The sequence below is a fragment of the Theobroma cacao genome, chromosome 5, assembly GCF_053813885.1.
Source record: "Theobroma cacao isolate CCN51 chromosome 5, ASM5381388v1, whole genome shotgun sequence".
NCBI lineage: Eukaryota > Viridiplantae > Streptophyta > Magnoliopsida > Malvales > Malvaceae > Theobroma > Theobroma cacao.
The window spans coordinates 132,393-236,973 of NC_142643.1; the positions used below are offsets into that span (position 1 = coordinate 132,393).

At 37.0% G+C, this 104,581-nt stretch overlaps 17 protein-coding genes, 1 long non-coding RNA gene and 1 pseudogene across 23 annotated transcripts; 9 read left to right on the top strand and 10 right to left on the bottom strand.

The window, feature by feature from the left end:
* Positions 1-3,565: 3,565 nt before the first annotated feature.
* LOC18597408 (polygalacturonase-like) lies at positions 3,566-12,972 on the bottom strand (annotated as a pseudogene). The gene is made up of 5 exons (XR_016026355.1): positions 12,723-12,972; positions 5,041-5,382; positions 4,650-4,939; positions 4,300-4,528; positions 3,566-4,181 (listed from the first exon to the last, which is right to left on the bottom strand). The product of XR_016026355.1 is annotated as a polygalacturonase-like (transcript).
* LOC18597409 (polygalacturonase-like) lies at positions 10,575-12,773 on the top strand. Its single transcript, XM_007026442.3, has 4 exons — positions 10,575-11,078; positions 11,742-12,031; positions 12,143-12,371; positions 12,495-12,773. The coding sequence occupies exons 1-4, from the start codon at positions 10,632-10,634 to the stop codon at positions 12,711-12,713; spliced, it is 1,185 nt and encodes a 394-aa protein (XP_007026504.3). The 5' UTR covers positions 10,575-10,631; the 3' UTR covers positions 12,714-12,773.
* A 2,431-nt stretch (positions 12,973-15,403) lies between the features above and the next one.
* LOC18597410 (polygalacturonase-like) lies at positions 15,404-17,435 on the top strand. The gene is made up of 4 exons (XM_018121276.2): positions 15,404-15,960; positions 16,116-16,405; positions 16,524-16,752; positions 16,869-17,435. The coding sequence occupies exons 1-4, from the start codon at positions 15,511-15,513 to the stop codon at positions 17,085-17,087; spliced, it is 1,188 nt and encodes a 395-aa protein (XP_017976765.2). The 5' UTR covers positions 15,404-15,510; the 3' UTR covers positions 17,088-17,435.
* Positions 17,436-17,626: 191 nt separating this feature from the next.
* LOC18597411 (protein EMBRYO DEFECTIVE 1674-like) lies at positions 17,627-19,903 on the top strand. Its single transcript, XM_007026444.3, has 4 exons — positions 17,627-17,932; positions 18,033-18,106; positions 18,289-18,433; positions 18,728-19,903. The coding sequence occupies exons 1-4, from the start codon at positions 17,834-17,836 to the stop codon at positions 19,313-19,315; spliced, it is 906 nt and encodes a 301-aa protein (XP_007026506.3). The 5' UTR covers positions 17,627-17,833; the 3' UTR covers positions 19,316-19,903.
* Positions 19,904-20,238: 335 nt separating this feature from the next.
* On the bottom strand, positions 20,239-23,502 carry LOC18597412 (phosphoribosylformylglycinamidine synthase). The gene is made up of 6 exons (XM_007026445.3): positions 22,384-23,502; positions 22,140-22,195; positions 21,539-21,648; positions 21,213-21,372; positions 20,703-20,795; positions 20,239-20,585 (listed from the first exon to the last, which is right to left on the bottom strand). The coding sequence occupies exons 1-6, from the start codon at positions 23,156-23,158 to the stop codon at positions 20,445-20,447; spliced, it is 1,335 nt and encodes a 444-aa protein (XP_007026507.3). The 5' UTR covers positions 23,159-23,502; the 3' UTR covers positions 20,239-20,444.
* Positions 23,503-23,753: 251 nt separating this feature from the next.
* Positions 23,754-29,800, bottom strand: LOC18597413 (Nucleotide-sugar transporter family protein). The gene is made up of 16 exons (XM_018121517.2): positions 29,556-29,800; positions 28,744-28,935; positions 28,458-28,574; positions 28,110-28,166; positions 27,782-27,859; positions 27,560-27,604; positions 26,913-26,972; positions 26,622-26,744; positions 26,368-26,445; positions 25,872-25,941; positions 25,483-25,590; positions 25,187-25,320; positions 24,992-25,071; positions 24,605-24,650; positions 24,443-24,509; positions 23,754-24,100 (listed from the first exon to the last, which is right to left on the bottom strand). The coding sequence occupies exons 2-15, from the start codon at positions 28,909-28,911 to the stop codon at positions 24,459-24,461; spliced, it is 1,215 nt and encodes a 404-aa protein (XP_017977006.1). The 5' UTR covers positions 28,912-28,935; positions 29,556-29,800; the 3' UTR covers positions 23,754-24,100; positions 24,443-24,458.
* Positions 29,801-30,431: 631 nt separating this feature from the next.
* Positions 30,432-32,986, top strand: LOC18597414 (uncharacterized). Its single transcript, XM_007026450.3, has one exon. It carries the CDS (start codon positions 30,898-30,900, stop codon positions 32,776-32,778), a length of 1,881 nt encoding a protein of 626 aa, XP_007026512.3. The 5' UTR covers positions 30,432-30,897; the 3' UTR covers positions 32,779-32,986.
* Positions 32,987-33,290: 304 nt separating this feature from the next.
* On the top strand, positions 33,291-35,622 carry LOC18597415 (uncharacterized). 2 transcript variants are annotated; one of them, XM_018121324.2, is made up of 3 exons: positions 33,291-34,054; positions 34,354-34,679; positions 35,086-35,622. In XM_018121324.2, exons 1-2 carry the CDS (start codon positions 33,432-33,434, stop codon positions 34,616-34,618), a joined length of 888 nt encoding a protein of 295 aa, XP_017976813.2. In that variant the 5' UTR covers positions 33,291-33,431; the 3' UTR covers positions 34,619-34,679; positions 35,086-35,622. The 2 variants fall into 2 exon arrangements, with proteins under 2 accessions (XP_017976813.2, XP_007026513.3); XM_007026451.3 differs by having other exon boundaries at positions 33,292-34,054; positions 35,098-35,622.
* Positions 34,975-39,160, bottom strand: LOC18597416 (RNA-binding (RRM/RBD/RNP motifs) family protein). Its single transcript, XM_007026452.3, has 9 exons — positions 39,019-39,160; positions 38,835-38,932; positions 38,668-38,719; positions 38,292-38,362; positions 37,704-37,794; positions 37,543-37,618; positions 37,104-37,182; positions 36,335-36,742; positions 34,975-35,513 (listed from the first exon to the last, which is right to left on the bottom strand). Exons 1-8 carry the CDS (start codon positions 39,158-39,160, stop codon positions 36,335-36,337), a joined length of 1,017 nt encoding a protein of 338 aa, XP_007026514.3. The 3' UTR covers positions 34,975-35,513.
* A 456-nt stretch (positions 39,161-39,616) lies between these two features.
* BIO2 (Radical SAM superfamily protein) lies at positions 39,617-42,844 on the top strand. The gene is made up of 6 exons (XM_007026453.3): positions 39,617-39,802; positions 40,017-40,196; positions 40,901-41,007; positions 41,219-41,424; positions 41,927-42,066; positions 42,372-42,844. The coding sequence occupies exons 1-6, from the start codon at positions 39,617-39,619 to the stop codon at positions 42,678-42,680; spliced, it is 1,128 nt and encodes a 375-aa protein (XP_007026515.1). The 3' UTR covers positions 42,681-42,844.
* A 109-nt stretch (positions 42,845-42,953) lies between these two features.
* Positions 42,954-55,631, bottom strand: LOC18597418 (tRNA synthetase class I (I, L, M and V) family protein). The gene is made up of 27 exons (XM_007026454.3): positions 54,935-55,631; positions 54,778-54,843; positions 54,450-54,593; positions 53,690-53,907; positions 53,001-53,166; positions 52,221-52,334; positions 51,762-51,859; positions 50,461-50,539; positions 50,089-50,247; positions 49,408-49,497; positions 49,003-49,136; positions 48,222-48,381; positions 47,984-48,067; positions 47,622-47,834; positions 47,052-47,177; positions 46,797-46,934; positions 46,470-46,573; positions 46,318-46,381; positions 45,768-45,856; positions 45,500-45,641; positions 45,043-45,106; positions 44,851-44,918; positions 44,454-44,576; positions 43,972-44,037; positions 43,633-43,744; positions 43,436-43,527; positions 42,954-43,321 (listed from the first exon to the last, which is right to left on the bottom strand). The coding sequence occupies exons 1-27, from the start codon at positions 55,466-55,468 to the stop codon at positions 43,214-43,216; spliced, it is 3,555 nt and encodes a 1,184-aa protein (XP_007026516.3). The 5' UTR covers positions 55,469-55,631; the 3' UTR covers positions 42,954-43,213.
* Positions 55,632-57,520: 1,889 nt separating this feature from the next.
* Positions 57,521-60,320, top strand: GPX3 (glutathione peroxidase 3). The gene is made up of 7 exons (XM_007026456.3): positions 57,521-58,072; positions 58,792-58,868; positions 59,005-59,066; positions 59,154-59,272; positions 59,622-59,789; positions 59,888-59,928; positions 60,060-60,320. Exons 1-6 carry the CDS (start codon positions 57,926-57,928, stop codon positions 59,918-59,920), a joined length of 606 nt encoding a protein of 201 aa, XP_007026518.3. The 5' UTR covers positions 57,521-57,925; the 3' UTR covers positions 59,921-59,928; positions 60,060-60,320.
* A 78-nt stretch (positions 60,321-60,398) lies between these two features.
* Positions 60,399-63,320, bottom strand: LOC18597420 (small ribosomal subunit protein mL104 (rPPR9)-like). Its single transcript, XM_088806119.1, has 3 exons — positions 61,345-63,320; positions 61,119-61,190; positions 60,399-60,994 (listed from the first exon to the last, which is right to left on the bottom strand). The coding sequence occupies exon 1, from the start codon at positions 63,088-63,090 to the stop codon at positions 61,372-61,374; it is 1,719 nt and encodes a 572-aa protein (XP_088662245.1). The 5' UTR covers positions 63,091-63,320; the 3' UTR covers positions 60,399-60,994; positions 61,119-61,190; positions 61,345-61,371.
* Positions 63,321-63,909: 589 nt separating this feature from the next.
* On the bottom strand, positions 63,910-65,916 carry LOC18597421 (uncharacterized). Of its 4 annotated transcripts, none has more exons than XR_001928234.2 (4): positions 65,279-65,916; positions 64,572-64,858; positions 64,310-64,367; positions 63,910-64,149 (listed from the first exon to the last, which is right to left on the bottom strand). XR_001928234.2 is itself a non-coding variant. In XM_007026459.3 (2 exons), the coding sequence occupies exons 1-2, from the start codon at positions 65,772-65,774 to the stop codon at positions 64,779-64,781; spliced, it is 576 nt and encodes a 191-aa protein (XP_007026521.1). In that variant the 5' UTR covers positions 65,775-65,916; the 3' UTR covers positions 64,442-64,778. The 4 variants fall into 4 exon arrangements, 1 of the variants encoding a protein (XP_007026521.1); XR_001928232.2 differs by having other exon boundaries at positions 64,504-64,858; XR_001928233.2 differs by having other exon boundaries at positions 64,310-64,394; positions 64,504-64,858.
* A 4,082-nt stretch (positions 65,917-69,998) lies between these two features.
* INT1 (inositol transporter 1) lies at positions 69,999-74,506 on the bottom strand. The gene is made up of 6 exons (XM_007026460.3): positions 73,681-74,506; positions 73,181-73,251; positions 72,698-73,033; positions 71,601-71,708; positions 71,309-71,494; positions 69,999-70,985 (listed from the first exon to the last, which is right to left on the bottom strand). The coding sequence occupies exons 1-6, from the start codon at positions 73,820-73,822 to the stop codon at positions 70,335-70,337; spliced, it is 1,494 nt and encodes a 497-aa protein (XP_007026522.3). The 5' UTR covers positions 73,823-74,506; the 3' UTR covers positions 69,999-70,334.
* A 760-nt stretch (positions 74,507-75,266) lies between these two features.
* On the top strand, positions 75,267-77,539 carry LOC18597423 (Pentatricopeptide repeat (PPR) superfamily protein). The gene has a single exon (XM_018121490.2). It carries the CDS (start codon positions 75,694-75,696, stop codon positions 77,155-77,157), a length of 1,464 nt encoding a protein of 487 aa, XP_017976979.2. The 5' UTR covers positions 75,267-75,693; the 3' UTR covers positions 77,158-77,539.
* A 1,701-nt stretch (positions 77,540-79,240) lies between these two features.
* On the bottom strand, positions 79,241-81,785 carry LOC108662258 (uncharacterized). Its single transcript, XR_001928077.2, has 2 exons — positions 80,848-81,785; positions 79,241-80,341 (listed from the first exon to the last, which is right to left on the bottom strand). It is a non-coding gene; the product is annotated as an uncharacterized LOC108662258 (long non-coding RNA).
* Positions 81,786-88,353: 6,568 nt separating this feature from the next.
* Positions 88,354-97,332, top strand: LOC18597425 (D-alanine-D-alanine ligase family). The gene is made up of 24 exons (XM_007026464.3): positions 88,354-88,888; positions 88,984-89,055; positions 89,220-89,263; positions 89,345-89,456; positions 89,595-89,666; positions 89,956-90,018; positions 90,661-90,738; positions 90,843-90,935; positions 91,347-91,466; positions 91,986-92,072; positions 92,240-92,449; positions 92,538-92,585; positions 93,000-93,254; positions 93,451-93,557; positions 93,835-94,079; positions 94,496-94,564; positions 94,660-94,724; positions 94,855-95,024; positions 95,181-95,259; positions 95,759-96,014; positions 96,250-96,295; positions 96,528-96,636; positions 96,875-96,937; positions 97,114-97,332. The coding sequence occupies exons 1-24, from the start codon at positions 88,556-88,558 to the stop codon at positions 97,192-97,194; spliced, it is 2,877 nt and encodes a 958-aa protein (XP_007026526.3). The 5' UTR covers positions 88,354-88,555; the 3' UTR covers positions 97,195-97,332.
* A 960-nt stretch (positions 97,333-98,292) lies between these two features.
* On the bottom strand, positions 98,293-98,988 carry LOC108662067 (Nuclear transport factor 2 (NTF2) family protein). Its single transcript, XM_018121175.2, has one exon. It carries the CDS (start codon positions 98,902-98,904, stop codon positions 98,434-98,436), a length of 471 nt encoding a protein of 156 aa, XP_017976664.2. The 5' UTR covers positions 98,905-98,988; the 3' UTR covers positions 98,293-98,433.
* Between the last annotated feature and the right edge of the window lie 5,593 nt (positions 98,989-104,581).

Here is a 104,581-nt window from a genome sequence, read left to right on the forward strand (position 1 = left end):
CTTCCCCTATCTACCCCTCCTCTCTCTCAACCGCTCTCTCACCCCGTCCGTCTTCCCCTCTTCTCACCCGTCTTCCCCTCTCTCTTAGTCGCTCTCTCACCTGTCCATCAGATCTGGCAAAGGGAAGATTCAAAGGAAGATCCAGCTAGATTTGACCTTTGAGGCCAGATTTGGCGGTAAGAAGCACTAGGTCTGATGCTTCCCAATCAGATCCCATGATTGGATCTGACACTCCACGATCAGATCCAGTCACGGGGAAAAGTCGATTTGGCACCGTAGTGGCCAGATCCAACCATATGGTGTGCCAAATTAACGTTTTAATACACTAATCGCCTTTTCGACGATCGGCATATAAAGAAGAAAAAAAAATTATTTATAAAATTTAAAATATTAATATTTTATATATAATTTAAACATTATTAGTATTAATATGATTAAAATATTAATATTTTAAACTATTAATATTTTATTTATTAAATTATTAATATATTAAATTTTTAATGAGTATAAATAAAAAATAAGAAATTATTAATATTTTAATCATAACAATATTAAATTATAAATAAAATATTAATAATTAAATTATACTAAAATATTGATATTTAAATTATTAATTATTAATATTTTAATTAATTATAAATTATTAATATTTAAAAAATAAATAATTATATATATAATAAAGGGTTTTTTTATTTTTTTATTTTCTATTTTTTTCTTATTTTAAAGTTATTGTTACCAACCAAACTCTGTAATAAATCATAATAATTATTCTTACATGATTCCATTAATCATACCAAACTACGTATTACTTATTCTATTTTATTTTCACCTCATTATATTCCCACATAATAATTATTTTATTTTATTCTTATTTATTCTGCGAACCAGACATGCCGGAATGGTTATGAAATTTATCACAAATGTGTGAATTTCATACCTTTTTTTATTGGTTTATCCATCTTCTTTCTCCTGTTTTTTTTTTTTCTTTCTTTTCTTTTTATAACTGTTGTTACAGGAGTTTGTGGCAGACAATTTGGGACAAGAATCTAAACTTCAAGGAAAACATCTCCACCCCATTCAGTATCTCCTGTTTTCTAAAGATTTACTAGCATATAGCATCCATTATAAACCACTGCTGCATGTCATTAATTGTTCATAGCTATATTATTAATTATTTGATTAATTTTTGTTTTTTCTCTTCTTGACAAAGATAAGATGGAATTGTATCGATAGCCCAAATTAAAGTAGCATCAATTCTTTTTTTTCTTTTCTTAATAATTAGGGAGAGAAATCATTGAGATTCCTGATTTTGTAAAGTCACTTGCACCGCCCTAATGGGAATCTAGAAGGAGAACAATGTTGAATATATCGTTAGTTACAGTTTATCTTTCTTTCTTGGTTCCCTTTCTGATATAAGAAAAATATGGTTTTGAATATGAAATGAGAAGAAAATGGGATGCCCGTGTGATGATGTGAATGTGCATGATAGAGCTTAATTGCGTAATAAAGTTGTTGACCATAGATTTGTATAATCCAAAACTTGAATCATAGTGAAACCAGCTGCAACAAGGGTCCTGTAATTTCTAGAACAGGCCCCACTTGTTTTGTCTTTATCAATTAATCTGATATGATTGGACAGGGTCAAACTTGCGATCTTCGTCGTCAAGTCGGAGATCAGGTCATATGCTCCCACTGCTACTTTTTCTTTCCTCTGATAGTTGATTCTAGTGCGTTATCATTAATATCACTGTCTGTTAAAATCATTTATATAATAATAATAATAATAATAAAGAGTTCAACCAAAATTCAAAGACATTCACAACTGCTGCACTCGGAAGCTGCAGCTTCAATCTTTTCAAAAGCTTGAAGCCCTAGCATACTGTATACGTTGTAGTATATATAAATAACGTGTACATTACAGAGAGAGAGAGAGATAAATAACAAAAAGGAACAAGAGTCATTATTTTAATGTTATTTTATAGTTATATATGTGTATAGTATGATTAGACTATTGCAGGTAACCGACGTTGTTAAAATATGGGAAGAATTGACATTTACCTAAAATTTAATGTGAATTATCATATATTCGGCTGAACGCTGTTTGATGCATTGAGGTCAAATACAATCAAACTCTTTCAAGTAATAGTATACTTGGTATTCAATGAGATGATGATACAGAAGAAAAATATGATCAAGTGCAGAGAAATCAAGTAATTAATAAACAATTAAGAGACGCAAATTAAGAAACGGAGCACTGGTCGACGGTGGGGGCAAAGCAAAGCATTAACCACGCGTTGTCAGACAAACACAAATTACTAGGCTGCGGACTGAGGGCTCATCATTCACGAATTTTGGACTGATAGGCATGCAACTCCATTTTTACTACACTCTCTCTATTTCTTAATACTATATAAATTAATTTCGCCAGAGATTTACATGGACGGATAATTGGTCATGGATTCATGGTATGTATCTACGACTACTCTACATTAGACTTGTTAAAATGAGTCTAATCTATTAAATCGGTTTATTTTTTATTAAGTATGAGGTGGATCGGGTTTGACAATTTATATCAACATTAAAATCAAGTCTAAATGGGTCAACCCATCTAATCAGTGGGTTGAGACGAGTTAACCTTGTGAGTAAAAAATTTTTTTTTAATTAATTTAATAATTTTATATATTTAATTATATAAAATTAATAATTTAGCTACTAATGATATTTCTTATTTTATATATTTCAATGTCTTTAATCTTTACTTGTTAAATTAATAATTTTAGTTTAGATTAAAACTTATTATCTTTTTTTCTTTTATGGTAATATATATTAAATGATAAATTAATAATGATTCAGATCTTAAGATATCATTGCAGTCTAAATAAGATTTAAATATTTTACTTGAGGATGAGAATTGAGGAGGATAGAAATGAATTTTGAAGTTTTTATTATTTAGTTATATACTTATATTTATGGGATGGTAGTTTGTGTTAAAGATTTAAACTTTATTTATATATTATGTTTGGTTAATTATATTTGACATAATTTATTTGTTTATAACATGTTTTTATATTCAATTATAGATTAAATCATAGAACAAATTTATTGATAAAAAATTTATTAAGTAGAATTATAAAAATAATTTTTTTTTTTTAAAAAAAGAAAAGGGTTGATCGAACTCGATCTATGGGCTAGGAAAGAGTGGGTTGAGTTGAAATTTTGATAGCTCATGTAAAAAATGAACTGATCTAACCCATTTCATATTTTCTCAACTCACAATAACTTGAGCCAAGCTGAACCGGACCAACTCATATTGACACCTCTACTCTACATCCTAATATGGGAAAATATTCCTAATGTCTATTTTATTACTATTGCTGTCAGTCCAACTTTGACGCAGCCATTCCCTAAATCCAAATACTTGTGTTTTTACCCTAAGTGGCACATCTTACCATTAGTGAGTATAAAAATTAATTGTTCCTACCACATAAAGGCTGTGGCCCAATACATCTTTCAGGTTGAATTGTCGCATTAATGTTAATAAATAAGCATCGAAATCGACACAAACAAGGTTTATTACTTTCTGTATGATATAGATTTGAGGACTGGGCCAACAACAATCTGTCAAAGTGGGCCTCGCTCCCTCCCACCATCTTCCACTTTTCTCTTTCATTGTGGCCCTGAGACCAAGATATGAAGGTATGATATGAATTCTAGAGCCCGATGAAGCAGCTGCTTCTTACCTTGTCGGTAAACTTGGCCCAGTTCTAAATATGCAGCCTATCCCACAAAAAGCTCTAACCGCGCTTTCTTCCTTTGACTGCTTCGCCCTTAAAAACCATGGAACAATGAAAAGGAACACAACACTCAAACCATGTAAGTTTTAATAATTGCTTCCATGCCGAGTGCGAACCTACTACCGATCCTAACAGCTTACATAAGTTTACTAGTATACAACAAAGTAATTATAAGCAGCTCTTGGGCACAACTACTCCTCTGCTGGTTCCCCCTACGTTTTTGCAGGACGACGTAGCTGCTTTATTCATGTGTGTGAGCTTTATGTCATGTAGAGTGATCCCCCTGCATGGACTGCTACGGCTGCAATCAAATGTAACTGCTTCCTGCGTTGCAGATGTTCCTCTTATGTTTTTGTATGTCACTCCGCTAATCTTCACTCCTGAGCTCTGTTAATTAATCAAGGTGGCCATAGAAAAAGTTAAATAATGAACTCAAAACCTACACTTAAATTTAACTAAAACGATATCTTCAGAAGATCAAGTTATGTATACATGTATGCCATACCTGACTAGGACAACCTTGATTGCTGGGACAGTAATTTTGATCGATGATGATGGGGTTTTTAACATTGTTCATGATGATGTTTTCGAAGACAACGTTTTTCACAAACCCATTGCTTGGTCTCGCCCATGTCTTAATCCGTACCCCGTTATCTGATCCACTAAAAACTGAATTTGTCAATGTCACGTTCTGAACACCAGCTTCATTGAGATCCCGTCCGAGACTGCCGATGCTGTCGCATTCAAAAATCACAAACTATTAATGCACTCGATAATTATCATCAACTAATGCTTGCTGATCAAAATCCATGTTGGCCCAATATATTAATTAAATGATCTCTCAGATGTACGTACCTTACGCCATGTCCAGGGCCACACTTGATGGAGGTCATTACCAGGTTCCTGGTGCCTGGACCAATCGATATGCAATCGTCTCCAGTTTGAAGGGTGCTTCCAGTGATTGTCAAGCCCGTTGAGGACTGGACGTGGATACCATCAGTGTTGGGGCTTTGGTCCGGAGCATAAAGCTTCACGTTTTGAACCTTCACATCGTTGCAAGTGTTGATCACAAAGTGAGTGAGCTGACTGTTGATGGAGGTTAAGCCGCTGACTAAAATGTTGTTAGCCCAATTGAAAGTTATGGACTGCAATACGACCGAGCAAATTGAATTGATTAATTGCTAATAACTTTGGGACGCTTCAGTTAAAAATGTGTATATAATAATTATTTAAACAACAAACGTACCCGTGCTCCAACAGGGCAATTCTTTCCAGATCTCCTGCATGTCCAAAAGCCAGCTCCCTTTGCATCAAGAGTGCCGCCGATTACCGAAACTCTGTTCACCTTAATGAACAAGATCCAGTAGCCAGAGTTCCCAAGTGCACGATAATCGGTAGGAGCAACAATTGTGCCGTCTATTTGAACTGTAATTCTGTTCCTGCAAGGGCCTCTAAATACCACGGCCTTGACCAAGTAGCGCCCTTTCGGAACGTAAATTGTGGCTGCTGTAGCTGACTTGCATGCAGCTGCCCATGCCTTGAGGAACGGCTGGGTCGAGTCAGTTTTTCCATCTGGTTTTGCACCATACTTGATCAAATTGATACTGTACGCTGCATATGAACTAGTTCCGCAGAAGAAGAGGAGGTAGAATAATATTGCACAAGACACAACAAGCTTAGGCGCCATTTAATTATACTATAAGTATATGAGAGAGGCAGTTGATGAATCCAACGATTGGCGGTTGGAGCTATTTATACGGAAGGACTCTGCATGTTATTTCATTGCTCTATTTAATTATAATATAGCTAGGGTCAAACTAATTTTAATTAATTTGCACGTCCATGGTTTGTGGTACTAGCGTTGCGTATGATATGTACGGAGGCATGTGATAAGCTATTAAGCAATCATTTGGTTTAATATATATATATATAGAGAGAGAGAGAGAGAGACAACAGGCTAAGCCATGTGAATGTGATGATGCATCCGTTTCTTCAGGAAGTATATATGTTAGATATGGTGAGCCTAGACTAATTTGAACAAGTACCGTTTCTCATGAACGAAGGCGATCATGTACAGATCAGAAACCACTCGCATTAATTATTGGTTCTTGCATGCGTCACTTCTTTAGTCATTATTCAAGTTAAAGCAAATTTGCATGGTAGCAGCAGATCAGATGCCATCCATATATTTTCCCATTGCTGGCTGCTGCTAACTGCTAAGAGAAAGAAACAGGCACTCTAGCCTAATTTGATCATTATCTAATAGGTATAGCTAGCTAGCAAGTCCAGCAAATCAAGTTTTGATAACATCCACAATCTTTTTAATGGAAGAGAGATTCATAAAAGGTTTCTTTCTGTTTCAATTAATTGATCTTAGCCGGCCCTTTTGCATATTTGAGTTTGGCCATGTTAATTTGTTCGAGGAGCAATATCTTTTTTTTTTTTATCATTTTTTCTATTGAGATTGAGTGACGCCAATCCCATAATCGATCACCTCCATTCAAAGTTAAGCACACATGGATTATCTTCCCTTAATCCTCAATGCCATACATTCTTTCCTTTTCCTATATGTTTACGCTAATATATACATTCATTAGAGATCAAGAGATGCGCCATGCATGCCACATCTTCATTCCCTTCAATTCTCACCATGATTAACTAATGAAGATAGCTTAAGCACAAGGAAAGATCGATCCTGCCCGTAATTAAGCTTGCTTACTTGCTTGATTTACAGGGTTATTCAGTTCCCTAGTCAATATAGTTATAGTATCAATACCATTTACCTTTTCCATCAGCTTGTGCAAGAAGAAATCCCCATGTGGCCAACTCCAATTCAAGGGAATAAAACCCTTTCCGCACACATTAGGGCCGTTCTTAGTTGAATTCGATTACTTGAAGTCTAATAGTTGTTTACTGTGCTTCATTTGCTACAAGCAATTGACTTAATAGTTAGAGTTAGGAGTATTGGGAGCAAATCCATTAAGTTACATACATATGTCATCGTTCGGTACATATGCATGATTGGGCATGAATTTCCATCAAAATTGCCGGTCCATATTAGATAGAGAAGCTTTGCTTCATACATATGAGAAAAGACAATGTGCTCATCATTGTAATTAACTAATAATTACTGTTTATGTAAACTTGTTGATGGCTATATATATATAGAAGTCTAATTTGCTGTTTTGCACAATCAAAATTGATTAACCCTACAACTTTGGGAGTCGGATGTAATTAGAGAGTGAGAATAAAAATTAATAAACTTTGTTCTCTTAATTACTTATGTGAGCGTTAGTCTTCAAGAAATGGCTGATTCACTAATTTATATATATTAAGATAGGGCTACATACAATTTGATTCGATTTAATTTTGGATAAAATTTTCAATTAACATATGGTAATTAGGGTTGCATATGGTTTGATTTTATTTTGGATAAAATTTTTTATTAAATTATAATACTTTGGTTTAACAAAAAACAAATTGAAATCCATTCAACTCTTTGCTTTTTAATACACTTGAGCATTTACAGGAACGGCTCAATAAGTTCAAAAGCTTAAAACGAAATATTCAATGAGACATTCTTTTATTGAAATTAAAAAAATTATTAAATTTTTATTCTTCTAACTTTTTGAAATGCAAAATTTTTATATTTTTTAAATGGCTAACACAAAATCAAACAATCAAAATTTTTAATTCAAATAAATCAACTATCACATAAAATAAAGGTAATATAACAATACAATATAAATTAAAAATTAAAGTAAAAAAGTATATAAATATTAAAACAATAGTATCTAATTGTTGAATGCTTATTGCAAACAGCAAATAAGGTTCATAGTTTTATGAATATAATAACATAACGGACTTCTTGTATATCCTTTGGAGGAAAATTGAAATTAAAGGAAGAAGGAAAAAATAGCAAATGAGAAAAGAAAAATTCAAAAGTAGATATTGTACATTGAAAAAGAAATAATTGGTTTTATATATAGGAGAAAAAATAGTTGTTAGAAATCATTAAATATGTTGCTTGGAAATAGGAGAAATAAGTGAGAAAAAAATAGTTGTTGGAGATGATTAAATATATATAACCGTTAGTTAATTGAAAGTAATATAGTATTCTAAAAATTAGAAAGTGATAGAAAATTGAGATTTATTAGACACATAATTAAGAAAGTGAGAAATAGGTAATTTTATTAATTATTTTTTATTTTTATTTTTTTTAATTTTTATATATTTTTAATATAATAAATTATATTATAAAATTATAAAGCTTTCCCAAATTGTGGACCTAAAGCCCTTGTTTGGGTGGCTTTATCCAAGGGCCGGCCTTAACTCATTAGTTAGTGCATGATCCCTTATTTAAAAAGTAAGATTCGAATCATTTTCCCCTAATTATAAAAAAAAAAAAAACTCTTTGCTTTTTTATTTTATAAAAAATAAACTATATTTTGACTTGATTATGATGATTTTGATTTTTCAATTTATGGATCGAAAATAAACTGAATATATATAATTAGTATTCGAATAAGATGAAACAAAAAAAAAATTAAACTAGATCGAACTTTACTGTTTGAATCGATTTTCAATATTCTCCAATTTTTTTTTTGTTGTCAATCTTAATAGTAATCAAAAGAATTAGTTAACCTAATCATTAATGCCGCTGCTCACGGCCTAACATGCATGATCCTTGGAGGAGCAGTATGCTTGCATAAGATAAACATACTATAAGTAATATCATATTATATAAAATAAAATTTTAATATGACATTACTAACAATAATGATTTGCATGCACATGGGAAGGGAGGATCCACTAAATTAATTTCTTAGAGAACATTTTGATTAATCCAGGTTCGTGACAAGAAGTGAGGAAACACAATTTAATTAATTTGTCACATAATCATATATCAATTTTTTCTCGACTTCACTTAGTTTCCTCATGATTCTTCTTATGAACATGAAAACTACCACATGATCTACTTTGACCTAATTTGATGATAATATTAAATTCTATTATACTAATCTTTCCTTGTTGATCAACCTTAATTAGTACGTTAATAAAAAAAATGCATGAACCAGATGGTTTGTGCCTAGCTCATCTAGCTAATTTAGTTTTTTATTCGTTCACACAATATATGCCTTGATAAACTGAAATTTATGTCCATTCTTCATTAGAACATGTTATTCTTGAGTAAATCAAGACTGACCAACACAATTCCTTTGTTATTTATACCATATATATATATACACCAAAGAAAGTGGCAATTGGGCACAGTGAGAAATGCCGATTTCATCTCCGTCATCTACTCCACCTGTCACGTCCCACGTTGCAAAACAATGCAACTGCAATCCAGACCGACCATGCATGTTCCAATTTTAAGAAAACCATATATATGCAACTGCAATTAATTCAGACCACGCATGTTCCAAATTCATTTCAGTTTGGTATGTTCTCATTGATATTCAATTTAGCAATAGGGAACTGCCAACACAACCCAAGGTAGGATATGGAATGCACAGGATTATTCGGTACCCAATATTGCTTGTCTAAGTCAGCCACAAAACAATAGATCAGCTTATTGCTCGGGGGGGGGGGGCATGTGATACTGATCAAACACTTTTATATATATGGATAAGCCCTTTGGCACCTGATCCTACAACTAATGTTAGTATATGTATTTATTCATTATCTAACAGATAAAATCAACTTAATTTGTTTATTAAAAATAAGTGTACTTATTGATCTCTCAGTCAGATTAAAACTTTAGTTCTTTGGAAAAAATAAACACTCTTTTTTCGACATCAAAATCAATTAGCTTAACGTATAGAAGAGTACTGTACCTATATAAATATAAAAGGAGAAAATCTATTAGGGGTATGGCTAGCTAGCTAGGAAGGAGATGGTGATGTTGAGAGGGTTAATGAAGGAGGATTTGATCATCTGGTGATCAATCAAAGCAAGTGAAGCGCACATATAACAGACATAGTTGGGGATTTTTGCTGTGTCACGTTAGCCGCCGCTGCCTCTTCGCTTCTCTCTTAATTAATTTATGACTGCTATTAAATTAAACGGTGTTAATTTAACCTTGGAAAATTTCTCATTGCAAGCGACCATGTACATGTACATGTACATGCATCTGTCCTTTTATCTACTTTTTGGTAGAATTTTAATCCATTTTTTTATTTTGACCTTTTCGGTTGCTCATGTGCTGTACCTCCTTTTCTCTGTTTCTTCAATTCATGTCAAAATGTCATTTATTTTATTCTTTTGAACGACTTTAATTACTAGAAAAGTTTAATCTTTAAAATTTTTGTTCTGCCTGGCCTTCATCACCATGTTTTGGACTGTTTCTGTTGCACACATGTTGAGAGTTGAGACAGAAATATGCTTGCAATTTCCATTAATTGCATCGAATGTGTTGCAAAGAGCCAGCCATAGGCATAAATGTGAAAATTGACGAGTACCATTCCGTCAATATTACTGTGATTGCTTGAGGATCGATTAAAAGTCGTGCATGCGAGAAAATGCAATGCTAAGCCCCTGGCATCCTGGCGGCTGGCCAGGATCATTATCCTAGTATATCTTTTTCTAAGCAACAGCAGAAAGGCTTTTCATAATACTAATTATTCTTGAAATTCGGCGCAGCTTGCTTCTGATTTCTGCCAATCCATACCTCTGAACACAACATATGTTCATTCAAATCTTATACTCTATAAATACCCCCTCAAACCGTTTCATCTCCCATCATCATAAGTACTTGATCAGTTTCTCTATCTCTCCCTAGATCTCTTTGTGTCTGCCATTCACATTTTCTGTCGGCTACGTAAATATACTCCTATGGCAAACACGATGACTCATCCTCCCCTTCTTTTCCTCGCACTTCTCTTTCTCTTCTTTAACTCATCAGTAGCAGCCGCCATGAAACTTAATGTGATCAGTTATGGAGCCAAAGCCGATGGCACAACTGACTCGACCAAAGCCTTTCTTGCTGCATGGACTCAAGCTTGTGCCTCGACTATACCTGCAAGCATCTACGTACCAAAAGGGAGGTTTTTGCTACGCAATGTGGACTTTCGTGGCCAATGCAACAACGCTGCTATTTCAATACGAATCGATGGAACCCTCGTGGCTCCGATGGATTATCGGGTTATTGGAAATGTCGATAGCTGGCTTTCCTTTGAGAATGTTGATGGAGTTTCCATTTATGGTGGAAAACTTGATGGGAAGGGTACTGGCTTGTGGGCTTGCAAGAATTCAGGCAAGAGTTGCCCCTCCGGTGCTACGGTAAGTTGAATGACTAAATCAATTGCCCATACGTATCCTTTTACAATGAGTCTTGTCCAATGTCAAACTAGGAGTACTAGTTTTAGTTGCTTCAGGCTTCAGAGTGGGAGGGAAAAGGGCTTTAGATGAAGTACAGGCGTACGTTACTTCTCCAGACTTTCAGTTTGGTTCATTAAAGTTGAAGCTTTCCTACGTTTTTCAGGTATACCCAGGCCAGACTGGAATACTTGATAGTGGAATTGGATAGTCAATTCCTTTAGATTCATTTGGTTGGGGCACTTATTGTTCTAGGATAGTGGGACGTTGACGAGTAATTGTCTAATTTATAGTTTTGTTAATTAAAGAACCCCGCCAAATATATATGCATGCAATTAATCCTCCTAGTCAGCGGTTAATTTTCAGAAGAGAGTTTTTTTTCTTTTTTTTTTTTTTTTTGCCAATTTAAAACTACTGGCAGCCTTTCCTCTGCGAATGTGATCAATCTCTAATGCCACGATAAGCTAAGATCCAAGACAAGAGTTCATACGTAGGTCAACCATGTGCACAGGCTTGCTTTGATATATATAGCTTTCATTTCTGGACATTAGTTTTCTTTTGGTTATTTATATATGAAGTATAAATTGAGAAACAATTCAAAGCTCAATTAATTACTTGTCAATGCAGTCACTGAGCATTAGCAATTCAAAGAACATCGTCATCATGGGATTAACATCACTAAACAGCCAGATGTTCCACATAGTCATCAATGGCTGCCACAATGTCAAAATGCAAGGAGTGAAGGTCTCTGCTCCTGGTAACAGCCCCAACACCGACGGAATTCATGTACAACTATCCAGCAGCGTCACGATCCTCAACTCCAGGATTCAAACAGGCGATGATTGCATCTCAATTGGCCCTGGTGCCACTAATCTCTGGATGGAAAACATCGCATGTGGCCCCGGTCATGGCATCAGGTAAAAGTAAACACCATCAAATATATATATATATATATATATAGATATCTATTCATATAAGTCGTAATTAGATTTAATAAAGACAGTGTTATATATTCTGAAATTGTGCAGCATCGGAAGTTTGGGGAAGGACCAAATTGAGGCTGGAGTGCAGAATGTGACAGTTAAAACAGCCACATTCATCGGCACCCAGAATGGGGTGAGGATAAAATCTTGGGCCAGACCGAGCAATGGTTTTGCCAGCAATATTGTTTTCCAGCATGTTGTTATGAAAAATGTCCAGAATCCCATTGTCATCGATCAAAATTACTGCCCTGGCTACAAAAATTGTCCTGATCAGGTTCGTGAACGTTGTTTGTTGAGAATTCACTTTAATTTCAAGTTTGCTACTGATCAGTGATTATCATTTCCAATTGCAGTAATGGTGGCTAATTAGGACATATGATGTGTGTTGTTTGTACAGGTTTCTGGTGTTAAAGTTAGTGATGTAACATACCAGGACATACATGGAACATCGGCAACAGAAGTTGCAGTGAAATTCGATTGCAGTTCAAAACATCCTTGCACTGGAATAAGATTGGAAGAGGTGAAACTTACATACAAGAATGAGGCAGCTCAAGCTTCATGTAGCCACGCTGGTGGAACTGTTTCTGGTCTTGTTCAGCCCACGAGTTGTTTGTAGTTCTTGGACTGAAATTAAGCCAGCTAAGAGTAATGCAATTATTTTTGCATTGTATTAGAGGAAGAAGACTACTAGTAGTAACCGGTGAAGTAGGTGAATGAAGGTCATTGCTCTTTCAATTTGATTGCCTGTGCCTGTGGCGTTAGTGGCCCATTGGGTTAGATTGGAGCCTGGCCCTGCAATCTGCATAGTACACAGTATTACTGTACCTAAAGAAAAAGCCTATCTGGGCTTTCTTTGTAGTGAAATAATCAATATTTTATAGTATTAATTTAGCCAAATTCTAGATGTTGATTGGTTCAAAGTTTAATCGAATGTCATCAACCCATTGATGAAACAGCATTTCCGGGGATTGCTGTATATTAATATGTTTACTAGCATTCCTCTCCCTCCAGATATATTAATAGGGATAGCCTGTCCAGCCAGCCTTAGCAAAGACTTTCCTTTCAAAATATGTTGTTGCCCATAAAAATTCTGCGGGCCAATCTCCAGGAACCCTTCGAACGAAGGATATTTGCAACAGTCTGCTGCAAACATTCTTTTAATGGCTGCTTGTAAACAACAAGTAATCTCTATTCTACTTATCACATTCGAGCATTTGACTCATTGGTTAGTGCATGATAACAGAGTAAAATTTGAATCCTTCTTCCTCTAATTATAAAAAAAAAAAAAATCTCTACTCTCCTTCTCAATATTGCATAGACAACAAGGAAAAGGTAACCACACGATCTTAATTATCCCGGACATATACTCAATCTATCCAGAATTGCCAACCATGTGATAAAAGAAATCTTGGGAACATGGCCTGGAAACCAAACCAACCAATGCTAAGGAACATGGGACATTCCGAGTCTCTGCAATGTTAAATTTTACCTGAAGGACCTGCCACTGTTAAAATATAACTAATTTCAACAAATGTTTATATATGGACACATCTTATCGAACTCTTTTATTGTAGCAGTACTGTAGATTAACTTGTACACATGACACATGCTTCCAGCTCTAAAAACATGGAAACCTTGAAATGAGGCGGCCTGCCTGCATTTCTGAATGCACCAATAACTACTATTTACAATTAATATTGCTTCATTATTGTCTGTATTTATGTATAAGGTGAGCAGTACTTCAACTCAGGATATCAATTTTTGTACATTTATGTAATAAATGAACATGTGATCCTACCCAATGCCCATAATATATATAGAAGCAGCCTAGGAGGATTTTCAAATACTACTTATTATTCTTTAAGCCCACGCTCCTTTTTAATTAAGTATATATATATGCATGATGCCTATGTATATCTATATGTGTGCATGTATAAGGAGAGATAGAAAGTTGTGCAACTGAATATGTATGCACGTATGTATATTTATATGTATTTATTTGTGTAGTACAAGTTTGATTGTTGGTAGCAATTAATTATTCCTCGACCGGTCAGCCCTCTTGAAGTTGAATCGGATAAAAGAGATGACTAAAATAATATATTTGATGCCTATACACAGACACTGACAGAAAAGGAGGCAAGTTTTGTCAAACGCTATAAGAAAAACATCAAATGATGAAGATGGGAAATCTAATTAAGAAATTGATATTTGATGAATATGAGGAAGTTCGTGACAAACAAATGGAGAAGGAAGCAGGCAGTGAAGCAGGAAAGCTAGCGTTGTTCTCCTGCTTAAGCTTAAAGCAAAGCGTTGGGCACAACACAACAATACATAACATAGCACCAGGAAACAAGAAATATGGTAGGGGGCCTCATTCTCTGCTTCTGGTGACGGCTCTGTCGCATATGCTTTTGCTGGTCACGTTAACTCTAAAGACTTTCCTTTGTTTTCTTAACTCATTACTCTATGATCAGAATATTATTTAACTAATAAACCATAACCCTGCAAAGCGGAGATCTCCTATCTCAAGCAACCATATACCTCACACCTACACATTTACTGCCATACCCCTCTGCTGCTGCACATGTCAGCAATCATGCCCTCTCATGCCTTTGTTTCTGCATCTTTTTTTTGTTTCATGTTTTTTTCCTTGTGTTCTCTTCTACACCCTTTTTTCTTATGCTTTTCTTTGATAACCTCTTAAATTAAGTACAGACAAAATGATAGACTTAACAATATAATAAAGACCTGCTTTCTTCCATTTTCTTCTGCAAGGCTATAGTTCACGTTTGTAGGAACTTTCCATGCACCAGTTATCGTCTGAAATTACGATAAGCGAGCGCATGTCTTGCTCCATTAAACTTAAACTAATCGTGTAAGCATGGATCGATTCTAACTAATTTTCGAGCGAGGGAGGATTACTTACACATTATCACCTTTCTTTTCCATAAAATTGGAAAACTATGAGCAAGCTTTTCAAGAAGATGACAACCCGATAGCTAGCCTGAATGCCACTATATGATACAAAAAAAGTTAATGCGTTTACACGTGAATTTGACAATGAGGAAGCGCCATCCTTTTCAACATACTTAGTATTATACTAATCAAACAAATGGTGGCTGCATGGCTATATCCAAAGACCATATTGTAATTGGTAAACAGGTCAAAAAAGTTCGTATCTGATCTCAATGTTCGGCGCTACCAGGTTTGCTGAATGCTGACGCATGTAGTTAAACCAAACTGCCAATTCCCTTCCAAGACCCGATCTCTTATAAATACCCCTTTCAGCAGTTTCATCTCCTCACACCACCACTCCTCAGCCTTCTACTCTCTCCTCTCGTATTCAGTACTAAATACTCACAACTGCTACTTTTTCTCATCTAAAGGAAAAAAAATAAAAATAAAAATAAAAGATGGAACGGACGATCAATTCTATTCTTTTTCTTGCAGGACTTGTGCTCCTCTTCTTCACTTCATCTGGCGCAGCTCCATTGGCTCCTACTTACAGCGTGCTTAATTATGGAGCCAAACCAGATGGCAATTTTGACTCAGCCCAAGCCTTTGTTGCTGCATGGACTTTGGCTTGTGGCTCCATAAACCCCGCAACTATTTACGTCCCCCCAGGGAGGTTTTTGCTGCGCAATGTGGTGTTCCGTGGCCAGTGCAAGAACAGTGCTATTTTGTTTAGTATTGATGGCACGCTTGTGGCTCCATCGAATTATAACATTATTGGAAACACCGGAAATTGGCTTATCTTTGAGCATGTAAACGGGGTTTCCATTTATGGTGGGATACTTGACGGTCAAGGCGTTGGCTTGTGGACTTGCAAGAGGTCAGGCAGGGGATGTCCCAGCGGCGCAACGGTGAGTTTAGTAATGAATTGCACATTATATCAGTAACCAATGTTAACCTTATCTAGCTCGTTTTGGTCATGACCTTGTTCTTTTCTCTTTCTCCTTAAATTTGATACCGTTGGCATATTTTGATGCTTAGAAGTATGAATACTTTGGCTTTGCAGTCTTTGAGATTCAGCAATTCGTGGAACATTGTAATAAATGGATTAACATCGCTAAACAGCCAAATGTTCCATATCGTCATCAATGGTTGCAATAACGTAAAAGTGGAAGGTGTAAGATTGTCTGCCTCTGGAAACAGCCCAAACACTGATGGCATTCATGTGCAATCTTCGAGCAGTGTCACCATCCTCAACTCCAGAATTGGAACGGGCGATGATTGTATCTCAGTTGGCCCTGGCACCAGCAATCTGTGGATTGAGAACGTTGCATGCGGACCTGGCCATGGGATCAGGTAAAAGATGATCACCTCTCTTATTTACACATATATATCTGCAAATAAACTAGTAGTAGTTATGATTATGGAATGGCTTTTTTAACATGGGAATTTGGGTGGTTGGACTTTGGAGCAGCATTGGGAGTCTTGGCAAGGAATTTGAAGAGCCTGGTGTGCAGAATGTGACAGTTAAATCTGTTACGTTTACCGGTACTCAAAATGGGGTGAGAATTAAGTCTTGGGGGAGACCTAGCACTGGTTATGCTAGAAACATACTTTTTCAGCATGCAGTCATGACTGATGTCGAAAATCCTATTGTGATTGATCAGCATTACTGCCCTGACGAGAAAAATTGCCCTGGTCAGGTATATATATATATGCAGGAAATTTATGCAGTTTGAATTTATTCTCTCTTGGCTTATATAACTTTGTAACTTTATCTTTTTTTTTCGCTGTTTATTTTTCATATTGACTCCAATAGGTTTCGGGAGTTAAAATTAGTGATGTTACATACCAAGACATCCATGGAACATCAGCAACAGAAGTTGCACTGAAGTTTGATTGTAGCTCGAATAATCCCTGCACTGATATAAGGCTGGATGGCGTGAAGCTCACCTACAAAAATAGACCAGCAGAAGCAGCCTGTAGTAATGCTGATGGAACAGCTTCTGGTTTTGTTCAGGCCTCAAGCTGCTTGTAGCAAGTCGGATGGCAAATAGCACTAGTTAATTCATTATAGCCTTCAAAGTCGTAGCTAGTAGCTAATGATCGCCGAAAAAGGCTCTTTCTATTCAAGTACTTACACCAAAATGTAGTAGCTCTATGTGTGGGGTCATTCTTTCAGCCTGTGAATTTATATATATATATATATATGGCTCAGCCTTAGGCTTGCTCGAAGCCTGATCTCCTTGTTATATACAGTATATCAGCAGAAACCCTTTCTTTGGGAATTCTTATTACGATTTATGGTTCTTGCTTGCTACGATTAACATTGGATATGTATCATTGGGTGTTATGATTGATTTTCTTGATATGACTATTTGGACCATTGCTTCAAACACGTATTAAATTAGAATAGATCATGAATTTAGTCTTGAATTAAGAAGCCAAATTGATCATGAATTTATCAGCAAAATTATCAACAGCAGCAATGAGTGGCACAGAATTAAAGCTCGGAAAGTGGTACCACTACCATCCTTAAAAAAGAGATTGTGTTTTGGGGGGGTGAAACGTGAACCGGCATGCCATTGACTAGCGCCTGGCAGGGTGGTGCCTCATTGGGCTTTGGTTGGGGGCCCAATTGGGCTTGGCTTTGATCGCCAACAGGTCGTCCCTCTAATCTATCCAGGAGTCTGGATTCACCAACAGGACAGACGCGGACAGAGTGAAACATAAGGTAACTGGAATCCAGAGGCGCAGGGGTTGCGTTGCCGCCAAAACATCCGAATGGGGAGGAGAAGAGGGACAAGATATTCTCCAAAACCATATAAATCGGACCACCCCGTCGCCGCCGCTACTCCTCTCGCTAATCTATCCCTCAACTTTGTAAGTTTTCTTCCTTCTCTTCATTCTAATAGTAATACTTACAAACAATAGATTCTCTGTTATTTATGATAACTATAATTAGTGAGTGCTCGGGCTACAGGTGCTGTTGCATGATTGGTGGCTGGGCAGGGCGCAGCCCAGGGGTTTAGCTATTGGAGGATTTGAATGCAGAGGGTAGCTTCAATTTTGCTTTCCTTTTTCTTCAATTTTTCTTTCTGAAAGCATGACTCCGAGTAATTAATTATCCTTTCCTTGTGTTCTTTTGAGTGGAATTGGATGGACATGGAGGACAAAGTCCGACATAACTTTTTGCTTGTTTTATTGATTTGATGCATACTGGGTTTTTTGATAAACAGGAGACAAGGACAAAGAGTGTTCTGCTCTGCAGCCATTGCCAAAAGACACGATGCCACCACTCTTGAGACTGCGGATGGCATCACAGTTGCAATCAGTGGCTTCATCAATACCTCTCGTACGCATCAAAATGGCTTTCCACTTGAGGTAATTTGTTAGTGCCATTCATTCTGTCCTGCTTGTTTGCCAACAATATCATCATTTCCCTAATATTATTGCCTTGCTGCCTTGTGTATTTAACTTAGGAATAGCTAAGCCAAATTGATAATAGAATAATGCCACTACAACTACAAAGCTTTTCAAAGGTACCAAGTACAAATTTGGATGTCCTTCCTGGCAGAATCATAATGTTGCAAGCACTCTGTCAAGTTTGCCATGCACATTTGTAACTCGCTTTTTGCAAAGATTGCAGCTCAAATTTCTCAATGTTAATCCTTGCAGTTTTGCAGTCATTTCCTCTATGGATTTCCATATGACTGGGAAGAATATGCTTCACAGTATTCTAATGAAGAATCTGCTGGTAGAGGTACTCAAGCAAGCATGACTTCTCACAGCAATGCAGTTTCTTTCTTGCCAGCTTCTTTAGACAATCTTCCTGCTACAAGGATACGTGATCTTTTAATGTTTTCTGCTGGAGATTCTGAAAACTCTTTTCTGAAAAGAACTATTACTGATCACGTGCTGGGAAAACTCAGTACTCATGCTTCTCAAGATGCAAGAACATCCGTTGATTCAGACATGGGAAACACACATTCAAATACCTGTTCTTATTCTGCTGATGGTGAAAATTCGAATTGTCATAAGAAGGTGAAGGTTAATAGGAATCATATGGATGATAATAACATCTCAGATTCAAGGAGTACCATAACAGTGGAATCTCAGAATGATGTTCAGTCTAAGATGGGTGTAAGCATCCTTACCCGACCTACAGGTGTTACCACCAGGAGCATGACTAGGTTGAAGTATCTTACACAAAAGCAGGAGGGACTTTCATCAAAATCTTCTGTAAAGCATATAAAAGCTGTTTAACTTTCATCACCAGTGGCCAAAGGAAAGCCATCATGGAGAAAATGAAGGAAACAAGCACGCTATAAGAAACTCTCTGCCAAATCCTTCATCATACTGACAAGTATTCCTCAGTTTTCAACATCAGAGCCTTCCACCGAGCATCCCATGAAGATAGCAACTAGAAGTGCTTTAATAGGGAGTCAAGAAACAAAATTAATAAGGCAGGAAGTTGACATTGTTCAGCTTTCATAACCAGAGCCATCGTAAACCAGTCTGGAGAGAATCCAGAGAATTAGCAGGCTGAGAATCTTTCAGCCAAATCCTTCATCATGCCTAAAAGTAATGCTCAACTTTCAACATCTGAGCTGTCCAGGAAGATAGGAACTAGAAGTGCAGTAAGAGGGAGGTGCTCAACAACTTTAGCAAAACAGAAAGGTAAAGTCAGAAATCCTAATAAATCAGTAGAGAGAAGGTGCCGAGATAGAACTCTTGGTAAAGATCAAAGAGTTGTTATTTCGGCCCCTGTAGTTAAACATGGGATTTCTTCCAACCATGGTTCTAGTTGTCATTGTGAAATATTGCTATATAATCTATTATGCAGTTTACTTATGTTTATCTTATACCATTAAATATGTTGGTTCAAGGAGAACTTGTTGTGGCTTGCCAAAGTTAAAGTCTATCATTTCTCAGACAGTGAGCTTTTTTTGCAAAGTAATGACTGAGCTCGCTCTACCAATGGCCTCTTCCGTTATTTTTCTATTGACCCAAAGAGAAGAACGAATATTCTTCCAGACCTTAACGTGCAGAGTTGCTCAAGATGGGCCCTTTGATCACAGGAATCTGGCTTGGGGCTTCTTGATAGAGCATTGACGCATCGTGTAGGTGCTCCCAAGGGAGCTTTGGGCTTTGTGTGAGGTGCTTATTTACACTGCTTACTACAACAATTAAAAAACCTGAAATCAAGTACTTACATTTAAATTATTTTCATAATGATAACAATGCAAATTGGCTAAGCTATCGTCTATTGGAGTGAAGGTCATGTCAATTAAAATTTTACATATTTGAGCTTTCTTTTTTTTGCTCTCCTAATTAGTCCGACCAATATCTATTCTAGCCTAGTCTCTAAGGACCTTGGGTAGAAAGAATATTGTCAACAGACCAAACCCAGAGCTTCTGCTGCACTTCTACGACTTTCTCCGCTACAAACCCCGACCAGCATTCCCATCAGCAGTTCCCTCTGCTCCACCTTCAAAAGCTTCTCTAATCCTCGAGCCACCATCTCCATCTCAGGCTGTGCAAATAATCAAACATCATTTGCATTAACGATTAAACCCTAAACTAAGTATCCAGAAAAGCCCACACAATGGTAATACCAAGTTAGCAACTTATGAAGAAACAAACTACATACAGAGGACTCTTCAGGAGGAAAGATTCGGTGAACAAGACATATCTTCGACAGTTCCAACATTGCTTCACTATGTTTACCTTGCATTTCAAAAGCCTGCAACCAAATGGCATCACAAAGATCAAGAATCCAGCAAAGTAGCCAGAAAGGGTAAGATCATGCTTCTCAAACTTATAGATAAGTGGGAAGGGGGCAGCCAACCCTGTAGCAAGTTCTAATGACTCCATTAAAAATTTGTGAAAAGAAAAACTGATACCACAACTGAAGTATCATATAAATGTCCCAAGACCTTGGTGCCAAGAACTCAGATAATAGGGTACACAAAACATAGGTTGTTGCAAAACAAGACATCAAATGCAATGGTCTATCAGAACTGCCGCCTATATTGACCAATAAATTTCAACACAAAGTTGCTAATGCTTCTTTCCCCTCTGTTGATGAGATGATCCAGGCAGGCAAGAACACATATGTGCAAAAGCTAGCAAATGTAAGAATAAAAGTATGAAAAATTACCCAAGCCTGCAAAAAAATAAAGCGTGTGCGTGCAGCAACACCAGCAGATACCATTCTGGCAGCACGGGTGTTGTCAAGTCCAATATTTTCAGCTAGCCCAGCAAGGAATTGCCGAGCATCTTCACCATCAATCTGAACATGGGTAGATTGACTTGGCACCCTGCAAAATATCTAAGTACGTTTACAAGTTTACTAAAACAGTAGCACCTCAAGAACATCAAAGTCATGCTAAACATTCAAGCAAGTTAGAGACACAAAGTCACATACATAAAACCAACTGCAACAACTCAAAAGTTTCTAACTTTTGCAAAATAAAAATTCCATACCTGCAGCAAACATTTAAAACCAACTCAACAGACACACGATAGAATGAATCCCGAGTGTTTGTTGTGTCAATGGAGACCCGTACACCAGATGTCCTGCATATTTGACGCAACTGCTCACACATACAGGCAAAAAGAAAGGCCAGCACATGGTTCAAGAATCAGCGAACCACAAAAGGAAGGGAAATTGCACCAGAACATTAAATCCATTAAAAGTAATTCAGAATTTATCCAAGCTTAAGAGACCACTAATTTCTCCCATTCTAATTCATAAGAATGAATGAAATAGTGACAACATAGAGGGTAGAACGAAGCAAGCACATATTACACTGCATTAAACACAATCATCAATCATTTTTTTCACGCCTATTAATATCATAGAAAGTAGACCGACAAAAGCAAGGGATTTAGTATTTCGACTCCCTAGGACTAAGTTAACTATTCTACATTACACAACACAACCTCATAAGGAATCCTGAATGCATTCAAAATGAAGTGAGATAAAGTCATGATAGTTACAGCAAAAATGAAAAAATGAATGACCTAGAATTTTCTGGACTATAATAGAGTGAGAAATAAAGAAAAAGGTTAAAAAGGCACTGACTTGAATTATGTCCTCCTCGGTAATGTCCTTTCCACCCAATCTACTGTCGATGATTGCTGCATAAGAAGTTGGTAAGTTGCACTTGAAGATGTTAAGCATGGATATCTATAACAAGTAGAGATATTTGAAGACAAAAAAAGAGCAACTTTTACGGGGACAATGTTCAGTAATACTACTGAATGCAACCAAACATTATGTAAACAAATATGAATTAGAATTAGTAAAAATAGTAACAACAACCTACCTCTGATCAATCTGTTGGCCTGAGTTTGGTAGTACTCGGAATTGAAGACGGAACCTTCTTTGGGCACTGAATCCATTTCCGGCCACCATTTTGGCAACTTGTCCCCGAGCTGGACTTGGAGGCGTGGATAATTGGTCTTGGTGCTAAGAGGCCGAGCCGTGGATAAGGATAATGGATTGTCCAAAGCCCTGAAACTAGGAGGGTCACCCCCATCCCTCTTTGTCCCTACAATCACCTCTCTTCCTCCAAGACTCCGGTCCCTCCTAACAATAACCTTGTGTTTAGGCCTAAAGCGAGCTTTCAAACCCAACCCCAGCTTCACCAAGACTGTGAAAGCAAAAACAATGACGAAGCCACAAGTGAGGAAGGCAGCAAGAAATTGAAGGGTGGACTTGCGGCAGGATAGTTGAAGGGTCCGAGTATCAGGATCGATTTGAACCAAATTTCGGAGGTCCTGGAAAGCGTCTGTGGAGAAAGAGATGAGGCGGTTTAACTTGGAAGAAGACAGGGAAGAAATCTGGTCAAAATCGAGGACCAATTTGACATTGGGGTTGTCTGGGGAGTTTTGGAACTCGATGCTCCGTCTAAGGCTAAGGTTGTGGTTGTCGTAGTTTGGATTCCTTGGAAGGCGAGAACGGCGCGAACGGCGTGGAGTGGAGAAGGAGAGCTGCGGCGACCATGTTTTAAGTTGGGTGCTGCCGAACAGAAACAGAGGAGGAGAAGGAGAAGGAGAACGCAAGGGCAAGGGGAGGCAGTGGGTCTTCACACACTTCATCTAAACTAATCAAAGTAAAAAAATTACGTAGACATTAAGCATAAAGCAGACAAGGTACTCAGCGAAAGGTACCAGCCTAGCCTAGGAAGATTTCATTTTAATTCTGGGTGGAACAGTGTACACTTGACTTTACTGGAGAGAAACGAAACGAATCAGAGCTTTGTTCGTTTTGTTAGTTGCAAAGTTGAGTTGGACTTGCCTTCGCTTTGTTCTACTAATTTAATCACATAATTGCGAAGTATGTAGGTTTGGATTTGCAATGGATGGCGGGCTGACTCTTGTCTGAGTTTTCGACGCAAGCTTCCTGTCTGTCTGTCCGGTTCCAAAATGAACATTGCCAATGAAAAAACACACTCACGGCCTTCATTTATAGCATTTATTTCATGACACTTGTCTGAGTTTTCGACGCAAGCTTCCTGTCTGTCTGGCTCCAAAATGAACATTGCCAATGAAAAAACACACTTCGTTTATACCATTCATTTCATTTGCTCTCAAAATCAAATTACAAATAGTTAAATAGGCATCGATATTGAGCATACCCTTTTCTCACTTTCTGTAGTATCGTATCAAAATAAAAAGAAATTTTAATCCTACATTAGAAAATTAAAAAAATATATATTAAGATTTGGCCAAAAAAATATTTGTTCTCTATACCTGGTCTAAGGTAATAAAGAATACAAATAACACTAATAACAACAAACACATGATATTTGTATTTTTGAAGGGACTCAGCACCAACCAACCCAATCGCACCGCTCTTCCCTGCCTACCATCCACCATCGGCTTTTCTGGATGGCTGACCCAAGAAAATTATAGTAACACATAACCTCATTTTTAAGGTTTTATTCCCATTAAATGTTCCGAAAACTGCTTTCTTTAATCTCTTCTCTGCCACTATCCAACATCTCCAGCCCAAAGAATTCCTTCTAACGAGTTCCCTGCCTGCAACACATTACAACAACTGTGTCAACCTAAGAAGCAGCTAGACTTGCACACATGAATCACAAATATCAATCTTACTAATACATGGCTTTCCAATTATTCATTCTGCCCCCATCTAGACTTTAATGCCTAATCCATCCACCAAGGGGGACAAGTTTGGTCCAGGTTGTTACAATCTTAAAGACAAAATCTCTCTAATAAAAAGATCAGTTTACCACAAAATGATCAACCACAATTTCCAATCATAACCCTCTACTTCTTTTCTCAAAAATTTTGTGCAGCAATATAACAACACCGCAAGTGTTTCCAAATTAAAAAACTCCAAGAATAAAAAGGTCATACCCTACTCCGAGAAACTTTAGGTGGGAAGAAGTGGTTGTCTCTCATCAGATCCAACACGATGACTAGCCTGGAAAGAGACAAATTAAAAACATTAAGTTGGAGTGCAAGAGACCAAAGGCCCTCTCCAAGGTAAAGACAAGAACTTTCACAGAAAATTCATACCTCTTCATTTGCTCCTGCTGCCATATTTATGAAAGATTCTTTGGACCTGAAATATATATAAAGGAAAAAACAAAAAAAAAAAAAACATGTGACTGCAATGCAAGAGCTAACTTAGTTAAAACACTTTTCCATACAGCTAAACATATTTGAATCACGTTCCTCTGCCAAATTCTAGTTAGAATGCTGCTAAAGCAGGAACAATCACTATCACTGCAGCATTCATCTGATACATAAAGCAGGAACAGTCTTAACTTAAACCAACAAGGAAAGGTAACAGCAAATGTATAGAACATAAAAAATGAATACCAACTTGAAGCAATAGCACATTCCCCATAAAATTTCATCTAAAAAGGTTCATAAGAAAATTGGAAAAGAAGGGGTATATACCTGTGGTTGTCCTGATAATCTACCAGTTCCAGCTTCCCATTCTGTTGTTCATCTTTGACTTTGGAAAGAGGTGAAAAGAACTACAGAGAAAAGTAAAACATCGGAACAATACCACAAAGTACAGGTAAGCAAGCAGAATTCCCAAATTTTCAGTACTAAATTAGCCATCAATAAGGCAGCATCCTTACTAATTACCTGGTGCATAGAGATAAACACAATAGAAATTCCTAGGATGAAGTTCATGGTCAAAGTATGGCCAAATAGTGCCGCAGATGCTATGCCGGTAAAGATTGTAGCAACGGTTGAAGAATACTTCTTCAAAATTGTATCTGAATGCACAGAACAATGAGTTGAACACAACAATTTTGAGACAGAACAGAAAACAGGTGAGATGCCTTCATTGAAGCTATCTTTTAGTAAATTCTAATCCCATATGAACCTAGAATAGTCAATAAAAATTCATGAAATTAGATAAGTTATTAGTGTATTACCAGCATATTTGAAGAAAAAAGAGGATAAAATTCCCTGGGCTGCATTGTTAAATATAAGAAGCATAGTAGCTTTCGAATGTCCTTGTAGGATATCAAAGCTACTAGGACCTGAAACAATCCAAATGAGAACGTCAGAATAGCAGATACACAAGTGAAGATGGCAGACGGGCTTAATAGTTGCTTATTCAGACAAGAATTGCTGGGGCAATAACCAATAAAGTTCCCACCACAAGTGAATATGTTGGAGCAGAAAGCTTGCTCCAAATTGAAGTACTTAAAGATGAAAATAAAGCACACAAGATCAAAAGTAATTTGACTATAGCCAATAGCTCTTCTGCATATACGTTAACTTGCTTTACAGAATTAAATATGTTAATACTCTACCGTACCTTTAATAACAGCTGTTCCCAGTATTGCCAGGAAGTTAAATATAGCACCATATCCATATAAAAATAAGTTCTGCAAACCAAAAGAGACAAAATTTTAGAGGATAACCATAGAAAAGTAAGTAATTCCTTATCCTTTCTTGAGAAACCAGGCCAAATAGAAAAATTCCAGTGCTGCCAATCAGAACTCCTTCAATGACCATGCTAGATGGCTGCACATAACACTGATTGTCGCAAAGATAAAAGCTCTTCACTAGGTTTCCCATATGATCAAACTTCCTAATATCTGAGCAATATAATGTCAAGATATATTCTACATAAACCTTCCAAAGGAAAACAAACTAATCTTTTGTAGACATGGCAGGTACAAAGACTGAAATGGTTACTACAATTCTAACATCAATAAAATTACTCCTTTTGAAACTAACACAACGAAGTTCTAAAAGCATTTCTCTGGAACAGAAAGAGACCACAAATGCTAAAAAGTCTAAAAAATCACCTGAAGATAGATGCTTGTCTCATACTGACTCTTCAAAGCATACTCATTGTAGACGGAGGCCAAAGACGGAACAGTTACCTGAATGATTATTTCCAATGTTAAACTTCCAGGGTGTTAAAAAAAAGTTAAGGGGTAAAAACACAGATACAAAAGAATGATGAACATAAAACTACTTTCTGTCAAAACTGATTGCATGGCCCACACATAAACCAAGATATCACTAACATATGATTCAAATAGCCGAAGCCACTTACAAAAATCAATGTGTAGATGTAAGCACCCGTTGAAACAGGAAGGCCCAATGCTGTAGTACCCTCAGGTAAAGAACGCAACTGATTTACACTAATTCCAATGAGCAACAGAGCAAGAGCTTCCCACTGCAAATTAACCACTAATTAGCAATGCAACTATCATGTAACAAAGATGCCACCGATACCACACAGAACCAAGAATCATATGTGCAGTTAGTGCAATTAATCATTGTATTGACGTGTGCTTTCTTCTGATTGAATTCTTTTTAACCAGTTGATAGTTTCGAGTCTAACCTGTATCACAGAAAATCTACGTCTCATTATAATCTTCAGCAAAACAGCAATTACCAAAACCTGCATGTTCACCGAGCAGATGTAGAGAATTTTACAAGGAGCAGAAGCAATTATTTAAACCAAAAACTAATTCCAATATCTCAGAGGAATGAAACAAAAAGATTCCTCCAAGTGCCGCTATGCATCAAAGTATAAGCATAATTGAATTGGAAATAATGTTGACGCTAATTAGATGCAAAATAGTAAGAACTTGTTTAAAATTAGCATGTCACAATTTGAACCAAGCTCTCTGTATCCAAATTCCAAATAACATACACTCAAAGAAAAGAAGGAGCACAAAATTGCCATAATTAAGCAATGAACTACCCAGCAAACTGTAACCCCAATTAAACCCTTATCAGGAATGAAAGTATAACTGCTGAGAAACAAGAATTCTGAAAACTAAAAAGAACATCCGATTATGCAATAAACTAGCCAGCAAATGTTAGTATCAATGGAATAATGGTACTATAGAATTACTCATCAGCATTGAAGTATCACCACCATAATATAAAGAAAAGTGCCAAGAACTAAGGTCACAAACAAATTGAAGGTAATAGCTGCAAATAAGAACAAAGATTGGATAGATTATTACAAACTGGAGCTACCTTCAGGTTGCTCAGCATCTTCACAGTTGCAGGATTGAAATAAAGCTGCCAGTAAGCAATTGACACTAATTAGTAATGACTTATGACCTTTATCATGCTAAAAACAGACCCAAGAAACAGAACAACACCAGTCAGTATATAGAAAATTAAAAACATAGACTGTACAAATGCTACCCAACAATATTAATAAAATGCCCAGAGGAACCATTTAAAGAAATATACCTGCATAATGAACTTCAAATAGTTATTGATGGCATACAGAAGTGCTGGAACAGCAAGAAGAACATTGTTCCGAGCTGCCTGCAAGAAATGATGCTTGTAGATAGGATTATATTATGAATAATGAATCATTTTAGCATTACACCTTTCATGCCAAGAATGATAAAACATTATCATTATCTAGTACACGTGATTAATATGCAAAGCCATAGTTGAACTAGGCAATCAGTAGCTTTAAATAAAATTTTCAACTAATAGACTTTTACTATTACAATTTATCCTACTAGTCCAAATCAAGTATAAATCATGTATGTCATTAACAAATTTGTACCTGCATGAATGTGGAAATTGACAGAAGGGGCTTTTCCCCAACTTTCTGATTTCTAGCCTGTAAACATGTAAACATGGTTTCAATGAGATTGCTAAGGAGTTCATAAATATCATAAGTCCTCATATTCCCCCACCTCCCCATGCCAGAATGTACTTCAAAATATTTCATCAGCATCAAACAAAATAGTTACAGTCGCATGATAGAACCATACAAAGTTCAATAAAAATTAGGTCAATTTACGGCATGCCACGCTTCACTTCAAAAAGATCAACCCAATTTATCAAAGTAGAAAGGTTGACTCAAACAAAGAAATACAAGTTAAGAAATCAAGAAATAATTTGCATGTACCTGGAAAATAAGCATAACAACTGCAAATAGAACCTTTGCAACCTCCGTCAAAAAGTTAACACTAATGGGGCTAAACATGAAGCGCCCATCCACCTTGGACATATAAACCAAAATAGGCTGGCAGAAAAAGAAAATATCAAACACATGAAGAATCAAGATTGAGTGGAAAGGCAACCAAACCAGGACAAGCTAAAATGCGTAATTGCAGAACATTGAGGAAGGGCAGGAGACAAACAAATAGGTATGTGTATAAATGTAACAAAAGCAGAAATTGATAATGAATTACCTGGAAACCAACAAGAACACAATCGCCAACAACCAAGAAGACATTAAGGACACGTTGCTTTGATGATACCCTGCTTTTGTGGCGGTCATAAGCCCTAGACACACCTCTGGTAGTCGGGGAAACCAACTTCGAATGGCAGACACTGCATTCTATCATCCCGTTTTTCATTGGTTTGCCCCAAAACTATCACAACTACACAAAATAAAATCAGGAAACAAAGAAAATTTAGGCAAGTTGGAGTAAGTTAGTTACTGCTACATCAAATACTAACACCCAAATAAACAAAACTGAGAGAAATCCAAAATCTACAAGAAGTTGAAATGATTGGAATCCAATTTTTAAACAAAAAGTGAATGCCGAAGCAAAAGTTCGGTCATAATAGCTAATTCAGATTGCCCTAAGCATAATCAATTCATTTAAATTGTTTATAGATCCCATAGACTGAAGAAGGAGAGGGAAAAAAATTCCATTCCAAATTTAACGAGAAGCAAGAGCAGCATCAATATGATAACGGTGGATCTACGCTCAATAATCAGTAGCTGGATACTTATAATCCGACAAGCAAGTTTAAACAATTAAAGCAAAGAACATGCACTGAAATAACTTAAAATTCAGATCTTTCCATAACAACCTCAAGATTAACTTTTTTTATATATAATAAAAGGCAAGCAATTTATGAAGAAATGATTAAATTTGGAAACATAAATGCATCGCAGACAAATTCAGATCTTGCTAGTTGAAAGCGGGAAAGAAGCTTAAACAAAATAAAAATAAGAAAATGTTAGTGATATAATGACATTAATTAAGCTGACCTGCTTAGTGTTCTAACAAGGCATCTCCAGAATAAGCGTCGGTGGCGAGATCCGTAATTGAACCGCCTAATCTCAAATGAGAAATCGATTCCTATGAATCAGATTTGGAAGCGAAATTCAAATGAATAAGAAAAATGGTTAGAAATAGAAATCCCAAAGAGCAGTGCTGAGAAGATGCGATCATGCGAAGAATGTGCAGAGAGAGAGGCCTTTTAAAATTCAACTCTCTTTCTTGCTTTGAATGCACAACACGGCTTTCGGTTTTTGGAGCGGGAAGGACGCTTGTGTCACAGAGACACTGGGCAAGGGAAGGTGACAGACCAATAAGGTGTGGGTGTTGGGTGCGCGAAATAGAAGTCAAAGTGAAATACCGGGGTTGGGTGCGGGCTAATAATAATAGAATTATTCGTGCCTAATCGGTTTCGGCTCACCTGTTTCTTTCGCTTATATTTGTTGTTGTGCTTTTTAAGTAAGCTTTTGATGTGCGGTTTTTTTGATACCTAAATTTAATTCCTATTCATTTGGCATTCCTTTTTCTTTTTTCTTTCAATTTTACCCTTCATTTTCACAATCAACACAAGTTTTACTTCTACTTTGCCAGCCAGACAGCCTTGGGTTATAAATCTAATTAATTGTGAGAATTTTATCGAGTTATTGCATTTTAATCATATGATATAATTATATTATTCATTATTTTACTTATTGTAAAATAATTTTTTATAATATAAAATATATTAATAATTAAAATTAAGTATTATAGAAAGAAATCATTCATAGATTATAAACTAATATTAGCTAAAACATGAATATTAATGTTTCATACTTAAAAGGACAAATTTAGAATTTCATACGTTAATAAGGATGGATTTCTGAGACTAATAACACATTTTTCTGTAATCTTCTCATACAACTCAAATTCATCCGAGCTACAGGGAATTACAGATAGAGGGAATTGAGATACAGTACAGTCGTGCCTCCTGCAATCTGCATACAGCACCCGATTCCTCCTCTTTCCAGCTGCGTCGGAGGAACAACCCCTCTTCCAATCACAAGTATACCTATCCGATTCTCCTCTCTATTTCAACTGCGACAGGTACTTGACCCGCATCCCTCCCAGATTTTATTTTCTTTCCTGATGTGTCCCAATTGAATTACGAGTTGAGTTGAGTTATGCTTTCTCAATTTTGCTGCTAATTTGTTCTTTGGGCTTCTTCCCGCCTTTCTCCTTCGCCGTCCCGAGTTTGGGCTTCTCCGCTCTCCTCTCTTTTCATCTAGGAATTCGTAACTGATTCAAATTCAATTTTGGTTTTCTCCCTTTGCTTACTGGGTCAACTAAGCTGCAATGGCCTTTGCATTCCTCTATAAGCTACAGAATCTATGGCCGTTCAAAATCGATGATTTAAGAACATCCCATGACTTAGTTCGCAAGCTTTCCATACCCGACCACACTAAAAAGTTCGTTTTTGCTGTTACGCTACCTCATACTCAATCTGTCATTTACATTCTTTCTGCTCAGAATTTGTCTGAGAGGTCAGCTGCTGATGCCGAGTGTCTTATTAGGGAACTTAGACCTGATGCTGTTGTAGCTCAGATTAGTCACCAGGCTCTGTTCGAGATTCAATCCCAAGACACTGAAATTGGAGACAACCTTGACAACACTATTCCCACTTCATCTTTTGGAGTGCTTAAACGATGCTTTGTTGATAAGATTAACAAGGACAATTATGAGAATGTGGCTGGCAAATTGGTTTTAAGAGAGATCTTTGGGGTTGGTTTTCATGGCCATTTCTTGGCTGCCAAGGGGGCAGCAAGGGAGGTTGGTTCATCTTTTATGGTGCTTGAATCACCATTTACTAGCAATTTTCCTATGCAGGATCCCTCCAGGGAAGTTGAGGCAGGGAGCAAAGTTAAAGGTCTAGTTAGTAGTTTGGTTCCTCAAAAAAGCACTTTGGTTCTAGCTTCGAGTTGTAGGAGGTTCTGCATTACCAATGATGTTCGGTCGCAATTGGTGAAGTTCTTGTCTTCACATATAGATTTACTGGATTCAGGTTCTGTTTCTGAGGTGGACTCAAATGAAATTCAGCCGAGAAAGGGTTATGAGGCTCCACCATTTGCCCAATCAGTTTATCCACTGCTTGTGGATCTACATGATATATTTGTTGATCTTCCTCCGATTGGAAGAGCATTAGCACTCTCGCAAAAGATGCTTTTAGATGTAAACAGGGGGGAAGTTGTGGATACCAGGATAATATCTGAAGTTTACACCTTCAGGATTGCAGTTGAAGCATTGAGAGTTGCACTTAATAATGCTGGCCGGCTACCTATTGACAAATTACAAAATGCCAACACATCTAAGGTTTCATTTTCTGAGCTTCCGATTGAGGACAAGTCCCATGCATTCCATGCACAGGCTCTTCAAAGCCTGTCTAAGAAGTTCAAGACTATAGTAGCCATAGTGGATGCTAGTAGCTTGGCAGGTCTCAGGAAAAATTGGAACACTCCCGTTCCTCCAGAGGTCAAGGATTTAGTTGTGCATCTTGTTACGGATGGTGCAGGTGATGGGGATGGGGAGCCCTCAAGCCACATTGACAGGAAGCAGTTGTTATCTAATAAACCTGTGGTGGCAGTGGGTGCTGGTGTGACAGCTGTTTTTGGAGCTTCATCTATCTCTAAGCTTATTCCTGCATCAACCTTCATGAAGATTATAACATTGAAGGTTCCTGCTTCAGTGAAGCTGGTTATGACCCAGACCCAGAAGGTTGTAGCAATGGCGCTTGGTAAAACTCTTGGTCCATCAAAATTGGTAGCCCCTGGCCTTGCAAGTTCTGGAGTGAATTCATCTGTCTTCAAGGCAGCTGCTTCTGCTGAGAAAATCCGGACAGTGGTCCATGGTGTGATTGCCTCTGCTGAAAAAACCAGCTTTTCAGCCATGAGAACAGCTTTCTACGAAATAATGAGGAAAAGGCAGGTGCAGCCAATTGGTGTCCTACCATGGGCTACTTTTGGGTGTAGTATCGCAACTTGCACAAGCTTGCTTGTATATGGAGCTGGTATTGAATGTGCTGCTGAGTCTCTTCCTGCAGCTCGCTCAATTGCGAGTTTGGGTCGTGGGATTCAGAGTTTACAGCAGGCATCTCAAGCAGTAAGGCAGACAGAGGGCAACAGAATACAAAAATCTATAGAATCCTTAATGTACAGGTTGAAGAAAGTGAAGATTCAATAGTAGTTTGATCCTTGTCTTTTGATTGTATACTGATCGATAAGTACTTAGTTGATAGAGTGATGCCTGAAGAAGGGGTGACAGAGATTACTATGTAGATAAAAGTCCACAGAGGTGTTATTTGTAACCTCATGAATGTTTATTTTTGTCTCTTACTACTAGGAATTCATTTGAATCATTGGATACTTAAATGCATATCATTTTTCACAAAGTATTTGCACTTGGTTTCTTTTTCTTTTTATACTATTTTGAATGTTATATATTTGTGTATCTGTCATGTAATTCTTTCACTGTTGGATGCTGTTTATCTTTGATTTCCTATTCATGGTGGTGATCTTGTTCTTTCTCCTACACCAGCAGTTAATCACTTGAGTTTTTTTTTGAATCAGTTTGTTTTTTACCCTGGTAGTTGAAAGGGAAAAGATTAAGAAGCCTGAAAACAGAAATACTTTAGGAGTCTCACTCAGTCTTTATTATTTACACCTAGTCCTACTCCTATAAAAAAACACAACTTTTCCTAGACAAAAACAGAAGGCAACGTCACAACTCGCTAGCTGCCTCGTCTGTCTCTCTCTTTCTGCAAAGTTCAAACTGGAAAACGTTGTGTTGAGCGTTGGGCGTTGAGCGTTGGGCAATCAGCTGTTCTTATTAGCATTATGATTATGTCCAGTTCAGGTTCGAAGCAGCAACCGTCCTCGTCAAAGCCGCCCAAAACCCCTAACCCCATCACCCACCCCGACCTCCTTAACCCTAACCCCGCCGCCGCCAAATCCAATATCATCAAAATGTCCCCTCCTCCTAATCCTCTGGGTCTTACCCCGCAGGACGTGGTTCTCTCACGCGCCTCCCACCTCACGCGCCAGGAACTCCTGAAGCGCCGATTGCAGCACCTCAAGCAGCTCTCTCGATGCTACCGAGACCACTACTGGGCTCTCATGGAAGACGTCAAGATCCAGTATAGGGACTACTACTGGAAGTTCGGCGTCAGCCCTTTCAGGCATGAGCTTAATCATGATCCCGCAGATGGAGATATTGGTGCTAATCCTAGTAATAACATTGAGGGCTCTGCTGATAACAATCTTGTTAACAACAACAATTATAATATCAATGTTAATGTTAATAATCATAATAATACTAGTTTGGATTTTAAGAACAATCACCGCTGTTTGTTTGTTGGGTGTAAATTCAAGGCCATGGCTTTGACTAGCTTTTGCCATCTCCATATTCTCTCCGATTCCAAGCAGAAGCTTTATAAGGCTTGCACTTATGTCATCAAGAGGTATCTCTCTCTCTTTTCAATTTTGGCCTTCTCTTTTCTATTCTTACATTTGTTTCTCCTCTCCCCTTTGATGGGTATTCATTCTTGCTGTTCTTTTGTGTGATGAGTCATTCTACCTTGCGTTTGACATGCCTTCACATTTGGTGTTGGTTATGTTTTTGTTTCCAATAAGAAGATGACAACTATGAATGAGAATGACCATTGATTGCTTAACCGGGGAAGCTGACATTTGCTAGAATTGACTGCTATTGAAGTTTGATTTATGAGCTGAAATTTATTCTTCGGCTGAATTTGTGTAGTGCTCAGGCAGGACCTATAACATGTGGAAAGCCTATACTCAGATCCACCGTTCCTTCTCTCTGTACAGTCCACTTCCAAAAGGCTCAGAAACATGTTAACAGGGCCTTGAAGAAAGCAGGTCTAAATGTTGCCTCATCAAGTAAGCTTGCTCCTAAGTTTCATGTCATAGTGGCAGAATATGTACATCAAATCCAAGCCAAAAGAAGAGCCGCTCCAAAGGGAGATACAAGCAAACCTACAATTAAGGAAGAGAGTGCTAGCTGAACCTTACTCTCAGCAACTGCAGATGTAACAAAGGCTGGTGAAAATCAACAAAAAATCAAAGGTGAGATATTTTCTGAGAAAATGCTGTAAAAATTAAGAAAACTACGCAAAGGAGGGCTTTGTTTAGACATCATAAAGCCTCTTTAAGCTCCTTTATATGCATCTCCTATTTGATGTTTCTTATTCTTGTGCCAAGACTTAATTATGAGCCTGCTATTGATCCTTCCCTTCCAAGAAAGATGACACCTGGTTCTTTAATTGTTTGTTTCACTTGAGCTAACTTTTGTTATCACCAATTATGCACATGTATTCTTTCCATTAAACTTGGCATATGATTATTAATTTGCTGTGATGCATTTGGAAACAGAAGACTCTTAATATCTTGTGTAGATTACATAATCTTTGTCAATTTACACCATCCTTTTGTTTACTTTCTTTTTCCATTGTCAATCGTGTGATCCTGTTAGCCATCAATCCAGGTGTCAACTTGCTGCCTGACAATGGAGCCCAAGTCAAAGTGCATTTTCATCATTGACGTATTAGTACTGACACGGGAATCATAGACATCAATGAACTCCGCTGTGAAACAACCTGCTTCACACAATGTGCATGCCTTCTCAGCTTGATGAGTTTGCCGGAAGTGGTGTGACAAAGGTGGTTTCAAGCCTTAAAAACTTGGACATTTCCAACTTGCTTATTCAACTGAAGATTCATTCCTGATATTATAGTATTTGTAATATATGGAGCCCTGGAGAAGCTTCAAACCCTTTCTGGCAGGTTGTAGACAAGAACCTCTATATCAAGCCTTGTATAGCATAACCAATTCAAATAGTTTCAATAGGACACTCCCGGAGCTTGTGCTTGTTCCTCTTGTTCCTTGTTGATTTATGAGCATCTGTAATCAGGTAATAGATGGATCTTAGTAGTGAATTTCGTTGCTAAGATTAGTCTATGTAGAAATCAAGAATGCAGCTTCCAAAATCTATACTTTTCTTTGATTGCTATGTGTTTTTCCCTCTTTTCTCTATTTGGTGGTAAGTGATTGTCCAAATAAGTAGTGACTAGCTGGACCACGTGTGAAAGCATTGATTTGATAATACTTATTTGGTAGGCCATGTGCACTAGACTTTCATCATCCTTTAAAGAATGTTTGGTAGGAGGGAAAGAGGAAGGAAAGCTTTCTTTCTAGTTATTTTATTTACAATTTTACTCATTTAAAACGCAAAGAAAAAACAGTTGTCCTACCCCTCTTTCATTTTCTCTTTCTTCATCTTTTCCTTTTCCTATTTAACCAATTGATTTCTATTGGAAATCGGATTTGGTGATAGGAGACATGACAATGCAAACAAAAGCAAATAAAATACCAGTATGGGAATGAACTTCATCTTAGAATGCAAACTAAATGCAATCTCCACATGCATCAATAATATATATATTTTCCTTGGCAACCATGAATGGAAGGACGACAATTACTATAATTCCCTTTAACCTGGAGACCAAATGCTGCTACAATTATCTTAATACAAACAACTTTAATATGCAGTCAGTACAACTCGCCTAGTTCCGCTATTGATTAGGTTAAAAAAAACACCTCATCAGCAGTTTTAAGTTAGCAAACGGAAGAATATCTTTGTATGGGTACCCTATCTCATGTCAACTGGACCAATTAGCCCAGCAGCTATAGAATATAAGCTGATCAGGAAAAGGGGATCTTGCCTAACGATTGGACCGGCCGTGATGTCTATGGCGCTTGCTGGAGCGTTCTTCCTTATCCTTAGAGGTCCTTTTCCGAGAGATTTCTCCCCCCTCTGCAGTGCTCCTGGAGTGAGAGAGCTCTTCTCTGTCCACAAAACTACACTTATGACGGTGATCCTCCCTCTCTATAGGAGTCCTTTTCTGAGAAGACTCTGACCTATCCGTAGAGCTTTTTCTATGATGGTGTTCTTCCTCCACAGAATTCCTTTTGCTAGAGCTCTCTTGCCGTCCCCCTGCTGTCCTTTTGTGTCCATCTCTCTCGATAGAGCTACTTCTTTGGGAGAATTCTTCTCTGTCCACAGAGCTCCTCTTGTGAGAGTATTCTTCCTTCTCCACTGAGCTCCTTCGTTTTCTAGGGGGTGATGGGACCTAGAAGCATACGTAGACAAATTGATATCATTAATTAAAATGTTCTATCAGTTTAGGTTGGGTCTTCCAAGGCTTAATGCCTCAAGTCTTTCCAAACATAAAAACTGGGATTGCAACCCCAAAAATATAACAAGAAAAGAGGCAAAGCAGTTGGGAGAAATGCAAATACAATGGACGTTAGTGACACCAGTAACTCTTACAAATTCAGGAAGCAAAGAAAATGTCATGCACGGTAGTATCAAAACTTTTGCAACAATGTATTCCCAAAACTTATTTTGGTCCACTTAAGCATATGCATATGCAAGTATATATGCACAGAATTTGAAAATTTTGTACAATAGTAAGGTAAAAGGGACCATACCTGAAAACGAGACATGTATCTTCCTTCAGGTGGAGGACGAATGCCAAGTGTTTTTAAATCCTCATAGGGAATCTGTCGCCTGGTTTTTTTAGGGGAAATAGATAATGAGCAGTGTTATAGCAAACAGAAAGCTGCAGCTGTCAATAATATAGCCACAAGGGATAAATACTTTTGCGAATATAGCACTACTAGTTTTTTTTGCATCTTAACAAACCCAAAGCTTCATAAAAACACGGTAACTTTTGGATATAATGTACCATCAGAATCATTTGCTTATATAATTGAAATCAAGAAAAATATAGTAAACAAAGATGTTGACATGCAGGAAGCAGTTTTAATGATGAAAATTGATAAGGCAAAAGAATGATGTAGTGTAAAGATTATTAGATAATTTAAACACGAAAATCTGCACAAAAATGATGAGAATGATGGCGCCTACAAGGGAGCTCTAAATGGTCTTTCTCGTCCTCCAAAACGAAGTTGTCCCGACTCTTTTTTACCACCGAGTCCTCCTCCTGTTGGGAATTAGGAAAAATTGTCATTGATTGGCATTATACCCTATGTGCAGGAAATTGAAAAGCAGAGCAAATTTTGACTGACCTAGTCTTCTAGGAATCCACCCAGGCATCAACTGTTGCCTGTTATAATCAACTATAACTTCAGAGTCATCGATAAATGAATGGTGAGCATCCTGCATTGCAGCAATCATCACTAGTATGGGTTTCCACAGTAGAAAATTCAAGCAGAAAATGGCAGTTAAAATGACTTTGTCATACTCGTTCACCCTTTTAATTCTATATAAACTGGGCATCAAAGATGTTATGGATGGTAGATCTCCCTGACTAAACTAAAATTAATACTGAAACATGCTTTCAGAGCACAACTTAGGTTGCTTGTAGTGTATTATGATGGCCGGCTACTTTGGCAGATTAAAGATATTAACTTGAAGCACGAGCTGCAACCGAGCAGTTGGCTCATTACTTGGTGCATGATCCCCTATCTAGAGAGCAGGATGCGAATCCCCCTTCTCCCAATTAAAAAAAAAAAAACTTAAAGCACAAGCTGAATATGTGAGGGCAAAAGTAAAGTACTATAAGATAGAGGCCAAATCAGGTCCCTGGAAGCTAAGCATAAAATATTAAGTTAATAAAGAGAAGGCAAGGGAAAATAAGCATGAGTGTTGTGTACCTTATATGCACGACGCATTTCTCTCTCTGTTTCAAATTCAACAAAAGCATAACCCCGGGAGGCACCAGTCACTGCAATGAAAGAGCAAGAGAAAAAAAAAAAAAGAAGAATTTTAAATGGCAATGCATCCCTCAAACTAGAAAGCAAACAACACAGACACCAATTGCATGAAACTGAATATGGGAAACAAGGAAAGTTAATATGAAAAAATAATTGTAGGTGTTACTGAACAACTATCTGATATGCAAAAGCTAGTAGTAGTTATTTCACAACTAAATGAGGATCAAAAGAAACAATGTAACTTTCATGTGATGTTTAGCTGAAGCAAGATCAAGCAAAAATGGCAGTAAAGAAAAAAAAAACCCGAAAATGTTACCAATATGCCGCACTAAGCGCAAGTTTTTGACTCGGCCATATTTGCTCATAGCCTGAAACACCCAAATCAAAGCAATCACAAGAAACAAAAAGAAAAGAACTTTATCAGTTGAATAGCAAAAACCAAAATAAAAGGGGGAAGGTGGGGGCAGGGGGATGTTTTGGGACCTTGTGGAGAGTGTGTTCGGTGGTCAAGTGAGAGAGGCGAGAGACGAAGATGGTGTGGTAAGGATCACCAATGAGCTTGGGGTCACCCAAAGGGTCATCTGCAATTAATAAACGAATTAACCAAAAAATAAAAGTGGGAAAATTAAGAATAAGGAAAGTGAGAGAAATCGAAAAAAGAAATTACAGAGGGAAGCATTGGAGCAGAGAAGAGCTCGATAAACGGCGTTGTCGTGGGGGAGGATGTCGGTGCCGTCGATGCTTCCCGCCTGAATGGGATGGTAGGTCTCCGCGTAGAACACCGAGTTTACGTTGTTGCTGCCGCCCATCCTCTTTGCACTTTTGCAGAGTGAGACTTAGAAATGAGAATGAAAGGGAAAAAACAGAACACTAGTTACCCCCTTTGTTCTCTAATAGTACTCCTATATATACCATGAATAAAATAAATTTGTTTGCTACTACTACTTAGGAAAGATTTGATGGTTGATTTTGCGAGAGAAGGATACGGGTCGGTGATTTGGTGGGTCCCAAACAGAAGCGGAAATCCCAACATTATCAAGACATAAGCTAAGTTAGGTCACTGAACTCATCAGTTTCTGTCTGTAAGAGGGACTGGGAAGAGAAGAGAACAAGTATAAGTAGACCTCCTCCTGCCTCCTGTTAGGCCTTGGTTTGGGCTTTCATTTTCCTTCTCTTCCATTTTCCCCCAAAGGAAAGGAAACTCTACGCTCTACACTGCACCTATTAGGAGTTGAACTCTAACTAACCCCAAACCAAATAGAAAAATGTTGTCCATTCGATCCCCTGCGGCTCAGCTGCTGCTCAGAAGTTGTAGTTTCTACTCTACCACTGCATCGGCTGCAGCTGTGGAAGCTGAGAGAACTATCCGAGAAGGCCCTAGAAACGACTGGACACGCCAGCAGATCAAGTCCATCTACGATTCTCCTGTTCTTGATCTCCTTTTCCACGGAGTCTGTTTCATTTTTTCGCTCTCTCTCTCTCTCTCATACATATGTTTTTCTTAGGCATTACTTTCTTTGCTTGCTCGCAATCACCAAATTCAATTTAAGCACATAGCATTTTTTGTAGCCTGAGGTTCAAATTTCCAATTTTTATCACAACTTTACTTGCATTTACTGTCTCTTCTCCTCAGATGCGTCTAATCGTTTGACTTTGCTACTTTAGGCTCAAGTTCACAGATATGCTCATAACTTTCGAGAGGTGCAGCAGTGTACCCTCCTCTCAATCAAGACTGGTGGATGTAGTGAGGATTGTTCATACTGTCCTCAGTCCTCAAGGTATCATACAGGGCTAAAGGCCCAAAAGCTTATGACTAAGGAAGCTGTAATGCAGGCAGCTAAACAGGTTAGCAGCTTCATCTCTTCATCCTTTGCATTCTGCTTGAGCATTCTAATCATACTCAACTCTACTAAATGGCTTACTAATCTCAAACTAGTTGGTTTTTGATATCTATAGATTGCAATGTTTTCCCTTTGTACATAAAATTGGTGCTGCACTGCTGCAATGATGGTTTGCAGCTTTTGACATTCGGCACAATATCTTTATTGCATTGTAACTTTGCAATGGATGACATTATCGCTACTGTTTATCTGGAGAATTCATCTGGTTGAGTTTCGATACTTCCTCTTAATTTTATGCTTATGCTGTGCAGCCAAAGTATGTTTGAATCAGATTACTGGGGGAGCTTCTTCTTTTCTTTTTTTTTTAGGGGAAAGTTTGTAAGAGAATAAAATTGATGGTAATTTTTTCGATGTTTTTGGAAGAAATGAAAGGTTATGCAAAGATACAGCATGAAAAATACTGCTCTAATATGACTAGTTTCCACTTTTGAGTTGTTTCATTGGTGTTTAGTCATGTTATTAATTGATATGATGGGCAACTTATTATATGGTGAACTTTATAGAGTTCTTATACCTGCACCAGGTAGTTAATTACTGTTTTCCACTACAACTGATAGGTTGTATAAACTGCTATCAAATGTACATTTAGCTGTAATTTGTATGTGGCACTTCTTGCATGATTTGAAGTTATTTGTATATTTTTGGCAGGCAAAAGAGGCTGGTAGTACACGCTTTTGCATGGGTGCTGCATGGAGAGACACTGTAGGAAGGAAAACTAACTTCAACCAAATTCTTGAATATGTAAAACAAATTAGGTAATAATGCATCATTGATGTCAGATTGCTTATGGGAGTTAATAATGCACTATAATAGGCATTCTTTTAGAGATGTTCCTTCCTTATCTCCGCCATTTTCAAAATAACATTTTGAAATGTGTTGATCACGTTGTTGCTCTAATTAACATTAATTTCTAAGATTTTGTCCATCAAATGTCAAATGGTATTTGAAGTGTCTATCATGTACCAGGGATATGGGAATGGAGGTGTGTTGCACTTTAGGCATGCTAGAGAAGCAGCAGGCTCTTGAACTCAAGAAGGCTGGCCTTACAGCTTACAACCATAATCTTGATACCTCAAGAGAATATTACCCAAACATTATTACAACCAGAACTTATGATGAGCGATTGGAAACCCTTCAACATGTCCGTGAAGCAGGAATTAATGTCTGTTCAGGTGATTGGTTAAACTTTGTGATAATATTATAAATGAAAGCATTCACTCTTTATATGATTTGCTATCTAGTCATCTAGAGCTATAAGTTAATACTATCCAAACTTCTTTATCTTCTTTATTGTCTTCTTTTTGAGAAGGTTCAACTGATAAAGAAAGGAGGAAAGTTTTAGCTGGTTTCTTTTCTGGAGTTGGCAAGAAAAATTAACTGGGTTTCTGGTTTCATAACATGTTTGTCTTTCTACTATTTAAATGATAAAGTTCCGTCTTGCTGAAAAACCTTTGATGTTTGAAAGGTCTCTTATAAAGCTCTCATATTCTATATATTTTTAGGCAGAAGACAGTCAATTCTGAAAAATCTTTTGATGAGTAATTTTAACATTGGTGTTGTAAATTCTGGATGATTCCTATCATTAAGCTTCTATATATCCTGAGTTTATCTCTTCAATTTTCATTTTTAATTTCTTCAAAAGGAAAGAATGATAATTTACTTGTCTGTTAACAGGTGGAATTATAGGGCTTGGAGAAGCAGAGGAGGACCGGGTTGGCTTGTTGCACACGCTGGCAACGCTTCCCTCTCACCCAGAGAGTGTTCCCATTAATGCCTTGGTTGCAGTGAAAGGCACGCCGCTTCAAGATCAAAAGGTAATTCCAACTTTGACAAGTAACAATAGCATTGGCAGGTGTTAATGATCCTTCATTCATTCTTCTTTTTCTCCTTGTTTTCCTCTTGACTTTTATAATAATCCAATGATGTGTACCAAACTGCGCCGCATTCTGCATTCTTGTGATAAAGATGGAAGTGAACTTATTATGTACTTACATTACACCCTGTATTCTAGGTTGGATATCATGTTTTCCTGAATTGTCATCAATGCATTAGCAATTTAGCATTACTCAGTGAGTTTGAGAATCAGTGGCTTCATTAATATTTCTCATGACTTGTTCAGCCTGTTGAAATATGGGAGATGATACGAATGATTGCAACTGCTCGTATAGCCATGCCAAAATCAATGGTAAGGTTGTCAGCTGGCAGAGTTCGATTCTCCATGCCTGAGCAGGCATTATGTTTTCTTGCCGGAGCAAATTCCATCTTCACTGGTGAGAAGCTGTTGACAACTCCTAACAATGATTTTGATGCTGATCAACTTATGTTCAAAATCCTTGGGCTGATTCCAAAAGCTCCAAGCTTTTCCGAGGAAGCAGCAAAGACTTCCGAAGCAGAAAACTGTGAGGAAGCTCTCTCAAGTTCAGGTTGAGGCTCTCCTGATCCATGGCAGTATCTTTAATTTAATTCTAGCTGGTGAGTCACTTAGTTATCAGATGTAAGGGATTCCTGCGCAATAAATGACCATTAGTTCCTGGTCTTGACAGTCAAAGTCTGCCTTTTAAAAGAATCAGTGACGCCTTTCTACTGGATTAATTTTCACATCTTCACATTTTCCTTTTTGTTTTTTCTTTTAATCAACATAAAGAGTATTAAAACAATACCTTAATGCATGGTATTATTGTTAATACGCCAAGCACAACACTAAATCAAAACAAAATTTGGATACATGCTTCAAAATCGTCAACCAAAATGGCTTAAAAAAGCAATTCTTCAAGCATTTTTATCCTAAAAATTGCATTAGTTTTTCCAAATAAGACAACTACTTTTCACTAAATTATCTGTACAACAAATGAGGTAACTATAAGCGCACAAAGGCTTTGTCAGGTTTGTGTAATTTGTATGTGATCCCCTGTACTGGTCAGTGGTGGCACTGAACACAGGCGGTGAAAAGTAGAACACAAATCAACAGCCATTTTTTATCGTCAAGTAGTAATCACCCACTGTCAAGAAGACATGTTCTCCCAGTGTCACTTCCACTGCAGGCTGATTTTCAATGCAACCAACTTCCATCTGCAACACAAAAGGAAAGAAGAAAGACAATTGAGGCAAAATACTACTCATGGGTGTCGGCCAACCACACTAGAATCTTACTGATGTATGTTACAATTGATGAGCAAAACAGACCTTGCCATGTCCATGCTGAAACTCGGATTTCAAAGAAGAGTGATCCCTTGATAGCAGGTAAGTCTGCAGGCCTTGCGCAAATTTTGTATTTCCTGCAACCATTGAATAATGCAGTAAGAGTAGAGAGAAAGACAGATGAGAAAAGAAAATTTCAGCTCTGTGACAGCAAAACATGATTTGATAAAACGCAGCCTAACCTGCATATAATGCTAGAATAGCCTTTGACATGAAAAATAAGGCTGGTCTAGCCAAGCTTATTTTAAATGACATGTTAGAGATGCCTTCAAAATTCTCTTCACAAAGCACAACCTGCAAATTTTTTTGAAGTAAAACAATTGAATATAAACACACAAATTCTACAAGCATAATCAATGACAAATAGCTACTGTAATGCAAATTCAAAAAAGGGGCAAAATCTTTTTTTTTTTTTTTTTTTTTGGGAGGGGGAGGGGGGGATAACATCTGAAAAGAAAACACGATAACGCGTGTCCACTACAGATTTGGAGGTATTCCAAACCCAAACTGAACAAACTTACTGTATGCAGCGGCATCATATTAGAAGAAAGCAATGGAGATCCAATTGTATCCCTAATGTAGGATTCCTGCCATAAGATACAAACTTAAGCTATTATATACAGCACACTGCAAATTACGATTTATGAGAAGTTAGGCATCACAATGCCTGACAAACAATGCAAATCGTGTGCCTTATTTAGAGGGACTGGCACTCTCTCAGACAAAAAAATATTTCACAAATATATGATACAAGTACACACTCTTGCTCTCATGCACAAACAGCTCCATTCCTAGCAAAGAAATCTAGTTAAGGGATTTACCTGTAATTGGTAATTAATGATTATATTAAACAAGTGGTAAAATGTCCTCAATATTTCACCAAGAGATCATTATGTTCTCATAAAAATTGTTACTAGCATGAGATTCTCATTCCAGCAAACATAGGAATTGAGAAAAGACAAAGTTCATAACTTGTTTGACAAAAAAAAAAAAAAAGAATTACCTGTGAGTTCAAAACTTGTTGGATGACTGACTTATCTTCATCCAATGACTCAAAGTAGACCTCCACCATATCCGTTGGTTCAAGGCCAGCTTTCTTTCGTAATTTCTGGATTCTATTAACAACCTACAATAAATCAAGTTAAAAAAGTGCAATGCATCAGAAATAGTTTAGATATTGGCACTTCCAAAGAATTTAGTACTATAAACTTTTAATTGCCTGTTTCCATATCAAAGCAACGAATTTAGCTAACAACAATCTGGTCTGGCATTATCAACCAATAAAGGTTATCATATTTCCACAAACACAATTGCTAAACTAACAAGAACTGAAAGCAGAGGAAAAAATACCACATTTTTTAACTAGATTGACAAAGTGATTAACATGATGATTTATTTACCTCACGTGCAACACCAGCTTCAAACAATGACTCGTCAGGACGTAAATCCAAAATCACCAAAACATCACCTACGACAAAGAAATATGAGAAAAAAATGTGTAACCAAATATGGTACTTCATGGGGGAGGGAGAGAGTCTTCTCCAGTTCAATATGCATAAATCACCAATCAGAATGTAATTAATAATCCTCACCATCTCCAACAGCATCCATCTCTTTATCTGTCATGCCATCAGGACGTTTGAAATCCCGAACAACCTGAAAATTTTTGAAACAAATAAAACATTTATTTACTCAGTATATCTTATACCAACCACCTTTCTTGGTGAAGCAATTACATACAGCCATCATCATATATTCAAATGATGTAGAAACTTTAAGCAATCCCAGAGGAAGTAGCCTCCATCTCTCATTTCAAAAATGTATAGAAGCACAAACAAAAACTCAGCAGTTCTGGAAACAGCTACTCACTAATTTCCATGAAAATTGTATGAAGTATTCCTATTTGTCCACTTAGGAAAACATTTATCCTTCCACGATGTTTCAAATGATGCCATCACTATAAAGACTAAAGAAAGAGATGGAGCAAAACAATTTTGACAAATACATTGAACGAAATGCTAACTAATCTACCAGCATAAGTTGGCCCACCTTAATATCAGTCCTCTTCAAACAGTGTGTAGCAATAGTCACCTCTCCAGCTTCCTCAAAAGCTAAGATATCTTCCTGAGACATTGCTTTGACTTCCTTGGCAACAACTCCCATAGATTTCCCTAGTCGCTTGCCTAATACACTACAACAAATAAGCAAATAATATCAGATGAATAGAGTTCATTCTGTAACCTTCTGCCTCCTCTCAAAAAAAGGGTAGAAGGGGCAGTGGGGAATAAAGGGGCCAATAGAATAATTCCTTGCATACCTAAAATCAGGCTCTGCACGTAAAGAAGCGTACTTCAAAGTGTCATTGCATGGAACAAGGGACCTTATATTGAGCTCCTCCAATACATACTATAGTAAAAGAACATGGGAAAAAAAAGATGAGCAAAATTAGACACAATGAACAAGGAAAATATTGCCCAACCATTAAATTTTTATTTCGATTGTAATGAGGTAAGATAAACAAAAAAATGGGCAACAGCTAAAATGAAATTTACCAAATTGCACTGAACAACAGAAGGTTTCTTTATTTTTTTTCCATTTGATATAAAAAAGAATAGCAGCAAAAGAAGGAAAACAGCATTTCCTATCAGTACTACTAACTACAAGGACATTATAATTAGAACTCCAAGAATGACAGGAAGAAACAATGTTGATAATTGGCCTCAATTGCCTCCTTGAAAACTAGAAGAATTCCGAGTATAGATAATGATCAACAGGGAATAACAAGAGAGAACTAATAGAAGGAGGGGCATTCATTATACCGAGAGTGGCAAAAGGACTAAACAAAAGGTTCTACACTGTCAACGCACCTCTCTTAGTTTCCCAGCAATGTCATCAAGAAAGTCTTCGTCTTTATGAACAACTACCATCTCCCTACAATTACAATGAGGAAGAGAGTAAAGAAAGAGCAGCAGCACATAGCTAACAGAAATATGAAGCAAAAAATAGCTTATAAGCAGACCTTAGAGGTGTTTTGAGAGGCCTGTTATGACGCTCACGAATGTTGCGGGCAAGATCGATTATCTTCATCATCCTTGCCACGCTTTCTTCAATTCGCTCCCCTCTCTAAGATGGCAGTTGCATTTAATTCAACAAAGCAGCCAAATAATTAATTTAGAGAAGTATAATACAGCTGTATAATAAAAGAATGAAATGTCCATACTTCTCAGACAACTCCAACTAAAAAACTTAGGGATCAAATCATTCATGAAGCCATTGACCAATGAACCATTAATGAGTTATATATACCAATCAATATTAGCATAATTACAACAAAGATGAACAATACCTTTCCTTCTTCTTGAGGAAAACTACAATAATGAATGCTTTCCTCTGCTCCATCACAAACTTTTCGCATATTTTGATAAAGAACCTCAGTGAAGAATGGCGTAAAGGGAGCCATAACCTTACATGCAGTTAGAAGCACCTGAAACCATAGTACAAATTCCTCAGCATATAATTAATTCTTAGACTGTTGCTGAACACATGATAGCAGGTTAGATGTAAGGAGTTTCCATTAAGAAAACCAGATGCTAGTACGTACATTATAAAGAGTAGAGAGAGCCATGCGGCAGTCTTCCTCTCCAGTACGGCCTTTTAGTCTCTTACGGTTGAATCTCACGTATATATTCGTAAGATTATCAAGAAACTTCAATAGATATGGAACCACCTAAAGCAATGTAACCATATATATATTAGTCTTTTACCATGTGACAGAACATAAGAACCACAAACTAGAACATAGAATCTATCAAAAAAAGGCATCTCAAACAATATAAGGTAATATGGTAGCATACTAGTCACAATTTCCAAAACCAATTCAATCTCTTTCAAAGTATAACAGAATCAATATCAGCTTTGCTGAAAGTATTAATCTCATCACTATAGTAATACATAGTTCTTAAACCTTAAAAAGCTGGTATGGGCTGTCAAAGTTGCCATGCTGACGCTAAATTGGAATGCTCAAATTACAATTAAACTGTGAAATCTATATCTAAACCTAGAAAAATGTTAGCAATTATTTCAAAACTGAGTTTGGTATTATTTTTAAGGATTCTCAAATCAGTATATATTTAAGGAAATTCAGAAAGGAATGTTGGTTTGTAGACAGAACCGTGTAAAGTCGATATCCGTCCATTTCTTCACGAACAAAGTGAACAAGACTCTGAGTCGCAGAGTTTATCCATTGGTCAAGCACATTAGATGACTTCTGAAGAATGGTGAGATCAATAGGAACAAATGGCGCACAACCCTCATACTCAAGTCTTTTTGCATTCTGAACAAGGAACCTATATGCATTATACCATGGGAGGAAGACATCTTTGACCTGGGTAGAGATCAAGATAAGAAATTAAGAAAATGCAGGTAGGAAAAGTGCAAAAGAACACAAAAATAAAAATATAAAGAAATGATGAGATGATACAAAACTCTCCAGAAGCAAAAGCTGGTATGTGATAAAGCACAGAAAATACTCACAACACCAAAAACTCCTTCCTTTTTAAAACGTAAGGTCTCAGCCCGAACAACTGGGGAGTTTATAAGGTACAATCTTAAAGCATCCTGTAAAATTAAAAAAGATTTAAGGGACTGATGAGTAAAACAAATTATGTAACCAGAAAGAAATAAATAAAGACCACAAATGAGAAACTGGCCTAAATGTAGTGAATAGAAATAGAAAAAGATTAAAAGAGAGATATGCTAAAAAATGACTTACAGCCCCATAGTCATTAATCACTTCCATGGGTGAAGGGTAATTTTTCAATCTTTTACTCATCTTCTTTCCATCTTCGGCAAGGACAAGCCCATTGCAAATAAGATTTCTAAATGCAGGTTTCCCGAATAATGCAGTTGACAACACCATAAGAGTGTAAAACCTGCAAGGTGTAACAGAAGAAATAAAGTTCCAAAACTAAACTTCATTCCAGAAACTTCTGTGAGGATAAAACAAGGGGAAAACTGATTCATATAGGTACTTAAGCAAACTGTTACTGAAAAGTAATTAATTGTTTGATAACAACAATTGATGACACCACAACAAGAAATAAATAACAAACAAATGCATCCTCCTGCATGCAATCCAAAATAAATAAAAATTAAAAATTAATTTTGACATCACTGCTGGAAAGCAGCATAAGGAAAAACAATAAAAAAAAGGTCTGTCGTAGAATGAGAATGAAGGTCTGTCACAGGTTATCAATAAGACGGTAATTGAAGCATGGACTAATGAATTAAGATGGCAATCTAAACTTCATAAGTACATATCCCCCAAGAGAAAACATTAAAGGGTTGTAACAAAATATAAAATGCTTTGGCATTAATCATGCATGTCAAATAAATTTAAAAGCAACAGTTAAATCAAGACAAAATCAGCTACTCAAAGGCTTGTTAATTTTGTTTGCAAACAGTTAAAGTGCTTAAGACATCAGCTATGATCCAAATGTATTGCGAAACCTGGTAATTATCATGAATAACAGATCTAAAAGTAAGGAACGAACCATCCACGAGTTTGATCTAGCCCCTCAGCCACAAAATGCCCAGGAAAATTTTTCTCAAAAAGTTCAACATTTTCAAATGGATAATGGATGTAAGCATAAGGCATCGATCCACTCTCAAACCAACAATCAAATACCTGCCAAAATAATTCCACATAACTAAACTGTGTAAAAACCTGATGATACTGCGTGAAGACATAAAGTGAAATGAACAACTAACAAATGATGATGTTTTGCAGATGCTAAATCTAAAAATTTAGAACTCCAACCCAAGAATTAGAATCAGCCCAAAATTAACATTGATCAAATTTTAAGATGGGGTTGGATGTCAGCAACTTAAAATCTGATGAGTTTGTAATGATAGCAAGAGCTCTTCGCATCAAAACAACGAAACTTCAGTAGCCTTACATCATCAATACGTCGAAGCACACCAAACTCTGGGCCACGGGTAGAAGGTATAGTGATATGATCAATATTGTGACGATGGAGATCAAAGACCTGAAATAATAAAATTAAATTACACATAAAGGCACACATGTCTAAGCCCAAATATATTTATATCAGTAGAAAAACAAACAATGTAAAATTTCCAAGAGACCTAAATTAGAAAAAAAAAAAAAGTGAAACACAATATTGAATTCAACACAAAAATAAATTTAGTGGACCCTGCCCCCAAAGCTACAATAATAAGGTAACGCCAGGCCAGATACAAACTGCGACACTGTCCACCATTTAAAATTTCAAACAATGCTTGCAATTAATTACATAAGAAGGTACCAAACAATTGGCAATTTGAAACATGCAGGCCAACTCCTCAAAGCACAGGGATGAATTAATAAATTAATATTTCTTTCTCTTTATATCACAGGCCAAGACTGCAGTGAAACACCCACTACACATTGTATGTCCAAGACAAGAAATAAAAGAAGGAAAATTTAAATCTATCATGACAACCCCCAGCCAAGGAGAGAAGGAGGACAAAGTGAAGACGAAAGGGAAAAAGATAAAAAGATAGGCCAAAGACACTTGTCTGCCTAAAGAGAGTAGCATCCTAACCATAAGAAAAGTAAGGAAGGAGAAAAATCAAACCTTAGCACCAGAAAGCCTTTCAAGTTTTTCAACAGAATCCATGACTATTACTTCCTCACCATCCTCACTAATCCACACAGGAATTGGAGTGCCCCAAAATCTACTTCGACTAATAGCCCAGTCTCTTGCATTTTCCAGCCAATTGTGAAAACGTTTTTCCTGTAAAATGACAAAAAGCAGGACAAGGTGAGAGTCCCAAAAAATTGACACAAGATTGAAATATTTTCATCGGCTTCAGAGGCATTGTTGAAGCTTTCATTAAGCTAAAATCCAGGCCCATGTAATCAGGATCACTATACCAGACCAATTGAGCTCGTTCGTACAAGTAACAATAAGAAGAATATGAATAGGCAGTGGAGAAAGCCATCTAACCTTCACATAATCAGGTACCCAGTAGGTCTGTTTGTTGTTTTCTAATAATTGCTCTTTCAGTTGTTCCACCCGAACAAACCTAAACATATAACAGAGGGCTTAGCTTAATTAGTATAGAGCAAGCAAAAAAATTATTTCCAAAATCCTTGATACAGACATCAAAGTTCTTTATAGGTAACAACAGAATGTAGAAACAAGTAGAGCAGAGCAAGAAACAGCAATGCAGGAACAATACAAACAGGAAAAAATAAAAAACATCAAACAAACTAGTTCATTAATAGCAATACCCAACCATACAGAGGATACGAGGTTTCAAAGCATTACTTGAGTTTCCAAAGCAAATCAATTCAAATGCCTACCTCCACAAATGGAGTATATGGAACTAACACAATGAAAATTAGACACCGTTACGTCTACAACACCTTTCATAAATCACACAGGAATTAACTTTTGTACAATTTATTTACTCATTATAAACCTTCAGACATCATAATTTAGAACGTCTTCCCTCCTTTTGCACATTCTAACCAACATTTCAAGTCTGCTATCACCCCCATTCACTACCAGTAAATAATTATTCATCCTCCAACTGACTGCAATAGATGATATCAACAATGGTGGAGCTTCTTCCCTGTTCTATATCAACATCAAACCTTGCTGCAGAAGGCAATGCAAAAAATGCAGCATCCGCAAACCATCAAAGCCTGCAGCAGCCTACTCAATCGCGTATAGAAGTGATATGTATACACCAACTCATAGTTGCTCATTTATGCACATATTGACATAGAACTTACCAACCATTAATAAGATAAACTTTCATTTGGAAATATTAATATATCCTTTCTACTTAAAAGAATTTTTAATGACCAATTATGTATATCATTGCATAAAAAATAACAGGCACAGCACAAAAACAATTCAATTTTAATGAGCTTAATTTGATAATTGATGTTGCCAAGAAACACACTAGTCAACTAATGAACCATAAGAGATGAGAAAGCATTTTCCACATCTCTAATTGTTTCAGAAGAATCAATCAAAATTCAACAATATAATTAGCATTCCCTCGTCAATGTATTTGACAATATTACCATCAAAAGGATTGATAACTTAATGAACTAACAACTGGAATTAATGTATGAGTTGATTTTTGGCAAAACAGTAAAGATGAGGCATAGTATAACACTCATTACAGGAGGGTAAATAAAAAACATCAGCCAGTCTTAAACTTATACTTTTATTAAGCAAAGTTATAATACACTGAGATTCTTTCTGAATAAGAGTGATAGAATCAGACATACCAGCTTGGAACAGCTCTATAAATAAGAGGAGTATCAGATCTCCAACAAAAGGGATAAGAATGTGTAAAAGTTCCAAGCTTAACAAGCCTGCCTTTTGCCTGAGAAATTAAGGAGGAGCTTGATAAAAATAAAGATAAAGAAAAGAAAGCATGAAAACATAGTGACGAACAAATTTTAAGACATTTTAACTAGATTCTTTTTTCTTTTTTCGCATATTATGATAATAACAACTATCAGCACTGACTTTAAGTTTTCATCAGAAGCCATGGATCCAACACAAGATCCCTATTATGGAGATATCAACATGATACAAGAGCTCACAAAGTGGTAATAAACAATAATCTCAAGTTCGTCACAGATGCTCAACAAGTTTCCTCTTTGCCTTCTACTATTAATGACTTCAATTAATAATTGACCAAACAAAATAAATAAATAAATAAAAGTTTGCATCAATTTGACCTTCATTGCTTCAATAATATCCTTATCTGCATCCTTAACATAACGCCCACTGAAGTCAGTAATTTTCCCAGTAAAGCAACCATCATCATCAACTGCTACAATCAAATTCTCTCCCTACAGGCCAAAAATAGGTAAATTAATGCTAAAAGTAGAAAGAAGGATGATGTTAAACTGAGTGATAAAACACAATACAAGCTTGGATGCAAATCAGTATGGTGAATAAATGAAACAAAACTAATGCTTCAATTTAATACACTAAATTTCAAAAAAAAAAAAGGAAATAACAAAATGCATTTGTGATAAAGGAAAACAACAGGTGACAGAAAGCATCTGAATTATAATCAAATAGACATGGGAAATTTAAGCAGCATTCCTGCCTCAAGGACCTCAATTCCCCCAAAAGTTCATACATTCATGATAGATAATGGCAGAATGGGTGAGCTGCAGCTCTCTCCCACCATTTTCACTAGAACTTAACCTTTCTTTGGCATTAAGTCTTAAAACACTGATTTAGGGATGAGCTAGTCCTACATTTCAACATCAAAATGTAGGAAAAAGAAGGGAAACTATATGTTCAGAGTCCAAGAAGACAACCAGACCATAAGTTCATAGGGAAAACATTTATCATGAGAAAACCATCATCCAAGATCATCACCTTAGGCATGAGCACCAAAAGAAAAATATGCAACATGCATCAGAACCTATAAATCATAACTACTAAGGTTCAAAGAACATAATACTTAAAGAAAAATATATTCAGAAAAAGCATTTAGGCCAAACCTTATTGATTATTTGGTTCCCAATGCAAACTCGGTAATCATCTTCACCAAATGCAGGAGCACAGTGGACAATTCCAGTACCACTGTCATCTGTCACATAATTGTCAGCAATTACCCTAAAAGCAGCATTCGAGAACTCCAAGAAGTAGTTGAACAATGGTTCATACCTGCAACATATACTTCTTAGTATCTCACTTCAAAGAAACTGGCCTTGGCTCAAAACCATTTTTAAATATCTCAAAAAGCCACCATCACAAATTTTAATGTTCTCTAGACACATCATAATGGGCAGCCAATATCGATTGTCAGTGGTGCAGCTTATCTTTTATATTTACATTGTGCAGCAGATAACATACACTCACAGGCTGCATTTCTTTTCTACTTATGAAGACCAGTAACTTTATAATATAGCATACTAGAGATCACCGAGATGAGATATCTGAAGCATCAAGTTGCCCAAAACTAGAGATCTCCTCATAATAACTTCCGAATTATTTGACGTCCTCTATACAAACAAATCTATGATGAATTTCAATGGATAGCAGGATAAAACATACATCACCATCCAAAACAGAAATCTGACACTACCAACACAATTCCCAAAAGAATTGCCAGGATACAGCCCATATAAAGTTCTTTTATAAAGCCAACTAGGACAAAGTATAGATAACTATTCGCATGAATACTCACTTTGTCCCCACCAGTGAAGCCCCAGAAAATTTGTCTAAGACTTCATAGGAATCTGCTGTAGAATCTTTAGTCTTTTCACCTGAAGATCCTTTGGTCTTAGATTTCTTGGAATCACCAGAAGGTCCTTTAGCAGCATTAGACTTTGGTTTCTCAGTTGGAAGCTCAGATAATCTAGACTCAGCAGCCACATAGATTTTTCCAGAGTACTTATTGCGAGCCTGAAATTTGATTACAAAACCCACATTTTCTTTAAAGGAAAAAAATGTATTCCTTATCTACATTAGCATGTACACACACCCACGTAAAATTTCAGACTCCTTGACTGATATGTCTTAGAAATAACAGAAGATGCCGTTTAAGAATGTCAGCTTATTTATGCCTCATGCATCAATCAAGAAAGTGCTAGGAAGAGGCCTAAAGATTCATGCCGCTCAACATTATTATCCTATCCATTTGTGTAAAAGCATCATAAATGTCAATAGATAAGATACATAACAGCTTAAGGGATAAAACATAGATTAAGCAACTATGAGCAAAGTTAAAAATGATTACAGATGTCCAATCAAAAAAAATTGACTACCAGACGTATGATGAAGAAGCAGGTTAGTCGGTGGAAGATCAAGTAATACAGTATTATGTATTAGCTAAAATTAAGATCATGTATTGCGCCAACCCAACATGCAGTAGATACAACATGATAGACAACTCCATCCATCTTGTGCTTATGACCTTAACAACTAACAGCTGAAAGCTAACAGACCTTCACATAGACAAGGTTGGCATTGACACAAAGTGCAAGATTACTAGGAAGGGTCCATGGTGTTGTTGTCCAAGCCACAAAAGCAGCATTATCTGGAGCACCAACTATGGGAAAAGCGACCATTAATTCAGGATCAGGCACAAGCTGCACATTGAAGTAAGCATTGTTAGACATAACTGGGGTTAAAAAGAAAATAGTATTGGTGTTGATCTTGGAACATTTTCAGAACGCCAACAATAATAAACAATTTGAGAACTAAAAAGACGAAATTATTAGATCAACTTGAGCAAAAATAATTAGAGTGATAATAAAATGATAACAAAATTACCTTGTAGTTCTCACCGGCTTCAAAATTAGATAGCGGGGTCTTGCAGCCAGTGCTGTATGGCATGACCTGCAACACAACATATTAAGGCAGACAGTTTAAAGCAAGGAATGTTTCTAGTCCATTCGCAAGAAAAATGGAATGTAATTGTAAAACAGACCTTAAAGCCTTTATAGATAAGCCCCTTTTGGTAAAGCTGACCAAAAGCCCACCAGACGCTCTCCATAAACTTCAAATCCATAGTCTTATAATCATTTTTGAAGTCAATCCAACGCCCAGTCCTGCTGATGATGTCCTCCCACTCCTCCACATACCTAGTGACTACACTCCTACACTCCTCATTGTACTTATCAATACCCATGTCGAGAACTTGATCCCGGCGATTGATTCCGAGCTTGCGGTCGATCTCGCTCTCGACAGGGAGGCCATGGCAGTCCCAACCGAAGCGGCGGGTGACGTGGTGCCCAGTCATGGACTGGTAGCGAGTGACGATATCTTTAATGGTGCCAGCGAGGATGTGACCGTAATGAGGGAGGCCGGTGGCGAAGGGTGGACCGTCATAGAAAATGTATTCGGGCAGGTTCTGGGTGCGAGCCAGCTGACCCTTGAAAGCATCGATTTGGGACCAGTAGGAGAGGATGTGCTCCTCTTGGGAAGGGAAAGAAAAGTCCTTTCCCTCGGAGACGTCCTCCATTGAAGGTTTTTGACTTGTTTGCTTCTGGGGTAGGGGGTCCGGTCCGGCTGGAGGGTGGAGGCGGAGGAAGACACCACGCGAGTGACCGCTACGAGACGAGAAAATGAAACCAAGATGGGGTTTTAGTACTTGCTATTTTTTTGCTTTTACAAATTGCTCAAGGAATATGGCATCCAATTGAGTAAGAATAACGCACCCATTTACATTTACATTTACATTTATGGCGTAGCATTCGATTTCACCATAACTTATTTTAAAATTTTTCTTGGGCGCAAAGGAAAGGAAAGGAAAGGATCCTCAGGTCATAAACGGGTCAAACACGGCAGGCCCAATGACTTTCTTGTTCAATATTCAGCTAAAGAATGACTAGGTAGAGTCAAATTTCAACATGGGTACTGGATTCAGGTATCTTGTTCTTCCCACACTAGGCTAGGCCCAGATTAAAGCAAAACTCCCATCCACAATGGGCTGAAGAGACCAATTTCTTTGAAACCAATATACAGATTCTATTTGGACCGGACCCAATCCATTCACACTTTTCTTGCTTGACTTGTGGACAAATGGCACATTCTTTCTTGCCTCATGCTCAGATTAATGTCGTAGGGAGTGAGGCAGATTTAAGGAACAGACGATTTTTGTTCTTTCTCAACGTGCTACGCCTATGAATGAGCCTCACTTTTCAATTACATCCTGCTACTTTCAAATCTTTCTTTCCACGGTTAATGTTATTCAAGGATAGGAGAGAGTAAATGGGTGGATTAGGCAGTTTGGTCTACTATACCTAAACACCAAATGAATCAATTATTTTTTAAAAATTAACCAAATATTAAAAAAAAAAAATCAAACATAAAATTGGTTTAGTTGATCCGATTTTAGATCAATGGACCAAACTTTTATCATTTTTTTTTACAAATTATAATATTAAAACTTATAAACTTCATCCATAATTTAATATATATTAAATTAATGATATAACTTATATATTATAATACTTTATATCAAAGCTTGTATAAATAATAATTAATTATAAATAATATATTATAAAATCTAAAGTGATAACTAATAAAGTTATTAAGTATAATCATATAAATGAAGTTTATTATAAATTATAGTAATGCTTATGTATAAATTAAATATATTTATATATAATATATTTATACAATTATATATATATATATATATATTCATAATATTTTATATTACGAAACATTATTAAGGTGTAATAATTATGACATATTAACATGTAGGATATTTACTATAATATATTATAATCTTAATATATAACTTATATCATTTAAAATATATAACTTGTAATTTTGTATTAATATAGATTTATAAATAAATAAATATATATAACTAATATTAAATTATTATGAGTATGATTTGTATACGTACGAATAATATCTTAATAGATTTTAAATATATTAGTAATTAAGTTATTATCAATTCTTCTTAATATATAAAAAATATTATAGATATATATTAATATATAAAAAATAGTTCGGTTTTTTAGGTGAATTGGTCAAAAAATTTAAAATCGAGAACCGATCAAAAAATTAATTAGATCAAATATTTTGGACTAATTAATTCCATGAATCAATTAGACCAAACTATTTTACCTAAATTACATTTTATTTGAATGGATAATTGATCTAAATTGATTTTGTTCACTGGAAGTGCAAAACAACAGCACTTGCCAATGACTAGCAGTAATAGAAGAACTCCTGTTAGACTTGTAAACAGTATGTGAAAGAGTTGTGTAAGTCTTTGCAGATTGTAATTGCTAGTATTCATCCCTTTGCTTCCATTACAAATGCTTTACAAGTGCCAAATGCCAATAGATTGTTTACCACTGGTACATATTTTTAATATTTGATGAAGAAGTTGACCAAAATCCAGGATGACACCAACAAGACTAGGTTTGATTCGTTCATTACTTGATACCGTGAACACAATCCACATGTTAGTGTATGGTGCCTGATATTCTGCCTCTCTTATCCTTAATAAATGAAGTTGGATGCACACCATTTTCATGGTTGATCAATGAATAATGGTGGAAGTTGCGTTTCTTAATTTTAAGATGTGATGACCTCGCAAAGTATCAACAATTGAAAGAAAACAAACAGTAGAAACAGTTGGAAGTTGAACCCTTTGCTCAAACTATTCCTTACAAGACTGAATTCCCCAGGAGTCAAAACTCAAAAACATCTTGCGTCTGTCTATGGTTAGCTTATTATCTTAGCTGCCAGGTAGGCCTACACCGCTCAGTTAGGAATTAGGATGAATACAATTCTATTAAATAATAAATTACTTAATTAATAAATAGTTTCAACACTGAAAATTCGAGTTTGGCAGCATGCACCATCAATTACGTGACATTGAAAAATCCGCCCCCTATATCCTCTAGAAGGAAGGTTGAAAAACTTGTATAAATAGGTGGTCAGCTTTAGGAATGCAATGATGCATTGGTTCAGGTTCACCAATTTGGTTTCGCTTGTATTTCTGGGTTTTGCCTTCTTTCTGTATTTTCACATCTACCCATCTTCTTCCCATCAAAATATGGCAGAAAACGCCCCCAAGTCAGTGTATGAATTCACTGTCAAGGTATTGATTTATTTCTTTTAAGTTATTTCTTCATTAATTTGGATAGGCACTGTTGATTTGCTGAGAGATGAGATCAGAAAGAAAGATTTGTTTTTTATCCTTAAAAGTTGAATTGCTTTCCACAAAGTTTGTTAATTGGCTGCATATTGCTTCCTTTGATGACAAAAACTAGAAGTGGGATTCTTTCTCTTCTTCCTTTTCTGCCAGTGGTTTTGTTAAATAATAAGAAAAGCATGATAGCTACTTTTCAATCTTTGCATTTTGCTGTCCTTCGAATTCTGTTCTGGGTTTACAATGAAATTCTCAAATTTGCATTCATATCAAAGCGTTGTTCCTTTCTACATCATCTTTGAGCTCTTCATTCCTTAGTTTCATTGGTACTGATACAGTTCACGAGTCATGTGCAAGCATTTACCCCATTGCTATTGCAGATTTAGCAGGAAATGCGCAGCATGATCTGATCTCCCTCCCCCGGGCACCCTCTTTTCTAATGTATTCTGATTGGACTCTGTGAATAGAAACAGCATATAACTCTTGAGATTTTTTTTTTTTTTTTTTTTTGCTTCTTTTGTGTGTGCATCTATCTATCATCACTTTTTAATATTGAGTGTTCATTGTATACATCAATATCTGTTTAATTGTTTAATAATAATAATAATAATAATAATAACTCAAACTTCTACTTAATAATATGTTGCTGCTGTCAAATTAATTTGCAGGACATTCGCGGAAATGATGTAAGTTTAAGTGAATACAGCGGGAAAGTTCTCCTGATTGTGAATGTTGCTTCAAAATGGTAATCTGCTTGATCAGTTACATGGCTTGATTTTTCAGCATAACCAATTTCTTATTCTATCTTCAACGATGACTTACACTTTTTAACTATTCATGTTGAACATCATTTTGTGATGTCTTGTTGTCCCTTTTGGCAGTGGTTTAACGCACTCAAACTACAAGGAACTCAATGTGTTGTATGAAAAATACAAAAACCAAGGTCTGTTACTTCTCATAAATTGGAGACCTTCTAATGTCTGTCTAATGGTTTGAAGCCTGTAAATGTTGGAGTGTATTGTCCTGGCAGGATTTGAGATATTGGCATTTCCTTGCAACCAGTTTGCCGGACAAGAACCAGGTACCAATGAACATATTCAGGAAGTAGCATGCACAATGTTCAAAGCAGAATTCCCAATATTTGATAAGGTAAGAAATATGTAGACAACTGTTATGAATACTTATTCTGTGGTAATGTCGTATTCTCTGATTTTCTTGTTCCAGTGTAGTTTTTAGGGAAAAAAAATTACTGTTTCCTATTACAATTGGCAATGTTAGCTTGTTGTAGCTTCCCTCCCTTATCTCCCACCCTATGCCTCCTTGGCATGAAAAGTACACTGATTGATTATATACTACCATGACACAATCTGGATTTTTCTATTTCCTTTTGAGGCAATAGTTTCTCTACAAAGAAGCAGCAAAACTGCTTAGAACTTACAGATTCATGAAAATGCATGCATACCTATGTTTTCTAATACGTAACATCTGGCTATTGTAGGTTGAGGTAAATGGAAAGAATTCAGCACCTCTTTACAAGTTTCTAAAATCTGTAAAGGGTGGATATTTCGGAGATGCTATCAAGTGGAACTTCACAAAGTTTTTGGTAGATAAAGAAGGGAAAGTTGTGGAGAGATATGCTCCAACTACATCACCTCTCAAAATTGAGGTTAGAGCTCTTTTATTTTTTCCATATCACTTGACAGACGCCAGTAAAAAAGTGTAAAATTCCAGCTGATTGTTCCTCGTTGCACTTCTCTCTCGCAGAAGGACATACAGAAACTACTAGGATCGTCTTGATTGTCGAGGTATGAAGCTACCACTTATCTAGCACCACAGATGCTGCAACGGCATAAATCATACAATTTCTCCAGGTCCATAACATGATTTGAGTGATTGCAGCATCTGATTCCACCCCTTTTTTGCTTTGATCTTGCAGCAGCACACAAGGGACATTGCCTGGAACTTCCAGGGAGTACATGGATCTAAAGCTTGGTTAGTGTTTGGCGGGCTTAGATTGGTGGTGTTTATCTCATTGCTATCTAATGTATCAGGATGGATGATTACAAGTTCAACCATGAATTATCTGTGTGGATCTTTTACCCATAGGGTTGGTTGCAAGGCTAGTCATAAAATAATCTGTAATAATTTGTGACAGGTTTTCTCAATGAATCCAAAAACAAAAAACTACTTCCATCAATCATATACTATTTTCATATCCCGGTTAAGATCAGAGTGGCTGCTGATTGGAAGATTTGCTATCAAGAGTAAGCAATAATTCTTCCAAGCAAATAGTATAAGTAAAGATTAAAAGGTTTACAGCTTCTGGCAAATCAAATTCTTTCTCTAGTATACTGTTTCAATATTAAATTCGGTAACAGAAAAAACTCTTTCTATTTTCTGCAAAACAGCCAGAGCCCAAACATGTTTATCTGATGAAGAGTTATTGGTCCTCTAAGGTCTCTAAAATGCACTTCATCTTCGAGAAGTTGGTTATACAAAAAGATCATATCTGTTTTGCTCAGATCATCGATGATACAGCTGTATGTTCACCAGTCCGAAAGATCATATCTGCTTTGCTCAGAAGGTCTCAACGAACCAACTTGTGGTGGTTCAACCGAACTTGCTCCCGCGTTTCTATCTCCTCCAAAACAAAGTCGCACGTGATAATGTCATGGACAGAAATAAATAACCACCAACGGTTGTCCATAAATTGTGAAGTGTAGAAACGGGCCAGCAATTCGCATAGAACTTGATCAATCCAACATAGCTTCAAACAGTTCAAGAAAGGCGTCCCCTTGATGTTTCAAGAACCATGCAATGATTCTACTTGACTCCATTTTAATTTGAGCAGTTCCATCCGGAAGTTCTTGCCTTGAAGGACAGAGAGAGCATAGAAAATATTAGTTCTTTCTATTAGAGATTTCTTACTGAATGCTAACAAGCAAACATTCTTAAGAATTTGTTCCCATTTGGTATTAAAAAATGAGGTATCCACCTTGTTATTCTTGGCAGCATGTCAGGTTTGTCCCAAATTTCCCCTTCAACCCTTGGCAAGGTAAGAGGGAACCTGATTAAGAAAGGAGCTTGTTAAAGTTTAATATTGAGATACATGGACTCAAGATCTTTTCTTTTTTTTAACCAAATGGACTGCAAGAACTTGAATCAAGCCAAATTCAGCCCTTTGAAATCTCAAATAACAGAGAACAAAGTTAAAAACTTACTGCCTGCTGATAGCTTACTAAGAACTTCTAGTTTTTTCTCTCCTCATCATGCTTGCAAACATTATCCATCTTGTCAAGCAATTCACGAGCTATTTTCAACTTACCATACTTTTGAAATGCCTGTTGGAAAGCATCACGTACATACACTGGTGGGTGGAAACCTTTTCCAATCATCAAGTTCAGTTTCTGATAAGCAACTTCCAATTGACCAACTTTACAGTGCTTGAGCAAGATCTGTGTTTCCAATTTACCTTCCAATTTGAAACACAAATCCACCTGCCCATTTTCCCTCAAAAGTTTGTCCACCAAAGTAAATGTGTGAAAATTTGGAGTCAAACCCAGGCCCAACATTTCTGTCAACAAACTGTAAGCAGCTTTCCAATTCCTTGCTTCACAATAAGCATTGACTAGAGCATTATAGGTTACATTATCAGGAAGACATCTCTCTTTGTTCATAATCTTGAACACCCTTTCAGCATCATCCAAAATTCCTGCTTTGCATAGCATGCAAATCATGGAGTTATAAACAACCAACTTTGGCTTCACACCAAGGGATAGCGTTCTCCCAAACAAAAAGCTAGCTTTCTCGACCAAATTACGTTCACAGAAAGCTTGCACAAGAACAGAATAGCCCTCTTCCAAGCAACTCATCTTTCTCTGCTCAACAACCTTCAGAATCTTATATGCTTCTTCCAACTTCTCCAATCTACATAGCTCTGACAGAAGCTGAACTATAACAAAAGCACTAGGTAACAAACCCGAATCATGAGCTTTCCGAAACACAGAAACTGCAGGCTCTATAGCACCCTTCTTTGAGCTCACATTTGGAACCAAAATTGTAAATGGTCTAGAAACATTTTTCACTCTAACTTTCTCAATTGCTCCTTCCTTAGCACTTAACAAACACAACTGCCCAATAAGAACATTCACTGCTGACCTGGTCGGGACCAAACCCGCTCTATGCATTTTGTGAAAAACCTCGAGGGCAGTCTCAAGCCTACCAAATTTACATAAACCAACGAGAATATTACTATATGAATAGGTATCGGGAACATCAATCCTGTGAAAAATAGTGAGGGCAACATCAATCAGTTCCCCAGATGTCTCCTTCTTGCAAAGCACATAGAGAATATTGTTACAGACAATATTATCAGGTTTACACCTAAATGTAGTTTCCATTTCTTGAAACAGAGAAAGGGCTTCTGCAACCCTCCCCTGCCTACCCAAAAACCTAATACAAATTGAAAAAACCCGGCACGAAAGCCCCCCCTTATGAGACAAGATAGTGAGCAAGAGACACTTGATATCATCAAAGAGCTTCCTCCTACCCAAGAAATCAGCCATGTACTCAATGACACAGTCATCAAACTGGAAACCCGTTTGGGTTCCAGCCCAAGAGAAGAACTCCAAGGTTTTAACTCTACCTAATTGCTTATAATTCATCAGAATATGAAGCACAAGTTTTGAATTTAACTTGTCCTTATAATCCTTTAACAAGTCATCAAAATCTTTACATTGGACGGTCGGAGCAGAGAGCAAAGCAGCAATGGAACGAACAGCAGAAGAACTTACAGCTTTTGAAGCTGAAACTTGAGGCAATTGCTTGGTAAGTGATAAGGGATAGTTGGTGGCGGTTCTTGGCGTTGAAGAAAATGGAGAAGAGTGAAGAAAGAATTCTGAGCAAGATGAGATTTTGAGGAGATTTGAGAACAAATCGCGACCTCCATGTCTACCAGCACGCAGCATTAGATGAGTGAAGGGCAGAACACCAGAGTCGTGAGTTTTCAGTTGTTACGCAGCTTGGGTACTACGGACTTCGGAGCTTCGCTCGGTGTCGTTTAAACCGGTCTGCATCCCGCCCAACTTAGCTCGAGCCGGCTAAAGTTTTTCGCTTCGAAATAAATAGAGGATAATTTTTATTCCTCCAAAATTTCATTTACATGTTATTTTGTTTATCAATTTCTTTTCATTAAATTATACGATTAGTGACTATTCTTTACAAAAAAAAATGTGAATTCAATCCTGTACAATAATTTATGTAAATTAAATTTTTATATTTTTTTTAATTTATTAATTTCTAACACCATTAAATTTTTTGTTCACGTAATGTTTTGCCTAAGTGCTAACATGACATTTCTTAACATAACAAAACGCTGACGTGGCACTTGCTAATCACGACATTTTACCACATGAAAGTGACAATACCAAGATCATACCGCAGTAATTAAATGACCAAAATAAATTGTTGGATGGCCAACACAAGAATTAATGATCTAAGCATTCTTCCATTTCTTCTTGGTCAATTTTGCTTTTAATAAGTTTCTTCTTACCAAGTCTTTCCCATTATACGTGTACCAATTGTTTACAAAATTTGAAACGTTTGATTAAATCCCTACTTTGACACGCAACAATTTGTCAATTAACAGTCCAAATTTTGTTGGGCATTCCGATTAACGTCCAGAGTTGAGGATAACTGATAACCAGGACTTTTGTCAAAATGAAACTGATACACAAATGGTCTAAAGCCATAATCCATGTGTCATGGTTAGCCAGATCAGGCAACACTTTCCATGAGAAAGAAACCCTTTCTCTATTCCCTTCAACCAATCATATTTGAAAACAAGTATCAAAAGCCATGCCCACAATTCAAGGCATGGGAAGAATACAAGCGATGAACATGGGGAGAGATTTCTGTGATTGATTGAAATTTTGGAAGAGATGCATGCTTTGCCCTTCCTTCTCCTCCACTTGTTTTTTCCCTCATTCTCAACTGCTTCCGCCCATACCAGTAAAGTGAGTAATCATCTATCCATAAAATGGATAAACACAAAAGTCAGTCCTATTGTTAGCAAAGTTGAGCATTATGGTACTCAGAGGCTGTCACATTCAGTAGTTACCACCATAACAATCAGAGCATAGGTAAGAGGAATCACGTATAGTTCATCATCGCAGTTAGATTAGTTACCTCAGCAAATGCAGAGGTCTGCAACTAGTTGGTGAAGCTCTACTGGAGGCTCTCACCACTGCATACAAACCAACAGAAGGTTGGACTTCATCGAGAGATCAAACACGAAGTACAGTAACAGTTAGAAGAAGCTAACATAAGAAGATTTCATTTATTCATAGCTTAAATTATTTTCAATGCGCTGGATACAATACCATAATAAGATATCTTAGTCTCCGCAGAATTTGGTCAGACTCATACGAGCATTCAGTTAATCTCAAACCTGAAAAGTCTTTCTCATCCCTTTCTTCTTCTCCTACTCCTTGCAGCTGGTCCCTATTAAAAAGTTTTGGCAGGTCCGTTCCCAACAATTGCAGGAAATTTCATTCCCACCAGACATGGAACAGCAGAGCACTAGCTCTACATGAAGGATTCAGGCTGCTGATGCTTATGATTGAGAAATATTGATCCATTTTCGGCAATGAATCTTTCAGCTGCATAATTTAACAGTGCAAGCCACAGCCTGTGCCCAGAATTTGAGCCTTGCTTTAACATCTTCTGGATGGTCACCTGTATGCACAAAAACAGAAACTGAAGGTTAAAGCCCGTAGTTTTTGTCTTTTTGTCCTGACAAGAAGTCATCTAGACACGGTTTGCAGGGACTACATGCAAGAAAATTCCGAGTATCAGAACAAGTTGCATCATGTTTCTACTTTTTTCCTGAAAAGATTTGTATAAAACTTTAAGCAGATGTGATTAAATTAGGGTCAGGGATTTCTCAAAATCAATGCAAAACATGAAAATTCAAACAACTTAGATCTCCATTTCATATACTACCAACGAATGCCAGAACACTCTTAAACCAAAATAACTCACTTCAAAACAATGGCAAAGGAAAACGCAGCATTGCAATAGAAAATGTGTAAAATAATATCTAATGGCAAATGGGCTGAAGCATAATAAGGAACTTAGAAAAGAAAAATGACTGACCAGGACTGGAGATCTTCCAATTGGCGATGGGGCTGGAGACGGTTTCGGCGGTGGTGTCTGGAGATGGATCAGGGGACTTCTGGTGCTCGTCCAAGTACTTCTGAGACATAGAGTAACATAGCTCGAGCGCAGGCAAGGTGTTGCAAAGCTCAGGAATTTCTTCGTAGCTGAATCCGAACCCCAGATCCAAACACCCTTTCAGTTCGTCGAGATCTTCGTCTGTCAAGCTCTTTGTCCTCGTCAAATCATCCTCCTTATCCAACGCCTCCACGTACCCCTCCAGCAACACCTGATTCTTCTTCTTCTTCTTGCCGATCTTATCTTCGTTGTTGCTGCTGTCGTCGTCGTCGTCGTCTTGATCGATCTTGGTCCATTCTCGACGTTCCTGATCGACGAAGCTCTCCGCGGCTGCTGTCGTCGTTTCCTCTTCTTGGGCTTGGTAGATTGAGTTCCTGATGGAAACCCATGATTCTGTTTGAGATGAAGATCCCACCATGTTTGTTTCCCTTCCTTTGTTTTCACTGGAATACTTTTTCACAGCGTTTGATTTGTTTTGGAGCTAAGGAGCCTCAGCGCTTATAAAGCTGCCCCCCCAACAAAATTTGCGCTCTTTCTCTCTGTCTTCTTTTTTAAATTACTATTTACTATAAGACCGAAAAAATTGTATATGTATGTCTGTGCATGATGCATATGGATCATGATGGTCTCATTTATCATAATATAAACATGGGTTTGCCAGATGGAAAGACGATGTGGTGTAGAATAGGATTACGCGTCCAGTGACAGCTGTAGCAGAGAGTGACGGAATCGGAAGGGGACACGTGGTCACTAGAGGGAGGGCCCCACCATGTGTGTTCATCACCTGTTCACCTTTGTTCTTATTGGGAAATGTGAACGCCACCGCAATTTCAATATTCAAATTTCTGCTACCTTACCATTTTTTTTTTCAATTTTGACTTTTTTGGTCTTTTTGTTTTTCATTTTTGGTATAATTGGATTCCTAATTCCCAAAAACCTAACCCAATATTGAAATTTTAAAAAATCACGGCACTAAACAGATTTGAAAATAATAATTTTTTTATCAAGGAAAATGTATCATCTTGCATAAGGTGATTAATTAATGGGTTAATCATTAATTATTTACTTAAATTTATCCGTTTTGAGTTCAATATATACTTCTCTCAAGCTTTGTTATTGTAATTTTTGACATTCGGTTTTGTTGTAAATAATTCATAATAAGATGTCAGAAGCAACCTTATTGATATTATTGTTTGAATTAAGTTAATGAGGCATTGAATAATTGCGTGGAACATTAGCTATCTCGATGCATGACGCAATGAGTAAAGATTACCCTAATCTTTGGAAAACATATTTTATCTCTACAACTTTATATTATTTAATGTGAACTTTAGAATTTTATTAATAAACAAGACTCTCCCACGTGATTAATCATTGCCATTTACCATTAACTTATTAATCTTTAAAAACAAAAAGGAAAACTATTTGGCTTTATTTATTAATTAATATTTCATGTTATTAAAAGCTATATTAAACGGTATTTTTTTAACACAAAAAGATGAGTATATTTTAATTCGAAACCAAAATTAGTTAAGAATTCATATCATTACAAGCGGATTATATATATATATATATATATATATATATATATATGTATATATATGTGTGAACATACGAAGCAAAATCAATGATATCTTTTGTCGATATTTCTAAACGAATCAAAATTTAAAATTAAGTATATTTTATATGAAAAAAAAAATTGAAGTGAAATAAATAAATCCATCTGCCAACCTAACATCGGTTGAGCAAAGAAGGTGGGTGGTCCAGCCCAACCATTAAAAAAAACAAAATTACAAAAAAAAAAAGAAAAATGTGTAAATGGGCACATCAAGACAAGTTGCCTTCTGTTCAAAAATCCAGCCAAAATTGCTTTCCGCAAAGAAAAAGGTAATGGAAATTTATTGAGGGCCACGACGTCTGGGGATCAAGATCCTGTGGTCTGTGGAAGGATGAGGAAGAACTCGACCAACCATCCCACTCCAACAATATTTACAACATTTTTTAAGAAAAAAACCTTAATATTTTCAGATAAGTTTGGGTTCTGTCTCATAAGAGACATGAAATATAAGACCTTTGTCTTGGTGCCAAGCATGTCGGTTTTCTTGATCAAGCCAAAACAATGGCCAATGGAAGAGGAAGACGATGGTTTAAAGATCAACTTGGTGGAAGTAGAGTATATGATACTTAGTTTTTCTCTCTATCTTGATTCTTGAGGAAAACACAATTACTTTCGATTTAGCATGCCGCTGCATGGAAACAGGTACGTAATTCCATTGCATGCATATGTTCACGTGAAATTTTGATATATATGCTACAACATAATTATATATTTTATACATGAAACTTAAATATGGCATTAATTAATTATTCGAATGATTAAACATTTCTTAACGTGTTAATATTAGTATATAGTAATCCAGTATTTTTGTGTTTTTCCTCCTACAAAACTCCAAAAATTGAATGATATTCAGTTTATAAAACTCCAACAATTTTGTATATTTATTTAATTTTTATTTCATTGTGTCTTTTTCAGATATTTAATATTTTTATGTTTATATTAAACAGTGTTAAATATTTATATTACAAAAAATTCAAATATTAATATAAAATATATCTTCAATTTTTATAAAAATAAAAAAGTAAATATTTAAGAAGGAAAAAAGTATTCTCCTATTATTAATGGTGTTGTATTGGTTTCTAGTAAAACTAACTTGTTGTCAGCCAGCCCGAGCTTATGGTCTAGCAATAATTCAATGTGGGTCCCAACTCATCTTTATCCACGTCGACAAGTAGTCGTACTGTCTAATGCAAAAGCCAACGGCATGGCATGACCATTATTTCATCATTGATCTGAATGACTGAATCTGATTACATTCAGGCACGTGCCGATACATGTTACGGCCATAATCCCTTCCCCCACGTGTGAACATCTGATTGGGTGCGGCTCCCCGGTGGAAGACAATAACAGGCCAACAACCCACGTGGCCTGTCTGTCTCACTCAATAATTGCGCGGAGAAACACGAGTCTGCGTTCTTGCTTGCAGAGCAAAACTGATGAATTAAAAAAACTGCTCCGCACAAAGGGGTGTAGGGGTCAGTGGGTCCCTGACCTAAAATCCGGACAGCAACATATCATTTGCATCACGTAATGGTTATAGTATGAACATTTGTTAATGTTCATATATGTAATGTTATGTATGCCCACGGCCGGCACCATCATACACATTCTTGACGACAATTTGGCCCACATGGTCTCCCCAATCATATGCTGCCACTTGGCCAAAACGGGCAAAGTTTTCTTTATTTTCTTTATGCGACAACTATATTTGGTATGCTAAATTATTGGAGCTTTTTGATTGTTTGGACTTTTTTCTTATACTAGTAGTATTTAATTAGTAAATGTTACTATAGCTATATATATATATAGATCTTAGATCTAACTACCACAATTAGTAATTTTCCTTGTTACATAAATAAATGTGTAGAGGCTATATATATATATATATATATATATGTATATATGTAATGAAATGTTGGAGAATCTCATCTTTCATGTCAATCATTTTATGTGATTGGTAATGCGGAAATGAAGGAGTGGTTAAGAAAAATAAAAGGTTTGATGTGCAATTAGATTTGGTCGTTTAGCTAACATTATATTCATTCGTGTCATTTTGATGGATCTCATTGACTATATAATATTAATTATTATTATTATTATTTTATTTTTGAGTGAATTTTCTTCCAAAAACTATATGCTAAAAGTTGGCTTTTTTAACAGTTGGCTGAAAGGGACAAAAGAAAGAAGAACTAGAAAGTAAATATGATGAATGCATTTATATATATATATTAAAAAAAAAAAAGCAAACAAGATTTATACAACCTCACCATCATGGACACATCAAGCTTCAACACATAATACGTTTAACTGTTTTGTGGTATGACTTTGATGATTGGTTTGGAGATTTGGTAAACGGAGATGGACAATGACTCAATTGTTTTCTAATGCTAGTATAGACTAATCGATTTTTCTTCTTTTTTAAGACTTTTTTGAGATATAAAAGTGTTGAAAGGCCTTTGTAATTTAATATGATAATCCTGTTAATCGTGACCATATATTCATATTTGCTAGTAAGCAAGCAAAGCTCAAGACTTTTTGAAATCACATATGAACTGATTAAACAATTCGATTATCTTATTTTTACCATCCTTATTAATGTTATTTATATATAAAGAGTTTCATTACAATTAAATAACTTTCATATCCGACCCAGAGAAATTGCTGACCAAACATAAGTAATCAGGTTCCAGGGGCAAACAGATAATTGTATTTTGATAATGTGATTGCTGCTGGCATTTGACTGTCTTGGTCGGTCCATGTGAATGCCTGGTGCCTTGATTTTCAAGATGGGTCACATTCACACATTGTTCATCTCATGATTCATGTCCGAACCATCTTCATACTCCAATTGCTGAATGGGAACTGGATCTCAGGTAACGTAGGCTCAGGTTTATGCTGTCGTTCCAAGCATCCTCGAGGATTGATCACCCCTGAAGGAGGAAGAAATTGTTCTAAGAATATCAGACTAAATCTGCATTGTTGCTTTGATTGGCTTAAGTAGACACCATGCATCAAGCATTGCAATTTCCAACAGAAATTAGGATTTTCATTGATGATAAGGAGGAAGCAAGTACACAGATGGGAATCTGCCTTTGATAAGGGGCGTCATTAAAAAAAACACACCCCTTAGACACTGTCGTAGTACATCTTCCATCATTATATACACAGCTAGAAAATACAAGCTCATGGCCATCCACGGGCTCCCGACCCTGAATCTGAAATATGAAAGAGGAGAGTCCTATGACCTATATCATCTTCATGCATAAGAATTCATATGCCTGTTTGGATATATAGACGCTAGAACAAACCATCTTGTGTCTTTATGCCAACACCTCTAAGCTAAACAAGTTCCAAGATCACTTAGGATTGGTTTTCCTGCTCAAGAAGGCTCTCAATGTTATAACTGCTGCCCCAAGCCCTCTCCTTCCATATCTGCTCCACTTCCACAAATGTCAATCCTTGGGTCTCAGGCACAAACATGATAACGAAAACAACAGCAAGCACGGCTATGCCAGCAAGAATCAAGAATGTACTGGCAGTTCCTGCAGCCTCAGCAACTGAAAGGAAAGTCTGGGCAACAATCAAGTTCGAAACCCAATTCACGGTAGCAGACATGCCCCCGCATATCCCTCGGTATTGTTCAGGATATATCTCTGAGTTGACGGTCCATGGCACAGGTCCCATTCCAGGTGAGAAGAATGCAATGTAAAGGGCTAACCCCAAGACTGCGGCCCATCCAAAAAGTCCACTTGAAGAACCAGATGACTGAGCAAAGAAGGCCCCGGAAAGGATGAGAAGCGATATGATTACACCTGATAAGCTTGAAAGGGCCAATTTTTTTCTTCCGACATGATCAATAAGGTAAATGCCTAGAACAGTTCCTGCTGCATTCATTGCAGCAACAATGAGAGATAGAAGAAGTGCTAGCTGATTAGGAGTAAATCCAGCCATCTGGACTATTGTTGGGCTGTAGTACATAACTGTATTGATGCCAGTGAACTGCTGAAGTGCCTGCAAAGTCACAGTTCCAAGTAACTCATAATCTTGCACTGCATGGCAAACTAAATAAGTACAATTTCCCTGTTTACTAGCACTAATGTTATTAATTTTCATTGTGATTTCTGATAAAAATTAAAAACCAAAAGCTTTGTCCCACAAACATTCAAAACCAAAATGCAACACCTAACACCGCTGCAGTCACTGGTTTTTGTTCCAATAACCACAAAATAAAACGGAAAAAAAGAACCTTTATGCTGATCTGACATGGTCTTAGTAAGAACAAGGACAACCCCAGATTTTAGGTGGATGAGGGTGCTCTGTTTTACAATTCTTACCTGAAGTCCCGCACCAGCCAGAAAGGCAAGTCTCATTTCTTTTGATTTGAAAACATCCATGTACTTAACAGTATTCTTTTTCTGGCGTTCTTCCTCTAAAGAAGCAGATAGGTGATCAATTTCATCCTCTAACCGTGCTAGGTCATATATTTTAGAAAGCACAGTTATAGCTTGAGCTTCATCATTCTGCACAATCAAGACAACATAAACAATATGAGGGGGAAACAAGTAGTCAAAAATGAAAAGAAATTTATAAGGAAATTCATAAATAAAATAAGGTATGTGCTCCTACCTTCATAAAAAGCCATCTAGGAGATTCGGGCAAACAAAGCATAAGGGCGAACTGAATGACTGCTGGCACGGCAGAAACACCGAGCATCCACCTCCACGTTCCTTGAACCTGTCAAGCAATAACATCTAGGATGGTTAGCACAATTTTAAGAGAGAATATATGACCTATGATGCAACAAAATGCCTAGAAAGAAAAAAAATCATCTTGTACAGAGACCTTCATCAACCTCAAAACTCGCCAACTTCATGTGTGAAGCAGATTTACTCACAAACCCATTCATCAAGTAAAAGAATTACCAAAATACATATGCTTATTCATCCTATGTTTAAGGTGCTGCTGCATTAATTTTTCAAAATCAATCAATGCAAGGATAGTGGACAAAGTATATCCAGGGAGTACATTTTTTAATTGAGCGTTTAGATATAGGCAACAAATTCATGCCGCATCTGGATAAGTACAGAAATTATGACCTCAGAGCTAGGGAATTTAATTTATTTCTTGAAATCAAATTATGCCCTGCGCTTTATGCTGAACTTATTTTATCCCATGTTGATTCTGTTTACAATAACCTCAAGAACCAAAAAGTTTTGGAATAAATTCCCAATGGTGAGACTTAATGAAGAACCAACAAAAGTGTGACCTTTGCCAGGACTCAAGACAAAATAGGTTTCCCTGAAGGTGAAGAAAACAGAAGTGCTAGCAAAGCTGGAGTACTAGAAGCTGCATCAAAGTAAATCTAAGGATTGGAGTGGTTAGATCCAAAAGAAACCAAACTAAAATTTTGACAAAGTAAACAATTTACCTCGTTGCTGTGTGTAACCTTGGATAAGGTTATAATATAGTAGGCAGTCAAAACCAACGGAGAACAGTATCAAACAATCAAGTCATAATGATTCAGTAAAAGATATGTGAAAATACCATCATTCAATTTGTGGATACATTAAAGTTAAAGCACACGTTAGTTAACTGCTTAACCATAGTATATGTTATATAAAGTCAGCACTGCCTTGTATTTCCCCTGTAGCACAGAACAATATAGGTAGTTTTTGATAACAAGGAACATTTTAGATAGTCATAGTAAGGCAAGAACTGCTGACCTGTGTAAAAGCAAGATTTACAAGGTAGGAAAGAAACTGTCCACCAGTTATCATAAGCACATTTGTGCTCACTAGTTCACCCCTTATTTCTGAAGGAGAAGCTTCAGCAATGTAAACAGGAGCAGTAACAGATGCTGTACCAACACCTAGGCCAACCAAAAATCGCCCCATTATCAGGATATATGGATCAGGTGCAACAGCCATGACAATAGCTCCAGCTGTAAATACCACATCAGCAAGAAGAGTAGCTTTCTTGCGTCCATAAGCATCATTAATCCAGCCCCCTGATGCAGCTCCAATCATTGCCCCAACCAAAGCCATGCTGACAATTGTTTCCTGCCAGCTTAATGAATCAGAATATTCCAAAGCCAAAGTTAACAAATAATTTCCACATTAACTAAAATTCTGAGCTATAGAAGGTGAAACGTTTAGCAGCAGAGGAAGCAATGGACCTTCAACTGCAGAGCCTTACAAATCTAGTACCTGTAGGAAACTACTGTGATTGACCACTTCAAAGTCATCCTTAATATACAGGAGGGCCCCTGATATCACACCTGCAGTTGACATTTCAAAATGACAGCATTTCCCAGGAAGCAACCGAAGGAGATTTGAAAACCATGTAAAGAATCTGTAATAACTAAATTCGATAAACTATAAGTCATGTACTATGTGTTAAATTAATACTTGACATATACCCTTAAATCCACAGAATGTTTCTATTCTTTTCAATCTAATTCCACAATCAGAGTTAAAACTCTTTTACTGGAACTTGAATTCTTTATCTTGCTGGTGGAAACTCGACTTAGTTCAGTCAGAATCAAAACCACGCTGCTACAACCCAGGCATAGATTAGATCATAGAGTTTAGTCCAATTCATAATACATATAAACAAAAGAAAAAACAATGCATTGACAGAGTAAAGTAGACAGAAGTCCAGCTGAGTTGGCTGAAGTAATTCAACATAAATGGAAGAAAATATATACCTGTGTCATAGCCAAAGAGCAAGCCACCAATCCCAGCAACGACAGTCAATCCTAGAATGTAAGGATTTCCGAAATATGACATTCTCCTCTCTGGATGCAAATCCAGATATCCGGAACTTCCAGGCAACGACTCAAGCGTCATCGTTTAATCTCACACTTGGTAGCAAGAGAGGAACTTTGTTAGTATTTACACTTTGCAGGTAGCAGCTGCAAATTAAGATTCCAAAGATTCAAGATGGCAAATTTTTATTTTTTTGCTAGGATAAGCTGAAGAACTTTTCCTTTCGCTCGATTTCTTTGCCTTTACAAAGTCTCTCAGAATTGACTCATTGATCAAAAGCAACAATCTGGTAGAAGAAGGATCGATGAAGAAACGGTAAAAAAAACTCAAGAAAGACACAGAAGAAGGATGCCTTGATTAAAATGGCAAATTGAAAAGCAATTACAGTAGATTATATAGAGATTTTCTGAAAGAAGCTGAATTCTAGCAAGATGGCGAAAAAGAATCAATTTTTCTCGGAGAAAACGTGAATCCAAGATAATTTTCTCAGGAAAATGGTTGGGTTTTTCCTTTTTTTAATAATGAGTTTCTTCCTTTACGGAAGACCCGTGGGGCGTGGCCTCGACCCTTGAGGCTAGAGGAGAAAGAACAGAGAAAAACGGTTGATCTCAAAGGCTTTGCTTCGAGAAATTTTATAAGGGTAATGGAAAAATGAACATGAAATCAATGGATGCAATGGGAGTCACCAACCAATCACATGTTAGGACTTTGTTTGCTTCGGTGAGTTTAACTTATATATTTCAAGTTTAATGAGGTCATATGTTAAGACTTTGTTTGCTGCAGTGAGTTTAACTTATATATTTCAAGTTTAATGAGGTATTTTATTGTCAAGATGAAAATGCCCTTCATTTTAATAAGATGAAAAAGCAGTGCTTGTTTGATGAGATATCATTCCGGTGCATGCATTTATGATCGCTGTGTAATCAGGTTTGAGGTTGATCTTCTTCGAGACAGGTCGAATTTTAGTTTTCAGAGGTTGAAATCGGAGCTTGCGTGGTCGGATTTGGCTTGGCCTCTAAAGGTTAGATCCAATGCCTTGTGAGGTTGGATTCGGCACCTTTTTTTTGTTGTTGAAAATGTCACAAGTAGTGACAATAAAGAAATAACAGATAGAGGTGACGATGGGCAGAACGTGACAGAAGGACCTCTTAATCATGTACAGTGCTACTACATAATCTTGTCCTTTCCTTTTCTAGTTTTATGGTTATCTCTCTGTGTCTATGTCATGACTCACGTTAAGAAACAACCACCTGGCATTTGTTTTCGGATAAGATTTAGGACATGGCACTTAGCTAATGATCTGAAAACGAAAAGTAACCAAGACCCATAAATCTGTCTTTCACTCTTTTGGCATTTTCAGCATTAATGCAGCACTCTAACACCACGCGCCTTGTTTCTGCCTCTTCTTTTCTCTGCTGCTAAGCAACAAACGCAGTGTCAGGATGCCAAGCCGTGGCCCCCACATGCTTTTAGCAAAGACGTGCTTTTCAGACAGGCAAAGCAATTTTTCATTTCCGGACAAAGTGGCGGATGAGTCAATTTTTCCATCTAAAGTTAACCAGTTGGATTGCTTTGTTCATCAAAACGAAATGGTTTATTCCTTCAAAACTCTGAATTGTTGCAATGACGACCAAGTGGGTTAGTTTTGTTGCTTCATGTTATTAGGCCTGCTTTAAAAGTGAATCGTGTTCATAACTTTTGGTGCAAAGCCCTTTTCCGAAGCTTGAAAGAAATTGATATCCAAAAGGAGAAACAGGCCCATCCCCAAAGCCTCGTCGTGGCTTGTGTTGTTGTTGTGACTGTTCTTACATTCAAAGAAAGAGCCAGCCAACTGAACCGCATCGGTTTTCTTGTTCTTTTTGCTCCTAACAATTTCTACCAACTCTGCAATAGTAAACTCGGCTTCTCTGTTTTACAAAATGAGTTGAAGAATCCTAATGTTGGTCTAGGAGATGGTGAGATGCCGGAACTTGTTCCTGAGAAAGCATAGAAGATGGCCTCATTTCGCTTACAAAACCAAATGGAACCAAACTTTCACCCAAAAACAAGCCATGCTATCCTTCAAACAACTAGTAGCAGTAGCACAAGATAACCTTCCTCCACCCATCCTCCTCTCCACTCTCGTTCGTTCTTTTAGCCTCTACAACGTCCACCCAACACCTCAAGCTTATCACTTTCTCATCAAAACCTTGATCCAAAATCTCCACTTCAACCACATTCCTTCTGTGCTTCATCACCTTGAACACGTTGAAAAGTTTCAAACACCCGAGTACATTTTCGCCGACCTCATCACAACCTATGGCATTGCTAACAGAATCCAAGATGCTGTTGATATTTTTTACAGGATACCCAAGTTCAGGTGCGTCCCTTCTGCCTACTCTCTCAATTCTTTACTCGCACTTCTTTGTAGAAATCAATATAGCCTTAAGTTGGTCCCTCAGGTCCTGTTAAAGAGTCTGCTTATGAACATAAGAGTTGAAGAATCAACTCTCCGTATATTAGTTAGCGCTCTTTGTAGAATGAACAAGGTTAGTTATGCTATAGATATTCTACAACGTATGATAGACGAAGGGCTTGGTGTTAATGATAAAGTTTGCTCCTTTATACTATCATCAATTTGTGCAAAGGCGGATTTGGATGGTGAAGACGTTATGGGGCTTTGGAGGGAATTGGGAAAGCTTGGTTTTTGTCCTGCTATGAGTGACTATAATTGCTTGATTAGGTTTTTGGTGAAAAAAGGGAGAGGCTTGGATGCTTTGGATTTTCTAAATCAAATGAAATCTGTTGGAATCAAGCCGGGTATTGTTTCTTACACTATGGCTTTAAATGGGGTTATTGCAGAAGGGGATTACATGTTGGCGGATGAGCTGTTTGATGAATTGCTAATGTTGGGTTTGGTTCCAGATGTTTATACTTACAATGCCTATATAGATGCTCTATGCAAGCAAAATAAAGTTGAAGAGGGAATCAAGATGGTAGCTTGTATGGAGGAGTTACGCTGCAAACCTAATGTGCTCACTTATAATATGTTATTGGAGGCAATTTGTAAGGTTGGTGAGATAAGTAGAGCGATGGAGCTTGTTAAGGAGATGAAATATAAGGGCATCGAAATGAGTTTGGTTTCATATACGGTAATAATTGATGGTTTGGTAAGTAAAGGTGAAATACTTGAAGCACATGGTTTGGTGGAGGAAGTGTTGCATAAGTGCTTTTGCCACCAGAGTTTGGCATTTGATGAGGTAATCTGTGGTCTGTGCCAGAGAGGGTTAGTTTGTGAGGCGCTGGAATTGCTCAGGAAAATGGTTGCCAAGAATGTTTCTCCTGGGGCTAGGGGCTGGGAAGCACTTCTCCTTAGCTCTGAATCCAAAATCAATTTTGCCAATACCACTTTGATTGAATCAGTAAATTCTCTTTGAATAGTCTTGTCAAGTAATGAGGGAGGTCTAACAATCTTGGGTCTTCCAGATGGGATTGAGAAGCTGCAAAATAAATATTTTTTTGCATTTTTGTAATTCTGATTGTTAAGTCTCCCATATAGGATGACTGAAGTTTCTTATTTCAAGTAACTAGTCAAGAGCCATTGCATAATTGCTACTCCAATGGCCTAGTAAATTTTTGTGGTTGAAAAATGCGCCCAATGAATGACTAGCTAGAGAAGGGGCCTTTTGCATTGTACCTTTTTGCTGGATATAATTTCAAATTCTGTAATTGTGTGGGCTGTTAGTTGTCTTATATATTTATGTAGAAACATGGTAGACATAACATACAGTTCTGGACATAAACCTATATTTTGCATTATTTTTTTTTGTGCACATGGAACATTTTCCTTTCTTTTCTTTTTTTCTGTAAACCTACACACTTGACTTGCGGAAGTACCAGCTGTTTGTGTATAAATGTAATTTACTCTAGTACCTTTTGTTTTTTTTCCTTTCTTTATAACTGTTATCTGAGTAATATTTTTGTAAGAGTTAAATTACCAAGTTGGCTTTGAGATTGATATTATTAGGCTATGGAGAATGGAGTTGAATGTCAATTTTAGTACTGCATAGTCATTTGGACATTCCGATATATCCTGCAATTAACATGCTAGTTTTTAGTGCTGCATGTAATCTTTAATTATTCAGTTTCTTGGAGACCCTATTTGTCTTTTTGTTGTTCCTAGCTGTTGTTTGAAATAATTTGGCATCAAAATGATCTAAGTATCGCTGTATGCCCCCTTCTTTAGTGCACATGCTGGCAGTGCACCTGCATTCCACATTCTTCTTAGCTCAAGTGTTGGACCACAATGGCAGTTTCTGGTTTGATCAATCATCCCAAAACAACTTACAATTTGTTCTACCTGTCTGCAGGCTATAAGGCCACAGCCATTAGGTTTAGCTGCATAATTCCAGTGCATATTTTGGATCTATAACCAATGATCTTACACCATGTTTGTCTGCAGGCTATAAGGCCACAGCCATTAGGTTTAGCTACATAATTCCAGTGCTTATTTTGGATCTATAACCGATGATCTTACACCATGTTCCCCAAATTTCCTTTTTCCATACCATACAAATCATGTCACAAGTTAATTGTAATATTAGGCATCCAGTGTACCATGGCCCTCTGTACTACCGTAGTCAATTAGAGATTGCAAAACCCTCAAGGTTTTCAGTTTTAATTGCAGATAGACACTTAAAACAGGAGCTGTGTGGATAGTATTATCGATCCAAGTCCATTCAGCATATTAACTAGGATTAGTCTTTTGCATTCAAGATCAAAAGAAACATAAGTAAGTTTGCCTTCTGACATAATCCTTGACCTAGATTCTGGAGTAAGACATATAGTGTAAGCTTTTGTTCTGATTTTTTTTTCTTTTTTTTTTTTACAAAGCTTTTGATCTGAGTAGGACTGAGAGTGGTTTAGTGATTCAACCACTTTCAACTAGAGAAAGATAACTTACAGGTCATTCAAAATAGTATTATCCCTTATGTGGTCTTAAAGGGAAGATGGTGTTTTGTTCTCTCAACGTACTCTAATTCTCTCCTCATTTCACTTTTGCATCTCATTTTCAGTCATACATCACAGAGTGGGGACAAAGATGAACAATTAGAGGTTTAGTGGGGATGAGATGGTAAATTGTGAAGGTACTTGCATCATTTTCTTGATCTAGCCACTTTTAGTTTTAAAGGAACCGCACTGTCCCAAGAACCTTGTTGTCAATTTTCAGTGGCCTTGCTTGTGCTAAACTTTGTCGGTGTGAACAGAATTCCTCTCTGAATGCTGGAAAAATGTGAACACCCAGCCTCCAAATAGCACAAAATCGAAGAACTAAATAAAAGCTTAATACTTTAGGATTTTACAACAGGCCTCTTTAATAAGATCCAACCAACATATTGACTGGGAAAAAACTTAAGAACCAAAGAGAGAGAGAGAGAGAGAGAGAGAGAGAGAGAGAGAGAAGACTTGTGGGTGAATGTGTTGCGAAACTTGCAAGGCAAGAGGTGACAAACCAAAGCAGACACGAATCCTTCTGGCAGCCTGGCCAGGAATCGCAGCCAAACTGGTTTATCATTTCAAAGCAGCAGTGGGTACATTAATTTCCATTCCATTTAGTTTTTAATAAGATAAGAAGAAAGCCACCCTCTCAAATGACCAATTAATCAAACCCCCTAACCCCTATCCCTCAAATTGTGGAAATTCAAAAGGAACGCCTGTTGCTGTTAGTATTATGCAGCCTGGTAAATGAGCAATAATCAGGATTGGATTTGAGCGCAAGGTGTAGCCCATGGGTTTTCCTTGTCACTCCAACGTGTATGAAAGGGAAAGAGGAAAAGAGGCCAAAGAAAAGAAGGGAATGGACATATGGTTGTTATCTTGTACTGTCCCCGGGGTGGTGGTACCATGCTACCAAATGGCCTATTCATGATTATAAACCAACACTTTTCTCAACAAAATCATGTGTCTTTGCTCCATCTATCTCTCTCTATCTAACTTTCTTCTTTTTACTGGCAAATGGAATGAGAATTAATCATATGGCACCAGAAAAATATACCACTCTCCACCACGATCGTGTTAATTTTCTGACATATATTTCTCGTTTTAATTGCTCAGCGATTCCTTTTGTATCCTTTGTCTCAACCTGAAGGTGGATGGCATCATGGCAAAGTGGAAAACTACTCTTATCCCGATGTTGTGGAAGAAGTATTATAACTTGATTATATGAGACATTGTTTCATATATATATGTATACACACACACACACACTTATGTACAGATGTGCTGGAGACGGCGAAAAGGATATGGTATATGGTGTAAATTAATAAGGTAGGTGAGCTCAAGTTCAGCAGCACTAGTTAGCAGAAAGTACTAGTATTTTAATGTTGCAGCTGGAAGTTGAAGTGGTTTGCCTATTATAAAATACTGAAATGTTGGTTGGATGCAATTTCTTGATTGCCTTTGGAAGAAACGTTTAAAATAAAGCATTTTAAAAAGCATTTGGTGCCACACGTCTTGTTCCAAAACATCGTCTAAGGAAAAGTTTTTACTGCGTAGTAGCTTGCTGGCTGCTAGAGACATCACCCCTCCCCTCCTTGAGGTTATACTCCTGCAATTTAGGTCCTGTTGGGTAGGTTATATCTCTGTATGAAATCACAGTTCCCATTCTTTTAAGTACATGAAAAATGGTAATTAAAGAGAACCTTGCAATGCAGAATAGGATGAAAAGATATGAAGGGAGTGAAAGAGAAATTAAGGGATGGCAGGTAAAAAAGAAAAAAAAAAAACCAAAACCTGAAGTTGGAGGAGATTAGTTGAAATTAATTTCGGTCTTACAAGTTAACTTACCTTTCTGTTACCGATGTATGACCTATCATTCAGTTACTATTCAATTATGGGCTGTATGACATTGTTGAAAATTTCATTACAGAGAAACTCACAGAATTTCCATGCGGATGCAGATATTTTTCTTCATCTTTATCCTAACATCTGACCACAAGTTTGACGCTATATCAGGATAATCAAAGACCTCCCTTTTTGATCGCTACAGCATACCAGCAAATTCTCTAACAGGCTTAACTAATAATCAAGTGGCAACGGCATGCAATTTCCGATAAGTTGTAACTCACCTGATGAACATCGGGCTCTTTTCCGGTCGATTTTAGCTGCTTGCTGTGACTGTTTAGAATCAAAACAAGGAGATAAGAGCTTTCTCTATTGTTTATTTTGATGATAACCACCCAGATTAATCCTCTTCAAAGTACACAAGGTCAAGGTGCAGTGGTCATGATGGGGAAGAGGGGCACATGAAAAACTAACTCACTGCAGCTTAGCTAATTCCCGAAGGTAGCAGTAGTGAGTAGTGAGTGAACTGCTAGCTGAAAGCTAGAAATTAATGCGTTGGCCTCAGTGAACTGAACGCATGAGTTAGTAATGCACGTGCCCTGCTTCTCCATCTTGCTCAGCACACACCTTCTCATGCTATAACCCTCACAGCTCGCCCAACAAGGAGAGAAAGATCAGAAAGAAAGATCAGGAAGGGAGAGAGAGAGAGAGAGAGAGAGAGAGCTTAAAATGGAGAATTCTGGGTCACCCATCTGCAAATTTCTGACAGTCCATTGTCACACATTTATAACAAAAGGAGCAAATGAAGTGTGCTTGAAGGGTGTGGCCGGATGGGGCAGGAATTGAAAAAAGCTTAGTTGAGTGCGGGACCCCATGCCATGACCATCAAGTTTTGCAGCCCAAAAAGAAAAATGAAAAAATTGTCACAACTAGCTACAACAGGACCACACCGCGCATCCCTTTGTGAAGCTGAAATGCAAATGTCTCAGAGAAGCAATAACTGCTAATTTCTGTTGATAGCACCTGATGAACAGTAGCTGCAGTTACCATTGCATTCCTTGACATCGAAGCTTCTTTTAAATGGCAAGTGTGACAGCTTGCTTTGTGGGAATGCTTTTATTCCCCTCAACCTTCACTGTACATACTGTTTTCATTCAGTTTTACACCAATATTTAGTTGGCAAATTAGAAAACAGTATCAAGGTGTATATGTGATCCCTACCCTAGATATTGAAAATGAGTTCATCATCAGTTTCTACATCTATATATTCATAAATATGTAACCAAAAGGTTAGCTATTCATCATAAATTCTCAAATTATAATTATAGTATATTTAAATTCTTCTTTCTTGTGGTAACAACCCTACCAGGATTGTATGGGTCAAAACCACTTAAATTTCGTTAATGTATTTATTAGCCTGAAAGAGAAGAAATTAAAATACTCTTGACTCTTCCCAATCTGTATTTTTAAATTCAAAGAAAATTTCAACTCTTTATACATAAGTACTTATATACATACATATTATATTAACGTTTTTTATATATCCTAATAATAATAATAATAATAAAGGAATATGATATAACACATAGTAATTAATTCCGCGAAAGAAAGGCTGCTAAGTCCATTCTTTAAACAGAACAAGAAATCATAATTTAAGAGCTTGTCAGCATCACCATTGTTAATGCATGGAGAAGTAGGTATATTGTACTTTACACAATGGTACCTCTCCTTGGCTATATATAGTTGCCTTATTAATTGGTCATCTAAGACCAATGCTTAAGCCAGGTGCAATTAGCCCACTTTTATGCTCAAACCCCTCCATTTAGTCTCCTTTAGCCATATATTCATTTGATTTTCGTTTTCATTTTTGTTTGAATTACATTATTAACTGTTTTTTGCTTCTTTATATAATATGCTTGGCTTAATAATATATAATGTGCTGCAGAAAAGGTATCAAGATAAACTCTTGCGACAGATTGATGAGAAATTACATTTTCTGTCTCAAGTAGCGAGACAAAATAAGTTAATTTTAAGGGGTATTTTAAAAAATAGTCTTTAAAGATAAGATGTTTTTAAAAATAATACTTTTTATAAGATTAACTATTTTTAGCCAAGTTGGATAAAATTACCCTTAATGAAGTTGCACGCTATGATATTACACGCCATGTACAAAAACTTGTGACAAGCTATGGTTAGTGTGTTACACGCTAGGTATAAAAATATGTGACACGTCATGTACAAAAACCTATGACAAGCTATGGTTAACTTGTTACACGCTATGTACAAAAATCTGTGACAAGCGGTGGTTAGCGTGTTACACGCTATATACAAAAATATGTGACACGCCATGTATAAAAACTTATGACAAGCTATGGTTAGGTTGTTACACGCTATGTACAAAAACTTGTAACAAGCCATGGTTAGGTTGTTACATGCCATGTTGAAAAAAAATATTATTGTTACATGCCATGGTTAAAAAAGGTTGTTACACGCCATGTTGAAAAAAAAATATTGTTGTTACACGTCATGTTGAAAAAATATTATTGTTACACGACATATTCAAAAACATTTTGTTATGCTTTAATGTTTAAAATGTTATTGTTGTTACTTACGAACTAAAACTTCAAATCCTCTCAACTTTTTTTTTGTTTTTCTGACAATTTGGCACAGATTAAAGTGTTTCTAACATGTTTTCACAAATCAAAATACAAATATTTTTTTATCTAAAACACCTACTTTGACTAAAATTTTTTTTTTTTGAAAATCTAGATTTATAAATTTCAAAATTTTGAGTTTATTGGTATTCAGGTACCGAATTGATTCAATTAAAAGCTATTTTATACATTTGTGATTATTTTTTCAGTTTTATTTTTATCCAAAATACTTAAAAATCGAATTTCCCAAACAGTCACCCACCCAACCAAGCACGTCAAAACCATTACTCGGTGTCTTGAAAGCGTAAGAAAGAGAAATATGAAAACGTGGGAGAGAGAAATCAGAAGTATAACAGATGAATGCCGAACAGAGAAATCGATAAAATTTGAGAGACTGAGATGGTGAGAGAGAAATCCGAAGCACAGATGATGAGTAATGGGGAGAAATTGTGATGAATATTTTAATTTATTTGAATTAGTTTAAAAGTTATTTTCGTCAAATCATGACTAAATATGGGTAAAAACAGTTAAATTTATTTCGATGGTTATTTTTAAAATGTCTTTATAAAGAAAAGTCGTCTCCTACAATTTTCTCTAATTTTAAACACAATTGTAAAGATAAACTTAACTAAACAAATTATATCTAAATTATTCCTTAATTATCATAAAGCAGCATTACATAAAGAGAGGGTATACATATACATACATACATATATATATGTATATATATAGCTTTTTGCAAATATAAAAAGATTTAATTCCTACAACTTATGGGGTCTCTGCATGCCCAATAATCCAACAAGTTAATGATCATGTGCTGGTTAGATTACATATGGTTCAAAGGTTTGTAGCAATGGTGGAAATGTGGGGCACATGTATCATCACGAACAAGGAGATGGCTGGAGGTAAATTTTATTTATGGGATTCCTTCCCAAATCCCATATTTAAATATGGATGAGTAGGGGATAATGTGTCGGGTTTTAGAATTTCAGGATTGCACTGATTGTCGTTTTTACTAGACCCACTTTCCCCCTCGACTCCCTAAGGTCTTTTCCAAGTCCACTTCCCACTGTTGAGGTCATAGATGCTTCTCATGTCTTCGAATGTTTGGAGAAGAAGAGCATCTCCCTGTTTCTCTCTCTCTCTCCACGTTTCAATCATAAATTATCTGTTTCCTCGACCCAAAATCTAGATATGATAGAATCAGTAGTTGAATGACAGCCTCACTGTATGCAAAGATTGGTCTTACTACCATCTATTACTCACCAACAAACACAAGCAACTTATAACGTCGTCTACCATACACCATACATAATCAAGAGATAATACAAATTAAAAATGTTAATTTGGTTATCTTTTGGAATACAAAATATGTACAATAAGTTATTTTAATTTAAGATCTATCAAATCTTATTTTACTTTTATCACTTATCGATTAACAATATATATTTGATTTTAATATACGAGTGCGTGTATATATATATATATATATGTATGTATGTATCAATCTATACACATATATATCATATATATATATATATATACATATATAATATGTGCATGCAAATGACAGAGACAGAGAGAGAGAGAGAGAGAGAAAGGGGGAGTGTGACAGCAATTCATGAGTAGACATCCATGTTGCATTCAAAGGATTGCGAAAATCTTTGGTGGCCTATGGGAGAACAATCAAAACTAATGCCTAATCTATTGCAAATGTATGGTCCAGACGACCCTGAGCGGAAAGCAAGAGACTTTGGCTTAAAAAGGTAGATGCAAATCAAAACTCCTTTTTTTTGCAGTACTCCAACTCCTACTCCTACTCCTCACTTTTCATTAATATCAAACTAATTAAGTCTTCAAATTTTAACTGTCAAACCTCATACTTATACATTAATTAATCTGCTCTATTTTCTGTTATGAAGAGTTCATAATCTGTGGTAACTATGAAAAGGTACGTATAAATATATGTAAAGATAGAAATGGCGATTACACATAACTTTTAAGCTCAGTAGACTTTGCTGATTGAACCAGATGGAGGGGCTGTGTCACAATTGGCATGTCTGCGAGATGATGACAGCCTCCACTGAGAATGCAGGATCAACTGTAAATGCTACATATATTTGTCGCCAGAATTCCTTTTATATCAACTTGGAGAAGATAACCATTCAGCATTAATAACAATGTCAGCCATAAAATTTTTGTGGGATGCGGACCATTGAATTGGAATTCCACCCCAAGACCTCTGATAGAGATATGAGTAGGAAGAGAATTATAAACACATAATAAGAAACACTATTTCCAGCAGCTGCCAAGCCATAGAAAGGATATGGATATGCATTTCCTAATGTCTCTTTTGAAACTCAAGTTGTTTAATGGAAGAAAATGTCAATTTAGAAGCGAGTTACACTTGACATCACATTCTAAAAGAAAGTATTATTTTACGAACAAGTACTGAAAAAAGGGGTTATGAATCAAGTTATAGTGGGTTAGTGAGGTGTTGCTCCGTGAATCAAGATGAAAAGGCAAAAGGGGCAGACAAGCATGGAAGTGGGTAAAAGACTAATTTAAAGCTAATGGTAATGGAGATATCACTTGCAAGCACAATCTCTAGCTAGCTAGGCAGTGGCGGCAATTTGATTATAATGGTGATTAGCTAGAGTAATTAATTGGGGATTAAAAATTTAAAAAACAGATCATGAGCCTACACCCACAACACATCCTCACCCAACACCATCAAATCATGCATATACATTTTCCTGTCTCACATAATGACAAGTCAACCTTCAACTGTGACCAACAACAGTTTGAATGTGTAATTATTAAGATTCCAATCTCATTCTTTCCTTTCAGGATCCGTTTCACTCGCCTGATGTTACAGCTAAACGATCGAGCAACTTGGAACCTTGGTTATTATGTTGAAGGCTAAGGCCTGCAGCTCAATCTGAAGTTATTCTCATTATTTAATCAACATTATCAATCAGAAAACCTTACCTGTGGATGGGGTTGAAGTACAGTTGGAATCCCCACGCTTGTTCTCACTCATGTCCTTTTTCTAATGGCTCTTTCTAAGCTGTATGCTTAGCCCAGATACAACAAAAAATGTGAAGGGAGAAGGGATTTAGATTATCTGCTGTCAGATGTGCTTATAATTTTATACAGGGGAACTTTTACGCGTTCTCTATTAATCTGTATAGATGGTCGTCATCCTAGCATCACCATGCGCAACGTGTAGGTGACAAAATCTAATACCCTTAATGTGCCTTCCTCAGGCAATGAAGCTGGTTGACGATTAGGTACACAGGGAGAAGGTTAAGACAAATCAGAGGGTTGAGAATTGCGACAAAGAACAGAAATGTGGTGATTGACAAGCATCTTCCGTCTAGTCAGCAGGACAGCAGGTTCCATCTTTGGTCTTGCCTCCAGCAGGTTCCCGGTCTAACTATAAGATCATAAAGTTTTATATCATGTAATGCATGACCTCATCATTACATGTTAAAATCTGAATCCAATATTTGGATTCTTCTGATGATATACATGCCCAAGATTACTTAAGCACCCTTAACCAGCAACTAACTTTTTTGATTAATTAGTCTCTCTTATAGTATAAGCTAGCTCATAAAAGCAGTTTCTTCCATCACCATGGTCTTTGGTGGGGATCTCATGCAAGAATATTGATCAGAGACTAAAGAAATTGTCGGTAGAACCGGAGTTGCTGTATACCATATGGGACAAAAAGTTAGATATATATGGTCAGTCCACTGTTCAACGAAACATTAATTGAATAATTCAAAGACAAATTACAGGAACTTAATCAAGCATACTTAGCACCTGAATGAACTGAAACTATTGACCACCATTACAGACTCCAAATCCATCATTCAAAACTCCTCAATTGATAACAGGGAACGAAACATATATATGTATAGTGAAAAATTGTACCTAAAACTTGTGCGTTTTGTTTTTAGTTTTTGGGATGCATGAGTGGCGCCGAGCCAGCAATCGATCCACATGCATATTGAAGTGAACGAATGAGGAGAGAAGGGGAATATCGGTTTTCACTTTTCTGCATGTCCTTATAACTCTTGAAACGAGGAGGAGTACAAATAATAATTGCCAGTAGGAAGAAAATTCTGCACAATTGTAAAAGAGTGTGACCTTACCGTATCAGGATTCTTAGGACTTTGATTGCAACATAAACATACAAAAGAGTCTTGGATGAAAGGACGTTTGGCTGTCAAAAAGTGCTCCTTTTATGCATTAGAGTTTCAAATAATTGAGTCGTTAGGAAGCGAAATTATTAAAGGAATACCAGACTAGCGTAGATCAGCGGAGTCTCTAAAGAAAATGAAAGAAACCCTTGCTTGTATGACAAACGACCGAATCCCCCACTTGATGAGGATCTTCCACTTTTTCCATATAAAGAGACGTTGATTGTTTTGCATGTTGTGATCCATCGAGCCTTGACACAGATTCTGCAACACTAGAAAATTTCCTTTGGCACCGCATGGTTGCAAAAACCAGAAGGATAGATTAGACCGACAACGGTTTTGGACTATACATATTTATAGCATCCGAAATCACTTTGACGATACGATGGATGACTTTAGTTATTCGTTGTCCAAAGTAATTGCATTCTGAAAACTTTGATTGATGTCTTCTCGTTCTGGTCATTTTAGTTGTGCATGCCATGTGCTTGTAGAGGATGTGGAGCCATGGGCGTAAGCCATCAGCATCGAGAAGAGTAAAAGGACGTAGTACTAGTAATTAGGAAAGAAGAGCAGAAATGCACTAGTAGCTACCTCTTCTACAGGCTTTAGGCTTTAGGCTTCAGGAGGAGCACCAAGGTGGCCAGGGCTCGGACCATACTTTCTTTACCAATGGGCCTAACTGCTGCGGCTTGGACTTGTTGGGCTAGAGAATCAGAGGCCTATCCTCCTTGGGCAAGATTAGAGTTTGATACTTTCTGAGCCAAGCCTTAATGGTGGCCATCTTAACCCAACCAATAGCAAATGGGGAAACAGAGTGAATCCAAGTATCCGAAAGGATGGACGGTTGGTTTTCTATGACTTGTGGGCTTGTGGCTTAAACTTAATTGATCATAAAAACTACAAAGGAAACAATCCGGGCACTAAAAGACGGCAGCAACGACCAATGAAAATGTCGTTACTCTGCCGCCGGAAATCATATTCTAACAACGAAAAAGAAGTTGAAGACAAAGTGCCACCAACTTCACTCTCCACTCTTTTTCTTTATTTATGTGTAAAGATTCTTCGCTTCATCACCTCTTAACTTAGTTTTGTATCTCAACTCTTCCCCCCCCCCTCCCCTTCTCCTAACGATGGCATCCCTCTCGTGCGGCTCCAACCTCGCCCTTCTCCTCCGTGTCGCCAACCCCAACTGGAACGACCCATCATCGTCTCTCCCTTCCTCCTCAAACTTGATTGGCAAATTCGGTCCGAAATCAGTGACAACTGCTTGTTGTCGTTCCTCTTCTTCCTCAAAAGCCGTGGGAGTTGGAGTTACACGCGCCACTGCGCAGGTGGCGGACGCTTTAGTGGTGGATAAAGAGGAGAAGAGTCAGGTGTTGAGAGTAGGGGTGATATGTGGAGGTCCATCGGCGGAGCGTGGGATTTCCTTGAACTCTGCTCGCTCCGTACTTGATCACATACAGGTCAATACAATGCATTATACATGCATAATATACATACGAATATCTGCATTCATACTAATACAGTAGTACTGACTGATAGTTGTGGTTGTTGACAGGGAGAGGATTTGCGTGTAAGCTGCTATTACATTGACTCTCATCTCAATGCCTATGCAATATCCTCTGCTCAGGTTTTTCTACTTTCCAATATTAATTCATTCATCTGTGACCAGCTGTATTCATTGCTTGTTATGTTTTAATAGATTAATTTTTTAGTTATAATTCACATATTTCTTAAACAGCTTGTTCTTGTAACATTTTTACCAATACTCACTGGTCTTCTGATTTTCTTCAGGTATATTCGAATACTCCTTCAGACTTTGATTTTAAGCTCGAAAGGTGAGCAATTTCAACCTATTCTTTCGTTGTACATGAATTGTTTAATGCATTAAGATGAATAAAGTTGTCTATATATTGCAGCCTTGCCCAAGGTTTCCGGTCTTTGTCTGAATTTGCAGAGCATCTAGCTGCCTCGGTGGACATAGTTTTCCCTGTTATACATGGTCGGTTTGGTGAAGATGGTGGCATTCAGGTGCATTGCTATAATCCTTCATCATAAACTATGAATTGCACTAATGCAGACAAACATTAGTATCATTTATTGAAGGTTTTATATTGCATAGACTGTTTGATAATACATAATTATTTTTTCCATCTGATGACTATTCAGGAGCTATTGGAAGAACATACTGTTCCATTTGTTGGCACAGGATCCAAGGAGTGTTGTCAAGCATTTGACAAGGTTCAGAAACTTTATTTCTCATATCATCATGACCAGTCTGTTCATACTTAACAACGTAATGCATCATTCTCGTATCATCATGACCAATCTGTTTATACTTCTTATGTAAAATCTACCGACCTAATGCATTATGGTTCATTAATGACCAATCTGTTCACTATGCGCCTACTTATTTGGTTCTGAATGGAGAGTTGAATGCATCGGATTCTGTAGAATGGTTACTGATTAGTTTCAATTGTCTGTTGGGAGGAAAAGACAATGCTAACTCTGTCGTTTTAATTTATTGCAGTATGATGCCTCCCTGAGCCTTAGCAAACACGGATTCGTGACAATACCTAGTTTCTTGGTCCAGGTGATTTCATAGTTTTCTTAAACAGTGTTTTCTTGTTTGGCTCAATTATCTATTGCGTGTTGCTATTCAGTCTTGCATGTGCATAATCCCTGCAGGACACACAACTTATGCACACATGCGCAAATACTCAATGTTTTACCCTCATGATTACCGGGTGACAAAAGCTCTATTCGCTTATGTTATGATTCCTGCTATTGTGATTTCCTGTTATTTTGATTTCAATCTTATTTTTCCTGAAGATGGTTTTGGGAGGTTGTTAAAGCACTGAAGTGATTTACCTCCTTGGTTTTACCTACGTACTACTTTATCATAATTCTTCAGGATACTGCCTAGATCATAAACGTCCCTATCTGCCATCTTTTCTAGGCGGTAAATTTTGGCCCAGATACCTCTGTATATTGTTGGAAATTCTTAGCAAAGCTCAAAGAATCTAAGAAACCTGGTTAATTTTGCAATATCGTAAATATGCTGCTGAAATGTTATATATGATGCCTATGGTCAAAAGCAGTCTCTTTGCTTCTTGTGCCCTAATGCAAACATTACTGTTGATTTTATAGTAATATAGAAGAACTTGTATAAGCATTTTAGAGTTAAATGTATCTGACTACACTTTGTGCTATTAAAATTATGATGGTGTTTTAGGGAAGCGAAGTGAATGAATCTGAATTATCAAAATGGTTTGCAAGCAACCAGTTGGACTTTAACTCTGGGAAAGTTGTGGTAAGTCATGCTTCCTACTCTTGTGTAATTTGGTACATCGCTATAGTGAGGTAATTTGACAGACCTTTTTGTCTTGAAATTTCATGGTAACATTTTTTTTCTAGGTCAAACCAACAAGAGCAGGGTCAAGCATTGGTGTCACAGTTGCATATGGAGTTACTGATTCACTTAAAAAGGCTAAAGAAATTATTTCACAGGTATACTAGGTTTCATATACAACATTAATCCACTGTTGTTATGTCAAATATTGGATCCAGCCAATGCATGAGGTCACCAAGTGAGTTTGATTTAATTTAGGTTTCATTCCCTATTATCCTTAGAAAATTTTTCTAAATATGCGAAAATGTTTCATGTAGTATATTATTTCTATCTGTATCTTTTAGTAATGGAGAATTTAAAAGAAATTTTCAGTTCTTCTGGAAGAATGAAGTAAATGGGTGGAAAATTGATTATCAGCTCTTTGTTGAAATTTTCCTGAAGATTCAGCAAACAGGATTAATTTTGGACTGAGCTGGAGGAGAAACTGGCTACAAATTCAGACTAAGTAATAATGTTTCGAATCTGCCATTGGTGTTAACTAATGAATTATGTTCTTTGTTTTTTCGTAGGGAATTGATGATAGAGTCCTTGTTGAATTATTTCTTGAAGGGGGGAGTGAATTTACAGCCATTGTTCTTGATGTGGGTCATGGTTTTGATTGCCAACCTGTTGTCCTACTGCCAACCGAGGTAACTCTGACCTAGAGACTGTTGTTCTTGATGTGGGTCATGATTTTGATTGCCAACCTGTTTTCCTACTGCCAACTGTTGTTTCTCATGTAAATCTACCATAAAAAAGGGGTATTCATACTTGCATACACTACAGATATAAGTCTTTATCATCAATTTTATCTCTTTATATTCTCTTGTTAGGAAAATTTTTCCCTTACAACTTAATATCAGTAACTTTTAGCACTTACGAAGCTAATTTTGACAACTTTTATTTCTAAATGTGATTAGTTCTTCAGGTTTGACTTTTCGTAGGAGCTAGACTTTGAGTAATGCAGAGTGAAATTAATTGGTGGAATTTCAAAGAAGGTTAAAAATAAAAAAATTTAGGAATTCCTTTAACATGACTTTTTATTTTCATGGATTAGTTTTTGGCCATAATAAAACATCTTATAAATTTAGTTCTTTTAAGATGAATGAGTAATTTTACCTCAGCCTAGTAGATGATTTGGTAATAACACAATGAAATCTATGGCCCAGGTGGAGCTTCAATTTCATGGCAGTGGTGATGTAAGGGAGAGAGATGCAATTTTCAATTATCGAAGGAAGTATCTTCCCACACAACAGGTTTCTCAACATTGCATCCCTGAATTTTCTATCTAGAGAGCTTATCACTTATCACGCACTTGCAACACTCAGAATGGGTGTATAACCTTTTTAGTTTTGAGTTGTGCACTTTGATGTTTAAATACTACACTGTTTTCCTAATTTGGAAATATTTTCTGTACTTATAGGTTGCTTATCACACTCCTCCTCGTTTTCCTATTGATATAATCAAAAGTATCCGAGAAGGGGCATCTCTGTTATTTCGAAGGCTTGGTCTGCGTGATTTTGCTCGAATTGATGGATGGTTTTTGCCTTCTACCACAAAGGCATTATCTTCTTCTGAAGATAAATATGGAATGACAGAATTGGGCACGATTCTATTTACTGACATCAACTTGGTAAAGTTAATCTCTGATTCTTTTCCCTAGTAGTTGTTGACTTCGATGTTCCGTATATCTCATACCGAGTTTTCCTTTTATCTGTCAGATTAGTGGGATGGAACAAACCAGTTTCTTGTTTCAGCAAGCTTCAAAGGTACTTTTGAGTATATATAGAAGTTTTTCATGTGTTTAGTGTAAGTTTTCAGTATAGCTTCTAAAGGGCATGGACAACATCTATCATTTGTCCTGCCATGGAGTGTAAAAATAATCTCAGTTAAATACACAGTGCAGTTAGAACTTAGAAGTAACTTTTGTAGGTATTTTATCACAAAATTTGTTTTATAGAAAGCCAAAAGCTACAAAGTATTGAAATGATTTATGATATTTAAGGTATGAAATGTACATAACTAAAAACATTTTGTCCTTCCTTCCTGGTTCACTGGTTCTGGCTGCTTTGCAGATCATATTGCATGAGTAGGGTTGAGGCAGGAAATCTTTAATTCTTTCTAGTTTTCATCCAGTTTTACTGAACCAGCATCTAACCCCAAAACATACATTTTTTGTTTAGGTTGGGTTTTCTCATTCGAACATTCTGCGAAGCATAATCCATCGTGCTTGCTTGAGGTTTCCTGAGCTTGCAACATATAGTAGTGAATCAGGTCAATTGCGCAGAACTTCAAAATGCTTGAAGCCTACTGAAACATCCAAAGGGCTTGAAGGCATTCATAAAGTCTTTGTCATTTTTGGAGGAGACACTTCAGAGCGACAAGTATCCCTTATGAGTGGAACTAATGTTTGGCTCAACTTGCAAGCATTTGATGATGTAAGCTCTTTTATTTGTCCCATTTTCTGATACATGTCTTTTAGATCAGTAATACTAGAATTCTTCACATCATCTATGGCCGCGCTTTAATTGTACTAATTTATAAGAAAAGAAAAGATGCCCTTTTACTTAAATTATGATAAAAGTGTGTGATAGGTGTGATACTGTCTGAGATAGGTGATGTTGGTGTCTACAGCTTGATGTCACTCCCTGTTTGCTTGCTAGCTCAATTGACCATTCATCTACTACAGATTCAGATAAAAAGGAGTCTGATGTGAGCTCCAGAGAAGTTTGGTTATTACCGTAAGTTTACCCTTTACATATATCTGGCTGCATCTTTCTTCTGTTTTATATGCATGGTTTCCAGGAAAACATCTCCTTTTGATGGTCATAGGTATCCCCTTCTTATGGTTTTTCCCTTTCCTGTTCTCATTGGCTACTGGTCTTTTATGGAAGCAGCTAATCTTGGAATTAGTGATGATAGATCAGTTGGTGGTTTTTGTTGCTTCTTTTGCCTTCTATGATCTTGTTAATCTAACTTGACTAATGAAATTATGTTCCTCTTTTTCTTTACTTACAGTTACTCTCTTGTGTTGAGACACACAACAGAGGAAGTCCTTGATGCATGCATGGAGGCAATTGAACCAGCTCGAGCTGCCTTGACGTCTCACTTAAGAAACCAAGTGATGAATGAACTCATGGAAGGTTTGAAGAAACATGGCTGGTTCATGGGATTTGATATAACTGATCAGCAACCTGTGAGATACTCGCTGAAAGAGTGGATCAAGTTTGCCAAGGAAGTCGAAGCAACAGTTTTTATTTCAGGTTCTATTTCTTGGTTATGTATTTGGTAGTAGTGAATGACTCATTACTATTCCAAATTTATTGTTGAAATAGATAGCCTAGTAATTGTGGATGTCAGATAATTCTTAAATTACGCTTACACATATTATCTTTTTTTTCTTGAATATAGCCAAGATGGATTTCACATATCCTTTATCATAGAAAACTTTTTGTTGAGTTGCTAAATACAGTTGCATATCTTGGAATCATATGTCCAATCAATTACTTTTTTCTGTTTTTCAATTTACTTTTGCTGTGTGCTGCCTTTCACTTTCTCGTGAATGCATGGACCAAAGGAAGGCAGTGAGGACTTGAATTGTGTGACTGTTATATTGTTAACATCTTTCTTGAGATTTGTTTCAGTGTGTTTTCAATCACCAAGTTGATGTTAATTGCAGTGCATGGAGGCATAGGTGAAGATGGTACACTTCAGTCTTTGCTGGAGGCTGAAGAAATTCCTTATTCAGGTTCATCCTCATTACTTCTTTTGTATCAAGATCACCATTTTTCTTTAAATGGTTAATCATTTTTCCTTTCTTTCTTGTTCTCTTTTCATGTGAAGGTCCTGGTGTAAAAGCTTCAAAGATTTGCATGGATAAAGTTGCAACATCTCTGGCTCTTAATCATGTATGTTAGCAAATTATTGTTTAGGATTTTCTGAAAGAAAAACAGAGTTTCTTTGACCACCTTTTGCTCCTCATTATAGCTTTGAGTAGATTTTTATATACTAAGCATTAGAGTCTGTGGAAATCAACAGCTGGGAGACATGGGAGTTCTTACCATAAACAAAGATGTGAAGCGAAAAGAGGAATTACTGAAGATGCCCATTCTTCAGACTTGGCATGACTTGACCTCAAAGCTTCAGTGTGAAACATTATGCATTAAACCAGCGAGGGATGGATGCTCGACTGGTGTTGCAAGATTGTGGTAGGTTAATCTTCCTTGTTCAAGGCTGAGTACTGACTTACCTTTGCCACTTGACTGTGAAATGTAAATAATTCTGATATCTGCTAGAGCTATGTCATTCAATAGAATATTCTGGTTTTATCCAGTATAATGATTCTAATCATCTTCTACCTGCAGTTGTGCAGAGGACCTTGCAGTGTATGCAAAAGCAGTGGATGATTGCCTTTTGAGGATTCCTCCTAATAGTTTTTCGAAGGTATAAAAAGCCTGGCTACACTTCATCGTGCCCTCAGATGAGCAGATTACCACCTATTGAGAACCTTTAACTGGACTGAAATAGATCCAAGGACAAGTCTGACACTTGCATAGTTGATGTTTCTAAGGCATGAAAGAAATAGTTCTAAAAGGGTTAACCTTGAACTAACCAGAAACTGAACAAAAATGGGGAAAAGGTTCTTTGGCAATAAAATCACGGGGATATGTTGAAAAAAAATCTCAAGAAGTCTAATATTTGCTCAATTTTTGGTGGAAGTGGTCCCTGATTCTCTAAAATTCGTGTTTTCTAGCTGGCCATTTTCCTCTCAAATTATGAGTTGCAGAGAGATATTATAACTTTCTTAATTGATTAGCATATTCAATTCCGGAGCAAGGCGTTAAATCTACTAAAATGGTTTTTCACTTGCAGATTGCATGTCTATGGTAGCATGATCGAGTTTCTGTTATAAACTCTTAACGTTCCTTTGTACAATGCCTAGGCACATGGTATGATCGAAATGCCAAACCCTCCTCCAGAGCTCTTGATCTTTGAACCTTTTGTGGAGACAGATGAGATTGTTGTTTCGTCCAAAACTGCAACTGCAAATTCACAGCACCTCCTATGGAAAGGACACAGTCGATGGGTAGAAGTAACAGTTGGTGTTATTGGAAAACGGGGATCGATGCACTCACTGAGTCCTAGCATTACTGTCAAGGAAACTGGTGATATTTTGTCCCTTGAGGAGAAATTTCAGGGTATGTCTTTTTTCACTATTAAATCTAATTAACAAGTAAATGAATTTGGGATCTGAATCAACTGAGGGAAATGCTTTTGTACTGCTCCATTTGACAAGGTTTGTTTCTTAATCATGTAATTTAACACAGTTTGGCAGGAGGGTACTTTGTTGTGAATCTTTTCCAGGGAAATAATCATGTATTTATGTATAGAGAGCATTTTATGTGCAGTAATGATATAGTTTTTGCTTAACAGGTGGAACTGGCATCAATCTGACTCCTCCCCCTGTATCAATTATGAGGTTTGTCAAGAAATCTTACTTTATGGAAAATTGTCCTAGCAGACAGTATGATATTCACGTCACTTCATTATTGATGTATCAGTTCCCACTTCCCAAATAAACTAATACTTAAAGTGCATTTCTGATACTTTCAAAGGCAAAGTCATGCATTTCTTTTCAAATCTTTGCAAATTGTTCTTCTTTTTCTTGGATTGTTCTTTCCATGGAATGAGTTTTTCCCTTCTTGATTCAGTAATGAGGTTTTGGGGCGATGTAAGCAACGTATTGAACTAATTGCCAACACTCTGCAACTGGAAGGATTTTCAAGAATGGACGCATTTGTTAATGTCGACAGTGGTGAGGTATGTTGTTTCTATGATGTTATACAGTCTTCCGTTACTCTCTTGAGTTATGCTTGGTGAGGCCGACTCTGCTTGTGATGTCATGTGGGTCTCTTTGAAGCCCCTTTTCTCTTTCGATGTCTTGATGATTGTTACAAAACAGATTGTCTGCAAGATTAAGTGGTAGCAATGTGCTGATTGATCTAGAATTCGTCAGTATTAGATTGAAGCATTATCTTCCTGGTAACGAAATTTGCAGGTGTTGGTCATAGAGGTCAATACGGTGCCTGGAATGACTCCTTCCACTGTCTTGATACACCAGGTAAAATCATCCGGTACCCACAAGATGTAGCATTCATTTTATGTGTGGCAGGCTTTTGCTTTGGCTCATTGTGTTGTTCAGAATTGGTACATGCAGCTTCAAAGAAGAGTAGAAGACTAATATACTGTTCCTGTATCTCATTTCTGACATTCTATGTTTTGCTACACTGCTATCAGGCACTGGCAGAGCAGCCTCCCATGTATCCTCACCAGTTCTTCCGTTCACTTCTCGATTTGGCGTCAGAGAGAGTGCTGTAAAAGTTGTTTGAACTCCGTTGGTGGGATCTTGCATTGGGTATTGAAGAATGAAAGAGGAAAACATGTAGCAACAAGTAGATTGTGAAACTCAAAACCCAAAAGCAATTGCATAAATTACGAAATTTGTGTTTTTCCTTTTCTTAATTCTCTTAGGATGTGAAAGTGATAATAATATCGAAAATCTGGGGAATAAAAATTTAGAAATTCATTTCAGGGTAAAAAATGATCACTTCCTTGGATCAGTTATAAGGCAAGTCCAAACCTTGAAGATCCATAAGGCCGAATTGAAGGCCATTTTTTAAGCTTTTGGGCCCTTAAAAAGAGTGAGAGAGGCCGAAGTAGATGTAGATTGGAATTTATTGAAAATTTGAACCTCGTTAGCTTCATCGGGGTTTAACTCTTAACATAGGCATGCATTAGGCATAGGACAGCAATGAAAAGACAAAAGTGGAAACAAAAATCTGGTTAGTTGGTAGTGATGTTTTTCTGAATTTGAAACATAGAAATATAAAACAAAACACGAGGTAAGGTTGAAGCTCCTAGTAGCACTTCTGTTATCAGTAGCTGTAGCCTGTCGAAATCTGTGTGTAGTGGAGTGGCAATTCATGTTTTCCTGGAGCCTTCACCTCCTACAAGATGTAATCCTCTAGTTCCAGTCCAGGATGAGCAGTAGATAACTAACAACCAACCTCAGGTTAGGATTTTCTTTTTCTTTTGAAATTTTCATATATAGGGAACATATCGTTGATCACTCCTACCGTGGGGAAACCTGACACAGCCGATTGTGCTCAATGGCATTTTTGTTGTTGATGCTTCCTTGTTGCAGGAACCTAAATTGTCTGCCTGCAAACATATTTAATTTTGCAGCATTCTTTCACATGTTTTTTTCTTTCACTTCTCAGACCTCAGGCTAATGCCCTTGGTCTCCGATTTAACATTTCCAGCTTGTTATACTTGGTATTTTGTAGTAGAATTTCTTTCACTGTCAATCAATTCCAATTAATTTCCACATGTTTTGTTTTGGTTTTCTTCGGGGTTTTTTTTTTTTTCTTTTTTAATAGTTCCATCCAACCACAAATAAATAACGAAGAACCTTCATTTCAATAAATGTGCTAGCTCACTTGCAAAACACGGTTACATAATTTACAGTTAAACAGACAGAGATGCTTAACGTAGGTCCATTTTGACTATTTCCATGCATGCAATGTCCCAAGCATTGAACCGGTAGCTTCCTAATATCTATATGGCAAGTACAAGGCCGGGCAAGGAGCGGCGTGCCAAGTCCCTGGGGTGGCTCTGCCACAGAGTGTGGCTGTCGTGCCCAATTTCCCAGCCTTGTGGCTTCACATCCCGCACAGTGAGCCATGTATTAAAGTACTCCCTAAACTGTGTAATCAGACCGTCTTTCAAAGTCCATACATGGACCCAATACACTTGTGCTCCTTCCCAACCTTCCGCAATCACGCAATCACCAACCACCTCGATGCTCCTTGGCTCAAACCTGAATTCCGTGTGGCTTGACTCCCCGGTGAGCACGCGCATCATATGCTGGCACCGGGGAGGCCCATGGAACCACCATTCCAGGTCACTTGCTAGCAGTTTGACGACGGTGCTGGTGCCACCATGTGCCAGTGCCTTGTAAAGTGTATCCACAATGGCTTTGTTTTGCATTTCTTCTGGCACCTGAGCTTCAACATTGTTGCTTGCCATTCTCTAGTTTTGGAAATGAGATAATATATAGAGTGACCAGCTAGCTAGCAAAGCTCAACCAAGAAAAGATTTTGTAAAGCTAGCTTTGAGATAATTTTGAGCATGGAATTATGTCCTAAAGTGCAGCCCTTTTTATAGCAAAATTCGGTGTGAAGTGGATGGTCCCAGTTTTAAGACTGCAATGACATGGCAACTGATCTAAATTGTTCAATCACAACTGCGTGCAATGCTTTCCTGGGAATAAATGATGGGGCTTGTGTAGTTAGTACCTGTCCTGGATGGCTTTATATCTGCTAAATCCAAACTTCACTGTATTGATTAATCAACCTCCAACAGAGTTTGATTGCTGGAAATTATGTTGACATTTTTGGACCCAACCGCGCCTAAGACCTCGAATATCTCTAATTATTCTTTTTCTTTTTCTAGGAATAGTTGTGGCAAGAGTGACCCTTTGCTCTTTGGTTTCTTCTGGATATCTGATTATTCACAAGACAATTTACAAAAGAAAAAAAAAAAATTGCAAGTGGTGAATACCCTGGGCATATTCACACTGTTTGGTACTTTTGACGCCTCTCAAGGTGCAAGATTGTATCACATCTTACAAAAGAGTAGAAGCAGATCCATTATTGGCATCTTTCGTCTCCTTGATGGGATGTTCCGCTAAAGATTGACCATATATATATATATATACACATGATGGTGACAATTTTTGATTGTTTCAGTGTTCTTTCTGTTTGAGTGTTGACATGAAACTTTTTGGTAACATATCCATACGGTGAAAGCTATACACAAACACCATGCATGGACCACGGTCCTTTAACATTTGGCCAAAGCATGAGAAGAAAAACAGCAAGTTTGCGCTCAAAAACTCTGCTGGCCAATTGCCTAAATCAGTAACCAGTAATAAAACAGTAACCAGTACCCTCTGGCAATATATAATTTCAAAAATAAAGTAAGGAAAATTGTGTAATTTATTTATTTTTTTCATAAAGACAATGATCTCGAGAGTTGAGAGCGAGGGACATCTCCTATCTGTCATCATAGTGAAAAGGCGCCAGGTTGGCGGCAGACTCTTTGACTCGTCGCGTCGTTTCTGATGGTGATCAGAGAAGTAGCCACGCCATCCCTCTCAGCCTGCTTGTACAAGTACAATTAAAGAAAGCTCTTTCCATAATTGATTTACAGTTGGTAAATGGGTTTGCTTCGGAATTTTACATGAGACACAGGTTTTGCAAGCTGAAACAGAAAAGCAGATGCATATGCTTGACTTTTTTTATCGTTTACAAGCTTAATGTTGACAGAAACTTAACACTTTCAAAGCAGAAATTAAAAAAAAAAAAAGAATTGGGGGTCTTGAAGTGTCAGATTGTGATGCAGGTGATCAGAGAGTGCTAATTCGTACAGTGAACAAACAAAAAACTACTGTTTAATTAGGCTTACCAGCATCAGATTGTGATGCAGGTGATCAGGGGGCGCTAATTCGCATAGTGAACAAACAAAAACTACTGTTGAATTAGGCTTACCGACAAGAAACTTTTGCAACAATGAAATTCGGCAAGGCCCATTAATTAAATTCTTGGAATATTGAATATGATGGAATGAGACAATGACAATATGTACGTGATCTTGCATTTAAGAGCACCAGTTGGATCCAACCAGGAGACCCTCGTGTGCAATGAACTGGGAACCTGTGTTGATGGGAATTGGCCATTATTATGTCTTCCCTACCCATGATTATTGGATTTTTTGACTCCTTCCGTCTTGTAGAATCAATGGAGAATCCCTGAACCCGTTGTGCATTAATGGCGCCTACCTTCTGATTCAGTCTCATCCACTAAATCCATGTTGAGGGATTAGTCAGTAGGAGAGGGATCCTTGTCAAGAACGGGTTGGCTTGTTTGTCAGTCAAAACCATATTGGTTAGCTTGTTTTTTCCTTTGGTCGGTTTTTCAGTCTTTCGAAATCCACATACAACAGTTATACCAAAGAAATTGCACATATATACTAAAAGAGATCATTTGAGTTTGGAAGATGAAGATATAGGATTATAAAGTAATGGCATCAGAAGCTAGATTGAGCCAATTTGGTCTGCATTTTTGGGTACTCCTAATCTCCTCAACATGCATTATCCATAGCCCCCCTAAATCATAGTATTAATTTCTTTTTGAGCCTAATTAGGCTGGTTGGGCAGGTTTGTTATGTTCACAAATAAAAGGAAATGTTAACCAGTCCTAGTTGTTAGAATTTGGTTGATAATAGTCTATTAAATATAAAATGTTTTCTAAATAGTATTTTAACCATCCCTAATCAGTATCCATAAATACTAGTTAACCAGACTGCTTTTGAGAGTGAAATTATATAACTAACCAATACCTATAAGTATTGGTTAATCAGACCCGTTGTTTAAATATTTCTTAAGATTGATTTCGAGCCGAATGAATGAGAATTGTTTTGTTGAATGCCATAATTCTATACCGCAGGGTTTAGATACATGAATAAAAACCTGAGAGCAACATGAATCACAGATGGGCCTAGCCTGCAAAAATTATGTGGTAGTATTCAGTTGTTGTCAGCTTGAAAATATGTTAGGATGGAGCTGGACTAAAGATTGACTACTTTAAATTGAGTTCAGTTTCCTTCTATATTGAAGACCAGAAACTAAGATGAGAGGGTGAGAGATTGGCCATCCTTCACAAAACCCTCGTTAGGTACTCAAAGGGATTGCAGATTAGTGTCAGAGGAATGGTCGAGGGCGATGTGCAGTGTCACGTGTGCATCCTTACTTCCCATGCAGATGGCACTCAGTCTAGTTTTTTCGCAGTCCCCACCTGCGTTAATCAAAGCGCAAGTTGGTTGGCACTTGGCCATGTAGCCACAAAGCAGACGAGATGCATGAACCATAATTAACTAATTCATAGGTAATGAGAATTTAAGGCCTTGTTTCTAGATTTTCATAAGAGCCATTTTGCTAGTTATTAAGAAGACATTAGCAAATGGAATTGATAACAGTTTCATCCTTTATCATTTAATGTCATTTCATGTCAAGATGTTTGTGCTCAATTTGATCATAAATGAGAAACCGAGAAGATAAGTTCATAATGATCTACTGATCAGCCAAATGAATATAGAACCTCTATACTTAACAAGGTCCTATTCTATGTCAATCGGATATGAATTACGGGTTTTCTTTTTTCGGTGGATCACTGGATTTTAAAGATAGTTTCTTCTGCATTTTTTTTGAAAGCATAAATAGTTTTCATTAGTACTGAAGCAATACAAAAAGCTACCCATTACCAGGTAGTTCTGAAGAAAGAGAAGTCAAGAGGAACAGTGCCTCCCACCTCAGCAAGACTCAAAGCTGCATCTGGATCAACACAGGTGAGGAACCAGCCAGCAATTTGGGACTCCCCATGAACATCCCAACACAATTTCTATTTGGAAAATGACCTTCTTTTCGTGCTCTCTGTTAAAAGTTGATTCGAAGGTGAAGTTTATTTGGTCTAGAGCTTCTTCATCCTAAACTCGAGTTTCCCTGTAACGGTGAGAGCTTCAGTTTTCTCCAGGATTGTTGGTCATTTGCAAATTACAGTACTGTTCTGATCATTTAAACAGGTGCCAAGGAATGGTGGAGGCTCCTTCCGGAGATCTAATTCCTGAACCTTTCATCTCCACGCATGATTGTTAACAGCGTGATTATGTTACTAACAGAGAAATCTTGCAGAAATGAAAAAAAAGTAGCCAAGCAGGAACCTCTCCAAGCAAAACTTTCAGTTTTTTCGATGCTGGGTGTTGGTGCTTCTGATTTATAACCTATGAATTGCGTAAACCATTTCTACTTTGAACTCTTCGTACACACATATTCGGCTTGTGTTCTTGTTATTTGGTTTTCATGTTTGTGGGCTTTTGGTGGCCTTTGGTTTGTATATTGGGTGATTTTTTTGTCTTTTAACCTGGATTACAGTTATATCTGATATATCGTTGGTTATTTCGATTGTATTTTTTAGTAAAGCCATTGTGTCGGAATGAACTTTCCATTCCCAAATTCTCAAGAAGAAATTGAATCAAATATTGGATACTAACTACTCTATTTGTTCCTTTCTACAGTAGTCTCTCGAACATGTTTCAGAGTAGCAGAAATTTTGTGGTAAATAACGGTCTATCTACTCCGAATAGAATGTCGAAACAGAATCTGATTTTAATGTCTTGATCGATTTAAACATGTGATTTAACCATAAAAGCGCATCGATTGTAAATTTAGGAATAGAATTAGCACTAGATGAAATCCCTGCGAGAATAGAGTTCGGAAAGGATAAGTGGGAGTCACTTGATTTAGCCAGAAAACAATTTGTTCTCTCTCAAGGGATGAACACCTCTCTAACTATCATCCTCGGTCGTTGGAAACATCAGCCATTCATCTAAAGATGCATTTTGATCACTTGCGCCTACAAAAGTTGTTGCCTTCTCGATTTCGGAACTTGCCTGCTTCTCCAACACCATGGAATTTTCCTTCATAACATTGTCTGCAAAAGGGTGTTCTGTTTTTTGAACGTTGTTGACATCTAATGCCCGAAGAAAAGCTAACCACCATGTGTAGGAAGAAGCTTCGTTTTCTCCCCACTCGAAAAATTCCATTGCTTCCGATCCTGATGGTGCAGCAGGCACTGAAGGTTCAGTGGTTGACCATACGGGATCGGGAACAGGCATAGGCAAAGCCTCCGCCAAAGAGTAGCAACAATATGAGCTAGCAAGTGTAGGCTTTGTAGTATTACCTAACATCCAAGGCTCCCTCTCTTGAGCAACATACGATTGTGTCTTTGTGGATGTCGATGATGATGAAGAGGAAGAGGAAGAAGAGGACCTATGGAGGTGCAAGGCATGGGCAATTTCCCTCCTAGCTTCAGCCATGTTGATGACGGAGCCTTGAGCAATTTTTCTTGTATGTGACCTTCTTCTAATGGTCTTCCTTGAACTACTTTGTGAGCCCATTTTCTCCATTGCCACCACTACTTTCCAAGGCTAATTGCAATTTGTTTGATCTTGGAAGGAGAATGCAAAGAGAGAGAGTATCAGCTGTGCTGGCTTAATTTCTATTATTATATGATCTAGTGGAGAGCGTGGGAGTGGGGCTTAAATGTGATGGATGGAGATTGGAGAGTAACAAGTGGCAAAGTGGAGTTGAAGAGGAAAAGATGAGTCAGAAGCAATAACACGTAAACTGACACGTGGTGGTCGCTGTGGACACATCAAATCTCTTTAATTAAGCCGAGCCGCTCTGTAAAGTCTAAGCCTCCCTGCTCTGCCTGTGCTCTCAGTCTTTAAAAGCCGATAAGAGATGATGCAACAGACCACCGCTCTCTCCTCTTATAACAAAGTTACCCATATCTTATATCTATTCTTTATTACAGTCTACTGCACCCTGCAGTCAACTCTTTGGCCAAGTGGCCCCCCCCACCCCTCCTCGAAGTTCTAAACGCTACGAAACTGGCCAATTGCATGGGCAAGTGAAACGCAAAAAAGACTTCAATTATAAGAACTTAAGCTACTTCTCCTGCTCTCATTTATTTTCAGTTGAAGAATAAACTAGTTAGCGGCCACTGCAATTTGTAGACATTTAGACGTTTCTCTACTACCTCTAGTGGGCTAATGACCATGACTAGCATCAGGCTTATAGATCGTC

Bases quoted from the DNA above. Each gene is read 5' to 3' on its own strand.
- LOC18597420 (XM_088806119.1), bottom strand. From the start codon at position 63,090: ATGCTGCGTGCTGGTAGACATGGAGGTCGCGATTTGTTCTCAAATCTC.
- LOC18597425 (XM_007026464.3), top strand. From the start codon at position 88,556: ATGGCATCCCTCTCGTGCGGCTCCAACCTCGCCCTTCTCCTCCGTGTC. The intron at 90,019-90,660 runs GTGATTTCATAG...ATGGTGTTTTAG, and splicing joins TACCTAGTTTCTTGGTCCAG to GGAAGCGAAGTGAATGAATC. The intron at 96,015-96,249 runs GTATGTCTTTTT...TTTGCTTAACAG, and splicing joins CCTTGAGGAGAAATTTCAGG to GTGGAACTGGCATCAATCTG.
- LOC18597412 (XM_007026445.3), bottom strand. From the start codon at position 23,158: ATGAAGTGTGTGAAGACCCACTGCCTCCCCTTGCCCTTGCGTTCTCCT. The intron at 21,649-22,139 runs GTCAGTGCCTTT...ATGTGTGAGCAG, and splicing joins CCGAGGAGGACATAATTCAA to TTGCGTCAAATATGCAGGAC. The intron at 20,586-20,702 runs GTATGTAGTTTG...TTATTTGCACAG, and splicing joins TTCCTCCTGAAGAGTCCTCT to CCTGAGATGGAGATGGTGGC.
- LOC18597415 (XM_018121324.2), top strand. From the start codon at position 33,432: ATGATTATGTCCAGTTCAGGTTCGAAGCAGCAACCGTCCTCGTCAAAG. The intron at 34,055-34,353 runs GTATCTCTCTCT...GAATTTGTGTAG, and splicing joins TGCACTTATGTCATCAAGAG to TGCTCAGGCAGGACCTATAA.
- LOC18597423 (XM_018121490.2), top strand. From the start codon at position 75,694: ATGGTGAGATGCCGGAACTTGTTCCTGAGAAAGCATAGAAGATGGCCT.
- LOC18597418 (XM_007026454.3), bottom strand. From the start codon at position 55,468: ATGGAGGACGTCTCCGAGGGAAAGGACTTTTCTTTCCCTTCCCAAGAG. The intron at 54,844-54,934 runs GTCTGTTTTACA...GTTGTGTTGCAG, and splicing joins TTATCTATAAAGGCTTTAAG to GTCATGCCATACAGCACTGG. The intron at 51,860-52,220 runs GTCAAATTGATG...TTAATTTCTCAG, and splicing joins ATATTATTGAAGCAATGAAG to GCAAAAGGCAGGCTTGTTAA.
- GPX3 (XM_007026456.3), top strand. From the start codon at position 57,926: ATGATGCATTGGTTCAGGTTCACCAATTTGGTTTCGCTTGTATTTCTG. The intron at 59,273-59,621 runs GTAAGAAATATG...TGGCTATTGTAG, and splicing joins AATTCCCAATATTTGATAAG to GTTGAGGTAAATGGAAAGAA. The intron at 59,790-59,887 runs GTTAGAGCTCTT...TCTCTCTCGCAG, and splicing joins CATCACCTCTCAAAATTGAG to AAGGACATACAGAAACTACT.
- INT1 (XM_007026460.3), bottom strand. From the start codon at position 73,822: ATGACGCTTGAGTCGTTGCCTGGAAGTTCCGGATATCTGGATTTGCAT. The intron at 71,709-72,697 runs GTCAGCAGTTCT...ATTGCTTGACAG, and splicing joins TAAATCTTGCTTTTACACAG to GTTCAAGGAACGTGGAGGTG. The intron at 71,495-71,600 runs GTAGGAGCACAT...TTGATTGTGCAG, and splicing joins CTAGATGGCTTTTTATGAAG to AATGATGAAGCTCAAGCTAT.
- LOC18597409 (XM_007026442.3), top strand. From the start codon at position 10,632: ATGGCAAACACGATGACTCATCCTCCCCTTCTTTTCCTCGCACTTCTC. The intron at 11,079-11,741 runs GTAAGTTGAATG...TTGTCAATGCAG, and splicing joins GTTGCCCCTCCGGTGCTACG to TCACTGAGCATTAGCAATTC. The intron at 12,372-12,494 runs GTTCGTGAACGT...TTGTTTGTACAG, and splicing joins ACAAAAATTGTCCTGATCAG to GTTTCTGGTGTTAAAGTTAG.
- BIO2 (XM_007026453.3), top strand. From the start codon at position 39,617: ATGTTGTCCATTCGATCCCCTGCGGCTCAGCTGCTGCTCAGAAGTTGT. The intron at 39,803-40,016 runs GTCTGTTTCATT...TTGCTACTTTAG, and splicing joins TTGATCTCCTTTTCCACGGA to GCTCAAGTTCACAGATATGC. The intron at 42,067-42,371 runs GTAATTCCAACT...TGACTTGTTCAG, and splicing joins CGCCGCTTCAAGATCAAAAG to CCTGTTGAAATATGGGAGAT.
- LOC18597416 (XM_007026452.3), bottom strand. From the start codon at position 39,160: ATGGGCGGCAGCAACAACGTAAACTCGGTGTTCTACGCGGAGACCTAC. The intron at 38,933-39,018 runs GTAATTTCTTTT...TATTAATTGCAG, and splicing joins CTGCTCCAATGCTTCCCTCT to ATGACCCTTTGGGTGACCCC. The intron at 37,619-37,703 runs GTCAGTCAAAAT...AATTCCCAACAG, and splicing joins GTGGATTCCTAGAAGACTAG to GAGGAGGACTCGGTGGTAAA.
- LOC18597411 (XM_007026444.3), top strand. From the start codon at position 17,834: ATGGGGAGGAGAAGAGGGACAAGATATTCTCCAAAACCATATAAATCG. The intron at 18,107-18,288 runs GTAGCTTCAATT...TTTGATAAACAG, and splicing joins GGAGGATTTGAATGCAGAGG to GAGACAAGGACAAAGAGTGT. The intron at 18,434-18,727 runs GTAATTTGTTAG...TAATCCTTGCAG, and splicing joins AAAATGGCTTTCCACTTGAG to TTTTGCAGTCATTTCCTCTA.
- LOC18597421 (XM_007026459.3), bottom strand. From the start codon at position 65,774: ATGGTGGGATCTTCATCTCAAACAGAATCATGGGTTTCCATCAGGAAC. The intron at 64,859-65,278 runs GTCAGTCATTTT...TTGTGCATACAG, and splicing joins TTGGAAGATCTCCAGTCCTG to GTGACCATCCAGAAGATGTT.
- LOC108662067 (XM_018121175.2), bottom strand. From the start codon at position 98,904: ATGGCAAGCAACAATGTTGAAGCTCAGGTGCCAGAAGAAATGCAAAAC.
- LOC18597414 (XM_007026450.3), top strand. From the start codon at position 30,898: ATGGCCTTTGCATTCCTCTATAAGCTACAGAATCTATGGCCGTTCAAA.
- LOC18597413 (XM_018121517.2), bottom strand. From the start codon at position 28,911: ATGAAAAACGGGATGATAGAATGCAGTGTCTGCCATTCGAAGTTGGTT. The intron at 28,575-28,743 runs GTAATTCATTAT...TTTTTCTGCCAG, and splicing joins GTGTTCTTGTTGGTTTCCAG to CCTATTTTGGTTTATATGTC. The intron at 26,973-27,559 runs GTAGCTCCAGTT...GTGAACATGCAG, and splicing joins AGATGCTGAGCAACCTGAAG to GTTTTGGTAATTGCTGTTTT.
- LOC18597410 (XM_018121276.2), top strand. From the start codon at position 15,511: ATGGAACGGACGATCAATTCTATTCTTTTTCTTGCAGGACTTGTGCTC. The intron at 16,406-16,523 runs GTAAAAGATGAT...ACTTTGGAGCAG, and splicing joins GGACCTGGCCATGGGATCAG to CATTGGGAGTCTTGGCAAGG. The intron at 16,753-16,868 runs GTATATATATAT...TGACTCCAATAG, and splicing joins AGAAAAATTGCCCTGGTCAG to GTTTCGGGAGTTAAAATTAG.